At 42.2% G+C, this 144179-nt stretch overlaps 1 long non-coding RNA gene across 4 annotated transcripts; it reads right to left on the bottom strand.

The window, feature by feature from the left end:
• Window positions 1–59842: 59842 nt before the first annotated feature.
• On the bottom strand, window positions 59843–113846 carry LOC138566039 (uncharacterized). 4 transcript variants are annotated; one of them, XR_011301807.1, is made up of 7 exons: window positions 113312–113490; window positions 108434–108607; window positions 91802–91921; window positions 91108–91152; window positions 90918–90970; window positions 66155–66290; window positions 59843–60069 (listed from the first exon to the last, which is right to left on the bottom strand). It is a non-coding gene; the product is annotated as an uncharacterized lncRNA (long non-coding RNA). The 4 variants fall into 4 exon arrangements; XR_011301805.1 differs by lacking the exon at window positions 113312–113490 and adding an exon at window positions 113664–113846 and having other exon boundaries at window positions 90918–91152; XR_011301806.1 differs by having other exon boundaries at window positions 90918–91152; window positions 113466–113527.
• Between the last annotated feature and the right edge of the window lie 30333 nt (window positions 113847–144179).

Here is a 144179-nt window from a genome sequence, read left to right as displayed (position 1 = left end):
TGGCAAATTTAGTTACCTCCCAACCCACTATCCAAATGGGCAGTGCGTACATCCCCCCATCCTAACCCCCATTACCACAAGTATTTCTCTTTAGCAGGGGAGGCCGAAATCGTGCTTACACTGAAATTCAATTTATGATTAGCAGAAAATCACTGATGCGTTTTTAAAAAATAAGTCCAAAATCTTAACTTGGCCGACTCCTTCAAACTGAACACCTCTGATTTAGCTAATAAGGAGATACCAGGTTTACCTTGAGCGAGGAACAGGATTTTATTTTGCACCTGAACATGGCACAGGAAATTATTTTACACCTGTACTCTTGGCACAGGAATTTATTTTGCAACCCCTCCAGGAAATGACCGTTTGAACAACCCCAGATTTCGCTGCCATATGAAATCATGGAACAGACGTTTGCCTTACATAACTCCGGGGCACTTCTCCAATATGAATGCCCCAAACTTAAAAGAAATGAAATCTTAAAAAGCCCTTGAAACCTTAAAGATGGCCTTCCAGCTGTCTTCATAAAATGATTGACCCAGGCTACCTCCTCATCTCTATATTCATTTAAAAACCAGCTACAAGGTTTCCTGAACAACATCATTTTTGTTTTTATCATATTTCATTTGAAACAACAGTTCCCAAACTAGTAATTTGTGTATAGCAGGCCATGTTGAAGACCTGCCAGGGGAAAGTCCAAAATAGATGTGTCATCGGCATAAAGAGGCATGCTAATGTACCCTTGCGAGAAGGCAGATATTCTTTCCTAAGCAAAGTGCTAGAGTCAAAGTCCAAATGGAATAAATTAGCGCCAACTGACATCCCTTTAATTGCTGCGAAAAAACAATGTATAATTACAATATAGTAATCAATGACTGAGGAACAGTTTTACTGGTCTTGTATGCTTAGGAAAACACCATTTGCCACTAAAGATTCCACAAAATCCCCAGACAGAACCCTAAAGTACACTTGAAAATCAGTGCTCCTTTTGTGACAAATTTTTACTGACCAAATATTTGCACTACGTTTCTTAAAAATATTTAGCTCGATATCCTGAACCCCCTGGTAATGTTTATTTAATCCTTGACTGGTCATATCTGCCTGACAAATGTCCTACTGACCACAACCAAAGTATGGCATTAGGTTTTGTGTAAAATATTTTCTGAACCGAGAAAAGAGGTTCCAAATCCTTCTGAATTTTCTTTTTATATTCCTAACTACTTTTTCACCAATGTAACATGCCCCAGGTGCTTTAAAATTAACTATTTGCCATTACATGCCAAAATAATTCTTAAGAGGTAGGATTCAAAGCCCTGTTGAAGTGATCTGTAAATCCAACCATGTAATGACCAGTATAAATCAATATTATGTCATCGTATTTCTCCATTAAGTTAGCAACATTTGAAAATATGTATCATATTTCAAAAAATTCAGAGACCAAGTCTAAAACAAAAAACTGCTTTTGCGTATTCAAAAAAGTTATATATAAAGACCTGAAATTTACAAGAAATGATATAAACATAGCTTCCATGCATATCCACACAAGAAATTAACCAAATCTTCATTGGCTCTCATTTTGCAGGCATACTTTGTGCTTCTTCATGCACAATTTCTTCATTCATTGAGTGGTGGGTAAATGTAAACGTCCTATTAGCATCAGCCTCCAGCATTCGGGGGATCCTATTTCACAGACATCTTCTTGCCTTCTAATATGTGTACGGAGGTCTTCATATAAAACTGAAGAGGGCAGCTTATGTGTATTTTGGACATCTGCCTTTCTCCCTATCGGACAAGCTCTTACTTTAAGAGGTATAAAGACTTAATGTGGCAAATTTAGTTACCTCCCAACCCACTATCCAAATGGGCAGTGCCGTACATCACCCCATCCTAACCCCAATTACCACAAGTATTTCTCTTTAGCAGGGGAGGCCGAAATCGTGCTTACACTGAAATTCAATTTATGATTAGCAGAAAATCACTGATGCGTTTTTAAAAAATAAGTACAAAATCTTAACTTGGCCGACTCCTTCAAACTGAACACCTCTGATTTAGCTAATAAGGAGATACCAGGTTTACCTTGAGCGAGGAACAGGATTTTATTTTGCACCTGAACATGGCACAGGAAATTATTTTACACCTGTACTCTTGCCACAGGAATTTATTTTGCAACCCCTCCAGGAAATGACCGTTTGAACAACCCCAGATTTCGCTGCCATATAAAATCATCGAACAGACGTTTGCCTTACATAACTCCGGGGCACTTCTCCAATATAAATGCCCCAAACTTAAAAGAAATGAAATCTTAAAAAGCCCTTGAAACCTTAAAGATGGCCTTCCAGCTGTCTTCATAAAATGATTGACCCAGGCTACCTCCTCATCTCTATATTCATTTAAAAACCAGCTACAAGGTTTCCTGAACAACATCATTTTTGTTTTTATCATATTTCATTTGAAACAACAGTTCCCAAACTAGTAATTTGTGTATAGCAGGCCATGTTGAAGACCTGCCAGGGGAAAGTCCAAAATAGATGTGTCATCGGCATAAAGAGGCATGCTAATGTACCCTTGCGAGAAGGCAGATATTCTTTCCTAAGCAAAGTGCTAGAGTCAAAGTCCAAATGGAATAAATTAGCGCCAACTGACATCCCTTTAATTGCTGCGAAAAAACAATGTATAATTACAATATAGTAATCAATGACTGAGGAACAGTTTTACTGGTCTTGTATGCTTAGGAAAACACCATTTGCCACTAAAGATTCCGCAAAATCCCCAGACAGAACCCTAAAGTACACTTGAAAATCAGTGCTCCTTTTGTGACAAATTTTTACTGACCAAATATTTGCACTACGTTTCTTAAAAATATTTAGCTCGATATCCTGAACCCCCTGGTAATGTTTATTTAATCCTTGACTGGTCATATCTGCCTGACAAATGTCCTACTGACCACAACCAATGTATGGCATTAGGTTTTGTGTAAAATATTTTCTGAACCGAGAAAAGAGGTTCCAAATCCTTCTGAATTTTCTTTTTATATTCCTAACTACTTTTTCACCAATGTAACATGCCCCAGGTGCTTTAAAATTAACTATTTGCCATTACATGCCAAAATAATTCTTAACAGGTAGGATCCAAAGCCCTGTTGAAGTGATCTGTAAATCCAACCATGTAATGACCAGTATAAATCAATATTATGTCATCGTATTTCTCCATTAAGTTAGCAACATTTGAAAATATGTATCATATTTCAAAAAATTCAGGGACCAAGTCTAAAACAAAAAACTGCTTTTGCGTATTCAAACAAGTTATATATAAAGACCTGAAATTTACAATAAATGATATAAACATAGCTTCCATGCATGTCCACACAGGAAATTAACCAAATCTTCATTGGCTCTCATTTTGCAGGCATACTTTGTGCTTCCTCATGCACAATTTCTTCATTCATTGAGTGGTGGGTAAATGTAAACGTCCTATTAGCATCAGCCTCCAGCATTCGGGGGATCCTATTTCACAGACATCTTCTTGCCTTCTAATATGTGTACGGAGGTCTTCATATAAAACTGAAGAGGGCAGCTTATGTGTATTTTGGACATCTGCCTTTCTCCCTATCAGACAAGCTCTTACTTTAAGAGGTATAATAACTCAATGTGGCAAATTTAGTTACCTCCCAACCCACTATCCAAATGGGCAGTGCCGTACATCCCCCATCCTAACCACCATTACCACAAGTATTTCTCTTTAGCAGGGGAGGCCGAAATCGTGCTTACACTGAAATTCAATTAATCATTAGCAGAAAATCACTGATGCGTTTTTAAAAAATAAGTACAAAATCTTAACTTGGCTGACACCTTCAAACTGAACACCTCTGATTTAGCTAATGAGGAGATACCAGGTTTACCTTGAGCGAGGAACAGGATTTTATTTTGCACCTGAACATGGCACAGGAAATTATTTTACACCTGTACTCTTGGCACAGGAATTTATTTTGCAACCCCTCCAGGAAATGACCGTTTGAACAACCCCAGATTTCGCTGCCATATAAAATCATGGAACAGACGTTTGCCTTACATAACTCCGGGGCACTTCTCCAATATGAATGCCCCAAACTTAAAAGAAATGAAATCTTAAAAAGCCCTTGAAACCTTAAATATGGCCTTCCAGCTGTCTTCATAAAATGATTGACCCAGGCTACCTCCTCATCTCTATATTCATTTAAAAACCAGCTACAAGGTTTCCTGAACAACATCATTTTTGTTTTTATCATATTTCATTTGAAAGAACAGTTCCCAAACTAGTAATTTGTGTATAGCAGGCCATGTTGAAGACCTGCCAGGGGAAAGTCCAAAATAGATGTGTCATCGGCATAAAGAGGCATGCTAATGTACCCTTGCGAGAAGGCAGATATTCTTTCCTAAGCAAAGTGCTAGAGTCAAGGTCCAAATGGAATAAATTAGGGCCAACTGACATCCCTTTAATTGCTGCGAAAAAACAATGTACAATTACAATATAGTAATCAATGACTGAGGAACAGTTTTACTGGTCTTGTATGCTTAGGAAAACACCATTTGCCACTAAAGATTCCGCAAAATCCCCAGACAGAACCCTAAAGTACACTTGAAAATCAGTGCTCCATTTGTGACAAATTTTTACTGACCAAACATTTGCACTACGTTTCTTAAAAATATTTAGCTCGATATCCTGAACCCCCTGGTAATGTTTATTTAATCCTTGACTGGTCATATCTGCCTGACAAATGTCCTACTGACCACAACCAATGTATGGCATTAGGTTTTGTGTAAAATATTTTCTGAACCGAGAAAAGAGGTTCCAAATCCTTCTGAATTTTCTTTTTATATTCCTAACTACTTTTTCACCAATGTAACATGCCCCAGGTGCTTTAAAATTAACTATTTGCCATTACATGCCAAAATAATTCTTAACAGGTAGGATCCAAAGCCCTGTTGAAGTGATCTGTAAATCCAACCATGTAATGACCAGTATAAATCAATATTATGTCATCGTATTTCTCCATTAAGTTAGCAACATTTGGAAATATGTATCATATTTCAAAAAATTCAGGGACCAAGTCTAAAACAAAAAACTGCTTTTGCGTATTCAAACAAGTTATATATAAAGACCTGAAATTTACAATAAATGATATAAACATAGCTTCCATGCATGTCCACACAGGAAATTAACCAAATCTTCATTGGCTCTCATTTTGCAGGCATACTTTGTGCTTCCTCATGCACAATTTCTTCATTCATTGAGTGGTGGGTAAATGTAAACGTCCTATTAGCATCAGCCTCCAGCATTCGGGGGATCCTATTTCACAGACATCTTCTTGTCTTCTAATATGTGTACGGAGGTCTTCATATAAAACTGAAGAGGGCAGCTTATGTGTATTTTGGACATCTGCCTCTCTCCCTTTAAGAGGTATAATGACTTAATGTGGCAAATTTAGTTACCTCCCAACCCACTATCCAAATGGGCAGTGCCGTACATCCCCCATCCTAACCACCATTACCACAAGTATTTCTCTTTAGCAGGGGAGGCCGAAACCGTGCTTACACTGAAATTCAATTAATCATTAGCAGAAAATCACTCATGCGTTTTTAAAAAATAAGTACAAAATCTTAACTTGGCTGACACCTTCAAACTGAACACCTCTGATTTAGCTAATGAGGAGATACCAGGTTTACCTTGAGCGAGGAACAGGATTTTATTTTGCACCTGAACATGGCACAGGAAATTATTTTACACCTGTACTCTTGGCACAGGAATTTATTTTGCAACCCCTCCAGGAAATGACCGTTTGAACAACCCCAGATTTCGCTGCCATATAAAATCATGGAACAGACGTTTGCCTTACATAACTCCGGGGCACTTCTCCAATATGAATGCCCCAAACTTAAAATAAATGAAATCTTAAAAAGCCCTTAAACCTTAAATATGGCCTTCCAGCTGTCTTCATAAAATGATTGACCCAGGCTACCTCCTCATCTCTATATTCATTTAAAAACCAGCTACAAGGTTTCCTGAACAACATCATTTTTGTTTTTATCATATTTCATTTGAAAGAACAGTTCCCAAACTAGTAATTTGTGTATAGCAGGCCATGTTGAAGACCTTCCAGGGGAAAGTCCAAAATAGATGTGTCATCGGCATAAAGAGGCATGCTATAAAATGTACCCTTGCGAGAAGGCATATATTCTTTCCTAAGCAAAGTGCTAGAGTCAAAGTCTAAATGGAATAAATTAGGGCCAACTGACATCCCTTTAATTGCTGTGAAAAAAGCAATGTATAGTTACAATACAGTAATCAATGACTGAGGAACAGTTTTACTGGTCTTGTATGCTTAGGAATCACCATTTGCCACTAAAGATTCCGCAAAATCCCCAGACAGAACCTTAAAGTACACTTGAAAATCAGTGCTCCATTTGTGACAAATTTTTACTGACCAAACATTTGCACGACGTTTCTTAAAAATATTTAGCTCGATATCCTGAACCCCCTGGTAATGTTTATTTAATCCTTGACTGGTCATACCTGCCTGACAAATGTCCTACTGACCACAACCAATGTATGGCATTAGGTTTTGTGTAAAATATTTTCTGAACCGAGAAAAGAGGTTCCAAATCCTTCTGAATTTTCTTTTTATATTCTTAACTTCTTTTTCACCAAGGTAACATGCCCCAGGTGCTTTAAAATTAACTATTTGCCATTACATGCCAAAATAATTCTTAAGAGGTAGGATCCAAAGCCCTGTTGAAGTGATCTGTAAATCCAACCATGTAATGAAGAGTAAAAATCAATATTATGTCATCATATTTCTCCATTAAGTTAGCAACATTTGAAAATATGTATCATAATTCAAAATATTCAGAGAACAAGTCTAAAACAAAAAACTGCTTTTGCGTAGTCAAACAAGCTATATATAAAGACCAGAAATTTACAATAAATGATATAAACATAGCTTCCATGCATGTCCACACAGGAAATTAAACAAATCTTCATTGGCTCCCATTTTGCAGGCATACATTGTGCTTCCTCATGCACAACTTCTTCATTGATTGAGGGGTGGGTAAATGTAAACGTGATATTGTATCAGCCTCCAGCATTCGGGGGATCCTATTTCACAGACATCTTCTTGCCTTGTAATATGTGTACGGAGGTCTTCATATAAAACTGAAGAGGGCAGCTTATGTGTATTTTGGACATCTGCCTCTCTCCCTATCGGACAAACTCTTACTTTAAGAGGTATAATGACTTAATGTGGCAAATTTAGTTACCTCCCAACCCACTATCCAAATGGGCAGTGCGTACATCCCCCCATCCTAACCCCCATTACCACAAGTATTTCTCTTTAGCAGGGGAGGCCGAAATCGTGCTTACACTGAAATTCAATTTATGATTAGCAGAAAATCACTGATGCGTTTTTAAAAAATAAGTCCAAAATCTTAACTTGGCCGACTCCTTCAAACTGAACACCTCTGATTTAGCTAATAAGGAGATACCAGGTTTACCTTGAGCGAGGAACAGGATTTTATTTTGCACCTGAACATGGCACAGGAAATTATTTTACACCTGTACTCTTGGCACAGGAATTTATTTTGCAACCCCTCCAGGAAATGACCGTTTGAACAACCCCAGATTTCGCTGCCATATGAAATCATGGAACAGACGTTTGCCTTACATAACTCCGGGGCACTTCTCCAATATGAATGCCCCAAACTTAAAAGAAATGAAATCTTAAAAAGCCCTTGAAACCTTAAAGATGGCCTTCCAGCTGTCTTCATAAAATGATTGACCCAGGCTACCTCCTCATCTCTATATTCATTTAAAAACCAGCTACAAGGTTTCCTGAACAACATCATTTTTGTTTTTATCATATTTCATTTGAAACAACAGTTCCCAAAATAGTAATTTGTGTATAGCAGGCCATGTTGAAGACCTGCCAGGGGAAAGTCCAAAATAGATGTGTCATCGGCATAAAGAGGCATGCTAATGTACCCTTGCGAGAAGGCAGATATTCTTTCCTAAGCAAAGTGCTAGAGTCAAAGTCCAAATGGAATAAATTAGCGCCAACTGACATCCCTTTAATTGCTGCGAAAAAACAATGTATAATTACAATATAGTAATCAATGACTGAGGAACAGTTTTACTGGTCTTGTATGCTTAGGAAAACACCATTTGCCACTAAAGATTCCGCAAAATCCCCAGACAGAACCCTAAAGTACACTTGAAAATCAGTGCTCCTTTTGTGACAAATTTTTACTGACCAAATATTTGCACTACGTTTCTTAAAAATATTTAGCTCGATATCCTGAACCCCCTGGTAATGTTTATTTAATCCTTGACTGGTCATATCTGCCTGACAAATGTCCTACTGACCACAACCAATGTATGGCATTAGGTTTTGTGTAAAATATTTTCTGAACCGAGAAAAGAGGTTCCAAATCCTTCTGAATTTTCTTTTTATATTCCTAACTACTTTTTCACCAATGTAACATGCCCCAGGTGCTTTAAAATTAACTATTTGCCATTACATGCCAAAATAATTCTTAAGAGGTAGGATTCAAAGCCCTGTTGAAGTGATCTGTAAATCCAACCATGTAATGACCAGTATAAATCAATATTATGTCATCGTATTTCTCCATTAAGTTAGCAACATTTGAAAATATGTATCATATTTCAAAAAATTCAGAGACCAAGTCTAAAACAAAAAACTGCTTTTGCGTATTCAAAAAAGTTATATATAAAGACCTGAAATTTACAAGAAATGATATAAACATAGCTTCCATGCATATCCACACAGGAAATTAACCAAATCTTCATTGGCTCTCATTTTGCAGGCATACTTTGTGCTTCTTCATGCACAATTTCTTCATTCATTGAGTGGTGGGTAAATGTAAACGTCCTATTAGCATCAGCCTCCAGCATTCGGGGGATCCTATTTCACAGACATCTTCTTGCCTTCTAATATGTGTACGGAGGTCTTCATATAAAACTGAAGAGGGCAGCTTATGTGTATTTTGGACATCTGCCTTTCTCCCTATCGGACAAGCTCTTACTTTAAGAGGTATAAAGACTTAATGTGGCAAATTTAGTTACCTCCCAACCCACTATCCAAATGGGCAGTGCCGTACATCACCCCATCCTAACCCCAATTACCACAAGTATTTCTCTTTAGCAGGGGAGGCCGAAATCGTGCTTACACTGAAATTCAATTTATGATTAGCAGAAAATCACTGATGCGTTTTTAAAAAATAAGTACAAAATCTTAACTTGGCTGACACCTTCAAACTGAACACCTCTGATTTAGCTAATAAGGAGATACCAGGTTTACCTTGAGCGAGGAACAGGATTTTATTTTGCACCTGAACATGGCACAGGAAATTATTTTACACCTGTACTCTTGGCACAGGAATTTATTTTGCAACCCCTCCAGGAAATGACCGTTTGAACAACCCCAGATTTCGCTGCCATATAAAATCATCGAACAGACGTTTGCCTTACATAACTCCGGGGCACTTCTCCAATATGAATGCCCCAAACTTAAAATAAATGAAATCTTAAAAAGCCCTTGAAACCTTAAATATGGCCTTCCAGCTGTCTTCATAAAATGATTGACCCAGGCTACCTCCTCATCTCTATATTCATTTAAAAACCAGCTACAAGGTTTCCTGAACAACATCATTTTTGTTTTTATCATATTTCATTTGAAAGAACAGTTCCCAAACTAGTAATTTGTGTATAGCAGGCCATGTTGAAGACCTGCCAGGGGAAAGTCCAAAATAGATGTGTCATCGGCATAAAGAGGCATGCTATAAAATGTACCCTTGCGAGAAGGCAGATATTCTTTCCTAAGCAAAGTGCTAGAGTCAAAGTCTAAATGGAATAAATTAGGGCCAACTGACATCCCTTTAATTGATGTGAAAAAAGCAATGTATAGTTACAATACAGTAATCAATGACTGAGGAACAGTTTTACTGGTCTTGTATGCTTAGGAATCACCATTTGCCACTAAAGATTCCGCAAAATCCCCAGACAGAACCTTAAAGTACACTTGAAAATCAGTGCTCCATTTGTGACAAATTTTTACTGACCAAACATTTGCACTACGTTTCTTAAAAATATTTAGCTCGATATCCTGAACCCCCTGGTAATGTTTATTTAATCCTTGACTGGTCATATCTGCCTGACAAATGTCCTACTGACCACAACCAATGTATGGCATTAGGTTTTGTGTAAAATATTTTCTGAACCGAGAAAAGAGGTTCCAAATCCTTCTGAATTTTCTTTTTATATTCTTAACTACTTTTTCACCAAGGTAACATGCCCCAGGTGCTTTAAAATTAACTATTTGCCATTACATGCCAAAATAATTCTTAAGAGGTAGGATCCAAAGCCCTGTTGAAGTGATCTGTAAATCCAACCATGTAATGAAGAGTAAAAATCAATATTATGTCATCATATTTCTCCATTAAGTTAGCAACATTTGAAAATATGTATCATAATTCAAAATATTCAGAGAACAAGTCTAAAACAAAAAACTGCTTTTGCGTAGTCAAACAAGCTATATATAAAGACCAGAAATTTACAATAAATGATATAAACATAGCTTCCATGCATGTCCACACAGGAAATTAAACAAATCTTCATTGGCTCCCATTTTGCAGGCATACATTGTGCTTCCTCATGCACAATTTCTTCATTCATTGAGTGGTGGGTAAATGTAAACGTCCTATTAGCATCAGCCTCCAGCATTCGGGGGATCCTATTTCACAGACATCTTCTTGCCTTCTAATATGTGTACGGAGGTCTTCATATAAAACTGAAGAGGGCAGCTTATGTGTATTTTGGACATCTGCCTCTCTCCCTTTAAGAGGTATAATGACTTAATGTGGCAAATTTAGTTACCTCCCAACCCACTATCCAAATGGGCAGTGCCGTACATCCCCCATCCTAACCACCATTACCACAAGTATTTCTCTTTAGCAGGGGAGGCCGAAACCGTGCTTACACTGAAATTCAATTAATCATTAGCTGAAAATCACTGATGCGTTTTTAAAAAATAAGTACAAAATCTTAAACTTGGCTGACACCTTCAAACTGAACACCTCTGATTTAGCTAATGAGGAGATACCAGGTTTACCTTGAGCGAGGAACAGGATTTTATTTTGCACCTGAACATGGCACAGGAAATTATTTTACACCTGTACTCTTGGCACAGGAATTTATTTTGCAACCCCTCCAGGAAATGACCGTTTGAACAACCCCAGATTTCGCTGCCATATAAAATCATGGAACAGACGTTTGCCTTACATAACTCCGGGGCACTTCTCCAATATGAATGCCCCAAACTTAAAATAAATGAAATCTTAAAAAGCCCTTGAAACCTTAAATATGGCCTTCCAGCTGTCTTCATAAAATGATTGACCCAGGCTACCTCCTCATCTCTATATTCATTTAAAAACCAGCTACAAGGTTTCCTGAACAACATCATTTTTGTTTTTATCATATTTCATTTGAAAGAACAGTTCCCAAACTAGTAATGTGTGTATCGCAGGCCATGTTGAAGACCTGCCAGGGGAAAGTCCAAAATAGATGTGTCATCGGCATAAAGAGGCATGCTATAAAATGTACCCTTGCAAGAAGGCAGATATTCTTTCCTAAGCAAAGTGCTAGAGTCAAAGTCTAAATGGAATAAATTAGGGCCAACTGACATCCCTTTAATTGCTGTGAAAAAAGCAATGTATAGTTACAATACAGTAATCAATGACTGAGGAACAGTTTTACTGGTCTTGTATGCTTAGGAATCACCATTTGCCACTAAAGATTCCGCAAAATCCCCAGACAGAACCTTAAAGTACACTTGAAAATCAGTGCTCCATTTGTGACAAATTTTTACTGACCAAACATTTGCACGACGTTTCTTAAAAATATTTAGCTCGATATCCTGAACCCCCTGGTAATGTTTATTTAATCCTTGACTGGTCATATCTGCCTGACAAATGTCCTACTGACCACAACCAATGTATGGCATTAGGTTTTGTGTAAAATATTTTCTGAACCGAGAAAAGAGGTTCCAAATCCTTCTGAATTTTCTTTTTATATTCTTAACTACTTTTTCACCAAGGTAACATGCCCCAGGTGCTTTAAAAATTAACTATTTGCCATTACATGCCAAAATAATTCTTAAGAGGTAGGATCCAAAGCCCTGTTGAAGTGATCTGTAAATCCAACCATGTAATGAAGAGTAAAAATCAATATTATGTCATCATATTTCTCCATTAAGTTAGCAACATTTGAAAATATGTATCATAATTCAAAATATTCAGAGAACAAGTCTAAAACAAAAAACTGCTTTTGCGTAGTCAAACAAGCTATATATAAAGACCAGAAATTTACAATAAATGATATAAACATAGCTTCCATGCATGTCCACACAGGAAATTAAACAAATCTTCATTGGCTCCCATTTTGCAGGCATACATTGTGCTTCCTCATGCACAACTTCTTCATTGATTGAGGGGTGGGTAAATGTAAACGTGATATTGTATCAGCCTCCAGCATTCGGGGGATCCTATTTCACAGACATCTTCTTGCCTTGTAATATGTGTACGGAGGTCTTCATATAAAACTGAAGAGGGCAGCTTATGTGTATTTTGGACATCTGCCTCTCTCCCTTTAAGAGGTATAATGACTTAATGTGGCAAATTTAGTTACCTCCCAACCCACTATCCAAATGGGCAGTGCCGTACATCCCCCCATCCTGACCCCCCTTACCACAAGTATTTCTCTTTAGCAGAGGAGGCCGAAACCGTGCTTACACTGAAATTCAATTTATGATTAGCAGAAAATCACTGATGCGTTTTTAAAAAATAAGTACAAAATCTTAACTTGGCTGACACCTTCAAACTGAACACCTCTGATTTAGCTAATAAGGAGATACCAGGTTTACCTTGAGCGAGGAACAGGATTTTATTTTGCACCTGAACATGGCACAGGAAATTATTTTACACCTGTACTCTTGCCACAGGAATTTATTTTGCAACCCCTCCAGGAAATGACCGTTTGAACAACCCCAGATTTGGCTGCCATATAAAATCATCGAACAGACGTTTGCCTTACATAACTCCGGGGCACTTCTCCAATATGAATGCCCCAAACTTAAAAGAAATGAAATCGTAAAAAGCCCTTGAAACCTTAAAGATGGCCTTCCAGCTGTCTTCATAAAATGATTGACCCAGGCTACCTCCTCATCTCTATATTCATTTAAAAACCAGCTACAAGGTTTCCTGAACAACATCATTTTTGTTTTTATCATATTTCATTTGAAACAACAGTTCCCAAACTAGTAATTTGTGTATAGCAGGCCATGTTGAAGACCTGCCAGGGGAAAGTCCAAAATAGATGTGTCATCGGCATAAAGAGGCATGCTAATGTACCCTTGCGAGAAGGCAGATATTCTTTCCTAAGCAAAGTGCTAGAGTCAAAGTCCAAATGGAATAAATTAGGGCCAACTGACATCCCTTTAATTGCTGCGAAAAAACAATGTACAATTACAATATAGTAATCAATGACTGAGGAACAGTTTTACTGGTCTTGTATGCTTAGGAAAACACCATTTGCCACTAAAGATTCCGCAAAATTCCCAGACAGAACCCTAAAGTACACTTGAAAATCAGTGCTCCATTTGTGACAAATTTTTACTGATCAAACATTTGCACTACGTTTCTTAAAAATATTTAGCTCGATATCCTGAACCCCGTGGTAATGTTTATTTAATCCTTGACTGGTCATATCTGCCTGACAAATGTCCTACTGACCACAACCAATGTATGGCATTATGTTTTGTGTAAAATATTTTCTGAACCCTGAAAAGAGGTTCCAAATCCTTCTGAATTTTCTTTTTATATTCCTAACTACTTTTTCACCAATGTAACATGCCCCAGGTGCTTTAAAATTAACTATTTGCCATTACATGCCAACATAATTCTTAAGAGGTAGGATCCAAAGCCCTGTTGAAGTGATCTGTAAATCCAACCATGTAATGACCAGTATAAATCAATATTATGTCATCATATTTCTCCATTAAGTTAGCAACATTTGAAAATATGTATCATATTTCAAAAAATTCAGAGAACAAGTCTAAAACAAAAAACTGCTTTTGCGTAGTCAAACAAGCTATATATAAAGACCAGAAATTTACAATAAATTATATAAACATAGCTTCCATGCATGTCCACACAGGAAATTAACCAAATCTTCATTGGCTCCCATTTTGCAGGCATACATTGTGCTTCCTCATGCACAACTTCTTCATTGATTGAGGGGTGGGTAAATGTAAACGTGATATTGTATCAGCCTCCAGCATTCGGGGGATCCTATTTCACAGACATCTTCTTGCCTTGTAATATGTGTACGGAGGTCTTCATATAAAACTGAAGAGGGCAGCTTATGTGTATTTTGGACATCTGCCTCTCTCCCTATCGGACAAACTCTTACTTTAAGAGGTATAATGACTTAATGTGGCAAATTTAGTTACCTCCCAACCCACTATCCAAATGGGCAGTGCGTACATCCCCCCATCCTAACCCCCATTACCACAAGTATTTCTCTTTAGCGGGGGAGGCCGAAATCGTGCTTACACTGAAATTCAATTTATGATTAGCAGAAAATCACTGATGCGTTTTTAAAAAATAAGTCCAAAATCTTAACTTGGCCGACTCCTTCAAACTGAACACCTCTGATTTAGCTAATAAGGAGATACCAGGTTTACCTTGAGCGAGGAACAGGATTTTATTTTGCACCTGAACATGGCACAGGAAATTATTTTACACCTGTACTCTTGGCACAGGAATTTATTTTGCAACCCCTCCAGGAAATGACCGTTTGAACAACCCCAGATTTCGCTGCCATATGAAATCATGGAACAGACGTTTGCCTTACATAACTCCGGGGCACTTCTCCAATATGAATGCCCCAAACTTAAAAGAAATGAAATCTTAAAAAGCCCTTGAAACCTTAAAGATGGCCTTCCAGCTGTCTTCATAAAATGATTGACCCAGGCTACCTCCTCATCTCTATATTCATTTAAAAACCAGCTACAAGGTTTCCTGAACAACATCATTTTTGTTTTTATCATATTTCATTTGAAACAACAGTTCCCAAACTAGTAATTTGTGTATAGCAGGCCATGTTGAAGACCTGCCAGGGGAAAGTCCAAAATAGATGTGTCATCGGCATAAAGAGGCATGCTAATGTACCCTTGCGAGAAGGCAGATATTCTTTCCTAAGCAAAGTGCTAGAGTCAAAGTCCAAATGGAATAAATTAGCGCCAACTGACATCCCTTTAATTGCTGCGAAAAAACAATGTATAATTACAATATAGTAATCAATGACTGAGGAACAGTTTTACTGGTCTTGTATGCTTAGGAAAACACCATTTGCCACTAAAGATTCCGCAAAATCCCCAGACAGAACCCTAAAGTACACTTGAAAATCAGTGCTCCTTTTGTGACAAATTTTTACTGACCAAATATTTGCACTACGTTTCTTAAAAATATTTAGCTCGATATCCTGAACCCCCTGGTAATGTTTATTTAATCCTTGACTGGTCATATCTGCCTGACAAATGTCCTACTGACCACAACCAATGTATGGCATTAGGTTTTGTGTAAAATATTTTCTGAACCGAGAAAAGAGGTTCCAAATCCTTCTGAATTTTCTTTTTATATTCCTAACTACTTTTTCACCAATGTAACATGCCCCAGGTGCTTTAAAATTAACTATTTGCCATTACATGCCAAAATAATTCTTAACAGGTAGGATCCAAAGCCCTGTTGAAGTGATCTGTAAATCCAACCATGTAATGACCAGTATAAATCAATATTATGTCATCGTATTTCTCCATTAAGTTAGCAACATTTGAAAATATGTATCATATTTCAAAAAATTCAGGGACCAAGTCTAAAACAAAAAACTGCTTTTGCGTATTCAAACAAGTTATATATAAAGACCTGAAATTTACAATAAATGATATAAACATAGCTTCCATGCATGTCCACACAGGAAATTAACCAAATCTTCATTGGCTCTCATTTTGCAGGCATACTTTGTGCTTCCTCATGCACAATTTCTTCATTCATTGAGTGGTGGGTAAATGTAAACGTCCTATTAGCATCAGCCTCCGGCATTCGGGGGATCCTATTTCACAGACATCTTCTTGCCTTCTAATATGTGTACGGAGGTCTTCATATAAAACTGAAGAGGGCAGCTTATGTGTATTTTGGACATCTGCCTTTCTCCCTATCAGACAAGCTCTTACTTTAAGAGGTATAATAACTCAATGTGGCAAATTTAGTTACCTCCCAACCCACTATCCAAATGGGCAGTGCCGTACATCCCCCATCCTAACCACCATTACCACAAGTATTTCTCTTTAGCAGGGGAGGCCGAAATCGTGCTTACACTGAAATTCAATTAATCATTAGCAGAAAATCACTGATGCGTTTTTAAAAAATAAGTACAAAATCTTAACTTGGCTGACACCTTCAAACTGAACACCTCTGATTTAGCTAATGAGGAGATACCAGGTTTACCTTGAGCGAGGAACAGGATTTTATTTTGCACCTGAACATGGCACAGGAAATTATTTTACACCTGTACTCTTGGCACAGGAATTTATTTTGCAACCCCTCCAGGAAATGACCGTTTGAACAACCCCAGATTTCGCTGCCATATAAAATCATGGAACAGACGTTTGCCTTACATAACTCCGGGGCACTTCTCCAATATGAATGCCCCAAACTTAAAATAAATGAAATCTTAAAAAGCCCTTGAAACCTTAAATATGGCCTTCCAGCTGTCTTCATAAAATGATTGACCCAGGCTACCTCCTCATCTCTATATTCATTTAAAAACCAGCTACAAGGTTTCCTGAACAACATCATTTTTGTTTTTATCATATTTCATTTGAAAGAACAGTTCCCAAACTAGTAATTTGTGTATAGCAGGCCATGTTGAAGACCTGCCAGGGGAAAGTCCAAAATAGATGTGTCATCGGCATAAAGAGGCATGCTATAAAATGTACCCTTGCGAGAAGGCAGATATTCTTTCCTAAGCAAAGTGCTAGAGTCAAAGTCTAAATGGAATAAATTAGGGCCAACTGACATCCCTTTAATTGCTGTGAAAAAAGCAATGTATAGTTACAATACAGTAATCAATGACTGAGGAACAGTTTTACTGGTCTTGTATGCTTAGGAATCACCATTTGCCACTAAAGATTCCGCAAAATCCCCAGTCAGAACCTTAAAGTACACTTGAAAATCAGTGCTCCATTTGTGACAAATTTTTACTGACCAAACATTTGCACTACGTTTCTTAAAAATATTTAGCTCGATATCCTGAACCCCCTGGTAATGTTTATTTAATCCTTGACTGGTCATATCTGCCTGACAAATGTCCTACTGACCACAACCAATGTATGGCATTAGGTTTTGTGTAAAATATTTTCTGAACCGAGAAAAGAGGTTCCAAATCCTTCTGAATTTTCTTTTTATATTCTTAACTACTTTTTCACCAAGGTAACATGCCCCAGGTGCTTTAAAATTAACTATTTGCCATTACATGCCAAAATAATTCTTAAGAGGTAGGATCCAAAGCCCTGTTGAAGTGATCTGTAAATCCAACCATGTAATGAAGAGTAAAAATCAATATTATGTCATCATATTTCTCCATTAAGTTAGCAACATTTGAAAATATGTATCATAATTCAAAATATTCAGAGAACAAGTCTAAAACAAAAAACTGCTTTTGCGTAGTCAAACAAGCTATATATAAAGACCAGAAATTTACAATAAATGATATAAACATAGCTTCCATGCATGTCCACACAGGAAATTAACCAAATCTTCATTGGCTCTCATTTTGCAAGCATACTTTGTGCTTCCTCATGCACAATTTCTTCATTCATTGAGTGGTGGGTAAATGTAAACGTCCTATTAGCATCAGCGTCCAGCATTCGGGGGATCCTATTTCACAGACATCTTCTTGCCTTCTAATATGTGTACGGAGGTCTTCATATAAAACTGAAGAGGGCAGCTTATGTGTATTTTGGACATCTGCCTCTCTCCCTTTAAGAGGTATAATGACTTAATGTGGCAAATTTAGTTACCTCCCAACCCACTATCCAAATGGGCAGTGCCGTACATCCCCCATCCTAACCACCATTACCACAAGTATTTCTCTTTAGCAGGGGAGGCCGAAACCGTGCTTACACTGAAATTCAATTAATCATTAGCTGAAAATCACTGATGCGTTTTTAAAAAATAAGTACAAAATCTTAAACTTGGCTGACACCTTCAAACTGAACACCTCTGATTTAGCTAATGAGGAGATACCAGGTTTACCTTGAGCGAGGAACAGGATTTTATTTTGCACCTGAACATGGCACAGGAAATTATTTTACACCTGTACTCTTGGCACAGGAATTTATTTTGCAACCCCTCCAGGAAATGACCGTTTGAACAACCCCAGATTTCGCTGCCATATAAAATCATGGAACAGACGTTTGCCTTACATAACTCCGGGGCACTTCTCCAATATGAATGCCCCAAACTTAAAATAAATGAAATCTTAAAAAGCCCTTGAAACCTTAAATATGGCCTTCCAGCTGTCTTCATAAAATGATTGACCCAGGCTACCTCCTCATCTCTATATTCATTTAAAAACCAGCTACAAGGTTTCCTGAACAACATCATTTTTGTTTTTATCATATTTCATTTGAAAGAACAGTTCCCAAACTAGTAATTTGTGTATAGCAGGCCATGTTGAAGACCTGCCAGGGGAAAGTCCAAAATAGATGTGTCATCGGCATAAAGAGGCATGCTATAAAATGTACCCTTGCGAGAAGGCAGATATTCTTTCCTAAGCAAAGTGCTAGAGTCAAAGTCTAAATGGAATAAATTAGGGCCAACTGACATCCCTTTAATTGCTGTGAAAAAAGCAATGTATAGTTACAATACAGTAATCAATGACTGAGGAACAGTTTTATTGGTCTTGTATGCTTAGGAATCACCATTTGCCACTAAAGATTCCGCAAAATCCCCAGACAGAACCTTAAAGTACACTTGAAAATCAGTGCTCCATTTGTGACAAATTTTTACTGACCAAACATTTGCACGACGTTTCTTAAAAATATTTAGCTCGATATCCTGAACCCCCTGGTAATGTTTATTTAATCCTTGACTGGTCATATCTGCCTGACAAATGTCCTACTGACCACAACCAATGTATGGCATTAGGTTTTGTGTAAAATATTTTCTGAACCGAGAAAAGAGGTTCCAAATCCTTCTGAATTTTCTTTTTATATTCTTAACTACTTTTTCACCAAGGTAACATGCCCCAGGTGCTTTAAAATTAACTATTTGCCATTACATGCCAAAATAATTCTTAAGAGGTAGGATCCAAAGCCCTGTTGAAGTGATCTGTAAATCCAACCATGTAATGAAGAGTAAAAATCAATATTATGTCATCATATTTCTCCATTAAGTTAGCAACATTTGAAAATATGTATCATAATTCAAAATATTCAGAGAACAAGTCTAAAACAAAAAACTGCTTTTGCGTAGTCAAACAAGCTATATATAAAGACCAGAAATTTACAATAAATGATATAAACATAGCTTCCATGCATGTCCACACAGGAAATTAAACAAATCTTCATTGGCTCCCATTTTGCAGGCATACATTGTGCTTCCTCATGCACAACTTCTTCATTGATTGAGGGGTGGGTAAATGTAAACGTGATATTGTATCAGCCTCCAGCATTCGGGGGATCCTATTTCACAGACATCTTCTTGCCTTGTAATATGTGTACGGAGGTCTTCATATAAAACTGAAGAGGGCAGCTTATGTGTATTTTGGACATCTGCCTCTCTCCCTATCGGACAAACTCTTACTTTAAGAGGTATAATGACTTAATGTGGCAAATTTAGTTACCTCCCAACCCACTATCCAAATGGGCAGTGCGTACATCCCCCCATCCTAACCCCCATTACCACAAGTATTTCTCTTTAGCAGGGGAGGCCGAAATCGTGCTTACACTGAAATTCAATTTATGATTAGCAGAAAATCACTGATGCGTTTTTAAAAAATAAGTCCAAAATCTTAACTTGGCCGACTCCTTCAAACTGAACACCTCTGATTTAGCTAATAAGGAGATACCAGGTTTACCTTGAGCGAGGAACAGGATTTTATTTTGCACCTGAACATGGCACAGGAAATTATTTTACACCTGTACTCTTGGCACAGGAATTTATTTTGCAACCCCTCCAGGAAATGACCGTTTGAACAACCCCAGATTTCGCTGCCATATGAAATCATGGAACAGACGTTTGCCTTACATAACTCCGGGGCACTTCTCCAATATGAATGCCCCAAACTTAAAAGAAATGAAATCTTAAAAAGCCCTTGAAACCTTAAAGATGGCCTTCCAGCTGTCTTCATAAAATGATTGACCCAGGCTACCTCCTCATCTCTATATTCATTTAAAAACCAGCTACAAGGTTTCCTGAACAACATCATTTTTGTTTTTATCATATTTCATTTGAAACAACAGTTCCCAAACTAGTAATTTGTGTATAGCAGGCCATGTTGAAGACCTGCCAGGGGAAAGTCCAAAATAGATGTGTCATCGGCATAAAGAGGCATGCTAATGTACCCTTGCGAGAAGGCAGATATTCTTTCCTAAGCAAAGTGCTAGAGTCAAAGTCCAAATGGAATAAATTAGCGCCAACTGACATCCCTTTAATTGCTGCGAAAAAACAATGTATAATTACAATATAGTAATCAATGACTGAGGAACAGTTTTACTGGTCTTGTATGCTTAGGAAAACACCATTTGCCACTAAAGATTCCACAAAATCCCCAGACAGAACCCTAAAGTACACTTGAAAATCAGTGCTCCTTTTGTGACAAATTTTTACTGACCAAATATTTGCACTACGTTTCTTAAAAATATTTAGCTCGATATCCTGAACCCCCTGGTAATGTTTATTTAATCCTTGACTGGTCATATCTGCCTGACAAATGTCCTACTGACCACAACCAAAGTATGGCATTAGGTTTTGTGTAAAATATTTTCTGAACCGAGAAAAGAGGTTCCAAATCCTTCTGAATTTTCTTTTTATATTCCTAACTACTTTTTCACCAATGTAACATGCCCCAGGTGCTTTAAAATTAACTATTTGCCATTACATGCCAAAATAATTCTTAAGAGGTAGGATTCAAAGCCCTGTTGAAGTGATCTGTAAATCCAACCATGTAATGACCAGTATAAATCAATATTATGTCATCGTATTTCTCCATTAAGTTAGCAACATTTGAAAATATGTATCATATTTCAAAAAATTCAGAGACCAAGTCTAAAACAAAAAACTGCTTTTGCGTATTCAAAAAAGTTATATATAAAGACCTGAAATTTACAAGAAATGATATAAACATAGCTTCCATGCATATCCACACAAGAAATTAACCAAATCTTCATTGGCTCTCATTTTGCAGGCATACTTTGTGCTTCTTCATGCACAATTTCTTCATTCATTGAGTGGTGGGTAAATGTAAACGTCCTATTAGCATCAGCCTCCAGCATTCGGGGGATCCTATTTCACAGACATCTTCTTGCCTTCTAATATGTGTACGGAGGTCTTCATATAAAACTGAAGAGGGCAGCTTATGTGTATTTTGGACATCTGCCTTTCTCCCTATCGGACAAGCTCTTACTTTAAGAGGTATAAAGACTTAATGTGGCAAATTTAGTTACCTCCCAACCCACTATCCAAATGGGCAGTGCCGTACATCACCCCATCCTAACCCCAATTACCACAAGTATTTCTCTTTAGCAGGGGAGGCCGAAATCGTGCTTACACTGAAATTCAATTTATGATTAGCAGAAAATCACTGATGCGTTTTTAAAAAATAAGTACAAAATCTTAACTTGGCCGACTCCTTCAAACTGAACACCTCTGATTTAGCTAATAAGGAGATACCAGGTTTACCTTGAGCGAGGAACAGGATTTTATTTTGCACCTGAACATGGCACAGGAAATTATTTTACACCTGTACTCTTGCCACAGGAATTTATTTTGCAACCCCTCCAGGAAATGACCGTTTGAACAACCCCAGATTTCGCTGCCATATAAAATCATCGAACAGACGTTTGCCTTACATAACTCCGGGGCACTTCTCCAATATAAATGCCCCAAACTTAAAAGAAATGAAATCTTAAAAAGCCCTTGAAACCTTAAAGATGGCCTTCCAGCTGTCTTCATAAAATGATTGACCCAGGCTACCTCCTCATCTCTATATTCATTTAAAAACCAGCTACAAGGTTTCCTGAACAACATCATTTTTGTTTTTATCATATTTCATTTGAAACAACAGTTCCCAAACTAGTAATTTGTGTATAGCAGGCCATGTTGAAGACCTGCCAGGGGAAAGTCCAAAATAGATGTGTCATCGGCATAAAGAGGCATGCTAATGTACCCTTGCGAGAAGGCAGATATTCTTTCCTAAGCAAAGTGCTAGAGTCAAAGTCCAAATGGAATAAATTAGCGCCAACTGACATCCCTTTAATTGCTGCGAAAAAACAATGTATAATTACAATATAGTAATCAATGACTGAGGAACAGTTTTACTGGTCTTGTATGCTTAGGAAAACACCATTTGCCACTAAAGATTCCGCAAAATCCCCAGACAGAACCCTAAAGTACACTTGAAAATCAGTGCTCCTTTTGTGACAAATTTTTACTGACCAAATATTTGCACTACGTTTCTTAAAAATATTTAGCTCGATATCCTGAACCCCCTGGTAATGTTTATTTAATCCTTGACTGGTCATATCTGCCTGACAAATGTCCTACTGACCACAACCAATGTATGGCATTAGGTTTTGTGTAAAATATTTTCTGAACCGAGAAAAGAGGTTCCAAATCCTTCTGAATTTTCTTTTTATATTCCTAACTACTTTTTCACCAATGTAACATGCCCCAGGTGCTTTAAAATTAACTATTTGCCATTACATGCCAAAATAATTCTTAACAGGTAGGATCCAAAGCCCTGTTGAAGTGATCTGTAAATCCAACCATGTAATGACCAGTATAAATCAATATTATGTCATCGTATTTCTCCATTAAGTTAGCAACATTTGAAAATATGTATCATATTTCAAAAAATTCAGGGACCAAGTCTAAAACAAAAAACTGCTTTTGCGTATTCAAACAAGTTATATATAAAGACCTGAAATTTACAATAAATGATATAAACATAGCTTCCATGCATGTCCACACAGGAAATTAACCAAATCTTCATTGGCTCTCATTTTGCAGGCATACTTTGTGCTTCCTCATGCACAATTTCTTCATTCATTGAGTGGTGGGTAAATGTAAACGTCCTATTAGCATCAGCCTCCAGCATTCGGGGGATCCTATTTCACAGACATCTTCTTGCCTTCTAATATGTGTACGGAGGTCTTCATATAAAACTGAAGAGGGCAGCTTATGTGTATTTTGGACATCTGCCTTTCTCCCTATCAGACAAGCTCTTACTTTAAGAGGTATAATAACTCAATGTGGCAAATTTAGTTACCTCCCAACCCACTATCCAAATGGGCAGTGCCGTACATCCCCCATCCTAACCACCATTACCACAAGTATTTCTCTTTAGCAGGGGAGGCCGAAATCGTGCTTACACTGAAATTCAATTAATCATTAGCAGAAAATCACTGATGCGTTTTTAAAAAATAAGTACAAAATCTTAACTTGGCTGACACCTTCAAACTGAACACCTCTGATTTAGCTAATGAGGAGATACCAGGTTTACCTTGAGCGAGGAACAGGATTTTATTTTGCACCTGAACATGGCACAGGAAATTATTTTACACCTGTACTCTTGGCACAGGAATTTATTTTGCAACCCCTCCAGGAAATGACCGTTTGAACAACCCCAGATTTCGCTGCCATATAAAATCATGGAACAGACGTTTGCCTTACATAACTCCGGGGCACTTCTCCAATATGAATGCCCCAAACTTAAAAGAAATGAAATCTTAAAAAGCCCTTGAAACCTTAAATATGGCCTTCCAGCTGTCTTCATAAAATGATTGACCCAGGCTACCTCCTCATCTCTATATTCATTTAAAAACCAGCTACAAGGTTTCCTGAACAACATCATTTTTGTTTTTATCATATTTCATTTGAAAGAACAGTTCCCAAACTAGTAATTTGTGTATAGCAGGCCATGTTGAAGACCTGCCAGGGGAAAGTCCAAAATAGATGTGTCATCGGCATAAAGAGGCATGCTAATGTACCCTTGCGAGAAGGCAGATATTCTTTCCTAAGCAAAGTGCTAGAGTCAAGGTCCAAATGGAATAAATTAGGGCCAACTGACATCCCTTTAATTGCTGCGAAAAAACAATGTACAATTACAATATAGTAATCAATGACTGAGGAACAGTTTTACTGGTCTTGTATGCTTAGGAAAACACCATTTGCCACTAAAGATTCCGCAAAATCCCCAGACAGAACCCTAAAGTACACTTGAAAATCAGTGCTCCATTTGTGACAAATTTTTACTGACCAAACATTTGCACTACGTTTCTTAAAAATATTTAGCTCGATATCCTGAACCCCCTGGTAATGTTTATTTAATCCTTGACTGGTCATATCTGCCTGACAAATGTCCTACTGACCACAACCAATGTATGGCATTAGGTTTTGTGTAAAATATTTTCTGAACCGAGAAAAGAGGTTCCAAATCCTTCTGAATTTTCTTTTTATATTCCTAACTACTTTTTCACCAATGTAACATGCCCCAGGTGCTTTAAAATTAACTATTTGCCATTACATGCCAAAATAATTCTTAACAGGTAGGATCCAAAGCCCTGTTGAAGTGATCTGTAAATCCAACCATGTAATGACCAGTATAAATCAATATTATGTCATCGTATTTCTCCATTAAGTTAGCAACATTTGGAAATATGTATCATATTTCAAAAAATTCAGGGACCAAGTCTAAAACAAAAAACTGCTTTTGCGTATTCAAACAAGTTATATATAAAGACCTGAAATTTACAATAAATGATATAAACATAGCTTCCATGCATGTCCACACAGGAAATTAACCAAATCTTCATTGGCTCTCATTTTGCAGGCATACTTTGTGCTTCCTCATGCACAATTTCTTCATTCATTGAGTGGTGGGTAAATGTAAACGTCCTATTAGCATCAGCCTCCAGCATTCGGGGGATCCTATTTCACAGACATCTTCTTGTCTTCTAATATGTGTACGGAGGTCTTCATATAAAACTGAAGAGGGCAGCTTATGTGTATTTTGGACATCTGCCTCTCTCCCTTTAAGAGGTATAATGACTTAATGTGGCAAATTTAGTTACCTCCCAACCCACTATCCAAATGGGCAGTGCCGTACATCCCCCATCCTAACCACCATTACCACAAGTATTTCTCTTTAGCAGGGGAGGCCGAAACCGTGCTTACACTGAAATTCAATTAATCATTAGCAGAAAATCACTCATGCGTTTTTAAAAAATAAGTACAAAATCTTAACTTGGCTGACACCTTCAAACTGAACACCTCTGATTTAGCTAATGAGGAGATACCAGGTTTACCTTGAGCGAGGAACAGGATTTTATTTTGCACCTGAACATGGCACAGGAAATTATTTTACACCTGTACTCTTGGCACAGGAATTTATTTTGCAACCCCTCCAGGAAATGACCGTTTGAACAACCCCAGATTTCGCTGCCATATAAAATCATGGAACAGACGTTTGCCTTACATAACTCCGGGGCACTTCTCCAATATGAATGCCCCAAACTTAAAATAAATGAAATCTTAAAAAGCCCTTAAACCTTAAATATGGCCTTCCAGCTGTCTTCATAAAATGATTGACCCAGGCTACCTCCTCATCTCTATATTCATTTAAAAACCAGCTACAAGGTTTCCTGAACAACATCATTTTTGTTTTTATCATATTTCATTTGAAAGAACAGTTCCCAAACTAGTAATTTGTGTATAGCAGGCCATGTTGAAGACCTTCCAGGGGAAAGTCCAAAATAGATGTGTCATCGGCATAAAGAGGCATGCTATAAAATGTACCCTTGCGAGAAGGCATATATTCTTTCCTAAGCAAAGTGCTAGAGTCAAAGTCTAAATGGAATAAATTAGGGCCAACTGACATCCCTTTAATTGCTGTGAAAAAAGCAATGTATAGTTACAATACAGTAATCAATGACTGAGGAACAGTTTTACTGGTCTTGTATGCTTAGGAATCACCATTTGCCACTAAAGATTCCGCAAAATCCCCAGACAGAACCTTAAAGTACACTTGAAAATCAGTGCTCCATTTGTGACAAATTTTTACTGACCAAACATTTGCACGACGTTTCTTAAAAATATTTAGCTCGATATCCTGAACCCCCTGGTAATGTTTATTTAATCCTTGACTGGTCATACCTGCCTGACAAATGTCCTACTGACCACAACCAATGTATGGCATTAGGTTTTGTGTAAAATATTTTCTGAACCGAGAAAAGAGGTTCCAAATCCTTCTGAATTTTCTTTTTATATTCTTAACTTCTTTTTCACCAAGGTAACATGCCCCAGGTGCTTTAAAATTAACTATTTGCCATTACATGCCAAAATAATTCTTAAGAGGTAGGATCCAAAGCCCTGTTGAAGTGATCTGTAAATCCAACCATGTAATGAAGAGTAAAAATCAATATTATGTCATCATATTTCTCCATTAAGTTAGCAACATTTGAAAATATGTATCATAATTCAAAATATTCAGAGAACAAGTCTAAAACAAAAAACTGCTTTTGCGTAGTCAAACAAGCTATATATAAAGACCAGAAATTTACAATAAATGATATAAACATAGCTTCCATGCATGTCCACACAGGAAATTAAACAAATCTTCATTGGCTCCCATTTTGCAGGCATACATTGTGCTTCCTCATGCACAACTTCTTCATTGATTGAGGGGTGGGTAAATGTAAACGTGATATTGTATCAGCCTCCAGCATTCGGGGGATCCTATTTCACAGACATCTTCTTGCCTTGTAATATGTGTACGGAGGTCTTCATATAAAACTGAAGAGGGCAGCTTATGTGTATTTTGGACATCTGCCTCTCTCCCTATCGGACAAACTCTTACTTTAAGAGGTATAATGACTTAATGTGGCAAATTTAGTTACCTCCCAACCCACTATCCAAATGGGCAGTGCGTACATCCCCCCATCCTAACCCCCATTACCACAAGTATTTCTCTTTAGCAGGGGAGGCCGAAATCGTGCTTACACTGAAATTCAATTTATGATTAGCAGAAAATCACTGATGCGTTTTTAAAAAATAAGTCCAAAATCTTAACTTGGCCGACTCCTTCAAACTGAACACCTCTGATTTAGCTAATAAGGAGATACCAGGTTTACCTTGAGCGAGGAACAGGATTTTATTTTGCACCTGAACATGGCACAGGAAATTATTTTACACCTGTACTCTTGGCACAGGAATTTATTTTGCAACCCCTCCAGGAAATGACCGTTTGAACAACCCCAGATTTCGCTGCCATATGAAATCATGGAACAGACGTTTGCCTTACATAACTCCGGGGCACTTCTCCAATATGAATGCCCCAAACTTAAAAGAAATGAAATCTTAAAAAGCCCTTGAAACCTTAAAGATGGCCTTCCAGCTGTCTTCATAAAATGATTGACCCAGGCTACCTCCTCATCTCTATATTCATTTAAAAACCAGCTACAAGGTTTCCTGAACAACATCATTTTTGTTTTTATCATATTTCATTTGAAACAACAGTTCCCAAAATAGTAATTTGTGTATAGCAGGCCATGTTGAAGACCTGCCAGGGGAAAGTCCAAAATAGATGTGTCATCGGCATAAAGAGGCATGCTAATGTACCCTTGCGAGAAGGCAGATATTCTTTCCTAAGCAAAGTGCTAGAGTCAAAGTCCAAATGGAATAAATTAGCGCCAACTGACATCCCTTTAATTGCTGCGAAAAAACAATGTATAATTACAATATAGTAATCAATGACTGAGGAACAGTTTTACTGGTCTTGTATGCTTAGGAAAACACCATTTGCCACTAAAGATTCCGCAAAATCCCCAGACAGAACCCTAAAGTACACTTGAAAATCAGTGCTCCTTTTGTGACAAATTTTTACTGACCAAATATTTGCACTACGTTTCTTAAAAATATTTAGCTCGATATCCTGAACCCCCTGGTAATGTTTATTTAATCCTTGACTGGTCATATCTGCCTGACAAATGTCCTACTGACCACAACCAATGTATGGCATTAGGTTTTGTGTAAAATATTTTCTGAACCGAGAAAAGAGGTTCCAAATCCTTCTGAATTTTCTTTTTATATTCCTAACTACTTTTTCACCAATGTAACATGCCCCAGGTGCTTTAAAATTAACTATTTGCCATTACATGCCAAAATAATTCTTAAGAGGTAGGATTCAAAGCCCTGTTGAAGTGATCTGTAAATCCAACCATGTAATGACCAGTATAAATCAATATTATGTCATCGTATTTCTCCATTAAGTTAGCAACATTTGAAAATATGTATCATATTTCAAAAAATTCAGAGACCAAGTCTAAAACAAAAAACTGCTTTTGCGTATTCAAAAAAGTTATATATAAAGACCTGAAATTTACAAGAAATGATATAAACATAGCTTCCATGCATATCCACACAGGAAATTAACCAAATCTTCATTGGCTCTCATTTTGCAGGCATACTTTGTGCTTCTTCATGCACAATTTCTTCATTCATTGAGTGGTGGGTAAATGTAAACGTCCTATTAGCATCAGCCTCCAGCATTCGGGGGATCCTATTTCACAGACATCTTCTTGCCTTCTAATATGTGTACGGAGGTCTTCATATAAAACTGAAGAGGGCAGCTTATGTGTATTTTGGACATCTGCCTTTCTCCCTATCGGACAAGCTCTTACTTTAAGAGGTATAAAGACTTAATGTGGCAAATTTAGTTACCTCCCAACCCACTATCCAAATGGGCAGTGCCGTACATCACCCCATCCTAACCCCAATTACCACAAGTATTTCTCTTTAGCAGGGGAGGCCGAAATCGTGCTTACACTGAAATTCAATTTATGATTAGCAGAAAATCACTGATGCGTTTTTAAAAAATAAGTACAAAATCTTAACTTGGCTGACACCTTCAAACTGAACACCTCTGATTTAGCTAATAAGGAGATACCAGGTTTACCTTGAGCGAGGAACAGGATTTTATTTTGCACCTGAACATGGCACAGGAAATTATTTTACACCTGTACTCTTGGCACAGGAATTTATTTTGCAACCCCTCCAGGAAATGACCGTTTGAACAACCCCAGATTTCGCTGCCATATAAAATCATCGAACAGACGTTTGCCTTACATAACTCCGGGGCACTTCTCCAATATGAATGCCCCAAACTTAAAATAAATGAAATCTTAAAAAGCCCTTGAAACCTTAAATATGGCCTTCCAGCTGTCTTCATAAAATGATTGACCCAGGCTACCTCCTCATCTCTATATTCATTTAAAAACCAGCTACAAGGTTTCCTGAACAACATCATTTTTGTTTTTATCATATTTCATTTGAAAGAACAGTTCCCAAACTAGTAATTTGTGTATAGCAGGCCATGTTGAAGACCTGCCAGGGGAAAGTCCAAAATAGATGTGTCATCGGCATAAAGAGGCATGCTATAAAATGTACCCTTGCGAGAAGGCAGATATTCTTTCCTAAGCAAAGTGCTAGAGTCAAAGTCTAAATGGAATAAATTAGGGCCAACTGACATCCCTTTAATTGATGTGAAAAAAGCAATGTATAGTTACAATACAGTAATCAATGACTGAGGAACAGTTTTACTGGTCTTGTATGCTTAGGAATCACCATTTGCCACTAAAGATTCCGCAAAATCCCCAGACAGAACCTTAAAGTACACTTGAAAATCAGTGCTCCATTTGTGACAAATTTTTACTGACCAAACATTTGCACTACGTTTCTTAAAAATATTTAGCTCGATATCCTGAACCCCCTGGTAATGTTTATTTAATCCTTGACTGGTCATATCTGCCTGACAAATGTCCTACTGACCACAACCAATGTATGGCATTAGGTTTTGTGTAAAATATTTTCTGAACCGAGAAAAGAGGTTCCAAATCCTTCTGAATTTTCTTTTTATATTCTTAACTACTTTTTCACCAAGGTAACATGCCCCAGGTGCTTTAAAATTAACTATTTGCCATTACATGCCAAAATAATTCTTAAGAGGTAGGATCCAAAGCCCTGTTGAAGTGATCTGTAAATCCAACCATGTAATGAAGAGTAAAAATCAATATTATGTCATCATATTTCTCCATTAAGTTAGCAACATTTGAAAATATGTATCATAATTCAAAATATTCAGAGAACAAGTCTAAAACAAAAAACTGCTTTTGCGTAGTCAAACAAGCTATATATAAAGACCAGAAATTTACAATAAATGATATAAACATAGCTTCCATGCATGTCCACACAGGAAATTAAACAAATCTTCATTGGCTCCCATTTTGCAGGCATACATTGTGCTTCCTCATGCACAATTTCTTCATTCATTGAGTGGTGGGTAAATGTAAACGTCCTATTAGCATCAGCCTCCAGCATTCGGGGGATCCTATTTCACAGACATCTTCTTGCCTTCTAATATGTGTACGGAGGTCTTCATATAAAACTGAAGAGGGCAGCTTATGTGTATTTTGGACATCTGCCTCTCTCCCTTTAAGAGGTATAATGACTTAATGTGGCAAATTTAGTTACCTCCCAACCCACTATCCAAATGGGCAGTGCCGTACATCCCCCATCCTAACCACCATTACCACAAGTATTTCTCTTTAGCAGGGGAGGCCGAAACCGTGCTTACACTGAAATTCAATTAATCATTAGCTGAAAATCACTGATGCGTTTTTAAAAAATAAGTACAAAATCTTAAACTTGGCTGACACCTTCAAACTGAACACCTCTGATTTAGCTAATGAGGAGATACCAGGTTTACCTTGAGCGAGGAACAGGATTTTATTTTGCACCTGAACATGGCACAGGAAATTATTTTACACCTGTACTCTTGGCACAGGAATTTATTTTGCAACCCCTCCAGGAAATGACCGTTTGAACAACCCCAGATTTCGCTGCCATATAAAATCATGGAACAGACGTTTGCCTTACATAACTCCGGGGCACTTCTCCAATATGAATGCCCCAAACTTAAAATAAATGAAATCTTAAAAAGCCCTTGAAACCTTAAATATGGCCTTCCAGCTGTCTTCATAAAATGATTGACCCAGGCTACCTCCTCATCTCTATATTCATTTAAAAACCAGCTACAAGGTTTCCTGAACAACATCATTTTTGTTTTTATCATATTTCATTTGAAAGAACAGTTCCCAAACTAGTAATGTGTGTATCGCAGGCCATGTTGAAGACCTGCCAGGGGAAAGTCCAAAATAGATGTGTCATCGGCATAAAGAGGCATGCTATAAAATGTACCCTTGCAAGAAGGCAGATATTCTTTCCTAAGCAAAGTGCTAGAGTCAAAGTCTAAATGGAATAAATTAGGGCCAACTGACATCCCTTTAATTGCTGTGAAAAAAGCAATGTATAGTTACAATACAGTAATCAATGACTGAGGAACAGTTTTACTGGTCTTGTATGCTTAGGAATCACCATTTGCCACTAAAGATTCCGCAAAATCCCCAGACAGAACCTTAAAGTACACTTGAAAATCAGTGCTCCATTTGTGACAAATTTTTACTGACCAAACATTTGCACGACGTTTCTTAAAAATATTTAGCTCGATATCCTGAACCCCCTGGTAATGTTTATTTAATCCTTGACTGGTCATATCTGCCTGACAAATGTCCTACTGACCACAACCAATGTATGGCATTAGGTTTTGTGTAAAATATTTTCTGAACCGAGAAAAGAGGTTCCAAATCCTTCTGAATTTTCTTTTTATATTCTTAACTACTTTTTCACCAAGGTAACATGCCCCAGGTGCTTTAAAAATTAACTATTTGCCATTACATGCCAAAATAATTCTTAAGAGGTAGGATCCAAAGCCCTGTTGAAGTGATCTGTAAATCCAACCATGTAATGAAGAGTAAAAATCAATATTATGTCATCATATTTCTCCATTAAGTTAGCAACATTTGAAAATATGTATCATAATTCAAAATATTCAGAGAACAAGTCTAAAACAAAAAACTGCTTTTGCGTAGTCAAACAAGCTATATATAAAGACCAGAAATTTACAATAAATGATATAAACATAGCTTCCATGCATGTCCACACAGGAAATTAAACAAATCTTCATTGGCTCCCATTTTGCAGGCATACATTGTGCTTCCTCATGCACAACTTCTTCATTGATTGAGGGGTGGGTAAATGTAAACGTGATATTGTATCAGCCTCCAGCATTCGGGGGATCCTATTTCACAGACATCTTCTTGCCTTGTAATATGTGTACGGAGGTCTTCATATAAAACTGAAGAGGGCAGCTTATGTGTATTTTGGACATCTGCCTCTCTCCCTTTAAGAGGTATAATGACTTAATGTGGCAAATTTAGTTACCTCCCAACCCACTATCCAAATGGGCAGTGCCGTACATCCCCCCATCCTGACCCCCCTTACCACAAGAATTTCTCTTTAGCAGAGGAGGCCGAAACCGTGCTTACACTGAAATTCAATTTATGATTAGCAGAAAATCACTGATGCGTTTTTAAAAAATAAGTACAAAATCTTAACTTGGCTGACACCTTCAAACTGAACACCTCTGATTTAGCTAATAAGGAGATACCAGGTTTACCTTGAGCGAGGAACAGGATTTTATTTTGCACCTGAACATGGCACAGGAAATTATTTTACACCTGTACTCTTGCCACAGGAATTTATTTTGCAACCCCTCCAGGAAATGACCGTTTGAACAACCCCAGATTTGGCTGCCATATAAAATCATCGAACAGACGTTTGCCTTACATAACTCCGGGGCACTTCTCCAATATGAATGCCCCAAACTTAAAAGAAATGAAATCGTAAAAAGCCCTTGAAACCTTAAAGATGGCCTTCCAGCTGTCTTCATAAAATGATTGACCCAGGCTACCTCCTCATCTCTATATTCATTTAAAAACCAGCTACAAGGTTTCCTGAACAACATCATTTTTGTTTTTATCATATTTCATTTGAAACAACAGTTCCCAAACTAGTAATTTGTGTATAGCAGGCCATGTTGAAGACCTGCCAGGGGAAAGTCCAAAATAGATGTGTCATCGGCATAAAGAGGCATGCTAATGTACCCTTGCGAGAAGGCAGATATTCTTTCCTAAGCAAAGTGCTAGAGTCAAAGTCCAAATGGAATAAATTAGGGCCAACTGACATCCCTTTAATTGCTGCGAAAAAACAATGTACAATTACAATATAGTAATCAATGACTGAGGAACAGTTTTACTGGTCTTGTATGCTTAGGAAAACACCATTTGCCACTAAAGATTCCGCAAAATTCCCAGACAGAACCCTAAAGTACACTTGAAAATCAGTGCTCCATTTGTGACAAATTTTTACTGATCAAACATTTGCACTACGTTTCTTAAAAATATTTAGCTCGATATCCTGAACCCCGTGGTAATGTTTATTTAATCCTTGACTGGTCATATCTGCCTGACAAATGTCCTACTGACCACAACCAATGTATGGCATTATGTTTTGTGTAAAATATTTTCTGAACCCTGAAAAGAGGTTCCAAATCCTTCTGAATTTTCTTTTTATATTCCTAACTACTTTTTCACCAATGTAACATGCCCCAGGTGCTTTAAAATTAACTATTTGCCATTACATGCCAACATAATTCTTAAGAGGTAGGATCCAAAGCCCTGTTGAAGTGATCTGTAAATCCAACCATGTAATGACCAGTATAAATCAATATTATGTCATCATATTTCTCCATTAAGTTAGCAACATTTGAAAATATGTATCATATTTCAAAAAATTCAGAGAACAAGTCTAAAACAAAAAACTGCTTTTGCGTAGTCAAACAAGCTATATATAAAGACCAGAAATTTACAATAAATTATATAAACATAGCTTCCATGCATGTCCACACAGGAAATTAACCAAATCTTCATTGGCTCCCATTTTGCAGGCATACATTGTGCTTCCTCATGCACAACTTCTTCATTGATTGAGGGGTGGGTAAATGTAAACGTGATATTGTATCAGCCTCCAGCATTCGGGGGATCCTATTTCACAGACATCTTCTTGCCTTGTAATATGTGTACGGAGGTCTTCATATAAAACTGAAGAGGGCAGCTTATGTGTATTTTGGACATCTGCCTCTCTCCCTATCGGACAAACTCTTACTTTAAGAGGTATAATGACTTAATGTGGCAAATTTAGTTACCTCCCAACCCACTATCCAAATGGGCAGTGCGTACATCCCCCCATCCTAACCCCCATTACCACAAGTATTTCTCTTTAGCGGGGGAGGCCGAAATCGTGCTTACACTGAAATTCAATTTATGATTAGCAGAAAATCACTGATGCGTTTTTAAAAAATAAGTCCAAAATCTTAACTTGGCCGACTCCTTCAAACTGAACACCTCTGATTTAGCTAATAAGGAGATACCAGGTTTACCTTGAGCGAGGAACAGGATTTTATTTTGCACCTGAACATGGCACAGGAAATTATTTTACACCTGTACTCTTGGCACAGGAATTTATTTTGCAACCCCTCCAGGAAATGACCGTTTGAACAACCCCAGATTTCGCTGCCATATGAAATCATGGAACAGACGTTTGCCTTACATAACTCCGGGGCACTTCTCCAATATGAATGCCCCAAACTTAAAAGAAATGAAATCTTAAAAAGCCCTTGAAACCTTAAAGATGGCCTTCCAGCTGTCTTCATAAAATGATTGACCCAGGCTACCTCCTCATCTCTATATTCATTTAAAAACCAGCTACAAGGTTTCCTGAACAACATCATTTTTGTTTTTATCATATTTCATTTGAAACAACAGTTCCCAAACTAGAAATTTGTGTATAGCAGGCCATGTTGAAGACCTGCCAGGGGAAAGTCCAAAATAGATGTGTCATCGGCATAAAGAGGCATGCTAATGTGCCCTTGCGAGAAGGCAGATATTCTTTCCTAAGCAAAGTGCTAGAGTCAAAGTCCAAATGGAATAAATTAGCGCCAACTGACATCCCTTTAATTGCTGCGAAAAAACAATGTATAATTACAATATAGTAATCAATGACTGAGGAACAGTTTTACTGGTCTTGTATGCTTAGGAAAACACCATTTGCCACTAAAGATTCCACAAAATCCCCAGACAGAACCCTAAAGTACACTTGAAAATCAGTGCTCCTTTTGTGACAAATTTTTACTGACCAAATATTTGCACTACGTTTCTTAAAAATATTTAGCTCGATATCCTGAACCCCCTGGTAATGTTTATTTAATCCTTGACTGGTCATATCTGCCTGACAAATGTCCTACTGACCACAACCAATGTATGGCATTAGGTTTTGTGTAAAATATTTTCTGAACCGAGAAAAGAGGTTCCAAATCCTTCTGAATTTTCTTTTTATATTCCTAACTACTTTTTCACCAATGTAACATGCCCCAGGTGCTTTAAAATTAACTATTTGCCATTACATGCCAAAATAATTCTTAAGAGGTAGGATTCAAAGCCCTGTTGAAGTGATCTGTAAATCCAACCATGTAATGACCAGTATAAATCAATATTATGTCATCGTATTTCTCCATTAAGTTAGCAACATTTGAAAATATGTATCATATTTCAAAAAATTCAGAGACCAAGTCTAAAACAAAAAACTGCTTTTGCGTATTCAAAAAAGTTATATATAAAGACCTGAAATTTACAAGAAATGATATAAACATAGCTTCCATGCATATCCACACAGGAAATTAACCAAATCTTCATTGGCTCTCATTTTGCAGGCATACTTTGTGCTTCTTCATGCACAATTTCTTCATTCATTGAGTGGTGGGTAAATGTAAACGTCCTATTAGCATCAGCCTCCAGCATTCGGGGGATCCTATTTCACAGACATCTTCTTGCCTTCTAATATGTGTACGGAGGTCTTCATATAAAACTGAAGAGGGCAGTTTATGTGTATTTTGGACATCTGCCTTTCTCCCTATCGGACAAGCTCTTACTTTAAGAGGTATAAAGACTTAATGTGGCAAATTTAGTTACCTCCCAACCCACTATCCAAATGGGCAGTGCCGTACATCACCCCATCCTAACCCCAATTACCACAAGTATTTCTCTTTAGCAGGGGAGGCCGAAATCGTGCTTACACTGAAATTCAATTTATGATTAGCAGAAAATCACTGATGCGTTTTTAAAAAATAAGTACAAAATCTTAACTTGGCTGACACCTTCAAACTGAACACCTCTGATTTAGCTAATAAGGAGATACCAGGTTTACCTTGAGCGAGGAACAGGATTTTATTTTGCACCTGAACATGGCACAGGAAATTATTTTACACCTGTACTCTTGCCACAGGAATTTATTTTGCAACCCCTCCAGGAAATGACCGTTTGAACAACCCCAGATTTCGCTGCCATATAAAATCATCGAACAGACGTTTGCCTTACATAACTCCGGGGCACTTCTCCAATATAAATGCCCCAAACTTAAAAGAAATGAAATCTTAAAAAGCCCTTGAAACCTTAAAGATGGCCTTCCAGCTGTCTTCATAAAATGATTGACCCAGGCTACCTCCTCATCTCTATATTCATTTAAAAACCAGCTACAAGGTTTCCTGAACAACATCATTTTTGTTTTTATCATATTTCATTTGAAACAACAGTTCCCAAACTAGTAATTTGTGTATAGCAGGCCATGTTGAAGACCTGCCAGGGGAAAGTCCAAAATAGATGTGTCATCGGCATAAAGAGGCATGCTAATGTACCCTTGCGAGAAGGCAGATATTCTTTCCTAAGCAAAGTGCTAGAGTCAAAGTCCAAATGGAATAAATTAGCGCCAACTGACATCCCTTTAATTGCTGCGAAAAAACAATGTATAATTACAATATAGTAATCAATGACTGAGGAACAGTTTTACTGGTCTTGTATGCTTAGGAAAACACCATTTGCCACTAAAGATTCCGCAAAATCCCCAGACAGAACCCTAAAGTACACTTGAAAATCAGTGCTCCTTTTGTGACAAATTTTTACTGACCAAATATTTGCACTACGTTTCTTAAAAATATTTAGCTCGATATCCTGAACCCCCTGGTAATGTTTATTTAATCCTTGACTGGTCATATCTGCCTGACAAATGTCCTACTGACCACAACCAATGTATGGCATTAGGTTTTGTGTAAAATATTTTCTGAACCGAGAAAAGAGGTTCCAAATCCTTCTGAATTTTCTTTTTATATTCCTAACTACTTTTTCACCAATGTAACATGCCCCAGGTGCTTTAAAATTAACTATTTGCCATTACATGCCAAAATAATTCTTAACAGGTAGGATCCAAAGCCCTGTTGAAGTGATCTGTAAATCCAACCATGTAATGACCAGTATAAATCAATATTATGTCATCGTATTTCTCCATTAAGTTAGCAACATTTGAAAATATGTATCATATTTCAAAAAATTCAGGGACCAAGTCTAAAACAAAAAACTGCTTTTGCGTATTCAAACAAGTTATATATAAAGACCTGAAATTTACAATAAATGATATAAACATAGCTTCCATGCATGTCCACACAGGAAATTAACCAAATCTTCATTGGCTCTCATTTTGCAGGCATACTTTGTGCTTCCTCATGCACAATTTCTTCATTCATTGAGTGGTGGGTAAATGTAAACGTCCTATTAGCATCAGCCTCCAGCATTCGGGGGATCCTATTTCACAGACATCTTCTTGCCTTCTAATATGTGTACGGAGGTCTTCATATAAAACTGAAGAGGGCAGCTTATGTGTATTTTGGACATCTGCCTTTCTCCCTATCAGACAAGCTCTTACTTTAAGAGGTATAATAACTCAATGTGGCAAATTTAGTTACCTCCCAACCCACTATCCAAATGGGCAGTGCCGTACATCCCCCATCCTAACCACCATTACCACAAGTATTTCTCTTTAGCAGGGGAGGCCGAAATCGTGCTTACACTGAAATTCAATTAATCATTAGCAGAAAATCACTGATGCGTTTTTAAAAAATAAGTACAAAATCTTAACTTGGCTGACACCTTCAAACTGAACACCTCTGATTTAGCTAATGAGGAGATACCAGGTTTACCTTGAGCGAGGAACAGGATTTTATTTTGCACCTGAACATGGCACAGGAAATTATTTTACACCTGTACTCTTGGCACAGGAATTTATTTTGCAACCCCTCCAGGAAATGACCGTTTGAACAACCACAGATTTCGCTGCCATATAAAATCATGGAACAGACGTTTGCCTTACATAACTCCGGGGCACTTCTCCAATATGAATGCCCCAAACTTAAAATAAATGAAATCTTAAAAAGCCCTTGAAACCTTAAATATGGCCTTCCAGCTGTCTTCATAAAATGATTGACCCAGGCTACCTCCTCATCTCTATATTCATTTAAAAACCAGCTACAAGGTTTCCTGAACAACATCATTTTTGTTTTTATCATATTTCATTTGAAAGAACAGTTCCCAAACTAGTAATGTGTGTATCGCAGGCCATGTTGAAGACCTGCCAGGGGAAAGTCCAAAATAGATGTGTCATCGGCATAAAGAGGCATGCTATAAAATGTACCCTTGCGAGAAGGCAGATATTCTTTCCTAAGCAAAGTGCTAGAGTCAAAGTCTAAATGGAATAAATTAGGGCCAACTGACATCCCTTTAATTGCTGTGAAAAAAGCAATGTATAGTTACAATACAGTAATCAATGACTGAGGAACAGTTTTACTGGTCTTGTATGCTTAGGAATCACCATTTGCCACTAAAGATTCCGCAAAATCCCCAGACAGAACCTTAAAGTACACTTGAAAATCAGTGCTCCATTTGTGACAAATTTTTACTGACCAAACATTTGCACGACGTTTCTTAAAAATATTTAGCTCGATATCCTGAACCCCCTGGTAATGTTTATTTAATCCTTGACTGGTCATATCTGCCTGACAAATGTCCTACTGACCACAACCAATGTATGGCATTAGGTTTTGTGTAAAATATTTTCTGAACCGAGAAAAGAGGTTCCAAATCCTTCTGAATTTTCTTTTTATATTCTTAACTACTTTTTCACCAAGGTAACATGCCCCAGGTGCTTTAAAATTAACTATTTGCCATTACATGCCAAAATAATTCTTAAGAGGTAGGATCCAAAGCCCTGTTGAAGTGATCTGTAAATCCAACCATGTAATGAAGAGTAAAAATCAATATTATGTCATCATATTTCTCCATTAAGTTAGCAACATTTGAAAATATGTATCATAATTCAAAATATTCAGAGAACAAGTCTAAAACAAAAAACTGCTTTTGCGTAGTCAAACAAGCTATATATAAAGACCAGAAATTTACAATAAATGATATAAACATAGCTTCCATGCATGTCCACACAGGAAATTAAACAAATCTTCATTGGCTCCCATTTTGCAGGCATACATTGTGCTTCCTCATGCACAACTTCTTCATTGATTGAGGGGTGGGTAAATGTAAACGTGATATTGTATCAGCCTCCAGCATTCGGGGGATCCTATTTCACAGACATCTTCTTGCCTTGTAATATGTGTACGGAGGTCTTCATATAAAACTGAAGAGGGCAGCTTATGTGTATTTTGGACATCTGCCTCTCTCCCTTTACGAGGTATAATGACTTAATGTGGCAAATTTAGTTACCTCCCAACCCACTATCCAAATGGGCAGTGCGTACATCCCCCCATCCTAACCCCCATTACCACAAGTATTTCTCTTTAGCAGGGGAGGCCGAAATCGTGCTTACACTGAAATTCAATTTATGATTAGCAGAAAATCACTGATGCGTTTTTAAAAAATAAGTACAAAATCTTAACTTGGCTGACACCTTCAAACTGAACACCTCTGATTTAGCTAATGAGGAGATACCAGGTTTACCTTGAGCGAGGAACAGGATTTTATTTTGCACCTGAACATGGCACAGGAAATTATTTTACACCTGTACTCTTGGCACAGGAATTTATTTTGCAACCCCTCCAGGAAATGACCGTTTGAACAACCCCAGATTTCGCTGCCATATAAAATCATGGAACAGACGTTTGCCTTACATAACTCCGGGGCACTTCTCCAATATGAATGCCCCAAACTTAAAATAAATGAAATCTTAAAAAGCCCTTGAAACCTTAAATATGGCCTTCCAGCTGTCTTCATAAAATGATTGACCCAGGCTACCTCCTCATCTCTATATTCATTTAAAAACCAGCTACAAGGTTTCCTGAACAACATCATTTTTGTTTTTATCATATTTCATTTGAAAGAACAGTTCCCAAACTAGTAATTTGTGTATAGCAGGCCATGTTGAAGACCTTCCAGGGGAAAGTCCAAAATAGATGTGTCATCGGCATAAAGAGGCATGCTATAAAATGTACCCTTGCGAGAAGGCATATATTCTTTCCTAAGCAAAGTGCTAGAGTCAAAGTCTAAATGGAATAAATTAGGGCCAACTGACATCCCTTTAATTGCTGTGAAAAAAGCAATGTATAGTTACAATACAGTAATCAATGACTGAGGAACAGTTTTACTGGTCTTGTATGCTTAGGAATCACCATTTGCCACTAAAGATTCCGCAAAATCCCCAGACAGAACCTTAAAGTACACTTGAAAATCAGTGCTCCATTTGTGACAAATTTTTACTGACCAAACATTTGCACGACGTTTCTTAAAAATATTTAGCTCGATATCCTGAACCCCCTGGTAATGTTTATTTAATCCTTGACTGGTCATACCTGCCTGACAAATGTCCTACTGACCACAACCAATGTATGGCATTAGGTTTTGTGTAAAATATTTTCTGAACCGAGAAAAGAGGTTCCAAATCCTTCTGAATTTTCTTTTTATATTCTTAACTTCTTTTTCACCAAGGTAACATGCCCCAGGTGCTTTAAAATTAACTATTTGCCATTACATGCCAAAATAATTCTTAAGAGGTAGGATCCAAAGCCCTGTTGAAGTGATCTGTAAATCCAACCATGTAATGAAGAGTAAAAATCAATATTATGTCATCATATTTCTCCATTAAGTTAGCAACATTTGAAAATATGTATCATAATTCAAAATATTCAGAGAACAAGTCTAAAACAAAAAACTGCTTTTGCGTAGTCAAACAAGCTATATATAAAGACCAGAAATTTACAATAAATGATATAAACATAGCTTCCATGCATGTCCACACAGGAAATTAAACAAATCTTCATTGGCTCCCATTTTGCAGGCATACATTGTGCTTCCTCATGCACAACTTCTTCATTGATTGAGGGGTGGGTAAATGTAAACGTGATATTGTATCAGCCTCCAGCATTCGGGGGATCCTATTTCACAGACATCTTCTTGCCTTGTAATATGTGTACGGAGGTCTTCATATAAAACTGAAGAGGGCAGCTTATGTGTATTTTGGACATCTGCCTCTCTCCCTATCGGACAAACTCTTACTTTAAGAGGTATAATGACTTAATGTGGCAAATTTAGTTACCTCCCAACCCACTATCCAAATGGGCAGTGCGTACATCCCCCCATCCTAACCCCCATTACCACAAGTATTTCTCTTTAGCAGGGGAGGCCGAAATCGTGCTTACACTGAAATTCAATTTATGATTAGCAGAAAATCACTGATGCGTTTTTAAAAAATAAGTCCAAAATCTTAACTTGGCCGACTCCTTCAAACTGAACACCTCTGATTTAGCTAATAAGGAGATACCAGGTTTACCTTGAGCGAGGAACAGGATTTTATTTTGCACCTGAACATGGCACAGGAAATTATTTTACACCTGTACTCTTGGCACAGGAATTTATTTTGCAACCCCTCCAGGAAATGACCGTTTGAACAACCCCAGATTTCGCTGCCATATGAAATCATGGAACAGACGTTTGCCTTACATAACTCCGGGGCACTTCTCCAATATGAATGCCCCAAACTTAAAAGAAATGAAATCTTAAAAAGCCCTTGAAACCTTAAAGATGGCCTTCCAGCTGTCTTCATAAAATGATTGACCCAGGCTACCTCCTCATCTCTATATTCATTTAAAAACCAGCTACAAGGTTTCCTGAACAACATCATTTTTGTTTTTATCATATTTCATTTGAAACAACAGTTCCCAAAATAGTAATTTGTGTATAGCAGGCCATGTTGAAGACCTGCCAGGGGAAAGTCCAAAATAGATGTGTCATCGGCATAAAGAGGCATGCTAATGTACCCTTGCGAGAAGGCAGATATTCTTTCCTAAGCAAAGTGCTAGAGTCAAAGTCCAAATGGAATAAATTAGCGCCAACTGACATCCCTTTAATTGCTGCGAAAAAACAATGTATAATTACAATATAGTAATCAATGACTGAGGAACAGTTTTACTGGTCTTGTATGCTTAGGAAAACACCATTTGCCACTAAAGATTCCGCAAAATCCCCAGACAGAACCCTAAAGTACACTTGAAAATCAGTGCTCCTTTTGTGACAAATTTTTACTGACCAAATATTTGCACTACGTTTCTTAAAAATATTTAGCTCGATATCCTGAACCCCCTGGTAATGTTTATTTAATCCTTGACTGGTCATATCTGCCTGACAAATGTCCTACTGACCACAACCAATGTATGGCATTAGGTTTTGTGTAAAATATTTTCTGAACCGAGAAAAGAGGTTCCAAATCCTTCTGAATTTTCTTTTTATATTCCTAACTACTTTTTCACCAATGTAACATGCCCCAGGTGCTTTAAAATTAACTATTTGCCATTACATGCCAAAATAATTCTTAAGAGGTAGGATTCAAAGCCCTGTTGAAGTGATCTGTAAATCCAACCATGTAATGACCAGTATAAATCAATATTATGTCATCGTATTTCTCCATTAAGTTAGCAACATTTGAAAATATGTATCATATTTCAAAAAATTCAGAGACCAAGTCTAAAACAAAAAACTGCTTTTGCGTATTCAAAAAAGTTATATATAAAGACCTGAAATTTACAAGAAATGATATAAACATAGCTTCCATGCATATCCACACAGGAAATTAACCAAATCTTCATTGGCTCTCATTTTGCAGGCATACTTTGTGCTTCTTCATGCACAATTTCTTCATTCATTGAGTGGTGGGTAAATGTAAACGTCCTATTAGCATCAGCCTCCAGCATTCGGGGGATCCTATTTCACAGACATCTTCTTGTCTTCTAATATGTGTACGGAGGTCTTCATATAAAACTGAAGAGGGCAGCTTATGTGTATTTTGGACATCTGCCTTTCTCCCTATCGGACAAGCTCTTACTTTAAGAGGTATAAAGACTTAATGTGGCAAATTTAGTTACCTCCCAACCCACTATCCAAATGGCCAGTGCCGTACATCACCCCATCCTAACCCCAATTACCACAAGTATTTCTCTTTAGCAGGGGAGGCCGAAATCGTGCTTACACTGAAATTCAATTTATGATTAGCAGAAAATCACTGATGCGTTTTTAAAAAATAAGTACAAAATCTTAACTTGGCTGACACCTTCAAACTGAACACCTCTGATTTAGCTAATAAGGAGATACCAGGTTTACCTTGAGCGAGGAACAGGATTTTATTTTGCACCTGAACATGGCACAGGAAATTATTTTACACCTGTACTCTTGGCACAGGAATTTATTTTGCAACCCCTCCAGGAAATGACCGTTTGAACAACCCCAGATTTCGCTGCCATATAAAATCATCGAACAGACGTTTGCCTTACATAACTCCGGGGCACTTCTCCAATATGAATGCCCCAAACTTAAAATAAATGAAATCTTAAAAAGCCCTTGAAACCTTAAATATGGCCTTCCAGCTGTCTTCATAAAATGATTGACCCAGGCTACCTCCTCATCTCTATATTCATTTAAAAACCAGCTACAAGGTTTCCTGAACAACATCATTTTTGTTTTTATCATATTTCATTTGAAAGAACAGTTCCCAAACTAGTAATTTGTGTATAGCAGGCCATGTTGAAGACCTGCCAGGGGAAAGTCCAAAATAGATGTGTCATCGGCATAAAGAGGCATGCTATAAAATGTACCCTTGCGAGAAGGCAGATATTCTTTCCTAAGCAAAGTGCTAGAGTCAAAGTCTAAATGGAATAAATTAGGGCCAACTGACATCCCTTTAATTGATGTGAAAAAAGCAATGTATAGTTACAATACAGTAATCAATGACTGAGGAACAGTTTTACTGGTCTTGTATGCTTAGGAATCACCATTTGCCACTAAAGATTCCGCAAAATCCCCAGACAGAACCTTAAAGTACACTTGAAAATCAGTGCTCCATTTGTGACAAATTTTTACTGACCAAACATTTGCACTACGTTTCTTAAAAATATTTAGCTCGATATCCTGAACCCCCTGGTAATGTTTATTTAATCCTTGACTGGTCATATCTGCCTGACAAATGTCCTACTGACCACAACCAATGTATGGCATTAGGTTTTGTGTAAAATATTTTCTGAACCGAGAAAAGAGGTTCCAAATCCTTCTGAATTTTCTTTTTATATTCTTAACTACTTTTTCACCAAGGTAACATGCCCCAGGTGCTTTAAAATTAACTATTTGCCATTACATGCCAAAATAATTCTTAAGAGGTAGGATCCAAAGCCCTGTTGAAGTGATCTGTAAATCCAACCATGTAATGAAGAGTAAAAATCAATATTATGTCATCATATTTCTCCATTAAGTTAGCAACATTTGAAAATATGTATCATAATTCAAAATATTCAGAGAACAAGTCTAAAACAAAAAACTGCTTTTGCGTAGTCAAACAAGCTATATATAAAGACCAGAAATTTACAATAAATGATATAAACATAGCTTCCATGCATGTCCACACAGGAAATTAAACAAATCTTCATTGGCTCCCATTTTGCAGGCATACATTGTGCTTCCTCATGCACAATTTCTTCATTCATTGAGTGGTGGGTAAATGTAAACGTCCTATTAGCATCAGCCTCCAGCATTCGGGGGATCCTATTTCACAGACATCTTCTTGCCTTCTAATATGTGTACGGAGGTCTTCATATAAAACTGAAGAGGGCAGCTTATGTGTATTTTGGACATCTGCCTTTCTCCCTATCAGACAAGCTCTTACTTTAAGAGGTATAATAACTCAATGTGGCAAATTTAGTTACCTCCCAACCCACTATCCAAATGGGCAGTGCCGTACATCCCCCATCCTAACCACCATTACCACAAGTATTTCTCTTTAGCAGGGGAGGCCGAAACCGTGCTTACACTGAAATTCAATTAATCATTAGCAGAAAATCACTGATGCGTTTTTAAAAAATAAGTACAAAATCTTAACTTGGCTGACACCTTCAAACTGAACACCTCTGATTTAGCTAATGAGGAGATACCAGGTTTACCTTGAGCGAGGAACAGGATTTTATTTTGCACCTGAACATGGCACAGGAAATTATTTTACACCTGTACTCTTGGCACAGGAATTTATTTTGCAACCCCTCCAGGAAATGACCGTTTGAACAACCCCAGATTTCGCTGCCATATAAAATCATGGAACAGACGTTTGCCTTACATAACTCCGGGGCACTTCTCCAATATGAATGCCCCAAACTTAAAATAAATGAAATCTTAAAAAGCCCTTGAAACCTTAAATATGGCCTTCCAGCTGTCTTCATAAAATGATTGACCCAGGCTACCTCCTCATCTCTATATTCATTTAAAAACCAGCTACAAGGTTTCCTGAACAACATCATTTTTGTTTTTATCATATTTCATTGGAAAGAACAGTTCCCAAACTAGTAATTTGTGTATAGCAGGCCATGTTGAAGACCTGCCAGGGGAAAGTCCAAAATAGATGTGTCATCGGCATAAAGAGGCATGCTATAAAATGTACCCTTGCGAGAAGGCAGATATTCTTTCCTAAGCAAAGTGCTAGAGTCAAAGTCTAAATGGAATAAATTAGGGCCAACTGACATCCCTTTAATTGCTGTGAAAAAAGCAATGTATAGTTACAATACAGTAATCAATGACTGAGGAACAGTTTTACTGGTCTTGTATGCTTAGGAATCACCATTTGCCACTAAAGATTCCGCAAAATCCCCAGACAGAACCTTAAAGTACACTTGAAAATCAGTGCTCCATTTGTGACAAATTTTTACTGACCAAACATTTGCACGACGTTTCTTAAAAATATTTAGCTCGATATCCTGAACCCCCTGGTAATGTTTATTTAATCCTTGACTGGTCATACCTGCCTGACAAAAGTCCTACTGACCACAACCAATGTATGGCATTAGGTTTTGTGTAAAATATTTTTTGAACCGAGAAAAGAGGTTCCAAATCCTTCTGAATTTTCTTTTTATATTCTTAACTACTTTTTCACCAAGGTAACATGCCCCAGGTGCTTTAAAATTAACTATTTGCCATTACATGCCAAAATAATTCTTAAGAGGTAGGATCCAAAGCCCTGTTGAAGTGATCTGTAAATCCAACCATGTAATGAAGAGTAAAAATCAATATTATGTCATCATATTTCTCCATTAAGTTAGCAACATTTGAAAATATGTATCATAATTCAAAATATTCAGAGAACAAGTCTAAAACAAAAAACTGCTTTTGCGTAGTCAAACAAGCTATATATAAAGACCAGAAATTTACAATAAATGATATAAACATAGCTTCCATGCATGGCCACACAGGAAATTAAACAAATCTTCATTGGCTCCCATTTTGCAGGCATACATTGTGCTTCCTCATGCACAACTTCTTCATTGATTGAGGGGTGGGTAAATGTAAACGTGATATTGTATCAGCCTCCAGCATTCGGGGGATCCTATTTCACAGACATCTTCTTGCCTTGTAATATGTGTACGGAGGTCTTCATATAAAACTGAAGAGGGCAGCTTATGTGTATTTTGGACATCTGCCTCTCTCCCTTTACGAGGTATAATGACTTAATGTGGCAAATTTAGTTACCTCCCAACCCACTATCCAAATGGGCAGTGCGTACATCCCCCCATCCTAACCCCCATTACCACAAGTATTTCTCTTTAGCAGGGGAGGCCGAAATCGTGCTTACACTGAAATTCAATTTATGATTAGCAGAAAATCACTGATGCGTTTTTAAAAAATAAGTCCAAAATCTTAACTTGGCCGACTCCTTCAAACTGAACACCTCTGATTTAGCTAATAAGGAGATACCAGGTTTACCTTGAGCGAGGAACAGGATTTTATTTTGCACCTGAACATGGCACAGGAAATTATTTTACACCTGTACTCTTGGCACAGGAATTTATTTTGCAACCCCTCCAGGAAATGACCGTTTGAACAACCCCAGATTTCGCTGCCATATGAAATCATGGAACAGACGTTTGCCTTACATAACTCCGGGGCACTTCTCCAATATGAATGCCCCAAACTTAAAAGAAATGAAATCTTAAAAAGCCCTTGAAACCTTAAAGATGGCCTTCCAGCTGTCTTCATAAAATGATTGACCCAGGCTACCTCCTCATCTCTATATTCATTTAAAAACCAGCTACAAGGTTTCCTGAACAACATCATTTTTGTTTTTATCATATTTCATTTGAAACAACAGTTCCCAAACTAGTAATTTGTGTATAGCAGGCCATGTTGAAGACTTGCCAGGGGAAAGTCCAAAATAGATGTGTCATCGGCATAAAGAGGCATGCTAATGTACCCTTGCGAGAAGGCAGATATTCTTCCCTAAGCAAAGTGCTAGAGTCAAAGTCCAAATGGAATAAATTAGCGCCAACTGACATCCCTTTAATTGCTGCGAAAAAACAATGTATAATTACAATATAGTAATCAATGACTGAGGAACAGTTTTACTGGTCTTGTATGCTTAGGAAACACCATTTGCCACTAAAGATTCCGCAAAATCCCCAGACAGAACCCTAAAGTACACTTGAAAATCAGTGCTCCATTTGTGACAAATTTTTACTGACCAAACATTTGCACTACGTTTCTTAAAAATATTTAGCTCGATATCCTGAACCCCCTGGTAATGTTTATTTAATCCTTGACTGGTCATATCTGCCTGACAAATGTCCTACTGACCACAACCAATGTATGGCATTAGGTTTTGTGTAAAATATTTTCTGAACCGAGAAAAGAGGTTCCAAATCCTTCTGAATTTTCTTTTTATATTCCTAACTACTTTTTCACCAATGTAACATGCCCCAGGTGCTTTAAAATTAACTATTTGCCATTACATGCCAACATAATTCTTAACAGGTAGGATCCAAAGCCCTGTTGAAGTGATCTGTAAATCCAACCATGTAATGACCAGTATAAATCAATATTATGTCATCATATTTCTCCATTAAGTTAGCAACATTTGAAAATATGTATCATATTTCAAAACATTCAGAGAACAAGTCTAAAACAAAAAACTGCTTTTGCGTATTCAAACAAGCTATATATAAAGACCAGAAATTTACAATAAATGATATAAACATAGCTTCCATGCATGTCCACACAGGAAATTAACCAAATCTTCATTGGCTCTCATTTTGCAGGCATACTTTGTGCTTCCTCATGCACAATTTCTTCATTCATTGAGTGGTGGGTAAATTTAAACGTCCTATTAGCATCAGCCTCCAGCATTCGGGGGATCCTATTTCACAGACATCTTCTTGCCTTCTAATATGTGTATGGAGGTCTTCATATAAAACTGAAGAGGGCAGCTTATGTGTATTTTGGACATCTGCCTCTCTCCCTATCGGACAAGCTCTTCCTTTAAGAGGTATAATGACTTAATGTGGCAAATTTAGTTACCTCCCAACCCACTATCCAAATGGGCAGTGCGTACATCCCCCCATCCTAACCCCCATTACCACAAGTATTTCTCTTTAGCAGGGGAGGCCGAAATCGTGCTTACACTGAAATTCAATTTATGATTAGCAGAAAATCACTGATGCGTTTTTAAAAAATAAGTACAAAATCTTAACTTGGCTGACACCTTCAAACTGAACACCTCTGATTTAGCTAATAAGGAGATACCAGGTTTACCTTGAGCGAGGAACAGGATTTTATTTTGCACCTGAACATGGCACAGGAAATTATTTTACACCTGTACTCTTGCCACAGGAATTTATTTTGCAACCCCTCCAGGAAATGACCGTTTGAACAACCCCAGATTTCGCTGCCATATAAAATCATCGAACAGACGTTTGCCTTACATAACTCCGGGGCACTTCTCCAATATGAATGCCCCAAACTTAAAAGAAATGAAATCTTAAAAAGCCCTTGAAACCTTAAAAATGGCCTTCCAGCTGTCTTCATAAAATGATTGACCGAGGCTACCTCCTCATCTCTATATTCATTTAAAAACCAGCTACAAAGTTTCCTGAACAACATCATTTTTGTTTTTATCATATTTCATTTGAAACAACAGTTCCCAAACTAGTAATTTGTGTATAGCAGGCCATGTTGAAGACCTGCCAGGGGAAAGTCCAAAATAGATGCGTCATCGGCATAAAGAGGCATGCTAATGTACCCTTGCGAGAAGGCAGATATTCTTTCCTAAGCAAAGTGCTAGAGTCAAGGTCCAAATGGAATAAATTAGGGCCAACTGACATCCCTTTAATTGCTGCGAAAAAACAATGTACAATTACAATATAGTAATCAATGACTGAGGAACAGTTTTACTGGTCTTGTATGCTTAGGAAAACACCATTTGCCACTAAAGATTCCGCAAAATCCCCAGACAGAACCCTAAAGTACACTTGAAAATCAGTGCTCCATTTGTGACAAATTTTTACTGACCAAACATTTGCACTACGTTTCTTAAAAATATTTAGCTCGATATCCTGAACCCCCTGGTAATGTTTATTTAATCCTTGACTGGTCATATCTGCCTGACAAATGTCCTACTGACCACAACCAATGTATGGCATTAGGTTTTGTGTAAAATATTTTCTGAACCGAGAAAAGAGGTTCCAAATCCTTCTGAATTTTCTTTTTATATTCCTAACTACTTTTTCACCAATGTAACATGCCCCAGGTGCTTTAAAATTAACTATTTGCCATTACATGCCAAAATAATTCTTAACAGGTAGGATCCAAAGCCCTGTTGAAGTGATCTGTAAATCCAACCATGTAATGACCAGTATAAATCAATATTATGTCATCGTATTTCTCCATTAAGTTAGCAACATTTGGAAATATGTATCATATTTCAAAAAATTCAGGGACCAAGTCTAAAACAAAAAACTGCTTTTGCGTATTCAAACAAGTTATATATAAAGACCTGAAATTTACAATAAATGATATAAACATAGCTTCCATGCATGTCCACACAGGAAATTAACCAAATCTTCATTGGCTCTCATTTTGCAAGCATACTTTGTGCTTCCTCATGCACAATTTCTTCATTCATTGAGTGGTGGGTAAATGTAAACGTCCTATTAGCATCAGCGTCCAGCATTCGGGGGATCCTATTTCACAGACATCTTCTTGCCTTCTAATATGTGTACGGAGGTCTTCATATAAAACTGAAGAGGGCAGCTTATGTGTATTTTGGACATCTGCCTCTCTCCCTTTAAGAGGTATAATGACTTAATGTGGCAAATTTAGTTACCTCCCAACCCACTATCCAAATGGGCAGTGCCGTACATCCCCCATCCTAACCACCATTACCACAAGTATTTCTCTTTAGCAGGGGAGGCCGAAACCGTGCTTACACTGAAATTCAATTAATCATTAGCTGAAAATCACTGATGCGTTTTTAAAAAATAAGTACAAAATCTTAAACTTGGCTGACACCTTCAAACTGAACACCTCTGATTTAGCTAATGAGGAGATACCAGGTTTACCTTGAGCGAGGAACAGGATTTTATTTTGCACCTGAACATGGCACAGGAAATTATTTTACACCTGTACTCTTGGCACAGGAATTTATTTTGCAACCCCTCCAGGAAATGACCGTTTGAACAACCCCAGATTTCGCTGCCATATAAAATCATGGAACAGACGTTTGCCTTACATAACTCCGGGGCACTTCTCCAATATGAATGCCCCAAACTTAAAATAAATGAAATCTTAAAAAGCCCTTGAAACCTTAAATATGGCCTTCCAGCTGTCTTCATAAAATGATTGACCCAGGCTACCTCCTCATCTCTATATTCATTTAAAAACCAGCTACAAGGTTTCCTGAACAACATCATTTTTGTTTTTATCATATTTCATTTGAAAGAACAGTTCCCAAACTAGTAATGTGTGTATCGCAGGCCATGTTGAAGACCTGCCAGGGGAAAGTCCAAAATAGATGTGTCATCGGCATAAAGAGGCATGCTATAAAATGTACCCTTGCAAGAAGGCAGATATTCTTTCCTAAGCAAAGTGCTAGAGTCAAAGTCTAAATGGAATAAATTAGGGCCAACTGACATCCCTTTAATTGCTGTGAAAAAAGCAATGTATAGTTACAATACAGTAATCAATGACTGAGGAACAGTTTTACTGGTCTTGTATGCTTAGGAATCACCATTTGCCACTAAAGATTCCGCAAAATCCCCAGACAGAACCTTAAAGTACACTTGAAAATCAGTGCTCCATTTGTGACAAATTTTTACTGACCAAACATTTGCACGACGTTTCTTAAAAATATTTAGCTCGATATCCTGAACCCCCTGGTAATGTTTATTTAATCCTTGACTGGTCATATCTGCCTGACAAATGTCCTACTGACCACAACCAATGTATGGCATTAGGTTTTGTGTAAAATATTTTCTGAACCGAGAAAAGAGGTTCCAAATCCTTCTGAATTTTCTTTTTATATTCTTAACTACTTTTTCACCAAGGTAACATGCCCCAGGTGCTTTAAAAATTAACTATTTGCCATTACATGCCAAAATAATTCTTAAGAGGTAGGATCCAAAGCCCTGTTGAAGTGATCTGTAAATCCAACCATGTAATGAAGAGTAAAAATCAATATTATGTCATCATATTTCTCCATTAAGTTAGCAACATTTGAAAATATGTATCATAATTCAAAATATTCAGAGAACAAGTCTAAAACAAAAAACTGCTTTTGCGTAGTCAAACAAGCTATATATAAAGACCAGAAATTTACAATAAATGATATAAACATAGCTTCCATGCATGTCCACACAGGAAATTAAACAAATCTTCATTGGCTCCCATTTTGCAGGCATACATTGTGCTTCCTCATGCACAACTTCTTCATTGATTGAGGGGTGGGTAAATGTAAACGTGATATTGTATCAGCCTCCAGCATTCGGGGGATCCTATTTCACAGACATCTTCTTGCCTTGTAATATGTGTACGGAGGTCTTCATATAAAACTGAAGAGGGCAGCTTATGTGTATTTTGGACATCTGCCTCTCTCCCTTTAAGAGGTATAATGACTTAATGTGGCAAATTTAGTTACCTCCCAACCCACTATCCAAATGGGCAGTGCCGTACATCCCCCCATCCTGACCCCCCTTACCACAAGTATTTCTCTTTAGCAGAGGAGGCCGAAACCGTGCTTACACTGAAATTCAATTTATGATTAGCAGAAAATCACTGATGCGTTTTTAAAAAATAAGTACAAAATCTTAACTTGGCTGACACCTTCAAACTGAACACCTCTGATTTAGCTAATAAGGAGATACCAGGTTTACCTTGAGCGAGGAACAGGATTTTATTTTGCACCTGAACATGGCACAGGAAATTATTTTACACCTGTACTCTTGCCACAGGAATTTATTTTGCAACCCCTCCAGGAAATGACCGTTTGAACAACCCCAGATTTGGCTGCCATATAAAATCATCGAACAGACGTTTGCCTTACATAACTCCGGGGCACTTCTCCAATATGAATGCCCCAAACTTAAAAGAAATGAAATCGTAAAAAGCCCTTGAAACCTTAAAGATGGCCTTCCAGCTGTCTTCATAAAATGATTGACCCAGGCTACCTCCTCATCTCTATATTCATTTAAAAACCAGCTACAAGGTTTCCTGAACAACATCATTTTTGTTTTTATCATATTTCATTTGAAACAACAGTTCCCAAACTAGTAATTTGTGTATAGCAGGCCATGTTGAAGACCTGCCAGGGGAAAGTCCAAAATAGATGTGTCATCGGCATAAAGAGGCATGCTAATGTACCCTTGCGAGAAGGCAGATATTCTTTCCTAAGCAAAGTGCTAGAGTCAAAGTCCAAATGGAATAAATTAGGGCCAACTGACATCCCTTTAATTGCTGCGAAAAAACAATGTACAATTACAATATAGTAATCAATGACTGAGGAACAGTTTTACTGGTCTTGTATGCTTAGGAAAACACCATTTGCCACTAAAGATTCCGCAAAATTCCCAGACAGAACCCTAAAGTACACTTGAAAATCAGTGCTCCATTTGTGACAAATTTTTACTGATCAAACATTTGCACTACGTTTCTTAAAAATATTTAGCTCGATATCCTGAACCCCCTGGTAATGTTTATTTAATCCTTGACTGGTCATATCTGCCTGACAAATGTCCTACTGACCACAACCAATGTATGGCATTATGTTTTGTGTAAAATATTTTCTGAACCCTGAAAAGAGGTTCCAAATCCTTCTGAATTTTCTTTTTATATTCCTAACTACTTTTTCACCAATGTAACATGCCCCAGGTGCTTTAAAATTAACTATTTGCCATTACATGCCAACATAATTCTTAAGAGGTAGGATCCAAAGCCCTGTTGAAGTGATCTGTAAATCCAACCATGTAATGACCAGTATAAATCAATATTATGTCATCATATTTCTCCATTAAGTTAGCAACATTTGAAAATATGTATCATATTTCAAAAAATTCAGAGACCAAGTCTAAAACAAAAAACTGCTTTTGCGTATTCAAACAAGCTATATATAAAGACCTGAAATTTACAAGAAATGATATAAACATAGCTTCCATGCATATCCACACAGGAAATTAACCAAATCTTCATTGGCTCTCATTTTGCAGGCATACTTTGTGCTTCTTCATGCACAATTTCTTCATTCATTGAGTGGTGGGTAAATGTAAACGTCCTATTAGCATCAGCCTCCAGCATTCGGGGGATCCTATTTCACAGACATCTTCTTGCCTTCTAATATGTGTACGGAGGTCTTCATATAAAACTGAAGAGGGCAGTTTATGTGTATTTTGGACATCTGCCTTTCTCCCTATCGGACAAGCTCTTACTTTAAGAGGTATAAAGACTTAATGTGGCAAATTTAGTTACCTCCCAACCCACTATCCAAATGGGCAGTGCCGTACATCACCCCATCCTAACCCCAATTACCACAAGTATTTCTCTTTAGCAGGGGAGGCCGAAATCGTGCTTACACTGAAATTCAATTTATGATTAGCAGAAAATCACTGATGCGTTTTTAAAAAATAAGTACAAAATCTTAACTTGGCTGACACCTTCAAACTGAACACCTCTGATTTAGCTAATAAGGAGATACCAGGTTTACCTTGAGCGAGGAACAGGATTTTATTTTGCACCTGAACATGGCACAGGAAATTATTTTACACCTGTACTCTTGGCACAGGAATTTATTTTGCAACCCCTCCAGGAAATGACCGTTTGAACAACCACAGATTTCGCTGCCATATAAAATCATGGAACAGACGTTTGCCTTACATAACTCCGGGGCACTTCTCCAATATGAATGCCCCAAACTTAAAATAAATGAAATCTTAAAAAGCCCTTGAAACCTTAAATATGGCCTTCCAGCTGTCTTCATAAAATGATTGACCCAGGCTACCTCCTCATCTCTATATTCATTTAAAAACCAGCTACAAGGTTTCCTGAACAACATCATTTTTGTTTTTATCATATTTCATTTGAAAGAACAGTTCCCAAACTAGTAATGTGTGTATCGCAGGCCATGTTGAAGACCTGCCAGGGGAAAGTCCAAAATAGATGTGTCATCGGCATAAAGAGGCATGCTATAAAATGTACCCTTGCGAGAAGGCAGATATTCTTTCCTAAGCAAAGTGCTAGAGTCAAAGTCTAAATGGAATAAATTAGGGCCAACTGACATCCCTTTAATTGCTGTGAAAAAAGCAATGTATAGTTACAATACAGTAATCAATGACTGAGGAACAGTTTTACTGGTCTTGTATGCTTAGGAATCACCATTTGCCACTAAAGATTCCGCAAAATCCCCAGACAGAACCTTAAAGTACACTTGAAAATCAGTGCTCCATTTGTGACAAATTTTTACTGACCAAACATTTGCACGACGTTTCTTAAAAATATTTAGCTCGATATCCTGAACCCCCTGGTAATGTTTATTTAATCCTTGACTGGTCATATCTGCCTGACAAATGTCCTACTGACCACAACCAATGTATGGCATTAGGTTTTGTGTAAAATATTTTCTGAACCGAGAAAAGAGGTTCCAAATCCTTCTGAATTTTCTTTTTATATTCTTAACTACTTTTTCACCAAGGTAACATGCCCCAGGTGCTTTAAAATTAACTATTTGCCATTACATGCCAAAATAATTCTTAAGAGGTAGGATCCAAAGCCCTGTTGAAGTGATCTGTAAATCCAACCATGTAATGAAGAGTAAAAATCAATATTATGTCATCATATTTCTCCATTAAGTTAGCAACATTTGAAAATATGTATCATAATTCAAAATATTCAGAGAACAAGTCTAAAACAAAAAACTGCTTTTGCGTAGTCAAACAAGCTATATATAAAGACCAGAAATTTACAATAAATGATATAAACATAGCTTCCATGCATGTCCACACAGGAAATTAAACAAATCTTCATTGGCTCCCATTTTGCAGGCATACATTGTGCTTCCTCATGCACAACTTCTTCATTGATTGAGGGGTGGGTAAATGTAAACGTGATATTGTATCAGCCTCCAGCATTCGGGGGATCCTATTTCACAGACATCTTCTTGCCTTGTAATATGTGTACGGAGGTCTTCATATAAAACTGAAGAGGGCAGCTTATGTGTATTTTGGACATCTGCCTCTCTCCCTTTACGAGGTATAATGACTTAATGTGGCAAATTTAGTTACCTCCCAACCCACTATCCAAATGGGCAGTGCGTACATCCCCCCATCCTAACCCCCATTACCACAAGTATTTCTCTTTAGCAGGGGAGGCCGAAATCGTGCTTACACTGAAATTCAATTTATGATTAGCAGAAAATCACTGATGCGTTTTTAAAAAATAAGTCCAAAATCTTAACTTGGCCGACTCCTTCAAACTGAACACCTCTGATTTAGCTAATAAGGAGATACCAGGTTTACCTTGAGCGAGGAACAGGATTTTATTTTGCACCTGAACATGGCACAGGAAATTATTTTACACCTGTACTCTTGGCACAGGAATTTATTTTGCAACCCCTCCAGGAAATGACCGTTTGAACAACCCCAGATTTCGCTGCCATATGAAATCATGGAACAGACGTTTGCCTTACATAACTCCGGGGCACTTCTCCAATATGAATGCCCCAAACTTAAAAGAAATGAAATCTTAAAAAGCCCTTAAACCTTAAAGATGGCCTTCCAGCTGTCTTCATAAAATGATTGACCCAGGCTACCTCCTCATCTCTATATTCATTTAAAAACCAGCTACAAGGTTTCCTGAACAACATCATTTTTGTTTTTATCATATTTCATTTGAAACAACAGTTCCCAAACTAGTAATTTGTGTATAGCAGGCCATGTTGAAGACTTGCCAGGGGAAAGTCCAAAATAGATGTGTCATCGGCATAAAGAGGCATGCTAATGTACCCTTGCGAGAAGGCAGATATTCTTCCCTAAGCAAAGTGCTAGAGTCAAAGTCCAAATGGAATAAATTAGCGCCAACTGACATCCCTTTAATTGCTGCGAAAAAACAATGTATAATTACAATATAGTAATCAATGACTGAGGAACAGTTTTACTGGTCTTGTATGCTTAGGAAACACCATTTGCCACTAAAGATTCCGCAAAATCCCCAGACAGAACCCTAAAGTACACTTGAAAATCAGTGCTCCATTTGTGACAAATTTTTACTGACCAAACATTTGCACTACGTTTCTTAAAAATATTTAGCTCGATATCCTGAACCCCCTGGTAATGTTTATTTAATCCTTGACTGGTCATATCTGCCTGACAAATGTCCTACTGACCACAACCAATGTATGGCATTAGGTTTTGTGTAAAATATTTTCTGAACCGAGAAAAGAGGTTCCAAATCCTTCTGAATTTTCTTTTTATATTCCTAACTACTTTTTCACCAATGTAACATGCCCCAGGTGCTTTAAAATTAACTATTTGCCATTACATGCCAACATAATTCTTAACAGGTAGGATCCAAAGCCCTGTTGAAGTGATCTGTAAATCCAACCATGCAATGACCAGTATAAATCAATATTATGTCATCATATTTCTCCATTAAGTTAGCAACATTTGAAAATATGTATCATATTTCAAAACATTCAGAGAACAAGTCTAAAACAAAAAACTGCTTTTGCGTATTCAAACAAGCTATATATAAAGACCAGAAATTTACAAGAAATGATATAAACATAGCTTCCATGCATGTCCACACAGGAAATTAACCAAATCTTCATTGGCTCTCATTTTGCAGGCATACTTTGTGCTTCCTCATGCACAATTTCTTCATTCATTGAGTGGTGGGTAAATTTAAACGTCCTATTAGCATCAGCCTCCAGCATTCGGGGGATACTATTTCACAGACATCTTCTTGCCTTCTAATATGTGTATGGAGGTCTTCATATAAAACTGAAGAGGGCAGCTTATGTGTATTTTGGACATCTGCCTCTCTCCCTATCGGACAAGCTCTTCCTTTAAGAGGTATAATGACTTAATGTGGCAAATTTAGTTACCTCCCAACCCACTATCCAAATGGGCAGTGCGTACATCCCCCCATCCTAACCCCCATTACCACAAGTATTTCTCTTTAGCAGGGGAGGCCGAAATCGTGCTTACACTGAAATTCAATTTATGATTAGCAGAAAATCACTGATGCGTTTTTAAAAAATAAGTACAAAATCTTAACTTGGCTGACACCTTCAAACTGAACACCTCTGATTTAGCTAATAAGGAGATACCAGGTTTACCTTGAGCGAGGAACAGGATTTTATTTTGCACCTGAACATGGCACAGGAAATTATTTTACACCTGTACTCTTGCCACAGGAATTTATTTTGCAACCCCTCCAGGAAATGACCGTTTGAACAACCCCAGATTTCGCTGCCATATAAAATCATCGAACAGACGTTTGCCTTACATAACTCCGGGGCACTTCTCCAATATGAATGCCCCAAACTTAAAAGAAATGAAATCTTAAAAAGCCCTTGAAACCTTAAAAATGGCCTTCCAGCTGTCTTCATAAAATGATTGACCGAGGCTACCTCCTCATCTCTATATTCATTTAAAAACCAGCTACAAGGTTTCCTGAACAACATCATTTTTGTTTTTATCATATTTCATTTGAAACAACAGTTCCCAAACTAGTAATTTGTGTATAGCAGGCCATGTTGAAGACCTGCCAGGGGAAAGTCCAAAATAGATGCGTCATCGGCATAAAGAGGCATGCTAATGTACCCTTGCGAGAAGGCAGATATTCTTTCCTAAGCAAAGTGCTAGAGTCAAGGTCCAAATGGAATAAATTAGGGCCAACTGACATCCCTTTAATTGCTGTGAAAAAAGCAATGTATAGTTACAATACAGTAATCAATGACTGAGGAACAGTTTTACTGGTCTTGTATGCTTAGGAATCACCATTTGCCACTAAAGATTCCGCAAAATCCCCAGACAGAACCTTAAAGTACACTTGAAAATCAGTGCTCCATTTGTGACAAATTTTAACTGACCAAACATTTGCACTACGTTTCTTACAAATATTTAGCTCGAGATCCTGTACCCCCTAATCCTTGACTGGTCCTATCGGCCTAAAAATGTCCTAATGACTCCTTGATTTCCTCATTTCCAGTTAACAACCACTTAATGTTAAAGTCAAAGGCCTAGAATATTTCCTTTACTAAAATTGCATGTGGTCTGTCACTACAAATTAGAATGTTCTATTAACATTCTTAAGTTTACTACATTTCTAATTTGTGAAGCAATATTTGTCTATCAACTGAGTGCAGATGCGTCCCGCCAAAGAATGGATATTGCTCACCATTTCATTTGATATGCACATTTTGCTCATGGCGCACAAAAGGTTGGGAACCCCTATCATGGCCATATCCAATAGAACAAAAACATGTAGCATTTACAAGTTGGCACCAACCTACAAATTCACCAGATCGACTATATAGTTATACACACACAAGTGCACTTGCATCTTTAGTTTCATACAGCAGCATGTGAGCTCTAGACACACACACTAATCTATACATGGTGTCACCACAGTAATCTCTATTGAAGAGGAACATTGTACATTTCGTGGACGATTATTATTATCGCTTGCATTAGGGTGTAACTAGTTTACATTAGGATAGTAAAATACTGCAGGTATAAATTGCTGTGGCTATAAGATGTCTTGAATCAAACAGACTCAGAATGTGTTCAACTTTTTTTTTTATTTACCAAATGCAGTTCAACGGGCATAGCTGTATACTATCAGAATGAACACAGTTTGCAAAAACACAAATACAAAGCAACCATTCTGTGTTCCAAAAGGTAGAGCCTTCTTTCTGGCATTGCACATTTTTGTGGCAAGCTTCCTTCTCATCACTCTGCAGTCCGTAGTAGGCCAACTGTTGGCCTTGCACACAGACCTCAAATATTCTACAAAGAAAGATAGAATATATGAATATAAATGGACATTTGAATAGGCACTCAGACCCCACCCAAAGAGCCATACCCATACAAACACTCCTCCCCCACACACACAGCCCCTCACAAGGCATCCAGCTTCCCCAGCCCACACACTCAGCACCCATGGCCCAATTCAGCAACCAGCCCCCCACACAGGTGCCTCAAGTGCCCCCCCACCCTTCTCCCCAATGGCCTCCCACTCATTCGCCCCAAGTTCCCACGCCACTCTTCTTCCCCAACTGCTCCTCCGCCCTTCTTCTGCCACCCACACACACAATTTCCCAGCGCATGCACACACTCACCCTACACACACAGCCACACCCGACATACACAACCCCCCCTCTTCTTCCCCAACACCTTCTGCCCCCGCCATCCCCCAACTACCCGTTAGTCTCCTTTTCCCCTACAACTGCCCCATCTGTCTGCTCCCCAGACAATATCTCCCACTCGTGCACACACACAAGTCAGCCCCCCCCCCCCAACACCTAGACCCCAAATACAGCACCCAAGCCCCGGTAGACACACCCCAGTACACAAACTCAGAGTCAGCCCTCACAGCATACAGTACTCAGCCCCCTCAACTGCCCACGTTCTCCAATTGTCATCTTCACCCCAGCTGCCCCCCACCCTTCTCTCCAGCCCCTCTTCTCCAATTGCTTCCTTTTTCCACACCCCTCTTCATCCCCAACTATCCTATCGCTCCTCTCTCTCTCACACATGAACACACACACAAAGTTGTGCACATGCAGGAACACACACGGCCCATCAGAGCACCATTTTATGGCTTCACCAGATGCCCACATTTAATATTCACAAAGAATTGCTGCTCTGTCTTGATGGCTCTTGAAAGGTTCCCCTCCTTACGTGCGTGCACTAATAGGTGGCACATATATATATATATATATATATATAGAGCCAGCCTTGAGGCATGGGCACTCTGTGTGGTGAGCCAGGGCGCCGCTGTCAGAGGGAACATGCAAAGCACCAGTGTCTGCCTCAACTGCTGTGCAGCTTCCATGTACGAAGCTCGCTTGAGCCCATGGTTGCCTCCCAACCTCCTGTGGCTCTCTAGAGAGACACCCGTTGCAAGCAGTCCATCAGATGCTGCAGGACCTTTAATGAATGCTTATCACTTTTTGTTCAAGCAGCGCATTAAAGCGGGGATGATTTACAAATGAAGGCCCATTTAAGAGATCATTGTTTTGGATGAGATGTTCATAATGTTTCTGTGTTAAGAAATGCAAATAGGCATTTGCATTCTGAACGCACACACAAAGCACCAGTTAGCTGCCTAAATCTACTCTCTCCTCCAGGTCAATTACAATATATGAAACAAACAGTTTTAAATTACCTACATTCTTTTTTTTGGTAGAATCTAATGAAAATATCACATCATATATGAATCCTGCATTTGACTAACACTAAACACAAACAGGTAACCTTTTTCACACATTACATATAATTCGACATTTTCAAAACTCAAAGGTAATTATTTAGCATTTTGCTGAATTGCTTTCTGTTATTTGTAGTCTTACAAGTCAAGAAGGGGGAATAATGCCACAAGTGTATACTTGTTTCTTAATATATATTGCCGTAATGATTTAAATATTTGAATGGGCACCTTACTATGGCCACTGAAGCCAAAAATCGTGGGGTCATCTTTGACTCCTCCCACCTTGAATCTTGCCAAGAAGGCCCATTTTCAACTCTCCCTTCCCTCATCGTCCGCAGAAGCTCTGTCTATAGCACTCTGGTCCTCTCCACTGGATTATTACAACAGCCTCTTCCTCAACCTGCACCTTTCTTCACTCTGTCCTCTACGACTAATCCAGAAAAGGGCTGTAAGATTTATCCATAACCTCATGCCTAGGGACCACATCTCTCCAGCTCTAAAATCTCTCCACTGGCTCCAGGTGGCTGCAAGGAGCAAATTCAAGACCCTTTGCATCATCCACAAGGATGTCTGTGGCCAGGGACCACACTACCTGCAGTTCTCTCACGAAATACTCTCCTTCCAGATCCCTTCGATCTTATCACTTCAACTCTCTGCTGGTCAAACATTTCTTCAAGCAGAGAGCTGGGGGCAGATACCCATCCTCAGCTTGCTCCCTCCTATGGAACAGTCTCTGTATCTCTCGCTGTCTTGAACCGGACAACCTCAAGTTCCGTAAACAACTCAAGACCATTCTCTTCTCCGTCCCTCTCCCCCTTCTGTGCTAACCATCCCCTCTGTCGCTGAGATTGGCGGCCTGGTCCCCCATGAGTCCAATAGAATACTGGCCTTCTGCCCAATTGGCACCAGCATCCCCCTGCACTGCCTTCTGGGCACATTCCGCCTGTCGGGTTGTTTGCCTCCGACCTGAACCTGTTGGGCGGTACACCACCACCCTTGCACTTACCTGCTGCCTCCCCAATAGGCACCTCTGGCACTTCAGCCCCCCCCCCATCCTCCATGGGAGGCACTAATAGCACTTACCTGTATGCCCCTTTTTTCTATTCACTGCACTTGCACGTTCTGAATTTCACAAGGCCTAGTAGGACTGCTTTTTCTTTCTAGTTATTTATTGTCAGTTATTAATGTTTATTTGCTCCCCTGTTCCCTTCCCTTTTGCCTTGTGGCGCTTTGAAACACTGTTTTGCTGCATATGCGTCTTATAATCCAATAAATAAATAAGGTATGTGAAGTCACCTTTATGAAGTAGAGTATTGTTGAAAGCCAGACGTGGGTTAAGGATGATGGATGGATGAGGGCATGGCAAGTCCTGAATATTTGTCCAGGATGTGGAAATAGAGGCAACAATCCTGGAGACTGGTGCAGTTTGTTTTTCTGTGATTGTTGCCATGTGCTGCTTTTCAGGGCACAAGTAAAGGATACATGTGGGTGGACAGTAATCTTTTTCAGAGGGCAGACACAAGCACCTTGGGCATTTCAGAGGTCGGCAAGCTTGTTCAAGCCTTTGGCTACCAGGATTTCACCCATGTTATGTTTTCAGTGCAGACACTTACCGACAAGACGCATAAAATGATTATCAAAGCAAACGCTCGTACTGGGATTTTGTTTTCTATGGAATATTTCACTGCATATTGCTGGCCAGCGTATTTAATGAACAATGTCCTCAGGTTATTTTGTCTTTTGCCTGGTGCACTTTTAAAATCAAGTGAACTACATTTGTATCTTTATTTTTTTTAATGTATTTATTGAGCACATATAAGGCTCCTATACAACAAAAGGTGTTTCCAGGTGCACAAGGCAAAGGGGGGGAGGGACAGGGGGGAAAACAAATACAACGTTCCCACTAGGCCTTGTGACATTCATATTTTGCAAGTTCAGTAAGAGAAAGTGCAGGGGGTAGGAGGCAGGTCAAGGAGGATGGATGAGGTAAGGGAGAGGGGGAAGTGCAGGCGGGAGGGGACCCAGGGGCTGGGCAAGTCCTATAGGGAGCCCAAGAGGTCAAGTGCCTGGGGTACAAGGGGCGAGGGTCAAATAGTGCGTGGACAGGGTGGACCAGACTCAGTAGGCTAGTCAGGGAAGGGTGCCCATATTGTGGTGGTGTGGCCTTGCTGTAGACCCAGATTCAATGGTTTAGAGTGAAGACTCCGTGTAAAGACAAAGTGTACCCAGGCCCAAGGCCTTTAGGTAATGAAAGTGCAGCCAGGCCCACAGCCTTTAGGCAGTGTTACAGTGCCTCGACGCCCACAGACTCAAGTAATGACACAGTGCGGGCAGGGCCATAGCTTTTAGGTAATAAAACACTGCAGAAAGCTGGTAGGCTCACAGCATTTACGCAATGACAATGCAGCCAGGCCCAGGCCCAATATATGAATGAGCATTTAATAAAAGTAATCAACACTGGAAAAATAGCCTGAGAGAGGGGTATTTCCAATAAGTATGTCCACCTTTTAAACCTAAAAATGTATAATGAAATATTCCAAGGAAAAAGAAATGCAAACAGGAGACTTGTGCTTTGATGCCACTTAAGTAGTCTTGTGGGTAAACATCTGCACTGGAAACATGACAACCTGGGATGAAATCCTAGTCGCTGAACACTTGAGCAAACTTATTTAATGTGTGCCTCAAATACATCCAACAGGAGCTGCATTCGCCCTCAATTGGCCCACCCCTTCTCTCCTTAACACCCCCAGTAAGAACACTCAGTTGGTTGAGTACTCGCTGCTGCAATCTTTGTGTGATCGGCAGGTCCGATTCCCAGCAAGGCAAACTCAGTCTTTCGAGTACCAACTTTGGTTGGGTGATATTGTATGTAAATATGTTCTATGTAAAGTACTTTGGCGAAAGCACCATATAACAGCATCATTAGTCTCCAAATGCCACCCAATGCCTTCACCCCAACTCCCTTTGCCCACTTCTACCTCAAACACCTTTCCACCTCCCTCAACTGCCCCATTTCACCCCCCAACCGCTGTCTTTCTTCCCCAACTGCCCCATCTTTCTCCTCCCAAGTGCCCCCTTCTCTCACAACTGCCCCTCACTCCCTCTCCAACTGCCCTTCTCCCATCAGCCCCCAACCCCCACCCCCCACCTACCTTCTCCCCCATCACCTACCCCTTCTCACCCAAACTACTACTTTTCCCTCAACTACCACCCCACCTCCCAAATGCCCCCACCACTCTCCCAACCTCCCCCAACAAACTCTACCCCCCCCCCACAATTGGCTCCCAGATCCCCTTCTCCCTCAATTGCCCCCATGACCAATTGCTCCTTCTCCCTCAATTGCCATCCCACGCTTACTCTCCAACTGCCCCCTTCTCCCACAACTGCCAACCCTCCCCAATTGCCCCCTTCTCCAACCGCCCTCAACCCTCCTCCCCAATTGCCCCTCTCCCTCAACTGCCCCCATCTCCCTCGACTTCCCCAACCATCTCCCCAATTTCACAATCTCCTCTGCTACCCCATCAATAGCACCTCCTCCCTCAACTGCACCCAGCCCTTCACCACATCTGCCCCTCACCCCTTTTCTCTCAAACACTGATGAAGTCCCCTCCACCTCCTCTCTGAACTACCCCTCCATACCCAAATGCCCCATCTCCCCCAAAAGCTGTGTTTCTTCCCTAGCTGCCCTGCCCCTCCAAGGGCCCCATTTTCACCCAGGTGACCAGCCCTTCTCCAAACCGCCCCTTCTCTAACTGCCTTCCAATCCCCTTGTCTCCCCTACCCCTTATACTGACCCATCCCCTTCTCCCTCAATTTTCTCCACAGCCCCATTCTCCCCAATCGCCTTCTTCCTCAACTGCCCAACCCTCCTTCTCCCCAATTGCCCCCTTCTGCCTCAACTGCCCCAACCCCCACCTATGGCCCTCAGCATCTACCCCACCCCTTCAAGTGCCCCCTTCTCACTCAAGTGCCCATGTCTTTTCTGCTCCAATACGAGCCCCTTCACCAAAAACTGCAACTCTCCATACCCATCTGCACCAATTCTCCCCTTCTCACCCCACCCACCCTCCATACTTGCCCTTCGCACCCAACTGCTACTCCTTCACCACCAACTACCACCTTCTTCGACGAAGGGCTGATCACTCCAACCCAGAAACTGTAAAGAGGCTGCTATTACACCGTAGTGGAGTCCTTTTATGAACGACGAGCGGGATGCAATTTAGCAACAATATAGCCAGTTTTGCTGATCCGATTATAATCAGGGTCCTGAACGCAGTAAAACATGTCTGCCGAGTGTATGTTTAACTCTGCTTTCAGTTTTTACCCTTTATTGTGCATCTGAACTGAAAAGGCACAAGATCCCCATTGCTGCACACAGCAAGACGACCTACCCCTCAATCCCCAGAGTAAACAATCCCTTCGTCTGCCAAAAACAGTATGCCTTACATTGATTCACATCTCCGAATTATCGCTGTATCTCCAAAACTCCACAAGCACCCAACACCATTCCTTTGTTAACTTAAACAAGCGAGGAAGCACACGTGGAGCCCATCCAAACAGATACACCAGTCCCCTATCCTGACTAAATAAGCCTACGAGCTACACACAATTACTCCTCATGCCCAGTTTCACTCAACTCATCTTTAAAGGAAAGAAAATTACCTCCGATTGATCCAAATGTGCGTGCTCCCAGGCCAGACATCTATGATTGCAGTCACCTTTCATCCAGTGTTGCCAATTCAGAAGGAAGAAATAAGCTGAATGCCCCTTCAGAACAAGCCGACTCCAACCAAATAAGCTGAAAAAACAAGTACATCTCTAAAACACTGTGGATAGGTCTCAAAAGTAAAACAAATACAATAAAGCAAATATACATAGAGATAACACAAATATAATGTTAGACCCAAAAGCATTTATTAAAATAGCATTTTACTTTTTTATAACAATGATGGTCTATTGTATGTGTATGACTTATAAAAGCCCATCAATGGCCAGGGTGTTACGTTTAATAACCAGTGGAGATGAGCAATTAATGTGGAAACTATAAACCCAATGAACAGAAGTAGAATAGGCAAATAGACAGATGGTGGCGTTGTAGAGTGGCGACAGTATAGAAAGTACAGATCTACCCGGACAGAGGCGATTGTGCCATAGTGGAAAGGTGCAAGCATAATAAAGTTCACAACATGCAGGAGGAATTAGGTCTGTAATACTATGCTGTTTTTAACATACAAACAGCCTTTGTGGGAGCTTAGGTATGTAAAGATCTCAAGTTTACCATGGCCATGCGTGATAAAGCAATCCAGACATGCGTTTTGTTTTCTTTGGATTATGGAAACTTTACGTTTTTGATTGAGGAAACTACAAGTTACAGAATTCCAAGGAAAACAGACCCTCCTAACCACAGGAAGCTCGAGTGTCTGGGATATGTCAATCATTCCACAGTTGGTCAGTACTTGCGTGAGACACGCCAACTATAATCAACTTTATTCAGATTTCATAGACATTTGTAATGTACATGTTCAATAAAAATAAAAGTATGGGGGCCGGCCCCCATAAAAGGAACAAAATGAATGCCTGTTACTTTGTGGAACAATTACATGCCAAGAATGGATTTGTAAGTGTATATGCCACCTTAGCTTTCTGTTATCAGCAAGTCTACGTGGGTCACTGGGTTTACCATGTATCCTGTGTATTCATATTGGTAATGACACTGACACGGAATGAGGTGTACTATCAACCAATATAAAAATGTCCCTCAAGTGACACAATTAAAAAATGTAAACCGATTGACATTGTGGTGAGAATGCTTTCCAGCTGCATCTGTAGCTCGCGTGTGCTTATTGCAGCTTGTAATTTAATCACTGTATGTTGAAGGGGAAAGCCTTTATCGAGAATGTTTTGAAGATAACACATAATGCTTGGTGAAAAGCACATAGAACGTATGACAGGCTAAAATGCTGCATGCACCCAACAGGAGAGTACCTTTCATATTACCGCTCTTGCCCTACTGGTCAGACCAGTCTGGTCTCATTATGTTTTTAGCGAGGCAAGATTTTATCCTCACGTCTTTGCCCTCTGGGTGTCCAGACTGCAGTAATTACAACCCCCAGCCTATACTCTCCTCAGCCGCTCTGTTAATGAAACGTAGCGCAGGGGTCGCAGCGCTGCAGTGGTCATTTCCTTCAAATGAAGATAAGAAGGCCGACAGTGACAGCACAGGGAAGTAGTTGACTCATTCATTCATGTTATGAAGCAGGGCTGTGAAGTGATTCTCCTTGTTGCTGATTTTGTCTCCTTGAACTAAACAAGCGCAAAAGTAAGCGCTTACTGGGGGTAATAAGCGGACAAAAACCGCAAAAAGCAACCTGCAAAAATTATAAGGCAACTTTGGGTAAAAAGAAGCCCAAAGTCCCTTATAATGAGCAGACCTGGCAACACTGCTTTCTTCTCTTCCAGGTAGACACAGCACAGCAGCAACATAAAAGAAAGACCACAGTGTGACATCCAGGAAGACACAGATGAAAGACTCAGCATTTCCTATATGTATGCTTACTCTTGTATCTCTATTTGTGCTCAGCTTCTCTCTTTCTGCCTTTGGCTCTTGGAGCTCATAGGCCCAGACTGGAAAAACAAACAAAAAAAGCAAAAAGGTTGCCCTTCTTCTGGTCTAACAAATGCATGCACAACAAGAGCTTTATGTGTCACCATGACATGGTCATCAATATGCCCTTTGCTGTGCATTCTGGGACTTGTAGTTTGTTTTCCCCTTTATACATATAGTTTAACAAAGCAAAAACCACAGAGCGCAACAAACCATAATTGTATTTTTCGAAGACCTGTAAGGCATTTTTACTTATATTTAGATGTGGTTCAGGGGGTCCTTGTGATGTGGCTGTAAATCCTGTGACATAGTTTTGATGTTTCTGTGGTTGTTAATTGTAAAGCACACTTTGGCTCACCTTATGGTAGCACAAGCCGAACGCAAAAGCATGACTCTGCCAGTTGCTTGGGGATGCAGTATTGAAAAGGTAAAGTTTCCAGTACTGTCAAATATTTAAAGGAGGCTCAGGACATTATACTAGGAATGTATCCACATTTGGATTCATCCTCGTCTGATGCTGTCCCAGGAAAGGGACAGCACCAGAGCACGATGCACAGCAGCACTGAAAAGCAATGCTGTGGTACATGTATGGACATGCCAAAACACACTGGACCACGGGTCGACGTATGCTTCTGAACCTAAGCACATCTACCTAATACATTATGTGTTCGGAAACTATGCATGTTCGCAAAACCTCTGAACAAATCTCAAATATTCCTCTTACCCTAAAATACAACTTCATACTACATAACTCTAATGCAACGCTAGACCCTCAAAAACCACCAGGAACTACACACTTAACAAGAAAACAAACCATTCACAAAATACATGCACACCCAATTAAAACATCACTGTTTGTCGGTGTTCCAGAATACACCAATATTAATTCCTGTGCAATGTTGTTCTCAAAAGAGCCTTCGCTCCCTGGGTAGAAAGCTACAATGCTAAAAACCAATTCCTTTTGCTTTTTGACCCTTTTACCATTCCAGTGGTATATTCCTTTTCTAGAAATGGTCAGATCGGGCCTTTCGGTTTCAGTGGTGTCATTTACTCTCCCACTTTCTTCAGGGCCACAGCATGGATTAACATTCTGCCAAAAAAGAGAGTTTCAAATGTCTGAGCGTCAATCAACCCACCTGTAGATAATGCATAAACGGGAAGGGAGGAATAGGGGAAGAGACATGCGCTTGTTTTATTCTCATGTTCTTTTCCAGCATTCTCTTATTTAGCTTCTGTACATTATGGGAGGTAGCATTTATTACCCTTATTTTGCTTGTATCAGACTCACCGAATGGATTAGGTGACTGATAGTTTTCACGGATGCGTATATAGTGTTGCATTCCGATGCATCCTGGAATAATACATACAATTCTATAAGTTTCCAGGGAACTGGTGAAGGAATTCAGATATCATGCATAACGCGTGTCGTTATTGATTTAAATGTATTCTATTGTGTCTTATTTAGAAAACATGTCCAATTGGGCATGTTCACATGATACATCGTACAGGATCTAAATCCACCCTACACATGGGTAAGGAGTTAAGAGAAACACAACAGCCACACAGCTTACCTGATGGATTAGGTGTCGGTAGGGCGAGAGATCTGCCTCGCGTACGTGCAGCTGGATACGGAACGGTCTACTGGAGAGCCATCTGTTCTGAGCAAACACATCCGCATACGTCATTGTCGCGCATACGTCATTGTCGCTGCAGTGGAAGGCGGAATCGCGGGTGTCAAAGAGTTCTCTAGGGGAAAGGAATGTTTATTTGCTGGGTTGTATTTACACATAGTGAAGAGCCTTGCACGAGAGCCTCGAACTCAGGCCCCGTGGTCTTGGTGTGTATTCCTACTAGAATCCATAGATCCACCTCAGTGTGGCCAGAGTGTGCCAATTTGTCTGCTCATGCAGGTCATTACTGTCAGCTTTTAAATGAAAGATCCATAATTGTTCTTGTTTATGTAACAAATTGTGTATATTCCCACCTCTCTCCGGAATGGCCAGTTTTTCCATGACTGTCCAAGTAAAATCAGCGTGGCTATGTTTTTTCAGAACAAAGTGCTCCACCATCGGAGCTGGCAGATTTTTCATGTGAATGCATGACCGATGCTCTGCCAATCTTGTTATCCGTCGTGTAGTCATACCCACGTATCGTAACATACATGGACATGTAATCAGGTATAATACGTTGCTGCTGTTGCATTGCGTTAGTGTTCTTTGAGTCCATGCAAATGCCAGCCAATATCAATGGTTACGATCCTGGCTGTGTTTGGATATGCGCTGCACTATCCTCATGGTGTAAGCCCGGTTGGAGGTAGTTGGTTCCACATGGTGGTTGGTATGCATTCTTTCGGTTCTTGATACGTATGTATTAGCGCATCTCGCAAGTTCCGCCTCCTCTTCATTGCAAATCTAGGTTTCTCCAGTACATTGTCAACAAACATTCAAGATGGGCCAAAGTTTAAGGATTTCTTTCTTGATTTTATTTACCATTGGGGAAAAAACTCAAGACCGCTCTGATTTTATCATTGGGCTCAATCCTTCTGTCCTGTTGTTCCAACGTTGTATCACTGGGAATATTTTTGGCTCTTTTCTGGGCTTGTTTAATAGTACGTCTAGGATATCCACAGGCTGCTAGCTTTGCGGCTAAATGGCCCGAATGACTGTCATAGTCCGTCGTATTAGAGCAGTTCCTTCGGTAACGGAGGAACTGCCCAAAATGTAAGTTCTTCCTCAAGCTCGGCGGATGGTATCTGTCAAAAAGTAACAGCGAGTTTCAATCTGTAGGTTTGTAAAAACCTTGCTGGTAATTATTCTGTCTCTTATCTCTAGATGCAAATCTAGGAAATGTATGGAGTCTTGACTATACGTTTCAGAGAAGGTTAGGAATCTTTTCTGTTCATTCAGCCATGACATGAAACTCTTTAGGTGATCTTTGTTGCCATTAAGCACCATGAGAACGTCGTCATTGTATCTTGACCACATCTCTATTCTTGGGGACCAAGGGTTTGAGGTACAGTAGATCACTTTGTCCTCGAAGTCTGCCACATACAAGTTGGCCAGTCTCAGTGCGAATGTAGCGCCTATCGCATTGCCTGACATTTTGTTTGTAAAAGGAATCCTCATGTAGAAAGAAAGAAATTCTTGGGTAATGCAATTTCTGCCAATTGCATAATTAAACTTGGTGTGTCCATCGGTGGGTTTTTGTTTGGGAGTACCCTTTCAACCACTTGAACTGTTGCCATTTGAGGTATCTTGGTGTATAGCGACTATATGTAGAGTAACCAAAAGCTGCGATTCTCGATTGAATGATCGATTGTTGATCAGGTGGAGGACAACCGTCATGTCGTTGAGATAAGATTTAAATTTTACACACCTCAGGTTTTCAGAAGAAATCGACGAATTGGGGCGAAGGTTCTAAAATTGAACCTATTCCCGAAACGATAGGTCTTCCGGGTGGAGGTATTTTACCTTTATGTATCTTAGGTAAGGCATAAAAGGCAGGTTTTCTTGGCATCTTCGGATTCAGGAATTCATATTCTTTATGACTTATGTGTCTTTTGGCACTTGCTTCCTCTAAAATAGGTATAATTAGTTGACGAATACCTTCAGTGGGGTTGCTTCCTAGTTGTTTGTAACTGGTGCGATCTCCCAGGAGATCTAGAACCAGCTTTCTGTAGTCTACAGTATCCATGATTACAGTAGCTCCCCCCCTTGTCTTTAGGTTTTATTGTAATGTCATCATTCTCAGCCAAAGATTGTAGAGCCACTTTATCTTTTTTGTGAAGTTGTTATAACCATGTTCTTGTTCCATTTCTTCCAGTTTTTTTGTTATTGCTTTCTCAAAAGGTAATTGACTCTGCAGTGATCCCATTTGACGCACGATAATAAGTGGACTTGCCTTTAAGGTTGGTTGCACTCTTTTCGTCCGTTGTGGTTATATTCCAGAACAACTGCTTAAGGCGTATCTTTCTGACCAGTTGCACTATTTCGATGAGGGTCTGGAAAGAATCGTAGGTGGCCGTGGGTACAAAGGACAGACCTCTTTCTAAGAGTCTGTATTGGTCCTGATTGAATGTATGGCTGGATAGGTTCATCACCAAATACATGGAATTAATGTTATTGACGATGCCTTGGGATGTCTGTAACCTGTTCACTTTGTGTCTTGGCAGCAACCTATTCCTTGGATTTGTCATACCGGAGGTGTATTCCATCCACGGCCTCCGCTTCGTGTTACTCTGGGTGACTGGTTCTGCCATTGTCCTCGCCCCTTGTCCTCTGTTGAAAAAAAGAGGGATTTGGTTCCCATTCCTACCGGTGTTACTTGGTATCATAAAGCCCACATTCCTATTGGCTTGGTTGCTTCTGGATCCATTCACACTTGAAGTGTTTGGTCCACTCCCACTCGAACTGCCCAAACTCCCACTGGAAAAGGTCCAGTTATGGGGTCTAGAGCTCGGTTCTTGTTGTTTTTGAATTGTTGTTGTCCACTTGTCATTGTCGTATTTTTGCTTTGGTCCTCGTAATATGCTTCTGTGGTGTAAGGATACACCTTTTCTTGGTGAAGGTGGCAAGGTCTTTTTTCAATTTGAGGACTTTCTGATTGAGGTTGAATTCCTTGAAATCTTTCATGGATGCATTAAGATCTTCCAGGACTGTTTTGTAGTTAGCAAGGATGGTGGCTGTTTTTTAGAGAGTCTTGTTTTTCCTCAATTCCTTTCATGATCTTTTCGGAGACCAATTTTGCTCTGCTGATAAGGACCAGCCAATCTCTGGTGCACTTGTTTGAGATGTAGCTCCAGTCCTTTCTGAATTGAATTTGTTCAAGGAAGATACATGGTTTGATTAGAATTATTAAGCCCATGGGTGTTGCTTGCGCACAGAGATATTCGGTCATCATCGCTCCGTGAAGCTCAGTCCTAATTAATTGTTTTTTTCAGCACCTCCAGCTTGTTCCATTCATCCACATTAGTTCCGATTGCTGCAATGTTATCTGTGCCTATAATTGATGGAATTGCCAAAATGCCTTCCACAGTTTCTTCAGCATATGCCAGATTTTGTGGCTCTGCCATCTTGGCTGGCATTGTATCTCTGTCTATTTAGAAAAAAATTGGATTCTCCTACTTCCTCAAATAATGGAGTTGTGTCTCCCGACGTCTGTATTTACACTAGAATTCAAAAATGCTACACTCAATGTAGGGTAAGTCCACAGCCCAAGGCTGTCAGAAGGACCAAAAACACAAGTTTTGGTCTAATCGGGGAGTATACACCTGCCAATTCCTCCAACATTAGTATCACACAGCAGGATCACAGGTTTACAATTTCAGTTATTAAACATTTATACCAAATGTGTAACTTTCACCTGACATGCCCTCCAACAAATCTAAGTAAGCCCTCATAGAATAGCTACCCCTAGGTTACGCTGATGGGCCGCTTATCTAGGATGAAGGGATAGGAAGAGAACTGGCCCCATCTAGTTCTAGTCACCATTAATTTTACAAAACACTTTTTCTACATGTGTGTTCTTTGCTTCGCAAATGAAATTATTCACTTTTATCCTTTCTTTGCTCTGCATTTGCACACCCTAAAAAATCATGCAAAACAAAAGTCTGCTCTGATTAAATTAAAACATCACCATTTGTCAGTGTTCCAGAATATACGTCACCAATATTCATTCTTGTGCAATGTTGTTCTCAAAAAGAGAGCCTTCGCGCCCTGGGTAGAAAGCTACAACACTTAAAACCAATTCCTTTTGCTTTTTGACCCTTTTACCATTCCAGTGGTATATTTCTTTCCTCGAAAGGGTCAGATCGGGCCTACCGGTTTCAGTGGTGTCAATTACTCTCCCACTTTCATCAGGGCCACAGCATGGATTAACATGCTGCCAAAAAAGGGAGAATTTCAAATGTCTCTCAGCGTCAATCACCCCACCTGTAGATAATGCATAAAGAGGAAGGGGGGGAGGAGGGAACAGGGGAAGAGGCATGTGCTTGTTTTATTGCTATGTTATTTTCCAGCATTCTCTTATTTAGCTTCTGTACATTATGGGGAGGTAGCATTTCTTACCCTTATTTTGCTTGCATCAGACTCGCCAAATGGATTAGGTGCCTGATAGTTTTCACGGATGCGTATATAGTGTTGCAATCAGATGCACCCTGGAATAATACATACAAATCTATCCGTTTCCAGTGAACTGGGGAGGCAATTCAGATATCACGCAGAACACTTGTCATTATCGATGTAAATTTATTCTGAAGGTTTTTTTTTGGGTTTTTTTTTTTATTAACTGAAGCTACCAACAGCACATCAAAGCTCTTGTGCTTTTCCCACTCCATCCTACTAATAACACCCTCTCCCAGCCCTCTTTCCTTTTCTGGTCCGCCAGACTGCCGAGAGACCAAGAAAATGGCATGAGTGTGCGATACAAGAGCAATTAATATTAACAATAACATGAAAGCAACATAATTAATCCCTTTACCAAAAGCTCCTTTTTAGTTTCCAGGCAACATCAGGTTAGTGCGATATTCCAGCTCTTGCAATAAATTTCAGATGCATTATTTTGAAAAATTCTCTGGTTTGTAATGTATGCAGCAGATTTTATTTCATGTGGGTGTTATTTGAGACAAAAGTCAGATGGGATTTTTCACCCAACAGTCTCCTATTTGCCCCACTGAGGAAGGGGAGTACTGTGATGGCAAAGGATTCTCACCCAGGGGGTGCATGCTATCTTTACGAGTCTGGCTTCCACTTTGGCCCAACATAATCTCAAGTTTTACCCATGACACTGTAAGGGAGGAAGGGTCAATTTGCCCCCCCTGTACATTTGGCACAAAAGAGACTTAATATTCATGCAATAGTGGGAAGACGTCCTCCTTGCCCTTCCCTGGTTACAGTGGAAGCGGGGCTATTGCAAGACACATTAGGACTCCATTTTGTGCATAACTCAACTCCATTTTTGGGCTAGGCCGCATCCCGAGCTCTGCGAAGCCTCCTCTCCCCTTTTACAGCGCCGCACACCGTGCACACAGATATCCCCCACCTCCTCCTCCAGTGTCTGAGCTACCCAAGCTTCTTTCTCACGTATGCTCTGGCACGAATTGTTGCAAACAGAAACTGTATTCTTTTATCCTTCCTCTGAGCTCATTGCCCTGTGTGTGACCGGGGATGAATTTCAATTGTGGCCCATTCATCTCCACAAACCTGCTCTTGCTCCTCTCACCCCAACCTTTGGAAGTTATTGCTGGTTCAACCTTTTGCCCCTCCAGGGTTTCTTTGATGTAGCAGAAGTGTGACCCTTCCCCACTGGCCACCCTAGAGTGCCCCAAATATAACTGGTCCCATGTCATCATAAATCCCACCTAAAACCAACACCTATCAATTCACTCACTCAAACACTGGGGCGCCATGGCAAATACATCTTAGATCAAGCCCACTGATAACGCACCTGCTGGGAATGACCCTCGTACCCCTCATGACTACAAAGGCCTAAGGCCGGAATGTGTAAATATGTGTCTTCAATTTATAGGTGTCCCTACATACTAGTACATGGTTTATATTCTGTATTATTCATTGCATGTCAGGAGATAGCATCTAGCTTAGCTTAGACAGAATTACCACTTCTTGTGGAACCAACCTGACCTTCACACCACCCAGATGAGCCCAGCTGACCACATGCTGCTCGAAGTAACAGCCCTGCACCAGCCAATCATGTGGAGCCGGCCCATATACTGCCATACTGTAACTTTTCCACCAATCCCAATGCAACTTGATGTACCTATAGAGAATCGTCACTAATGACGGCCCTAAAGCATATAATTTACTGTATTCTGTATTGTTGGTCAGAGCGCTCTCGCATGCATTTATCTTTATAAAACTTGACTTTCCTCACAACCTTTCTCCTGGTCTCATTGCCTACTGGGGTGCGTCCTTTATTATTGTCTACAATTGTATATAGGGGAATGAGCACCTTCGCCACACTGGGGATTGTTACTTATCAAACCGGGTGGACCATCCATTAAGTACATATGTTCTGGAGACCCTGTGTAGGTTCCTATACATAGTGTGGTGTTTTCATGCGATGTAGAGATTCATTTATATTGAAACATTTATGTAAAGACGATATTGTTTAACCAAGATATATTGTGTGGACCATCTTTCCTTGTGTACTTGTTGTGGTGGTGGGTGAATTTTACTTTGGCAAGTCGGTTTGACTTGAGGGTCTCCACTTGTGGTTAGCAGCAGAATATAGGACACACTTGGCTTAGTTCATGATTGGCTGCATGGCCAGCTATACCAATATGTGTCGTGAAACACGTGGATTTGTTTTGGCAGGGCGCATTGTCAGGTGTCTTGACCCACGCTCAAGTTATTATGCTGCAACATTTGGTGCCGTGGGCTTAGAAAATCTAAGATCGCCGAAAAGCCCATATTTGTGCCAGAATCCAGGAAAACCACGCAGTTTTTGTGCACACCAAAATGGTTGCCTGACCTGCCACCCACTAGTGCGAGCGTGAGGGGCCAGAAGCGCCATGAGTGAAACGTGGTGCCAAAGGAAAAACAGCAGTGCCTGTTAGCTCAAAAAGGGCTTTGAAATCAACTTTGTTTCTCTGAATGCAAGCTCAAAATGCCTATTTCAAACATCGCAAGGTATTCAAAAATCTTGCTGAACACCAGCAGACGTCTGGTAGAATGAAGTCTTGTGTGCATACAAAATCTGGAAAGATGAAGAGCCTAAAATAATGTTCATAACAAAACTAGCTGAGCTGTGGACGTCAGCAGCTTAAGTGAAATTGGATTTAAAGCCACTAAAATCGAAATGTTTAAATAAATGAGTGACCTACTGTTGAGTGTCACGTAGGTTGCAACCGTTTAAATGTCATTATTTTATTTCTGAAAATCTACCTCCACAAAATCGTCCCTATCTTTTGAATCGCGACTTTCTACTCCTTATATAGTTTTTCCGTAATCGCGCTGAATGTACTCGGAAAAGGTGCCGCAAATTGCAATTTGAATCAAATTTCTCCACCTGTAAAAAAAAATATATAAATAAATAAAAAAAAATTTAAAAAAAAAACAATCGCTGTCTTTTGCTTCCATTACTGAAATTCGTTTTCAACCTGATAATCCCTCATGAATCATTGCTAGTGTTGACCTGAACTAACTCAAAGTAGCGGTCACCTACCCTGAATCTCCTATAGGGAATTAAAATCATTTTTAGCATATTTTCACTTAATTACTAATCACATTAGAAGTATTTCTGCATGTTTTAAAAGCATACCGGTTGCTCTAAGCTTGCTAGGGGGGAACTGAATTGGTATTGCATTTGATTGTATTCCTGAGAATTGTCTGCTCTACTTCCATCTCCTTATTATTGCATAGGGGGGGGGGGGGGGGCAGTGAATTGTCAAAAGAAAAAGTGATCATATTATCTCTTGTGGAAACCATCTTAGTTATTTATGTGCTGCATTCTTTTCCATCATTTCATTTCCTTGAAACCATAAAAGGATTCTCAGATACTTTATCCTCTCTATACCAACTCCTAAGTAATTAAAAAAGTGTGCTAGTGTAATATTATCCATTGTTGATCACTGTCATATTCATAAGTGTGCTATCAAATATTAATTATTTATAAGTGATATATATATATATATATATATATATATATTATTCAATTTGTAACATAAATCTTTTAATTTGCAAAACAAACCTACTTCTTGTCTCAGTGAGGTCAGGGGGATTCAAAGAGAGGGGCGTTATACAAGGGTTTATCATCCAGATATATGAATTTGTCATAAAAATATATAAATAAGGGCTTCATTGGGCATCCCAGACTAGACACTGACTTAGTTGGAGTACTGAATTGAAGTCACTTAACAGCATGAACTAATTAAAATGATTTCCCTACATATGCTTTAGTTGCTTACTACTGAAAGAAAACTATTTCTGTGGATTATATGCTTTTTAAGTGCGATTCCTGTTGAATGGTTTAACACATTTACATCGAGTGTTCCAATTTAAATAATGTCCATATTATGGTTTTTACATGCAACAAAAAAAAAAGAATACCAAAAATGTGCAATTAGCAAAGCATTTTAAAATCAGTCAGCACAAGTGCAACATAGCAAAAGCTGAATGACAATCAATATAAGTCTGCCAATCATTCTGCAAACTCTCATGCTCTGAATTAATCATTAAATCATGCCAAAATCATCAAGAACAAACATGTTTCATGGTGATGCTCCCGAAGTAATCAGCAGATCATACCCAAATCATCAGGGACAAACATGGCAATGCTCTTGAAGTAATCAGCAAGTCATCCTAAAATCATCAGGAACAAAGTTTTCTAAAATAGGGATGATGTTGGCATAAGCAGCAAGTCATCCTAAGCGTGATGCTGGAAATGCATTGGAGGGACAGGGCCTCCCTGTCCTTGTCCTCCCTTATGTGTGTTCTGTGTTATTTTCTGCACAAGAGCCAAGCTGGGACCCCTGGCAGTGCAGCTCTTCCTCTTTTTGGTTGTGGTAAACAGAGGCCCTTGGGATACCCTTATGGCACCCATGGGTGGGGGGGATACAACCCTGTGGCCCTACTGTATGTTTTTGGGCACCTGTGTGTTGCCCACAGAGCAGGGTATGGCCTGGTGGCAGTTTCATGCTGATATGACAGGATCTCAGAGTATCCTCCATTTTGGGATACCCAGGCCCTGCCTTAGGAATCCGTGAATTCCTCAGAGAAGGCAAGGTGGCCCCTGGGGTGTCTTGGTTTCTATCGCCTGTTACATTGTTTTTGCAAAGTCCTGGGAAGCCCCGACTCTGTCCCTTCCGGTGACTGGCTGTTTGGGTGGAAGAACCATATATGGTATTGTGGGGAAGTGCAGGACAAACTGGCTGGAGCCTTCCCAGTGACTGTATATTTTGGGTACACACTTGGGGTGGGACCTGTGTGACATGTGTGAACAATATGCATTCTATTTTATGGGTTTCTGGTTTCTGTGTGTGGGACACAATGAATGAGACAGCCCTGCCTGGAACTGACATGAGTGTAGTGTACTGAAACGCTGGGTGTTTGCCCCAATCCACATTCCTTGTTATGGGTGTCTGGGTGAAGTGAATGGCCTGAATGCCTGTGAGCCCGATTGGCCGCCTGCCTGAATGCCCTTCTGTGCGATTGGCTGACTGAGCCTGGCTCAGCCTGAGTGAATGAGGGACAGATGTGTATGTCCTATGGACCTCTCACTTACCTATTTGTTCAGAAGCTGAAGTCGAAACTTGAAGCTGTTCTTGGAAAACCAGCTGGAGGAGATGGCTGCTGCATTTCCTTCAATGTAATCCAAAAGCAGTTAACTTTGTCGAGGACTGATCCGAGAGAGGACCTGACTAGGAGACCTCTCCCCAAGCTATGAGGGACCATCCTGTAAAAACTGCTGTTCTTCATCAAGGTACCCAGGAAGCCAGTGCTGCGAGTCTGACATCCGGAGAAGGGAACCGCTGAGAATCCTGAAGCGAGTGCCTGGACATCAAGGTCGAAGTTCATTGACGTCGCCCGGGTTTCGGAAGATCTCTGTGACTGCTGCAAGCCGTTTGCAAACAAGTCGCCCAGAAGCGGGGATACCTTGACGTTGTGCTGCTAGATGCCCGGAGCCGAGAAAGTTCCACCTTGCCCAAGAACATTTGACAGAGGGCGCCATTGCCATCACCGCTGACCACTTTCTCCCGCTGGAGAAAGTCAAGGTCGCTGGCTACCGAGGAAAGTCCGCTGGTGGGTTTCCCGCCAACAGAAGCTGACAAAGACATCCCGAGGACACTGACCGAGTGGAGATCCGTGGTGGTGTCCCGAAGCTACCCTGAGGTACATTCTGCGGCTGCAGCACCGTCAGGCCAGAGGAACCCTGACCGCGACCCCCGCTGCTGGGCCTGCATCCATCACCACCAAAGGTCTTTCAAGTCCACAAAGTCTTACTTGTGACACCGAACACTTTTGCATCGACGTCTACTGCATGCCTCATCTTCCAAGGACTTCCACCATCGAGGAAATGATTGTCGACGAACACTGCGAATGTCGAAGCTGCTGTATCCGCACCAGTGTTCGACTTTTCCTCGAGGTTCTCGCGGCTCGAGGCTCCTGCTTTAAAAAGGGAGTCCACCCTCGAAGGATACCGAAGAAACTCTTACACTTCAGGTACATTGGGATGGTTGAACTTTTTAAACCAAGAAGCAAGGCTTATTAAGTATTTAGGGACTGGGCTTGTTAACGCTTTCATTACAGGTTGCCCAGGTAGGGGTTGGGGAGGGGTGGAATCCTCACTCAGAATTGTGTATCTATATCCAAATAAAGCATTCTGCCATTGCTTAACCTACCTTCCTTCCTTATTATCTATGCTGATACAGCTTACTGAAGGATCTGTATGCTCTATTATAACTGCCAGCAGTTGATGCATTTTCAAGGAATCTAATGTCTAAGTGTGGTACCACATAGAATTGTATAGATTTGTCATAGAATTACCAGAGTACAAAGTGTGTTATTGTGTATATATCTCTGAACCTTATTTTTTATATAAAGAACTGTCTCAGCACATAACATAGTGTGTTGACAATCCTTTGTGGGGGATTGGGGACTCACTGTACTTAAGAACCAGCATACATCACCTCCCGAGAGCTTAAGCCTTGGCTGCTCGTCCATAGCTACCATATAGAGTACCTTGGGGGGGGGGGTGCTCTGTGCTGCGACCCTGCCATATAGAGGGCAGAAGTAGCGATACACCCCCTCCAATCTTTACACTAAGCTCATCCCCACATCATCACCCAGAATTCTGAGACATTTGCTGATGGCTTTAACAGTGTAGTGACATCTAATATGAGAATTACTTTTAATGTAGTTCCATGACGATCAGATTATTCCAGGATGGTCTCTAAAGTCATTGTTTTAGACCAGGGTTGTCAGCTCTTTGGTGTGGGGCACTGAATGTGCTGGGAGATTAAGTAAATTCAAGGTGGGACTCATGTTATCACCCTCGATAATGTAACCAGGACAATCAAATATTTCAATACAGGATCCAAACCCTGTAAAACAGACAGCTGAAGACAATACTCTGCCTCCCTCACAGATGTGTGCCCAACACGCAAGTCACAGATCTGCTTCAACAAAACAGAAATTTGGTCCAGCCCTTACTGTTCCATACCACCTCCCTCCCCTAAAAATTGGAGGTCCGGGGGGCGTTGAGAGTTGAGGTACGGCGGGCGAATGGGGTAGAGAGTGGCAGTACGGTGGATGAGGGTACAGAGTGTGAAGGTAAGGTGGGTTGGTTAGGGTAGAGGGAGTGGAGGTAGGGTGTGCGGGTAGAGAGTGGAAGTAAGGTGGGGATGAGGTTAGAGAGGGTGGAATCGTAGGTGTGTGGCAGTAGAGAGTGGGATTAGGGTAGAGAGAGTGGGATTAGGGACGGTGGGTTGAGGTACGATGAGTTGGTGGGGTTAGAGAGGGTGGGGGCTGGAGAGGGTGGGGGTATGTTGCGTAGTTCGGGTATAAAGAGTGGGGTTAGGGTATGGTAGACAGAGAGTAGGGAAAGGGTGGAGATAGAGAGGGGTAGAGAAGATTGAGGTAGGGTGGGTGGGTGAGGGTGAGAGTTTGGGGTAGAAAGTGTGGGGGTAGAGGGTGTGTGGGTCAGGTGGGTGGAAGGGGTAGAGGGAGTGGGGTAGGGTGGTTGGTTGTAGAGAGAGTGGGTGCAGTAGGGACTGTTGTAGTAGGGCGCGTAGGTGTAGAGAGTGGGGGTGGGTTGGGGTAGAGAGGCAGGGGATAACGTGAAAGGGCAAAAACATCAACAAAAGCAGCCCTGGGAGGACTTATCTAAAGTAGTCCAAAATAGCCCAACCAAACACCCACCAGCACACGTAATGGGGGTGTAGTGAGTTAGTGGGAGTGGCATGGGTGAGGATAGAGAGGGTGAGGGGTAGGGAGAGTGGGCATGGGATGGCTGGGCGGTTGTAGAAAGAGTCTCAGGAGTACAAAAAAAACGATCTGCAATCAAAAGTACCCACAAATACCCCAATTGTCAGCAATAAATATCCCAATATGAAATTACTGCACAACTGGGAAATGGAAAGCCGTTACAAAGCTATTGGAACAACTATTGTTAGGGAGATTCTCATTGGTTAGAATGACCAAGAAGTTTGGAAAAAGATTTCAGTGATTTGCAATTCCATGCCAAGGAATTGCCCATTGCTACGCCAACCAGATATTCTCAGTTCGGAACCCCCAGTCCCTCTCTCTCTTCTGTAGCAATGGCTCAAGCGCCACCAAAATTTGCCAAAACCAAAAAGGTGTTTTATCAAAACAAAGTGTTTCCTTCTAGCAGTAGTTGCCAGTCGTAAGTGAATTGGTAATATGTTCAGTTAATCCCTTTTTGTATTTTAATGCCCCCAGCACTGATGTTAATTCCTGCTGTGCAGAGGTATCTCAGCAGGACGTGGGCAAATCTTCTGAATGTGCAGAGCCCTTTGTGGGGTCGGAATTCAATACCCTGCGGGTATCGGGCTGCAAGACAGCATCCAACTTAAAGCCTCGACTATCCCTCTATCCATCTATCTATGATTGAGTGGGCCTTTGTACTCAGGAAGAAAAAGCAGACAACGTGTGAGTGATGATGGCAGTCCATCAGTGCCTATGTGTGACAGGCAACATGGAAAGTTGGGGTTTGGGTAGGTTAGAATTTAAGAACGTCTTTGTGGACTACAAAACTTAAGGGTAAACTTTTTTGCCTTGCGAGATAGACAGTTGGCATTTTCTTTTGATTGCCTGCGGTCTCACAGTTTCTCTATCTTGGTTTTCCTCTCTGACATGTCATCAGGGACACTGCTGGAAATGGAAAGAATGTATTGGGGGAACCCTCTCATCGTTGGAGAGTCGGGGTTGTGGGGAGGAGGGGCGGGGTGTGTGACCGATAGGCGTGGCCCCTTTCCAGGTCACAATACAGTGTGTCTTCATAGAATCCAATCCTGCTGGCGATTTGCATAAAAGGAAAGAGTATTATTGGAACATAAGAATATCCACAATTTCACATGTACATGACTGGTGTCCCAACCGGTATACATGAAAGTGTTGAAAAATCTGCTATTGCGCTGAACGAGGCGGAATTACTCACGTGGGAAAACTTGTAACCATTGGGTTTATCGTTATGAGAAACCTGCATCTGAAAAATACCCTCATGAATGCTTCAGAAGCAAGCATCAGACGGTCGGTGATAAAACATGTCTGCACTTAAGGATCATTTTTAAAGAAGGTCGCCTTTCTGAGGCTTAATCTTTGCGCCTTCCCAGGTGCAATGCAGAACGCACTGTGAACTCAAATAATTTGTGCGAGCGCTGGCATCCGTTAAATGGATTTACAAAACACTATAAAGGCGAGGAGAGGGTTAACATGAAAGCGCTTGTTTAGCGCTTTCATGTAAACCCTCTCCTCGCCTGTGTATTGTTTTGTAAATATAAAGGCGAGGGGACGCTGGTGCGCAGAAGGGTTATTTTCCTTTCTTCCTAAGGAAAATAATCATTGCGAGCACCAGCGGTAAGAAAATAATTCTTACACTGTCCATTAAAATTGGAAACATAAGCACAATATTTTCTTACCTAAAGTAGCAGGAGCTATGGAAGACGCAGCAGTTGGCACGGCAGGGCCAATTACTCTAAGATGGCTACGGCAATTCACTTCCTCAAACATGATTGGCTGCTTCTATACCTCCTTATGATTGGAAGCTAAAGCTGCTCGTCAGCTTCTGGCACATCATAAAGATTAGCAAACAGCCAATCATTGTGTTTGAATTGGGCCAGCCAAGCAGTGCTTAGTGCAGTGGCAGTGTCCCAGTTCTCGGTGCTTAACATCTGTCATGGGGTCCGTCCAGACTCTGCAGCATTTTTCCAGGAAAAAGCAAACAGCCCAATGGCACAGGAGCGAATTGGGCCAGGAGTCTAGACAGAGCGCCGCTCCGTCTAAACAATTTTTGACAGAGTCGAGCTCTGTCTTGTTCCGGCACAAATCCTCCACCGATCAGGGATGCATGGATTACATCTCTAATCTCCAGTACTTCTAGACCTACTATTCCTTGTCCATTACTCTTTTGGTGACCCCAAACTTGCTAGACAGGACTAAAATATACATATTCAATCCCTGCACAGTAAGGTCTAGACATGATACAACCGGGAAGAGAACCGCCCCCACTAATTACCAGACATAGTGGTTCTGGCCCCATAGCTCCTCCTCTTTTTTCCCAGCATTCCAAAGTCTGCAACACGATAAGGGGCGGGAGAACAGAAGAACTTAGCTGGGGAGTAGGAGCCATGGAGATTAGTCAAAGTAATTGATGCTTTACCAGTTTGTCCCATACTATTACTTATGCGGAATACCCAAGCTGAAGTGCCTAGGCCAAGAAAAACCCAACAAAGACAGACACCAGATCTCTGCAACACCCATGAACATGTTATATAGTTCATGGCACAGGAATCAAAGATGTCATCAGTTACTTGTCTATTGATTTCAAACTACCCCCACTCCTGCTAATGTGACACTACCATATGAGTGGAAGCCCAAATGGGTGTCCTACAAGAAAACTGGACCTAAATTCTCTAATGAAAGTGTGAATAGGCTAGCAATTATGCTAAAGGAACTGAGCCATCAACCTGGGCTAACTCCAGAAGCATTTCTAATGTCTGCCATGCTGGAGGCGACAGAGCAACTGATATTTGTTTAATGAAGTTGTCCTCTTTACGCACATAAACATTCTTTTATAGACTTTTAAAAGATTAAGGATTCTGCCTCTGCAGAGGATGAAGGAGAATAAACAGCAGGCTAGATCATCTACTCAAATCTATGAAAAGACGACAAGGCCTTGTGCTGGACTAAACACAAGTGGCTCTGAGCCCCCAATGTCCAAGGCCAATATGACGGGCACCAAGGATAAACCATCAAAAAAAAAACAGAATAAATTGTCAATCTAATCTGGAGGCTCAAAAGGTCCTCCATGAGATTGTAAGCCTAAAGGAAGATCAGAGAAGAGGATCTTGCCAAAAGGAAACTCTTTGGAAGATGGGGGACACATGAAAACGCTTCCTTGAGAGCCCCGCAGCATTCTATAAAAGCCCTGAAGATCACCATCACTGGCTTTTAAGGGAGAAGACCGACAAGCCCATATCAAAATCATCCAGAAGAAACCGCATGCTATTAGGAACAGAACCTAAGCTACGAGGCTACACGCATGCCCCCCTTCCATTGCTTAATACATGAAGACCTCATAGCTGGCTTAATTGAGTGGAGAAAGGAAGCTGCTACTCCACTGGAGAGCCACTTACCATAGCAAATGCCCCTGCACAACATCCAAACTGTTAGTCAAGAGAAGGATACAGAAGTCACCTCACCGAGGGATTGAATGGGTCAAAGGAGAAGAATGCATTGAAGGGTCACAGACATTAGATGAATGGGTGGAAATTGCCTCCTCTTGGTCCAAAAGGGAGCAACATGATTCATCAATTGGCCCACCTCTTGAACCTTCTTGCAAGAACCCCCAGGATCAGGGTAAAGATCAAAGGCATAAAGCAGGACGCTGCGCCAGAGAATAAACAAAGCGTCCCACATCCAAGCTAGAGGACCGGGAGCAGAAGAGCCTGACCTGAGCATTTTCCCTGGAGGCAAATAGACGTAGCCTTGGAAAGCCAAACATTTGGCAACTCTCCCTGAAAATCTGTGGGGAGGTAGATTCTTAGAAGGAAATACCCAGCTCAATCTTTCTTTTTTGGAGTTGCCTCGGATATGGAGCTCAGAAACAGAGAAAAAACCTCTCAACCCAATATCCCAGCTGCCAAACCAGATCTGAGGAAGCCTTGGATCCAGACACCCCTTTCCGTTTCTATAAATCATGGCTACCGAACTGTCTATGTCTATACTGATAAAGGTCACATCTCCCTGAACCAGGGAACCAGACTCAAAGAGATCCAAATATTTCAGTAACCCCTTCCAATGAGACGAGTGTCCCTCTAAAAAAAAACACTTTTCTTTAAGCTTGTTCAAATCCAAGAATGCACACCAACCCCATGGACCGACATTGGTCATGATAACCTTTTGAGGTGGGGCTGGGGGGGGGGGGGGGGGGAGAGATTCCCTTGATATGATTTAACAGATCTAGCCACCAACTGAAGACTAACCTCATCTCATTAGTCACTAGAGCAAGGACCTCAAAGGCCTGGTCTTGAGAAATCTAGTAACCATGGAGGTACATCCTTGGAGGATCTAGGTAAAGTTTGGTCCCTAAAGAAGAATGCTACATCAGCCCCTGAAGCGTGGGTCATTACCTTGCCAAGGGCATCTGGAGATCAAACACCTGAACCACTGATCTGAGTGAGAACATGATTTCTTCAAAAGGAAATACCAGATCTTGATCTGTTCAAAACTGGATCACTATGAAAGTAAGATCCAGAGTTGGAAAAAGGTGATCAGGGAGCAAGGAAATCCCACTGTAAAGTTAATTCATGAAGATGTAGGGGGCTGAGTGGACACCAGCTAGTGATCCAGGTATGGGAAGACTGCAACCCCCTTTTCAAGAAGGAAAGCCATTAGATGGGCCAACATCTTTGTAAAAACTCTGGGAGCTGGCCAACACAGGAAGGTCTGTGTCTGTCTGTGAATCTTAACAAACACTGGTGACGAGGGTGAATTTGGACCTGAAGGATCTAATGAGGTCAGTTGGACCTCTTCGGAAGGAGAGGTACAATAATCCACTGCAACATCTCCCTACTAAAGCAAGCTGGAGAAATAGATATCCCAGAGGCGTGAAACAATTTTAAAACCCTGTGGTGTGTTGCCTTCTGTACACAAAAACTGACTAGTAGCTCTTTGCACCACTTCCAAGGAGCAGGGAGCAGGAGCGACGTGATGTGTCGCTTCATTAGAGATCAAATTTAAAGGACAAGTCACAACTAGAGGTCCTGGCGGAGGAAGGGGTGTGAATTCTAGCCCATACCCATCTCAGGAATCTAAGAAGGGGTCTTTCCAGATGCTGGATCAAAAATTCAAACAGGTCCCACCACACCTCCTGACATTACCCTAGATAGTTGGGCCTTTGCCTCTGGATCCAGGGGTTTCAGAACGGTCTTGAACAGAGACCTGATCCCACCTTTGGGCCTTTCACAGAAGCCTATCCTGGGACTTGTTAGACAATGTTCAAAATGTGATCTCCTTGCAGTGAAGGCTGGTTCAACTGGTTTCTAAAGCTGAATGGCAATAGGGTGTGCTGGAGGATAGAGTATTAGTGGCTAGCATTGCTCAAGCTTCTGAATCTCGTACTGTAAAAGCAGAGGTGAAGCTTTGTTTTAGTGTCTTAAAGGAAGCACATGAAGTCTGAATATATCATAATTCATGAGATTTATTGTACTTATACATATCATTAATACATTTTAAAATAAAAAACAAAGTGAAAACAGCAGTCGATTGGACAGCATGTTTCTCTAGCCAAAAGACTGCTGACAAATACGGACCAAATAAACCTTGTAAAACTGCACACCAGCCTTGAAAAAACGCGAAGGAATATGCAAAGCCTGTGCCTACACAACACAGTCCTCTAACCTTAACTGGCCCTTTTTTTCACTCTCAACCTTATATCATGAATGATATGTGTGATGTCAGTACCACGCAAGAATACAAGGTTATACTATTGAGTGACTTCAGCTGCTTCATTTAAGCCACTGTAGCAAAGCATCACCTCCATTTTATACATTAAAGAAATTCAGGAGCTTGTATGAGCCTCTAATATTGGATCCCCCCCCCACAACATTATAGACATTCAATAGGCCAAAGCAGATGTTTTTTCTAGTACTCTGGAAACGCTGGGAAGCCACACATCAAATAGAGAGCAGTACCTCGTTTTCTGACACCAACAACCAAAAGCCTCCTAAAGTTAAAACAAACGCCAACGTACACAACAGGTCTTAATATTTCAATATAAATCTTTTAGGAACCTTGCCACCATGGCTCAATTTTATGTGCTCTTGTCTTGCAATCAGTATGTTAGTTCCCACCCCTTCCCTCCCGCCCAAACATCTCAAGCGGCCTTTATTAGTCTCCGATGCTTATACTCTCCTTATTTAAATATTACATTTTGTATGTAATCAGGGCAATATGCAGTTTCATGGCTCACAGTGCCAGTGCTCCTCGGTGCGAAATGTGTCAGCTCTTTCAAAGACCCTATATCATCACATAGGACGTTTGTATATTGGGTGGCTGCCTTTTGCTACACCGTCGTTTCTGCTAGTGTCCATTTTTGTAGGTCTTTCCACCACATCTCTACCGCAGGGCCTTTCAGGAATTTCCAATCCATTGCTATCCTATGCTTGGCCAATACAAAAGCCAGGTCCTTCATTCTACTCATATATTGTCTATCTTTGGGACTTGGGAAAATGCCCAACAGACAGGGCACAGGGGATTGGACATTCAAAATTATATCACCCTTGGACAGTCTACTTGCAATTTCCCTCCAGTATAGTTGCATTTCTGAGCAAGCCCAGAACATATGCACCATCCCCACATTCTCCTCGTTACATCCAGGGCAATGTTGTTTGCACCCTTAAAACGGGCACTCTTTCAAGGTGTTAAGTAAGCTCTATGTGTTATGTACAGTTGCAGAATTATAGCTTACCATTTCTAGAAACATTTTTACGATACCCGATTACTTTCTGCCACTCTGCATCCGTGAAGGACTTTCCCCAAGTCTATCTCTCAACTCAGTCTTACTTTCAATGCACTTGAGAAATATTTAGAAAGAAACAGGTCATAAAGTCTGTATACGGTATGCCCCTCTTCTGAAATATCGAGTATGGCTTTTAAGGCATTGTGCATGGTTTTCTATTCACAAATCATAATAAGTACTAACCCTCATGGATACCTATGAGTTCCTTCAGCGCCTGGAAGTCCATCAATGTGTAATTTTCAACAGGTCCCCAATCGTGACCAACCCCGAGGATTCCCAGAGTTTGCGTTTACCAGATTGTAATTGCCGTCCATCCGACAGTGCTGCCGCCAGGGGAATCTGTGAGGAAACAGTGTCCTTTGGCTATCTTACAGGCTCTCTGCCACTGCTGAATGCCTAACGTCACTAGGTATGGTTGTCCTAAATTGGGGGTTTCTACCCACAGCATCTCTTTCAGATAATACGGTTTGCAGGTTGCAGCAGGTGTGTGTCAAGTGTCGATTCATCTGCCAGCCAGCCCCCTACAAACCGCAAAAAGTAAAGTTCAAATTGAGAGTTTTTAAGACCAACCTACAGTGTCTATTATGCCATAACAATAGTCTGCACTCTGTGTCTAGCAGGCCAAAGAAGGGCTTGAAGATATATGGAATGTTCACAAAATAATGTAACAAGTCTGGGTAACACTACCATTTTTAGTAATGCAGCCCCACCCATTAACGATGGGGCAATCGCATCCAGAAATTCATGGACTTCTTGACCCCCTCCAACTCTATCAGGGTGTTGTGTTTATGCGGCAGAAACACTTATAAGTACTCATGGTGGGTATTATGCCGAACAACACACCCAATATTTTTTCACATAAACAGTGTTAGGTCATCGATTTATTTTCTTTACCTTTTTAAAGTTACCCATAGTGTAACTCTGAACTGTTTGCCCTCCAACAATCTATCTGTTCCCCATTGTGGCGACTCGCCCTAGACAAAGCTGGTGAGCCACTTATCTAAGGTTAGGGGATGGAAAAGAGACTTGCCCTATACCTAGCTGGGCACAATCACTATTGTTTTGATCACATCTAAAATGCACAACCCATGGCAGTTTGCCCCAAGTACATGCATTAAGCCGTGCAGGTGAAATATAATTAATTATTCTTTTCCCTGGATTGGCTACTATAAAAACAAATTTAAAAATGGAACAAAACTCTTTAATTTAGGAGTTCTGCTTCTTAATGCCCTAAACAGAAAATTACATGTGGAGGCATTATCAAGGCTTTGTATCTCTCTCACACAAGTGAGAAGGATTAACTTGCGACAACCTCTGGACTGCATAACGTGTCCTTTGTTTCAACAGGCCTACCGGTTTCAGTGGTGTGATGGATATACCACTTTCTTCAGGGCCACAGCACTCACATGGTGCTGTCACAAAAGCCAAATGTTGAGTGCTGGCTGTTCACTGCACCCTACTTGGGTGTCCAGGCAGACAACGACAGATCAAAGTTATTTCTTTCTACAACGAGCGAAATATTCATATCGTCCTGTTAGCACCTAGTTCGCTGTCATGTGCCGGCTGTACCTTTGCAGAGCTTCTACTGCTCTCATCTGCTGAGACTGTAAGGACAGAGAGAGCTAGTACCCCATACAAACAGGCGCCTCTGTAAATCAAAAACACAAAACCATATTTTCAAACTGGCAACAAAGCAAGGGATGCCTGCATACAAAGACAATCACCCATACCATGCCTGCATTCATGCAAATAGAGTCTGCACAGAGTCACACTGGGACAACAATCCCAAATCAGGCTATACTGTCCTATTTTCCTGACCCAAGAAGGGGGACAGGATGGTCCGTGTGTGGGTGGGTAGAAGATTGGTTGAAGTGAGTGGATGGCCACATTGGTGGTGAATGACTCTACAGGTGGGTGCATGGATGGGTAGGTGAATGCTCAGCCTTGTGCATCGATACATGAGAATAAAATGATGGATGGAAAGCTGAGCGTATAAGGAGAATTGCCTTCAGGGTTGCTAGATTGGATGCCCCACAATTTTTTTATTGAAATACTGTATTTGAATTGGGGAAAATGACTCCCAAGAATTGGGCACGTTTAACTCACCAAGTCATTGAAGTTCCATAAAACTGCATACTTGTTTGTCAGGTCCATTTAACCTACATGGAAAATAAATAAATAACAGCTATTCTTATGCATCAGGACATGGTGTACAAAAGCAGTAACATAGCAATGCAATTAAAATCCGGGAAAAATAATAGTAACTTATCTGATAATAAAATGCTTTGTGGTTCACCTCTGCTCGAGCAGAAGTGGTTGGCATATTACTTGTCAGATGAACCTATTGAGGAGAAAAGGAAAATATCTTCTATTAGCTTGCATCATGTGTACAAGATACTGCCATTTAACAGCCAATGTCCATGCATCAAATACGTAAGGCATTACTATGTAGTGCTGGGCTGTCTGTGGCGTTAATCAAGAATGGCCTATGGGCGTTCTGGCACCCGAATGGTTATGATTCAGTCGATAAGTGACTGGGCTAAAGCGTGGAGGGACAGTTAGTGAGACACTAGAGGAGGCATAATCTGGAAAAACTAGTTGGGGATGCCACAGACCCTGGGATGCAAATATCCCTTAGAAATCCAAATCTCAAACTGAATGTAGCCATCTGCGATGAAACAATCCACTGCGTTTAGTCCAGCCCAGCACCCCCTGCGTGGCTTACTTCCCGATCCACCACATAAAATAAATCTCCTACTCCCTCATAATATTCAGTATCATCTGTTGGCGGCGTCCCTCCTTTGCTCTGGATGCCCCACCCCCCAAAAGAAAAAACGATTCTATCCACTTTGGTTTATGTCCACTATTGCCAGTTTATTTTTATTCCAAATGGAATGTGTCCTTTGGCAGAGCCTTTCACCCCCATATACGGTGTCCAAATGCATCTCAAATTAAACTTAAAAGAGCATCCTATTGCTGATGTCACTTACATCGTGTCCCTCTATTTTCCGAAGATGTGCTCTTGGAGGGAGCTTGAGATGCTGCTTTTTGAAGTCTCCACTTGTAGAAGCCCTGTAGAATCAGTGTGCTGAAAACATACACCGGAGTCCCTGGAAATTACAAAGACCAGGGAATACATATATGAAATCACAGCATCTTCATAATAGAAGCCACGTGGCTAACACATTTCAGTTATAAGCACATAGTTAATAACGGAATTTGTCTATTTTGGGGACACAGTCACCCAAATAATTTCTTTCTGTTAACACACCATTCTCACAACCATGATCTTAAAAATATTTTATTTCTTTGATGACAACATATAGATTTGGATAAAATCCAAGTTGATATACATACAAATCTATCAGAACATAAACACAGACAGTAACACATATAAACACACATTAAAAATCATTAAAACATTATCTGGAAAGTTCACGTTTACCTCATCCGTAACAGCCAGAAAAGGCATTGGTATCATTTTGGCCATCTTGGAAATGCAAGGCTTGTTCAATGTGCAAAGCTAATGTCTTGGCACAAGGAAAAGGTTACATGTTCTAGACAACAACTTTCAAATTTCAGATGACCACATAAATGCAGGAGACCAGGTTACATAATGGATCTATAATGTTATATCTGTGCATAGTAAGTCAAACTAGTAATGTACTAAGGGCATCTAGCAGTCCGATTGATGATGATATTGCTGTACAGTTCACTAAACTAACATACATCAGGGGTCATAATCAGTCAAATATAAGATGGTCAATCAGATCATTAATGCCCAAATGAGCTGACCATTCAGACCCTCTAAGTGCGATTTTAACTGGTAGAATCAATTTTGTTCATGCTTCGATAAGGACATCTAAGGACCCACCTCTGTAAGCCACAATCTTCTTAATAACAACCACTGACGTCAGGTGTATGTTGATGCTCGCAACAATGTGCCACCAAAGGCGCTGTTATCACCTTGTTCCGAATTCTTGATTTGGGCTCATTTATATGAGTGTGGACTGGCCATTTAGTTTTGCCAACGTAATATTATAATGTAATATTTGTCACATGGGCATATGATCACATCTTGCAGTTCGTAAAGTGGCCATCTTTTTCCTCACCACTTGAAAGATGGTAATTTGCAATGTGGATTGGCACACAGAGCAACTGCCACATCTATGGAGGCCTTTCACTGGAGCTAATCTTAAGAGGGCACAATGTATCAGTGTGCTGGGGCTTGTGGTAAAAATTGGTTTTGAAGCAAAAAGGCAAAAATGTAACCAATTTTACAGTACGATCATCGGGACAGATAATATGCACTATGTACCTCTCCAACCTGCTTAGTGCCAACTTTGTGCAGGCCTCAGATAGGTGACGAAACGGCCAGCCATCTAGGTAATTATAAGCATTGGCAACCCAGCAAGAATGGTGCAATGTCTTGTGTAGGGAGGGCAAATGTTACCGCCCAAACAAGGTCACAAACAAAATGGTCACCATCAAAAGAGGGAAAAGATGCTAAGCTCTTGTCTATAGCAGACAGAAAAGATACAGAGGTGGCCTGCAGTAAAGGGGTACAGAGGTGGCAAGCGTGTTTATTTGTATTATTTTTTCTTTAACTTTTGGGGGTTGTGTGGCAGAATGGAGATGAAGATCCACTGGTAGTTTGTAAGCTTCTCTCTGACCGCTTGAACCGCGTGATTTCACCCGTGACAAATACCTGCGTTATAGGCAACTTGATTGGCTGCTGCATCCATTGCAGGTGCAAATTGATAGTATTCTGGATATAAAGTCTAAAGCAATATTTACATTGATTATTAAAAGTCTGTATGGATCATTTAATGATACAAAGCAGATGCTTTAAGTAAGGACTGCAGACTGCCAAACCACTTGGCATCGACTCATCTCTAATGCCAGAATGAAGCTAGGCTTATATTAAGAGCAACGGAAGGGAACCACTGCAGTAATGCAGGAGCCACCCTAAATGGAAGGCTCTTCAAAATAACAAAGTAAGCAAAGGGTACATTAAGCAGTCAAAGATGGAGGAATTATATGATATTTTATTTTTATTTGTATCGCGCCCATACACAAGTGTTTCAGAGCGCGAATTACCAACTACTAATGAGCTCAGATTACAAAGCTAACACTTTGGCATACTGCAATAGAACACAAAGATCAAGAAGTGCTTGGTAACCATGGTTAGAAGAAATTGTCCTTGGCTCAGCAGCTGGCCGGTTAAGAGCAACTACAGAAGAATTAGTAAAGTGGATAAACCTTAACTTTGCAATGACCCAGGGCGTTATAGGGGAATGGATGGTGCCATCATATACTGTCAGAGAGACAAGGATATGAGACTGAGGTGACATGTGAAATAAAAGGGGTAGTTGAGCCACTTTATGTTATTTAGCTTTTATACTGCACGAGTCATCACCGTAGTGGTCTTAAAGCACTGAATAGCGTTGGTGAGAGAATTGTAACCCAGCCCAGGGTGTTAAAACCAGGCTGCGGTCTGTGGGAGGAAAGGGAAAGAGAAGAAAGGAGAGAGTGAGTTGGGGGAGAATGGGTGAACAAAACAGAACACAAATTAGGGTTAAATGAAAAATGTTAGAAGGAGCGTTTGATCAGGGATGCATGCAAGACATATGTAGCTGCTAGTTAGACAAGACATAGTAAATCAGAAGAGAGAAAAATAACCTTAAAGGAGAGTTCCGGGACTTTTTTTTTATTGTCCCTACGGGTCGGCCATGTGTTTGTAAGCATAAATCGGTAGATCGTAGGAAACTTTCCTATGGACCTTACCCGACTTTTCGCCCATTATCGCACTCGAAATCAGCCTCCATTTTGTGATAATCCTATCATTCCGCCGCATCGACCTGGCTCACCTGCCTTTGCGGCACTAAATCAAATCCCCCGCCCCTGAGCCTGACATCAGCAGACGCGTACTGCCCATTTCAAGCACGTCTCGTGTCAACAATCGCTGCGCCTCAGCTATTGACGTGTTGCCATGGAAATGGCAGGACGCCTCTTTCCCCAATAAGTATAAACAGACCGTTTCACAACACACAGCAGCAGATTTTCGATTCCATTCCTCTCTCTGTGTTACTTTGAGTATTCTGTGACTCGTTTCAGTGCTCTGGTCAGCTACCTTCGCCGCTTGTAGCCCGTGTGAACACCTGTACCATCTCTGTAAATTATTTTACTATCTTTACCGCACAATGGCCACAATAATGCCGTATATGTACGAGCCCGAGTACACCGAGGAAGAACTACTGGAAAGTCAAGCACGCGAAAACGATGGGGATTCGGACGGCAGTTGGGAGGACCAGTCAACGGATGAAGAGCCTGGACCATGTCGCATGGACGGCGTCTCCACCTGGTGCACGTGCAATCGGTGCGAGCTAATGCCAACTGAGGAGGAGAACTGCTGCTGCCGTGAAAATTCCGGGTGCTTGGCCTACATTTCGGAAAGCGAGCAAAGTCTGCAGGAAGGCGAGCAAAGTCCGCAATGCATCACCGAGCTGCCAGAGTTCAGGGAAGCCTGCCTCTCACGGACCGTGTTGAGGATGATGATGGTGCTTATGCACGAACTTCGCGGCACTGTTCGTCCGCGTAATCCGAGTAACGAGTAAGTATACTCTGTTTGTGATGTCAGTAATGCCACCACTATTTCATGGTCGTCTCCCACATATAAAATTACATTTACATATCATTCGAACGCATGTAAATTTGTTCCATATAGTGCATTTTCTAGATATAATTTTTTTCTAAGAAAAATGACATGTGTTACCTGAATCGACATTGATAAGAAAGTTTGGTCAGTTTAATACAGTTTGCATCTTTTTTTTTCACAGGTGGTACAGGCTGGTGGCCTATCGTTGCTTCACTTGGTGGCTTCACGGGAGGCTCGGACACCGCGTTCGGAGAGTAATACCTGCCTGTGCGGTACTTGCCATTAGACAACATTTCCCCAGTGACAGTGGACAATACCGCGGATTTTCCCTCGATGTGCTGCAACCTCAACTTTACAATGTGTAATGTTTATTATTTATGTTTAATTAAAATCTAAAATAAAGCCCAACATATATTTTAACAATGGTTGTTTTGATTTTTTAAATGAATCTAGTGTATATTCTCCTGGGAGGGTGAGGTATTTATAAACTCACCCCCCTGCATTCCATGTAGTAGATCCTGCAGCCATCCTCTTACATTCAGTTAGATGGCCTCTCCTTGGTGAGGCCCTGCGGCAAACGGGTCTTGTCTGCACGACCACCGCCCCGATCCACCCCCCGCCCTATCAAAGGCAGTTCGCACCGGGGTACTTGTGCTGGCAAGTGGAGCTGTCAGGGAGCGATAAAGGCCAAGAGGTGCCAAAGACCATGTACACTTCAAAGTGGTCTATAGAGCATGGGTTGTTGTTCCCATGTCTACCTCCAGACCCCGTGTCTCCTGCCAAGCATCCCCCCTCACGCTGGACGGCCCCCTGCAATCCACATAAGTGTGTCTCCATTCACGAGTCTTCCTGTGTCTTGTCTGCACGACCACCGCCCCGATCCACCCCCCGCCCTATCAAAGGCAGTTCGCACCGGGGTACTTGTGCTGGCAAGTGGAGCTGTCAGGGAGCGATAAAGGCCAAGAGGTGCCAAAGACCATGTACACTTCAAAGTGGTCTATAGAGCATGGGTTGTTGTTCCCATGTCTACCTCCAGACCCCGTGTCTCCTGCCAAGCATCCCCCCTCACGCTGGACGGCCCCCTGCAGACCGCATAATGCCACGACATATACACGTCATTCATTCACAAACACACCCCTGTTTCGAATTCTTTATAACCCACTTCATATTTCTAATGAGAACTTCTTTGCGCTTTGCTAGTCAACCCGTGAAGGTGCTGGTTATCTGCTCTTCGTCTCTGTGAACTTCCGTGACCACTTTGAGCAAACTCGTCAGTTTGCAACCTGTGAACAGCTCCCTGTTCTACGACAAGAAACTACTCTGATCCCTGCATCTAACTGTTTGTTCGTCAAGGTAAGTCCATGTACCATAATCATTTTGCGTCCAATTTTTTAATTTATATCTATTTGCTAGTAGTCATCAAATTGCATCCATGTTTTCTTTTCGTTCACGACAGTACATGCAAGGAACTAGTCACATGTTCTGAGTTTAGTCAAATTACTTTTTCTATTTTTTGAAAGTTATTGAAATACTTATCCGCATGTGAATAACATGTATAGTTCCAAGAACCAAAACGGACCTTGCATTGAACCTTTTATGTGTCATTTAATGTTTTAACACATTGGTATTCATAGCGAATTGTTGATCTTTACTTTTCAGAACTTTCCATAATGCCTGCCTGTTCCATTGGCGGTTGCCCTTCGAAGACCCATAACAAATCTGAAGGTACTATAATGCATGTTTTCCCTAAGACAATAGATCAGATAAGAGAATGGGTCCGATATTGCGGATATCCAGCCTCTGAGATAGAAAGTAGAGTCCTAGAAGTCTTTGCGGACAAGAGGGGTGATCGATACCGCATCTGCAGCAGGCACTTTAGCCCAGACATGTACTCCACATCATTGCTAATAAGGACGAAAACACCGCGAGCGAGGCGAAAATTGCTCTCAACCGCTATTCCCACTCTATTCGTCCACATCCCTCCACTGGTGAGTCAAGTTTACGTATTTATCTCTCGGCATTGCGGTAGTGTGTAGCATTAGCTAACAATAATGTCCCCATTTATGTATCCACTCAATATGAAGGCTGAAGATTCTCCATCCGTGTCGTTATTGCAGTCATCAGCCACTTCAAGCGCCTATCGGGTAATCTTACTTAGCTATTCTGACACTGACTTGTTTTAGGCATGTAAATCAATAGTTTTAATTGATCGTGTAATTATTTTACCTAATGGTACACCACAGTACTCGTCCTCTAGTCTTTGTTTTCAGTTATAATTATTGTTATCCAAAATAATGCAAGTACTGTCTTTCAGGGAGATGCTGAGGAGTCCAACGCATTGACGACAACCGTAGATGTCACTCAGATGCTCGAGGTACGTTTCCGGACAGTTCCATCGATGGAGATCATCAGATCTTGCATTCTTGTAGCGTGATTGTTACACACAATGTTTCTTTCGTTTTTAGCCATTGGTATGTCCTTCTGTCGTCGCCCTCCTATGTGTCTTCTTTTTTCAATATTGTGTTCATTACTAATGAAAGTCCTATGTTTCAGGGAGTCGATGGAGCATTAGTCCAAGAGGAAGGGGGAGCATGCAGTTACGGGTCGGCGCAACAGCTTGCAGAAGTGTGCACCGCAGTTACAGCGTCCCTTGATGTTCTTATGCATTTCGAGGTATGGATACTGACAGATCAATCATGCGAGATCAAATGACGTGATTACATCCGCTATACTTCCTTCTTTATTAACGCAAGTACTATGTTTCAGGGAGCTGACGGAGCTTCTTCAACAAGAACATCACCCCTAATAGTTGATGCAGATCTCTGGGTGGTGACACTTCCAACGATGGAGCAAATCGAATCATATTTAGATATCCATTATTTATTTTAGACAACTGATCATTTGTGCAGGTCTATTTAGATGAGCCGTTGACGCCTGCAGAAAGTTTATGTTCTTTTAAACAAAATACAAAACCATACTAATGCAATTACTGTGTTTCAGGGAGTTGCTGAAGCCTCATCTTCAATAATATCATCAATGGAAGTCTATGCGGAGCCCGAGGTATGGATCTTGACAGTTCAATCTAACTAGATCAACAATGCGTGAACTATTGTCGTTTGAATGTTCTACACAATGCGTTCATTCGTGTTTTGCTATTGAGATGTACGTATGGGTATTGGTCCCCAAGTACATTTTGTGTTTTCAATATTATTATACATACTAATGAAAGTTCTATGTTTCAGCGAGTCGATGGAGCCTCAGTGAGTGATGGATGTGCTTATCATGAAAGTATAGTCGTTGCAGCGCGAGAGGAAGTGGAGACATGCACACACGAGTCGGAGCAACAGCGTCCAGATGTTGAAGTTCGAGGAAAGAAAGTTTCAAAGAAAAGAAAGCAAAAGAAGGTTAGTGTCCTGTTCACTATATTATGTTGTCTTTCACTGTCAATAGTTCAATACTGTAAGTTGTGTTTAAACTGAACATCCCTTTTCTAATCTGTCCTCTAGTTGCGAGTGGGTGTAAGAACTAGATCTACACAGACAGTGAAGCGAACGAGAGATGTTGCTTGTCAAACCTTTTGGCAGGGACTTGAGACTGGAGATGCATCGTGCCAATGGGAAGAATATGAAGTGATTGACAACGGAGCTATACCACCACCAGCCATTGATAGTGAATGTCCTCCTGGTAGTTTGGATGCAGTCGTAGATCAATTCACAGAATCCACACCCGCAAAAAATAAGAGCACGCGAAAGTTGAAGACATTGTTTTTTTCTCCCATCTCCGGACAAGGAACAGATGTTGCAATGGAAGAGAATGAAGTGGACGACAATGAAACACCATCAATATCACTCAGCATAGCGGAAGACGATATCAGAGATTGTACCTTTCATGCGAGTGACATGTCCTCAACGTTACAGGCCGAACCAGCTGGGATGCAGAGTGACAGTATAAGGAAAGAGGCCAAATTCATTGTATTCGATAGCTGTTTGATGGATATTATTATGATGATGAAATGTGGGCATTGGGTTGGTGGGGAAGTATGTGGGGAGCCATTGATTAATGTGACTCGTGCAATTCGAGGCACTAACCTTAAAATACATGCCACCTGTACACAATATCATCCGTTCGCATGGTCTGCACAACCCATGCTGGGGCAACTGCCAGCAGGCAATCTACTTTGTGCAGCGGCCGCACTTTTTAGTGGTTCAAGTTTTAAAAAGTTACAGTATTTCTTTCAGTTTGTGGGAATCCATTTCATTGCGAAAAGTCAGTTCTACAAATACCAAACCGATTATCTATTTCCAGCCATCAGCGAAGCTTGGAGAATGGAAAAAATGTCAATGGAAAGTACATTCGCGGGCAAACGCTTCAGGCTAGCCGGTGATGGACAATGCGACAGTCCAGGATTTTCAGCCAAGTACTGCACCTACCACTTTCAGGACATGGAAAGTAAGAAAATTGTGAGTTCGGTGGTCGTGCAGGTGTCACAAAGTACATCCTCAGTGGCCATGGAGAAATTTGGCTTTGTAGCATCATTGCAAGAACTACAATCGCGGGGAATGGTGATCGACCTGATAGCCACGGACAGACACGTTTCAATTGCCAAGACAATGAGAGAACAGTACAAAAATATAAATCACCAATTTGACGTTTGGCATCTTGCAAAATCAATCAATAAAAAATTGTCGGCTGCAGGAAAAAAAAAAGATATGCAAGGTATTTCACAGTGGTCCAAGTCAATCAGCAACCATCTTTGGTGGAGCTCAAAAACATGTGAAGGGTCGTTGGAAATTCTACTGGAAAAATGGCGGTCAGTAATGTTGCACTGTAGCAACGTACATCGATGGTCGACAAATGAGCATTTCCACAAATGTGAACATGGCCATTTGTCCACAGAGGAGGCACGGAAGAAGAAGTGGTTGATTCCTTCATCACCCACTCACAAGGCCATTGAAAAGATTGTATTTGATAAAACTATAACAAAAGCTTTGAGGGGACTCACGGAATTCTGCCACACAGGAGATTTGGAGGTGTTCCACAATATGTGCCTCAAGTACAGGCCCAAAAGATTGCATTTTGGCATGGAAGGCATGATAAATCGGACTCTTCTAGCGGTCTTGGCACATAACCATAATGTTGGCCGTCAACAAAGTAGGACGACCGGAACTTTAGGGACGCTTCGCTACAATAAGGCCTTCACTAAAAGAAGTAAACAATGGGTGATCAAACCAGTGTTTGAGGATATGCAATATGAGTTTATTGAGAGACTTATCGTAGATGTCCTCGATAGGCACATACATGGAGTGGTGAACGAACCTATGCAGGGGACAACTGCATTGCCACCCAACATTGCCTCTGTTCCATGTCCACCTAAAGCAGAGCTCATTGAGAAATACACATCACGGTTTAAATGATTGTAATTCGATTGTCTGTTCTCTCGAGTCTCCTCATGTTGCAGGCCCATTGCAATTAAACCAAACAGTAATATAAATCATTTTTACAAAAATTATAGAATGTTTCCGTATTACAAACACATGGCCGACCCATAGGGACAATAAAAAAAAAGGCACGCAGACAAGATGCCCTTACACTAACTGGAGCTAACTAGAAATGTGTGCTCGCTCAAAGTGAAGGTCAGCTGCTTTGATGTTTTGCTCGGGTGGCGGAACGGCCCACGACCCAATATAAGGTTCTATTGTGATTTGACCTTGACAGGCCGGGACCATCCTGAAAGACTAAGAAAAGATAATGAATAAAATTTCAGAAACGAAACGATGAGCCACGTTCATTAGAAGAAGTAACGTCGGCAAAGAAGGAGTGGTGTTTCGGGTCTGCCCTACACAGAGACACAATGGAAAATGCAAATATAATGTAAGTAACTTTTGATGAGTTTATACCGCAATTTCATTACTATACAGTGGCTTTAAAGACGGGTTCAGTTGTACTTGTTCGTTCTATGTGGCATAGTGTTTTCTACCGCGCACTATCTGGAGGAGAAACATCTGCTTTTACTGAAGCACCTCAAAACCTTCCTCTTTGCTTCTGCTTTCTCTCTCCCTCTCCCCTGCTACAACTGGTCCACTGTCTGCGACCTCGGTCCTGGGCCCTTCCACTCTCCACCTGCACTGCCTCCCTGTCAACCCCTGCACTGGGGGACTGTCTCAGTATCCTACAGCCCCCCCTTCCCAGCACTTGTTCTGCACTTACCTTGCACTTGCCACCAGCTGGCCCTATTTATTTATTATTTTATGCTACTTACCTTGTACTCCACTCCCCCCCCCTCCATGCCTCGCCACGCCTTTAAACACTTGTGTACACCCAGTAGCGCTGTCCTCGCTATGAAATGAATAATTTTAATAAGGATCTGATGGTGAGACTAATTTCATTTTTTATGTTTTTAGGTACATCATTCACTACTGTCTGTGTCACGAGTACCAGACACCGGCGGACGGCTTCTACAGCCGCCAGTTGCTTCTCCGCGTGAACAACGTTACCACCCTGACCATTTTATGGGACGATCGCCAAGTACAAGTATGCCCTTACGCGGTACTAACGGTTAGATGCAACATACCTACCGTTGTGGTGGCCTAGTGCCTCGTTGTTGGAACAGCCATGCGATTATCAGTGCGACAGAAGAGCTTATTTTTATCGTAAACCAACACCCTGTGTACTGCACACGAACATCGCTTGCCTCAAGACGAACTAATTTGGATCGAGAGCAAAGAAAAATGCAAATCGCTGAATATTCTCTAAACATTTGATGTCCAATAAACGTACTTTGCCAAATGTACAATCTTGCCGTTTGCTTTTAAACCACGGTTTCACATTCCGAATTGTGGTGCTGTATTGTGAGATGCTCTAAGACCCTGTGTACAGCAAAGGACCATCGCGTTCCTCAAAACGAACTTTTTGGAACATGAGCAAATAAAAATGCAAATCGCTGAATATTCTCTAAACATTTGATGTCAAATAAATGTACTTTACCACATTTACAATCTTGCGGTTTGATTTCAAAGTACAGTTTCATATTCCGAATTGTGGTGCGCTGTATTGTGAGCTGATCTGTGTTGATTTCCGGGGTCTGTGTGGAGTCGCGTAGAAGACGCCTGGGCGCGTTTGCCTACGCAGCTCAGTCACGTCACGGATAGAGGCGGGGAATATGAATGTTTTGATAAAGTCTGTTTCAGGGGCGGGGGATTTGATTTAGTGCCGCAAAGGCAGGTGAGCCAGGTCGATGCGGCGGAATGATAGGATTATCACAAAATGGAGGCTGATTTCGAGTGCGATAATGGGCGAAAAGTCGGGTAAGGTCCATAGGAAAGTTTCCTACGATCTACCGATTTATGCTTACAAACACATGGCCGACCCGTAGGGACAATAAAAAAAAAGTCCCGGAACTCTCCTTTAAGGGCAACCTCCTCTTTAGATGGTTCATGATATCTTAAGTGTGTTGAGATTCATAAGACCAGTTATGAATGTAGGATGGCGACATGTGCTCAAGAGTTGCAGATAGCTTGTTAGCTATTTAATTTCAAAACGCTCCCTTGATAAGAGTTTCTGCAGCCTGGAAAGGGCAAGTCCAATTGACAGAAGTGTCTCTGTGTCATGAACCCGCCTGCGCTTTTATTGTCATCAACTGGCCGCTTGGGTCTAAGATTACCTGGATCTAGGCATAGGATATGCCCACTCTTTGGATGCTGGAAAGCGACTTGGCGGTTGCCATGGTCGCGTTGGCATTCTGCAGACTCGGAGTAAAAACCAACTACTGATTCAGCGCTTCCCATTTTCGTTTGTGCGTTTCTTGAAGCTTATTCGAACTTCTTTGTTACGTCGTGAGGCTGCCCTGCTTATTGGATTTTCTGTTGCCGACCCTGAATTCTAGCCTTCTGGACTCCGTTCTTGGTTGTGGGTTTAACTTTTGGAATCCTTTGTGTCTCTGACCCTGGCCTGCCTATTGGTCTTCTCTTCTGCTACCTAATTTTGCAATCGACGCCGCCCGCTCCCCGACGACCCCTGCCCGCCTTGACCATTCTTTTGCCTTGCATTCTGGCTCTGATCCCGTTCACTGTTATACTCATATCGCCTAGCGATATTTCTGGCGGTCTTAATTACCTTTCTAGCCTATACGTTACTTGGTCTGTCTTTGAAAACCCTAAACCTGCTGGACTCTGCTCTCCATCCCAAGTCTGGGGATTATTTGTCATCCAACTCCCCATCCCTTATCCTGCACACACCTTACCAGATTTCTCCTGGCCCTTATTCTTGGATTCCTCCGGCACTAGGGCTGTGGATGCTATGCTGAGAATAGAGTGCCGCAACCAGATACTAGTGCGACCCTTGTGCTGCCCGGGCTTACCTCCTGTACTACCTACCTTCCCTCGTTTTACCTCTCCCTGCTCTTCCAACCACACCATCTTCTGGGATACAAAACTCCTGGATGTAGTAACCACTGCACCAAAGGTAAGATCCATTCCTAGCCTTCCTTGTGCTCTAACTAGGATTTATTGTAGACTACTTGTCCAGCCTTTACTCAGTAGTGGGTATCTCTATCCTTTCCAGTGGCAGTTTCCAATACAGGGACCCGCCTTGGTTCACCGCCAAGGCTTACAGGCTCTTTTGATCAGGTTAGTGAGTGGTTACACATTTGGTGCTCCTTGCTTGTGACTTTTTCTGTTGTTGCAACGCATTCTTGATTCCCACTCTCTTATTATTCCAGCGTGGTGTCCTTGTCGGGCGTCTAACATTCTCGCCTTTTCAAGTGATCTGCTCATCTGTACCTGGATATTCTTAGGGCAGTAGGGTGTATCATTGGGAAGGACTCCCTCTTGGTGAGGAAGTTGGAACCAATCCAAGGCAAAAGCCTTGTCGCTGTGTCTCAGAGGACCCTGTTGGGCGAGCACCAAGACTTGTTCCAATCACTTGTGTTTAAGCTTATCGTGAAACTCTGTGCCATGGGATGGCTATGTTTTGAGGTATGTCGGCAATACAATGGGAAAAGGAGAGGGAAAAGAAAACAAGCCATTATCATTCACAGTCAAAATCAAAGGCCTCTGGTCTCAAAAGGAAAAATCTAAATTCTTAAAGGACAGGGTCCTTAGTTTTGTATTTATTAACTTTTATATAGCGCTTTACACCAAAGCACTTTACATAGAACAAGAATACATTGGAAGCAGTAAATTACAATTAATAAGTCAAATAAACAGGTACAGTAGGCAGAACAATTTGCCAATGTCAATGGGTAAAATCAGAGGAAGGGGAGTAGCAGGGAAGGGAGGAGAGAAGGGTTGTCAGGAGGGAGGTTGAAGAAGATGGGATTTTAAGGAGGATCGGAAGGAAGAGAAGGAGGAGATGGAACGGATAGAGAGGTCAAGAGTTCCAGTGAAGCAGGGCAAGGAGCTGAAAGGAACGGAAGCAAGATGGGGCGCAAGGAGAGGGAGGGACAGAGGAGGAAGAGGTCAGCGGAACGGGGGGGGGAGTAGAAAGAAAGAAGGGAGAAAAGGTAGGGAGGGGCAAGATTATAAAGAGATTTAAAGACAAGACCGAGGAAGTTGAATTTAAGTTGACAGTGGAAGGAAAGCTAGCCGAGTGAGGAAAGCGAAGAGGAAATGGAGTCATAGGGAGAGAGGGAACAGGGAGAGTGTGGATTGCAGAGTGGTAGAGGGATTTGAGGGGGGCGAGATGAGAGACAGGGAGGTCAAAGAGGAGGACTGAACAGTAGAAGAGACAGGAGAAGATAAGGGAGGAGATTAAGAGTTTGGTGGCGTGGAAGGTGAGGGATGAGCAGATTTTGTGAACATTAAAGAGATGGAAGCGACAGGCACGGGAGGTTAGAGAGATATGATAGGTAAAGGAAAGGTTAGAGCCAAAGTGAAGGCCCAGATTACAGACAGAGGCAGAGATGAGTGGGAGGGAGCCAGGGGGGTAGGAAGAGTGTTGGCAGGACAGAATAAAACTTCAGTGTTATCAGTGTTTAGGGTGAGAAAGTGGGAGGACATCCAAGTTTTGATAGCAGTAAGCCAGGGGGAGAGTTTGAGGTGAATATCGGGAGTGAAGGAAGAGAAGGAAAGGAAGAGCAGGGTGTCATCAGCGTAGAAATGGTGAGAGATACCAAAGGATGAGATGACAGGTGCAAGAAGAGAGGTGTAGAGTGAGAAGAGGAAGGGGACAAGCACAGAGCCTTGTGGAACACCAAAGTCGAGGGAGTGAGTAGGTGATGAGCGGCCACTCCTAGAGACGGCAAAGGAGCAGTTGGAAAGGTAGGAGGAAAACCATTTAAGAACAGAGCCTTTGAGCTCGAATGAGGAAAGAGTGTCGAGGAGTAAGGGGTGATCTACAGTGTCAAAGGTGGCAGAGAGGTCAAGGAGAATGAGAATAGAAGAGTGTTTGGAGTAGCGAGCAGTGAGGAGGGAGTTAAGAAAGGAGGTGAGAGCAGTTTCAGTGGAATGCTTGGGTCGAAAGCCAGATTGAGTAGAGGGGAGGCGGTTGGAGACAAAAGCAGAGAGTTGGGAGTAGACTAGTCGTTTCAGGAATTTAGAGAGGAATTGTAAGAAAGATGGGGCAAAAGTTGGAGGCCAGGAGAGGGTTGGCGGAGGGTTTTTTCAGTATGGGAATGAAAGCAGCATGCTTGAAGGCTGAAGGAAAGGTAGCAGTGATAAGGCAAATGTTGAAGAAAGAAGGTAAGGTATGAGAAGAGGGTAGATTTGGGGAATTAGCGGATTAGGAAGAGGATCAGATGGGGCAGCAGGGGGGTGAGGGAAATATCAGCGTTAGAGACAGGGGTGACATTAGACAAGTAGGAGGAAGGGGTGGAGTGAGAAGAGTAAGAGGGGGAGAGTAGAATGTTTTGGCGTAATGTGGGTATTTTAGAGGAGAAGAAATCTGCAAAGTCGAAGGGAGAGAGAGGAGAGGTGGAAGAGTGGTCAGGGGTGGGAGGGGAGAAGACGTGTGAGGGTTTGGAAGATTCGTCAGTGATGAGAAGATTGAGAGTGGATAAGTTTAGAGAAATAGGAAGGTTTTGCTGAGTTAAGACAGGAGTCATAGAGGGAGTGGTAAGAGAAGTACGTGGCTTGGTTGACAGGTGAGCGATGTTTGAGCCAGCGTCTGAGGAAACGGCGCATTGACAGAAGGTGAGAGGAAAGCCAGGGTTGGGCAGGCTTACGGCAGGGGCGGACGGGGGAAAGAGGGTAAAGTTGGTCGAGACTGGAGGATAGAGAAGAGGATAGACTAGAAGGAGCATCATTAGCAGAGAGAGAAGAAAAGTGAGAGAGAGGGGGGGTGGAGGAGCAGGCTTCGTGGAAGTGAGAGGGGTTAAAATTGCAGAGGTCTCGCCTAGAGAAAGAGATGGAGGGAGGGGGAGTGAGCGAGAAGGGGAATAGAACATGGTCGGACAGATAGGTGGGTAGGGTAGAGACCGAGGAAGGGGTGAAGGAGGAGATGAATATGGGGTCCAGAGTGGAGCCAGAAGAGTGAGTAGGCGAGGTCGGGAATGGGGTACGAAGAAAGGAGTAGAGTATAGATAAAAGAGAGGATAATTGGTGGGTGGAGGAAAGAGGGAGGTTAAATTCACCAAGAACAGTGAGGGGATTAGGGGTGGAGGGGATGAGAGACAGGAGGTGGTCAAAATCATTGTAGAAGGAGGAGAGGGGGCCAGGAGGGCGGTAGATAATTAGAAAGGAAATGGTTTGGGGGTAGGTGAAGGTTTTGTATAAGTATTCAAAAGAGGGGAAGAAAGGGAGAGGACAGACATTTGGGGTGATGAAGAAGACCAAGGCCTTCTGTTTTTAGTTTTGTTAATTATATTTCAGATACAGTGGGTCCAAGCACCAGTTGTCCAAGAAACCTTACTAAGGTGGGCAAGTTTGGGGTGATAAAGTAACTGACTTGCATTGCACGAGTTAAACAATTAGGTGACAATGTAGACAGTGGATCCTAAGCAGTTACAGTCATTTAATTAAAGGGGAGATGGATCCAATCCATTCCTTTGGATGAGACTCAAACATGAATAAAAGGATAACAGGAGCAGGGCAAAGAATCTGGCCCTCAACAAGCTGCTTGTCTTTCCCCCATGTGGCTGGTAGGAAAGTTATAAATTTCACACTATTTTCTGTGGGTTTACAGAGAAAACTAACTTGAGGACTCCAACGACCTTTGGGTCACAAAGACTCGTGTGTGTATACTCTTTAGCTCAAAATAAATTTGAAAAAGACTTTGAAAAAAAGTAAAAATAATCTTTACCCTATTTCTGTTTGTTTGCAATTGGCTGTTCGGGAAGTTATAGATTATCTGAAACAGGTAATGTGAACCAAGGGACAACAACTCGTTCTACATGATGTAGCCATGTGGTGACCAGTTTATTTGGGCATAGTTATGCTGTTCTGTGTATCCCCCCATTTGCCTACTGTCATCTGTAAACTAGATAAAAGTCTGCTGTGATTAGAAGCATGCATGGGACAGAAGAACCATCACTTTTCAATGCGTTAGAAATTGCACCATAACTGATAAGGTAGCTCTCTCTAATCTAGTAGCCCCAATATTCCCATCCCAAAATCAACCATCGCTGACGAGCAACTGATCGAGTCAATGTAGTACATAATTAAGACTTTGTAGAAACAAGAAAACAATGATGTATCAAATTCAGCAAAAGACTCAAGTATGTGATGGAAGAGACTTCTACTGTTTTTCTTCCTTTCTCCCGTTAGCATTAACAAACCTTTTAGAGGTGAAGGGCTTTTGTTTTTAGTGCGGGCAGACACAGTAGATGACAGACTGAAGATTGAATCACTTACAGCTCCTCAAATGGGTAGTCAGAGAAAAATCACAGGCTTTGTTAGACACGTGGACACTTATGAAGTCACAAATGCACACACAAACAGACAGAGCTGCATACAGTTGGACACAAACACAAGCAGAGATCAAACCGTTCTACTACTTCTAAAGTACGCTCAACTTCCCCACCAAATCTCACCGGTGTGCTTGCTGTGGCAATCAGTATATCTTCTACTGCGAGACAGGCATGCAGCAATGTTGGCAGACCTCAGGAGCTTGAGTGCAATGGAGAAGCAAACATGAACCAGGCAAAAACAAGTGGGACTGCTGAAGGCAGGATGATGCAACTGTCTAGCAGACACATTCTCAAATTCTACATAAAGCGTAAAAAAAACAAAGACAAAAAAACAAAGACATTCCAGATGAATAACAGTTCTAAGCGTTGAAATAATTCACGCTAAACCCATAAATCAATATGTTAAAATCATGAAACTGTTATGGTGTGAACAAATAAGGACTAGCATAGGGCACGTGCAAGCTCCTTCATGCTGGCTTTAGAGGATTCACATTCACCCACAGACATTTGATTGGAAAATGGTGGCAACTTAATTTCCAACACCTATTGACAAAACAAAAATCCTACTTTTCAAATAATGTGTTTCACAAGAATCCATGAAATATCCCAAAGCATTAACCAGCCGAGCCATTTCCAGAAGCATTGTTTCTCTTTGGGATTAAATGGATATGCTACGACCAGTCAAAAATGTGGGTGCTTTCAACTAATTAATTATCCCTAGCAGAAGCAATTTTAGTAAATGGTTCCATCCGATATATTATGCTCCAGAAAAAAATGGATCATAGAACCTATTTGAGGAGAAATTTCACTAAACACTGTGGTAGGAAATAAATTGCCTAAAGTTCCCAGGTCAGCAAGCATCCTGATCTGGACATCTTTCTACCTCGACTAGTGCCCAACGGCTGTGCCAAATGTAACCCACAATACACTGGAGTTGAGAAAAGAACACCAGATTAGGCCGCACCCTATCCATATCCATGCAACATGTCACACCTACTGTTTTACAACACCATGGTATGCAGATGAAGTGAAGCTTGGCCAAAAGGCGACACCCATTTTCATGCTCAACCAAGCCTCTCCTGACAGGATGACAATCTTCACCAAAAACGGACAACCCCTCAAGTAAGTATCTGGTGTCCATGGCTCTTCTCTTCTCTTACAAATGTCTGACTAAAACAACCAGATTTTGACACCAAATCGCTCTACAACTACACACTTGCGGGTGCCTCCCGACCTAACTACCCTAACCAGCTATCTATCTTTCTCCTAATTGGATATTGATCCTACTTCATTGAAACCCACCATCTTGTCACCTTTCCCAGACCACTGGCTATATACTAGTCTTACCTGATGTCTGCTCACTGACATTTTGTCCCGCTTTCCACTTAGAGGGAAAATGGCCTTGAGTGTCCCAACTCCTCACATGGAATGTATCCATGCCCAGACCACTGTCATGCCTTGTTTTGAATAAAGAAAAATAATCTATTCTCCAACTCAACATCAAAAGCCACCAAAAAGAAAGTTAAATATCAGCTGCTGTACTCAAACACTTAGCTATTCTACACAGGCTGCTATCATTGCCACAATTCAGGCAAAGCTAAAAACCTAGACCTTTTGTTCTCTGAACATGGTTCCATGTCATTTCAACGCCAGTAATTACTTTGAAGTTATTACTACGATTTTTATATTGTTTTTTTTAATTAGGGGTTCCCATCCCTTCTTCCCCCTCACGACTAGCTCTACCCCAAACCCCTCCCCACATTTATAACCCTTAAACCACAACTACATATATTTTTCAAAGTGATTACTTCATAGTAAATTACTTCAAATTAATTAAGGTCGTTCCAACCACGGGATACCCGGAGAGTGTAACCCTGCTTCCACACAAAGTTAACAGAATGTTACCTTCTAACCTAAAACATCAGCATAGAAGGCGGATTAAAAGCTTGACAGATAAATAATAAATACCCATAAACCTTTATAATAATGGAACTCCAAGATCCAAGGAAACGTAAAAGCTAAAACACGTCTTTATCCCTGACTGAACCGGACCTCCAACATCATTATAATTCTACATAACAATGACTCAAAACTCAAAAGACAGGGTCCTTCCCCGGCACTCCAAAGGAACACAGCTTGAAATACCACAGAGATGCTGTAGTACCGAATCAGGCACACAAACCACAATGCAGTTGTAGCTGCCCAATGGAGGTATTGACATGTTGGTAGGCTTTGATTGCGAAGTGTTTCATACAGCTGTAATAATACATTTCAAGTTGCAAGCTACTAGCCAGGCATTAAAAGTGACTTGCCCACTCAATTTTCCACTTAAACACAGGACACAATTTTTACTGTCAAAATCAAATACCATTAGCCAATGGCTATTGCAAAGTGCACATTTTCAGGCCTGGAAAGATTGGAAGAGGCTGGAGGGGGTTAAGAGAGTGGCGGTTCTTAGGTGCGATTATTGCTATCTTAATCTGCCCCAGTTTCACGTTTCTATTTTTGTTGATGTTATATCCCAGGGGAGCAGTGTCCGAAGGAGTGAGGGTAGGGTAGGAATGGCATTGGAAGCTGGGAGAAAGAGGACCTTCATTTTTGAAGAGTTCAGCATGAGGAAACAGAGAGCCATCCTGTGATAAACTGAAGTGAGACAGTTTTCAATCTGTTCTGCGGTGGCTGGGGTGAAGGAGGGAAATAAGAAAAATATTTGTTGGTCTTCAGCAAAAAGGTGACGGTGAAAGCCAAAGGATGAGTAGTCTTCCTAGGGCAGAGGTATAGAGGGTGAAGAGCAGAGATCCAAGGACTGATCAATGGTGGCCGCTGATGGGGAGAGGGGTGGGGTCAGTGGTTTCCAAGTGCCAAGAGATTTTAAAAGGATCGACTTTCCAGGAGAGAGTAGATGAAGGCAAGAGCAGATTTGTGAAAGCCAAGGTAAACGAGAGAGGGGAGGAGAAAGGAGTGGTCAACAGTGTCAAAAGAAGTCCAAAAGGATGGGTCTAGCAGAGAGTTTGGAGTGGTGAGCCTTAGAGAGAAAGTTGGATACCTGTGTGAGGGCAATGTGTCTGGAGTGTTTACTACAGAAGCCAAATTGAAGACGATCTCCAAGCCCATTATCCACAAGGTACTGGTTGAACCGATCAAAGACTACTCGCTGAAGGACCTTTCAAATAACAAAAAGGATAGCAACTGGGCGATAGTATGCTTGGACGTTTGGGTCAGCAGAGGGTTTCTTCAACAGGGATAGGACAGTCCAGATTTGAAGTAGGCAGGGAAGAGTCCAGCGTAGAGAGAGACTAAAGAGCTGAGACGGTTTGGGGAGCAAAACAGTCTATAGGAGCGCAAGATGGGTTGGCATTGCGAAGGACAGATTCTAATCAATAGGAGAGGAAGGGGGGGAGAAACAGCGCCCCTCAAGGTGCCTTGTCATTGAGGTGAGTATTGGCAACGTCCACGGAGCAGACAGGGCCCTGCTGCTGCTCCTAGTGGCCTCCTTACCTCGGCAGCGTGGGCATCAGGTAACCCTATGACCATTCACACTAGAAAGCCAGCGTGCAGGGGCCCTCTCCCTCCTCTGTGCTGCAGTGGCAGCCCTGTCAGAGCCCTCAAGTTTTCAAAATCCTCTTGAGTATTAATTAACATAATCAGTCATATTGAATGTGACATCATACATTTTGAAGCAATACTTTAAACCACCTTTTTGTTTCATTCTAAAGTTTCTCATTGGTTTTCATCAAAAATTATTCTTCTCCAAAACACACACAGAACTCAAAGCCCCATTCAAAACCACATGCCCCGAACACACACCGCACCCGCTTATCCCCACACTACCCCTATCGCCCCAGCCCAGCAGTCCTAGTCTCCCCGCCCCCAGTTACCCACTAACCTCCCCAAATGCTCCTTTTCTCCCCAACTGCCTGCTCTCCCACAAATGCCCCCACTTCGCCCAACTGCCAACCCTCATCTCCCCCAACACCCCCCTTCTCCCACAACTGCCCCATCACCTCTAATCTCCTTCAACTGTTCCTGTCTCCCCGTAAATGCCACCCCCATATCCCCCACCACTCATCTCAACCAACTGCCGCTTCACACCCCAACTGCCCCTTCTCCTATCAAATGTCCCCTTCCCCCAAAATACACCCTACTCCTCATCTTCTCTAAATGCCACCCCACCCCTCAGCTCCAACTGCCCACCTTCTCCCACAAATGCCCCTTTCCATCTCCAACTACCTCCTCACCCCTCATCTTACCCAACTGCCCCCTCACCCCTCAACTGCCCGCCCCCCCACTCTCCCACTTTTGTCCCCACCCTTCTTCTCCCCAACTGCCCCCAGTCTTGAATCCAACTGCCTCCATGCTGCAACAACTGTTGCTTCTCCTTCTTCCTACTGCCCCCACTCCCCAAACTGCCCCTTTCTCCCTTCCCATCTGCTCCAATTCTCTGCCGCCCAACTGCCCCCCCTCACCCAAATTCCCCTTCTTTTTCCTCCAATTACCTGCACATTGTTCCATACATGCCAACACTCCCAATTTAGGCGGAAGACTACTGACTTTTCTGTTAGAAATATTGCTTTTTTTCACGTTCTCCGGCCTAAAATAATTCCAGTGACAATACATTCCTATGGGGAAAACTACGTCTCCCGATTTTCTCTCTCAAAACTCCCTCCTAGGTGCGTTGGAATGTTGGCATGTATCTTGTTAGATGAAAGGCTTGTTCAGGTCCTCTCCCCCAGTCCTAAGCCAAACAATCTTGCCTAGAAGTCTTCTAAAGCCAGAGCTCCCAACCACCCTGGGGCCATGCATGAGACGGTCATTCAGTCATGTTTTGTTTGGAATTGTGGGACATGCAGTTCATTAATTTCAAAGAGGGGAAAGACTTCAATTACCAGAATCGAAAGCGGAAAAACAGGACTGAACGGCCCACTCATGGGAACATTGAGAGCTGTTCTACACCCCAACCACCAGTGCCCATAACTTTTTACACCGTCTGCTCCCCTTTACCGATGTTCGTCTGCTTTCATGTCTTCCTCGCTGCAGTAAAGTCTTGGAATCTAGTTCAGCACAATTGAGCACACAACAGCAGCACCCCCTCATAACACCGTCAAACAAAAGGGCATGTTTTATGAAACACCCGGAAAACGCTCTAAATCCTTACAAACGTGCTGCTAGGAAAGACAAATCAATCGGCGGTGTAACGTCGAAAAATGCTTTGGTTGCTTACTGCGCATGCGTAGTGTCCCTGCGCATGCTCAGTAATGAATCGACATGAAAGTATTTTCTGAGGAGCATTTTCTAATAATTTCGGGCAATAATTTCGCCGCTCCATGCCCCCTGCCTCGCACAAGCATCCTACCTTTGAAGCTGGTGAAAGCGGTCAGCTGTTGGGAACATCAGTCGGACTGGCAACTGCTGAGGGGGGAGAACGGGCCGAAAGCTAACATGACGAGCTCACGGTGGATAGGTGCACCAGAACAGCAGCACCTCTGCGCTGGAGCCAAAGCGGGGGCGTCAGTGAGAAGGGGACCCGGATTGCAGCACTAGAATTTGTATGCAGTGAATGGATTTTGCGGGAAAGAGTATACTGCTTGGGGGAAGGAAGCATATGGATACGCTGGGCATCTGGCCACATCAAGCATGGGACAGAGCTTAATGAAAGGATTAGTAGCTCAAGAATGCTGTAGTGTTTGCAGTAGGTGAGGATTGCAGCATTTTAAGGGCCTCATTGGATGTCAATGCATGAAACAGTGGCTGCATAAATGCGTGCTATGCTGGGATTGACATTGCTACTGGAGCAAGTGCAATATTCAGTTGGGAAAGGAGAGGGAGAGTTGTCTGCTGCAAAAATAGTGCAGGGGGTCCCGGAGCTCTGCACTTGGAACATTGGTGAGAGGTGCAAGAAGGGTTAATATATTCTGGAGCAGAAAATGGAGGAAAAGCTGAAGCATAAGCATTATATATAGGGTGTGAATTGTTAACGATGCATTGTATATAAATATGTGCTCTGTAAAGTGCTTTGGATTAAGGCGCTATATAAATAACACATCATTATTATTAACTTGGAATGTTGACATTGGAAGGGAAATAAGACTGAGGACGCAATATGACAACATCCACTGGCCTAATACACATTGAAAGAGCCCTAAAGGCTCTCGCGCCAGTGCAGATCTTTGAAGAGGTCCCTATATTAACCACACATGCATAATACTTGGAGTTCTGGGGCTAAAGATGCTATTAACAAGTGAGACAGCAGTTACAATGCCCTGCCACCACTGCTGAAGACACAGACTTGCCTTCTAAGACAGGTTAGCAATTAAAACACCACGTAGTATGATTCTCCAAACAACATTTTTCATTTCAATAGTAGACATGCCATAAATAAAGCATCTAGTATCTAAGAGGGACAATGGAGGGATTGGATGCCCTGATGGTGGCTATACCCATTAGCACACTGTTTACAAACTCCACACTGGGAGGCACCTCACTGAGTATAGCATATGCGCCACAAGAGCTCTTCCACCAGATGTCTGCACTCCATGAAACAGTGGATACTAACAATACTCACAACTCAGAGATCCATATGGAATTTACTGTCACGCGCTTCATGCGCCCTCCATCCTGGCACCTGTGGAATAGATGGCGACATATCCGCCATTAGCTTGTTCCATTCCATCCTTTCATTTCCTTGTTTGATGGTCTAGTTGTTTCTATTCTGCTGTTTCTTCCCCTTCTTTAGCCCTGCCTTTTCCTCCACTCGGCGCGTTGCAACCCTTTGCTTTTTCGCTCCGGGTGCCTGCGCTTCCGCTGTGCTATCTCGCCTCGGCGTTCCTCTGTGCTTTCCTCCCGGGTTTGGTCCCGCTTCCTTCCGCTCGCTACGCTCTGTTTTTCCCTGCTTCCCGGCGCCGCCTTTTTCGACGGTGTCGGTCCTCTTACCTTCTTTCCGTTGTGTCGCTCCTCCTATTCTGTACCCAGTCGTCTTGCTGGGTCCTTGCTTTCTCCTCTCCTCCTTGGCAGTCTTTCCTCTCTGCTTACCTGTTTCTCCTTCTTCTTACTTGACTCCTCCTCCTTTACCCTAGTTCTTCCAGGTAACGGTGCTTTAAACTTTTCTATTAGTTCTAAGCCTTCAGCCATTCCTGTACATCCTTCGTGGAGTTCCCCTCCAGTGTGCAAGACATCTGCTACAGTGCTGCTGAAGATAATTCCGGAATCTCTATTTCTTCCAAAGACCCTTCGAGCCACTTACCTTCTTGGACTCTCGATCCAGATCTTACCTGCAATCCACCTGATCCACCTACAAGAGAGGTTTTTTTTAGCAGTTGCTTTTTTCCTCTTGGTGGCCACTCCGGGGTGGAGTCCCCTGTATCCCTGTCCAATTAGGGTGGCAGGGTGGCTTCCGTCCGGGGACGGCCTTATCTCTTCTCACGCAAAAAACCACAGAAGAAGAAAGAACCAAGAAGGAAACCATCATCTGAAGAGTGAGGTGAGGAGGAGTGGAAATTGGGAGAGCGTGGGAAGGCTAGAGTTGACATTTACACCCCTTCAGAAGACCCCCAGCAGCAGTCAGGAAGGTTATTAAATATAGAAGAGAGTCGATGGAAAACAGAATAGACTGCCTAAAACACATGCAGGTACAACTGCAAGAACTGAAAGAAGTCAACACAGAACTAGAACACCACAGCATCATGAGGAACAATATACCTTCAGTGGAAAGGAGATGGGTGCTGATGTGCCATAGAGAGGGAGGCAACAGGGGATGCAGTGGAGTAAGTGACAGCGAGGCGCTCAGGGGACAGGTGAGGTTTCAGACTGATGCTCAAGGGAAAGAAAGGGGTTCAGGAAAGAAGGAGGCACAGTGGGACAAGTGGCTGGGGGGAGGCACAGGGAATGCATTGGGGGAGTGGCAGGCTCATGGAACAGGTGAGGTTGCAGAGTGATGCTCAGGGGAAAGGGGTTCAGGGCAGAGGGAGGCACAGTGGGACAAGTGGCTGGGGAGATGCGCAGGGAATGCATTGGGGCGAGTGACAGGCTCAAGGAAAATGTAAGGTTGCAGAGTGATGCTTAAGGGAAAGAAAGGGGTGCAGTGCAGAGGGAGACACAGTGGGTTAAGTGGCTGGGGAGAGGCACAGGGTTGCATTGGGGCGAGTGACAGGCTCAGGGAACAGGTGAGGTTCCAGAGTGATGCTCAGGGGAAAAGAAAGGGTTCAGGGCAGAGGCAAATTGGGACAAGTGGCTGGGGAGTGGGACAGAGGCACAGGGGATGCATTTGAGCGAGTGACAGACTTAGGGAACAGGTGAGGTTGCATTGTTGCTTGGGGGATAAAAGGGGTTCAGGGCAGAGGGAGAGGCTCAGTGGGGCAAGTAGCTGGGGAGTAGGGCAGATAGGCACAGTGGCACAGTGAATGCATTGGAGCGAGTGCCAGGTCCAGGGAACAGGTGAGATTGCACATTGATGCTTGGGGCAAATAAAGGGGTTTACGGCAGATGGAGGGGCACATTGGGACAAGTGGTCGGGGAGAGAGGCACAGGGAATGCATTGCAGCAAGTGACAGGCTCAGGTAACAGGTGAGGTTGCAGGGTGATGCTCAGGGCAAAGGGTTTTGGGGCAGATGGAGAGGCACAAGGAATGTATTGGAGCGAGTGACAGGCTCAGTGAAGAGGTGAAGTTGCAGAGCGATGCTTGGAAAGAAGGGTTCGGGGCAGAGGGAGAGGCACATTTGCACAAGTGGCTGTGGAGAGGTGCAGAGACGCTCGGCGGAAAAGGCGTTATGGGGCAGAGGAATGGTACAGCGGGGAGAGGAGCTTGGGAAAGGGGAGGGGTGCAGAGAGACTGGGGAAATGGGTTCAAGGGCATAGGGAGAGGCACATATGTTGTAGTGGCTGGGGAGAGGGGCAGAGGCACCAGATGCATTGGAGTGAGTGACAGGCCCAGGGAAGACGTGAGGAGGCCCAGAGATATGCTTGGAAAGGGGAGAGTGGCAACGTGGGGCAAATGGCTGGGGAGAGGGGCAGAGAGTCTCAGGAAAGGGGAGGTGGGAAGAGGAGCTCTTCAGACTGCGAGAAGAAGAGAGATTTGGGAAAGGGGAAAGAGATGCGCTGGAGATGGAGCAGTGGGAAGAGGGGACAGAGAATGTAAGGGAGCGAAACAGGGAGGAGAGAGGTTTAGGGGCACATTGGGAGAGAAACAAAGAAAGGTGCTAAGGGTGACATGGTCAGGAGAAAAAAATAAAGAAAAGGATTGGAAGTGACATGGGTCAAATGGGCCCGGGACAGGAAGGGGCAAAGACTGATAAGGACTGATAAGGATAGACAACTGTTCAGGGGTAGACAGGGCTATTTTAGGCACTTTTGGGCATGGATATCTTTGACGCCCCCTTCCATTGAACCAAAGGGATTATGGGATCCAGAATATCTTGGTGAGCACCTCTCGCCGCGATCATGTGTCTTGATAAGTTAACCTGCAGTGATCAAAATGAGCGTGGGTACTCCCCTTACCATTTCCGTTCTTTCTGTAAACGGAATAATAAACAAGTAGTCTTTGAAGGTCAGAATTTGCATCCATGGGCCACCAGCACGTGAGGAGACGGACCCTTTCACAGAAGACGGCACAGTAATGTTGGTGATAAAATGAGGATATCTGTCCAACATCACTGCATTGTCTGCAGTGAAAGCCAAGATACAAGCATTCATATTTTTTTTCATTGTGATTTGATCAAACATTTGATTTTACACACCATTCAAAAAACAAGATATACACATGAACATAATTAAAATACACCTTCTTTACCTAGTTATAAAACAATACTAAAATAGTTTTTAAAAGGCAAAAGGAACAGATGGGAAGAAAAGAAAGCTTTCCCAATACTTTGGTTCCACAGTCTAGATTTTGGATTACCTGTCAGACTAACAATTAAATTATGCTCCTCGTTTGGAGGTTACTGCCTAGGGTTTACAAATCCACATCTGAATAAACAAATTTCTAGACCTTCGCCATACTGCTTTATTAGTTTTTATAGCACCCACTATCTGGTGCAGGCCCAGTGCCGATAATAGCACCCGTTGGTGTGTGCTCACCTGGGCTTTTTGAAAACTTTGACATTGAATGATGGTAGATCAACCTCTGGAAAATGTGTGGGGCTAATCCACACACATTTCCCTATGGTCACTACACAACATACACATAGATTTGTGTACTCTAAGTGGACACAGCCTACAGGCGCAGTCATCCCTGTTATATTTATTTGAGATCTGACCAGTGGAGTAAACAATGCCTCTCGGAAGGTGGAGGGCCAACATCTTCCTCCTTCCATGGCGAACCTAAATAACTTTCAAAGGTTCCATGGATCCGCCCTGTCTGTTAACCTACTAATAGAGTATACTTCAAACAGGCACACATGGGGCCTGGCTGCAGAGGCTAAAACAAAGGAGACAAGAAAACCCTAACAACCTTTCATATGCACTGTCAACCTGAAGCCATCTCCCACCTCTTAGTATCAAAGGCCCGGAACTATGTATTTACAGTAGCCATCCCAGCAAGGGGACCCCATTCAGAAGGTAAGAGTATGTGGTTTGGTGGAGAGCAAAAACGTGGTCTCGTCACAGCTTAAAGGATGACGCCAGCCCAGCGAAGAAGCTAAGAGGACTGCATCAACCAGCATCCGCCTTAAAGGACATTTTTGAGCCAGTTGAGTCTCTCGCGCTGCAACTAACTGCACCGCTGACTCTTGTCAGACTGCAGTCACTAACGTCGGCCAAGACGCCTCGACAAGTACTTCAGACCCGCCAACCAGCTTTGAGACACTAATAAGCTCCTTGCCTGGCCTGCAATCCCTCCCCTCATTGGTTGCCTGGACCCTGATAGCCCAATCAGTGCAACCAGGAGGGGGAAGCCAGCACACCAACCAAGGCCCACGACAAAGGCCCCTGTCTGCTTCCCGTCCGCTACCAGCACGCTACTTGGGGTCCCCTCTGTACCCTAGCACCTTGACTTCAATGATGCTGCCACCTCACTCGCTAAGAAATCCAGATTGCCTTGACATTGTCACCTCCTGAACTATGGGTTAGTGCCCTCCTTTCTGGACTCCTTCCTACTCCCTTTTATTGACTTTCACTGTCCCTTCTGCTTGTTTCTCCCATGTTTACATCCTGATTTGCACTACATTTCATGGCCCTTCGCTAACATCTGAGCCCTATCGTAAATTCAGACCTTGCTGTTTTTGCTTTTTGGTTTAAAAGTCAAATCTTGCTATACTTTGCTAACTTGCTTTGCCCTTTGCTTGCAACTGTTGCTTCTCTGTAACTTGCCAGCCCAGTGACTTCGCTGTTCTCTTTGATCCACTCCACCTGCCTTCCCCCCTGCTTCTCCCTCCTTTCCTCGCTATCACTCCCATAGCGCTTTCTGTTTCTCCTATCTTTTCAAACCGCTTCTCCATTGACTATCCTTCCCTTCTCACTAAGTCTGGTAGGAAGAAAATCAAAAAGGATATCATGGCCTCAAACCCAGGTCTCCCCATCGCTGATACTTATTCTAGCGCTTCCTCCAGACAGACCCTGACATCCTCTTTGTCATTCTTTCACCAGATCTATGGACTCTTCATTTGATCTCTGAGCTCTGTCCGGTCTCCTCCTCTCCCATTAATGTCTACCTTAATGACACTGTCATGGTCCAAGGCCCTCAGGCGCGTCCTTTCGGATGAATTCTCGAGCACGAACAAGCGTTCGGGGTTTGCGCATGCGCGGTAGCCTCCTCGCGCATGCGCAGTGTTGTCGGGCGTTGGCTTGGGCGTCTCCCGTGTTGTTTGCAGGCTTGTGTGCCTGATTTCCTCTTAAACAGAGTTTGGGCTGCTGGGGCTGTAGTTGTCGTCCCCAGGGCTGCTGGGACATGTAGTTTTTTTGGGTTTCTGTTCTTGGAAAGGGTCCTGCTGCCACACCAAGCAAATCTACATAAAGGGCAGAGATGACACCTACTCATTAGCCCTTCCCCAACTATGCCAGCAATTATTTTACATTTAGTTTTGCGCCTGATCCCCCTTGGCTTTACGACAGTACACCCCCTCCCCACCGAAGGGCCCGGCTTAGTGGGATGATTCCGATGAAACAGGCGCAAGAGCCGAGGAGCATGCACATTAGAGGCGGGTTCCCATGATCTGTCCTCGGGGCCAAATCCCACCCAATCAATTAGATAGTACAACTTGCCTCCCTCTACCAGTGAGTTGAGCACAGCTCGCACCTCGTATTCTGGGAATCCCTCAGCCATAACGGGAGGTGGTCTTTCCGTGTATGAGGGACAGCGGGTTTAAGGAGGGACACATGGAAGACTGGGTGGATTTTCATGTGAGCCGGTAGACGTAAACTCATGGCCACGGGGTTTACAACGTGGGTTATGCAGAAAGGGCCAAGAAAGCATGGTTTGAGTTTTCAGGACCCGGGCAGGTGCAAGTGTTTTGTTGAAAGTCACTCCTTGCTCCCTACCTTGTAATCAGGGGCAGTACAGTGTTTCTTATCTGCGTATTTCTTATATACGTTCTTGGCCGAGTCCAAATTCTAGTGTGCTTTTTTCCAAGTTTGTATTAAAGAGTCTATCCTAGTTTGCACTAAGGGTAATATGTCTGTGATGCTTCCCGTAGTTGGTTGTACATGTGGGTCATATCCATACGTGATAAAAAATGGCGAAAACCCAGTAAAGGTATGTTTGGAGTTATTAGATGCTAGTTCGGCCAGCCATAGGGCTTCCACCCATCCCCCTTCGGCTCCATGGGTAAAACAACAAAGATATTGCTCGAGAGTCTGGTTTAACCGTTCGGTTTGTCCATCTGTCTCGGGGTAATAGCTGCTGTACATCTGCAGTTGTATACCGATCTTCTTACACAGGAGGACCCAGAACCTGGATGTGAACTGGGAGCCCCGGTTTGAGACTATATGCTGTGGAACTCCATGTAAACGAACTATATGTTGTAGAAACAACTCCGCAAACTCTCCAGCTGATGGTAAGCCTCGACTAGGTATAAAATGAGCAAGTTTTGTCAGAGAGTCTATTACCACTAATATAGTTATAAAACCTTGATCTGGGGGCAACTCCACAATAAAATCCAATGAGACTGTGTGCCATGGCTGAGGGGGTGTCGGTAAGGGCCTAAGTAGACTCATTGGTTTCTTGTGGTCAGTCTTGTTTCGGGCACATGTTTCGCACTGGGTTACATAGGTCTGGACTTCTCTATGCAGTTTAGGCCACCCGTAGTGTCGTTGGATTAATTATTGCGTCTTATTGATGCCAGGATATCCAGCTAGTGGTGAATTGTGACACCATTTGAGCGCTTGTGTCCTTAAAGCTTGGGTAGGTAAATATACCAGTTTTCCTTGATATGGTATACCATTTAAAAGACTGCGACCCAGGTCTGGGTTTTCCCTCTGAAGCAGTTCCTGGGTGGTCATGGCATCTCCGATTTGTTCCAGCAATGTATTAGTCACACTTCCTATGATCTTAGCTGGGGGTATTATGGGTTTAGTCTCTTCCTCTTTTACTGGTTTCAAAGCATGGTTCTGGGTATCTGGAGAGCATGTGCGCTTTTTTATTTTCCTGACCTGGGCGGTATGTTACCATGAAGTCAAAATCTGCGAAATACATGGCCCAACGTAATTGCCGAGGTGTAAGAGCAACTGCTGATTTGAGAAACTGGAGGTTACAATGATCAGTCAGTACTGTTATGGTGTGTCTCGCACCCAGCAGGTAATGCCTCCATTCTGTGAAGGCGGCCTTGAAGGCAAGTAGTTCTCGATCTGCGATAGTATAGTTTTGTTCTGCCGGGTTGAGTTTCTTGAATAATAAGCTACTGGATGCATGTGACCTGAATGATCTCGCTGAGACAAAATTTCCCCTAATGCATAACTTGAAGCGTCTGTCTCTACTAAAAATGGTAGTGTAGGATCCGGATGTAAAAGGACAGGCGCTGAGGTGAAGGCCTCCTTCAGTTGGTGAAAGCTACGCTCTGCTTCGGCATCCCATGCAAACTTTTTTCCTTTCTTTAGAAGCTGGGTAATGGCTAAGCTTTTTTGCGCGAATCCCTGAATAAAACGCTTATAGAAATTCGCAAACCCTAACACTTCTTGGACTTCCCTGATGTTACGTGGAGCCGGCCAGTCCAAAATAGCCTGTACCTTGTGTGTGTCCATTTTCACTCCATCGGGTGACAGGATAAATCCGAGAAATTCAACTGTGGAGCAGTGGAATGTACATTTTTCTAGTTTGGCAAAAAGTTGGTGTTCACGCAGGCGTTCTAAGACGGATCGAACGTGTTGTATATGTTCTTGTACGTTGCGAGAGTAGATTAAAATGTAATCGATGTAAACCACGACAAAGTTATCCAGATACCCCCGTAGGACCTCATCCAAAAAGTGCTGAAAGGCGGCGGGTGCATTGCAGAGACCGAATGGCATCACCTGATATTCATAAAGTCCGAATTTCGTTCTGAAGGCTGTCTTCCACTCGTCCCCTTCACGCACCCGCACCAGATGGTAAGCCCCGCGCAGGTTCAGTTTAGTATATATTGTAGCTCTGCGTACTTGATCTAATAGCACTGGTATAAGCGGCAGAGGCTATTGATTCTTTATCGTGATACGATTCACCGCACGATAGTCGATGCATGTCCTAAATTCTCCGGTTTTCTTCAGAACGAAAAATAACGGCGAAGAAACAGGTGAAGTCGAATGACGAATAAAACCATTTCGCAAGTTGGTATCTATGTACTCCTTGAGATGTTGATTTTCTGCCTCCGCAATGCGTAGATCCTGCTACATGGCAGCGTGGCACCTGGTTCTTGATCTATCCGACAGTCAAATGATCTGTGCGGAGGCAAGGTCTCTGCAGCCATCTTGCTAAAGACATCACGGAAGTCTGCATACTCTTGGGGTATCAGGGGTAGGGTAGAATTTCCTGTGGTCCTTTTGTATTCTTCTCCGTGGCTCCTAGTACCTGCACCACATGGTTTAGTTCTCTCGAACAATGAGTGCTACAGTGTCTTGAGGAAAAGCGGACTATGCCGCAACTCCAGTCGATCACCGGATTGTGTAGTATTAGCCAGGGGAGGCCGAGGATAAAACCAAATTGGGGGGCTGCAATAACATCAAATCGGATTAATTCTTGGTGACCTTTCACGTTCATTACCATCTCCCCTGTCTGCTGTGTTACGGGTCCCGACTTTAATGGGAATCCGTCCATGGAACGGACTGCTTCCTGGGTATCCTTGGAGGTTATCGGCAAACCCATCTTCTGGGCATTACCTATGTCTACGAAGTTGCCTGTAGCTCCTGAATCAATCATGAGGGTAACAGGTTGGTTGCTCTGGCATGTCTGTAGGATTTCTGTAACTGTGATATGAGTTCTATGGGCATGCGTCACGTTTCCTAAGGTTTGCACAGGGGCTTTGTGATGGTCTTGGCTCGGCAGGTCCGCCCTACTCACTGACGAGCGTTGGCGTTTCCCAGGGATGGAACATTCTTAGGCTTTTCCCCACACTCACGCACAAAGTGTCCGGGCTTACCGCAATACATACATAGCTTCTCCCGTCGTCATTTCTCTCGTTCTTCTTTTGATATGGGTCCCCTAATTGTCCCTATTTGCATTGGTTCCGGCTCTGGACTCTTCTCTGCTTTGCTGGAACTTGTTGAGGTCCTAGGATACTCTGATTTTGCTACGTTTGGTGGTCTGCCTTCCCATCTTCTCCTATCCTGCCTCCTCTCTCCTTGACGATGATCCAAACGTAAAGCTAGATCACTAATTTCTGAGCAAGTGGTTGGCTGGGGGTCTACTTGTACTATTAGATCCTTTAATTCCTCCCGAAGTCCCTGATAAAAGAGAGCCAATCTCTTCTCATGCGGCCACTCGGCTTCTACCACCAAGCGATTAAAAGTAGTTACATAGGTAATTAAATCTTTGCTCCCTTGCCATAGAATAATGAATTCCCGGTCCCTTATCAAGGAGGCTGTCCTCCTATTGAATAGCTTTCCAAATTCCTCTTGAAACTCTGCCCAATCATACAATATCGCATCGTCTTTCTGTACAAGGGGGGTGGCCCATGCCGCTGCATTTCCAGTAAGGTAGGAAATAACAAAGGCGGTGCGTGATTGAGCAGATCAGAAGACTGTTGGCTTAGTTAGAAAGTGCAATTGACATTGCGTCAAGAAAACATTATATTTTTGTGAGCCCCCCTGTACCTTTCTGGGGCTGCTAGCGGCGTAGGGGGCTCTGTGTTCACTTGGACTTGCACTGGGGTTGGAGGAGCCCCACCAGGGAGTGGGCTACTCTGGGCTGTAAGCACCTGCACTCGAGTGGCCAAAGTAACATAGTCCTGCCTAGTTGCCTCAAGTGCCTCCTTCAACTCTTGTAAGACGCGGGCTATGACTTCCATGGTTCTCGGAGTTCGTGCTGCTTGGGCGCTTAGAAAATACGTGGGTTCGCGCTACTATCAAGGCACAATCCAGTCCCACGCAGAAGCAGCAAGAACTCCTTCCTCCCCTTGGTGGTCTTGGCGCCTGGATTAGATGAACGCAGGCCACCGCGACCCCCAGGGGAAAGAGGGTTAGGGTCCACGGATTGGATAGGTTGGGGGAAGTGGGTAAACCGGGTTGAGGGTTAGGAAGCAGTTTTGGATAGGTAGAGGGTTTAAGGGGTAGGCATGCTCAGTAAGGCTGTTGTCCAGCGCCTTGCTAAGGTTCTGTTTTCTCCTTAGCCCTTGCATTCACTCTCACATGCATTCATATCTCATACATGCGTTACCCCCCCTCTTTGATTTATGACAGCTCGCTCAGTTAGAGGCACTGAGTAGCACCCAACTGTGAGATTGCAGAAAACAAGAACACTATAGTAAATTACACATGCACAAACATTATGCCCAAGAGGGGTTTCTCAAAATTGTCAATGAGTGCTTTGCTGGACTGTAGCAAGTAACCTAGACAAGAAATGCGTTGCAGTACGTAAACATAAAAAGAAAAGCACTTAGCTCTGGCTTCCTAGTTCATGCTCTGGGCGGCTGGCTGTGCTGTCTGTGAGAACAGCCGGCGTTCCTTTATCAGCAGTTCCTGATAAAAAAAGGAAACTGTTAGTGCGGTTCTCCTATGTGCTGTGGGTGTTTTTTCAAGGCGCAACAGGCGAGCAAATCATAGCATGCATCAGAGTTAGTATGCTGATTCCCAATGCGGCCCCGAACTCGAGCTGTGGGTGTTTTTTTCACAGCTCTAAATGCCCGCAACAGGCGAGCGAATCCTAGCATGCACCAGAGTTAGTATGTTGATTTCCAATGTGGCCCCGAACTCGCGGCCGCCAAATTTGTCAACCGGAGTCTCCCAAAGTTAGTTTACAGGGTAAGTATGTTCTGCTAAGTAGAAAAGTAACTGCCACTTATCTTAAGCAACGCGGGGCCAGAGGGCATTGTTCTAGGAGCAAGGGCAGGCCCCGCGTGTGATGTCTGCTGGAGCTCCGTACGGTGCGTCCTTTCGGATGAATTCTCGAGCGCGAACAAGCGTTCGGGGTTTGCGCATGCACGGTAGCCTCCTTGCACATGCGCAGTGTTGTTGGGCATTGGCTTGGCCGTGTCCCGTGTTGTTTGCAGGCCTGTGTGCCTGATTTCCTCTTAAACAGAGTTCGGGCTGCTGGGGCTGTAGTTGTCCCCAGGGCTGCTGGGACATGTAGTTTTTTTGGGTTTCTGTTCTTGGAAAGGGTCCTGCTGCCACACCAAGTACACACCAAGTACATCTACATAAAGGGCAGAGCTGACACCTACTCATTAGCCCTTCCCCAACTATGCCAGCAATTATTTTACATTTAGTTTTGCGCCTGATCCCCCTTGGCTTTACAACACTATGAGATGTAACAAAACGATCAACGAATAGCCTATCTAAAATTGATTGCAAGGAACGTGCTATCATGATCCACATGCTTGTGTTCTATGATACAGGTTACCTGTCTTCCAGTACCAGATACCTTTCCAGACGTATTAGATATTAGGCAACTCGTGTTATGATATAAAATGTATGGTCCACATGCTTAATAGTTTTTTTGATACTGTGTATTCACGCATATATATATTGAAATGTAAAGAGACTCATGTGTGCACCATAAAACGTGCGGCCACAGGGCTAATGTAAATAAGAGCAATTCTGTAGCACGGTGACCATTGTAAAAGTGAAGATATAGCCCACGATATAGGCAGAACCTGCGTTCTGCGTGTTATAAATGAAGTGACAGTAAACATGTACAAACCCCATTCTAATGGTCTGCTTATCACTCCACTAATCAAACTGAGCCAAATCACTCCCCTCTCCAGCAGCACCGCGCACAACGAGCGCCCAGCCCCCACCCCTCTCCCCCTTCATGTTGGAACTATGGCTAAAGGCCCATGCCTCACTGAGGCCTTAATGCAACAAATGTAGCCTCTCATTCTTCTGCTGAGCCTGCACAGAGTGTTCACCCCATGCCTCCTGATAGAAGATGACCCCCATACCTTTTTCTCCTTTCAGGGCAACCGACAAATGTGTATATATATATATAAATATATATATATATATAACATGAGAAATATATGATCCTCCCCCCAACTGTCATGGTGTCCATGGTTATTTTTTATGGATGTTTCTATTACGTGCTTTGAAGTAGTTTTTATATTAGAGAGTTAGTATCCATCATCTTATCCGGAGCCACATAAACCTCACCTCACACTGGCCAGCCCGGCTGAGGCACGTGATGTCCGCCTTCCCGCCAAGCAACTATCCAGTCATCTGAAGGCGGCGCCTATGAGACTATCCTGGATGTGTGGCTCATCAAATGAAATGTAATTTCTGTACCTTACATGATGTCATCATCTATGATGCTGTAACCCTTTTTAAAGTAATGTCAGAGTAATGTTGGGCAGAGCGCTCTCGGAGTTTGCAGACGTCTCTGTTTGCCCTACGTTTTAGGTAAACTTTACTTTTACTTTCACCCGCACTTGGTCTCATTCCCTCCTGGGTGTGTCCATTAGTGACTCTCACAGGGGAGTTTGAATTACATTTTTGGGGACTGCTCACTTTCACTACCTTGCCCTCTCTTTCCTCCTCCTCCGTCCCACCTTGGGCTCCTTTTCCTCCGTAGGGCGTACCTCTGATTTGTACCCCTCCCCGGAAGGTCCTCCTTGAAGATCTTGACCTCGATGTCCTCGGTCTTACCGAGACATGGTTCACGGCCAGCTCTCACAAGCTTTGGCACTCTCCTCCCTGATGGCTACAAGATCCTCTCCACACCTAGACCTTCTTGGTCCGGAGGAGGTGTAGCCCTGATCTTTCTTGAGTGGATTCCTGTCTCTATCATTCCCACTCAGACTTTCTCCTCTTTTGAATGCCTTTTCTGCAGCCCCTCTCTCTCTCTCCTAGCCATTCTCTTACTGTGGCTACTATCGACCTAGTCACCCAAATGACCTCATTTCTCTCTGAGTGCGCAGACCTCTCCCCCTCCCTCCAGGCCTCAACCACTCAACTCCTCCTCCTTGGTGACCTCAATATCCATCTAGACTCTCATTGTTCCTCCTCTGTACTCTTCTGTGACCTCTGCGACTCCCTCTCCCTTTCTATCTTCCCCTCTGGCCCGACTCGCTCTGCAGGGTACACACTTGATGTCTTGATCTCCTCTGACCTCCCCCTCTCCATCCCTCTGACCACTCCTCTCTCCTGGAGCGATCACTGCCTCCTCTCCTCTCATCTCTCCCTCTCTGACCCCCAGGCCAAGCCTACCCCAATACTGCCACCTATCTTCTTGGACATCCGGCCCATGGAGCGTGTGTCATTGGAGACTTTCGCCGCCACCTTCTCTTCCCCCTCCTCCACCTTAGGCTTACGGTTACGCTCACCTGGTATCCACAGGGACGCCACCCAGCCAGGTTACTCGCTGGTATGATTCTCAGCTTTGCCCTGATGTGGTCTGCGAGAAAGGTTCTGCCTTGTGGTAGAATTAGGCGTGCTCTCCGTCCTGCCTTCTTTGCAGGGGCGCGTTGTCTTTCATGGGCGAGTGCGGTTCAGTTACTTCACTGATGCCGGCCCGTTTGATATTGTTCAGGTAGGTCTTATTGCTGTTCTTTAGTTTTGTTGCTATTCTGCATGCCTTTCTTTGTTTAAAATGTCTCTTTTTTCTCTCTTAGATATGCAGAGCTTCAGTGCGGTGAACTGGCTTGGTTGAACCCCGCTGGTAAATGATGGCGCATTAAGAGCGCTATGATGCGGTAAGTAAGCGATATACGCAGCGCTGCGAAGTCTTGCCTTTGCTAACCTGTGTTTTCCTTCCTTGTAGGTCGCAGTGTTCTTCAGCACAAGTGGAATGTCCGGAGTGGTGCCACACGAGAGGCGACCAGCCAGGTAAGCCTTTTGAGCAGTCCGTAATTTGTAAATGTCTCTACTGCTTTCCTTAATGTTGCCTCTATCTTCCTCTTTCAGGTCATTCTGTCCGGGAGGCGTGCAGATTCGAGGAAGCTGTTCTCAGTAGCTGCAAGTGTTTAAAGATGAAGACTGCAGGTAAGATGCTGCTGCTAATGATGTTCCTTTTGTCTCCTTGCAGGTTTTGCTTCTCCGAGGTTCGAGGGAATAGCTGGACACTGTGAGTGTCACGTTGAAGCTGCAAAGTAACGTGAAGTGTTTTGTCTTGCTCGGGTGTGGTTTAAATAGCCCCAACACAATAGTCCAGGTGAAGTAGTCCCTAGGCTACCACACCCCAAAACACTAGACAGCATAGCTTGGCTCTTAGGAACCAAGCTATGTGGATGCCTCCATGTTGGCTGACAATAGAATAAAGTAGTTCCCAAGCACATTGTTTTTCATGGTGTATGAGCCTGACGCCATAGGTGTCAGGACTGGCCCCATGAGGGCTTTGAAGAGGATGCTAGGCTCTAGAGGCCCGAGTCCTGACTCCACCTGGCCAATGGGTTTGCCAGAGGGGGTTTTGGGCGAGAGTCGTGACACTGACTCCCCTCCGGACACAGCGCTGTCTCTGCTCTACTCTTCTGTTTCTGATACTCTTGATTCTCTTGCCCCTGTCATGAGGATCCGCTTGAAGTCCAAAGCCAAATGCATTTCTTGGTATGACTGTAACCTAGCTACACTTAAACGTATGTGTAGGGCGGCTGAAAGGAAATGGAGGGCTTCTCGTTCATCCTCTGACAACTGGCCTGTCGCCTGCTTCAAAGGCAATATCAACTCTGTCCACACCAAGAAGAGAGCCCACATTCAAGCCTGTGTCTCTGCGGCATCTAATAACTTGGCCAAACTCTTTAAAATCTGCAAGGAGCTGGCCAAACCTGCAGCAGTCTCTACTCCCTCCTGTCGCCGCATAGGCCCTTTTCAATGCCCTTGCCTCTCACTTCATCTCAGAAAGCCAGGACATCCTGCCACCCTCTCCTCCTCTCCCATCTCCATCTTTGAACGCTGCCCTCCTTCAGGCACCCCCACCCTCTTTCTCATCCATTCCTCTGTTCTCCCCTGACGAGGTCGCTAGACAAGCCTTATCTATGAAAGCCTCATCAACACAGGTTCATCCCTGTTCCTCTAAAATCATCAAGGACCACATTGATACCCTAGCTCCAGCCCTTGCCGATTTTTGCGACCACTCCTTTGCCTCAGGAGCCTTACCCTTCCCTCTGAAGCACTCTCTTGTGCATCCTTTTGCCTAGATATCTTCTTCCAGGCTATCCCCTAGTTGCATGTCGCATCAGCCGAAGCATCATGTCTATATTGGCAAAGGGTAGGAGCACAGGAAACCATAGGGCAAATAACAACTGAAAGAGGTTGGGAAGAGCAACGAGTGAGGTGTTGGTATCATATACCTAAGCGCTTACGCCATTTTCCGTGCATTGGCATTGTGATAAAATTCTTGCACTATTTGCTAGATTTTGATTTAATTTGCCCAGTTCCTCATTCCACTTCCAATTGATTGCCACCTAATGTCCTTGTGCTACAATCATTTGTCAAGTTCTTGTGTGATATGATTAGGCTCTCTCATATTTCAGTTGGACTTTAACAAGGCTGCATCATCCTATGGTAAACACATTCCCATCATTGTATTTCCAACTAGAAACCTACGTCTACGAACAAATCATGGAAAATGTAGAAAACTATTGGTTATTAGATCAAGCACAAGTACCTTCAGACCCATGACATAAACAGAAACTGCACTACTATCTATATGGAATCATCTAAAGATCAACGCAGACTCCAATGCCAACCCCGCACTAACACTACTCGATCTCTCAGCAGCCTTCGACACAGGCAACCACGACATACTCCTCAAAAGACGAGAGGATATTGGGATCAGGAACACAGCTCTCCTCAGGCTAAAATTCTTCTTAACAGAAAGAACAGAACTTGGATGGCGCCATTCAAGTCAGCACCTCATAAAACATGTTGAGTCCCTCAGGGCTCATCGATGTCACTGCTACTCTTCAACTTCTACATGTACCCCCTGATGAACCTCATCAAAAACTTGGCCTCACCTGCTACAACTACGCAGTTGCCACTCAAATCATTTATAAAATCAACTCCAGCGAATAACAAAACCCAACACCCACCAACTGCTTCATTGAACTAAACCAGTGGATGAGCACTGCCAGCCTTAAACTCAACCCAGACAAAACTGAAAATCGTGATCGCAACCAACGACCCATTGAACAACCATCACGTTCCATGGGCCACCAAGCTGGGAAACCCACCAGAACCATCCAAAGTGGTCACAAATCTTGGAATCCTAAAGGACAACGAACTAACACTAGAGCCACAAGTCAACGCAGTAGTTAAGAAATGCTTCTTCTACCTACACACGATCAAGAAGATACTCCCTTTCTCCTCCTTCACTCACGGAACATTCGCCGTCATCTCTCTCGTCATGTCAAGAATAGACTACGCCAACAGCATCTATCTCAGAATGCCAGAATACCTTATGAGGAAGCTACAAGGAATACAGAACCCAACAGTTAGACTACCCCTTAGACTCACTTATAGAGAACACATCACCCCAGCGCTAAGAACACTCCATCGGTAGTCAAAAACCAAATCTTCTTCAAAACTCTGCATAACACACAGCAATCCACAGCCAAGGAGTGGAGTTAATACAGGAAAAAATCACCATCTACAAACCAACACAAATACTAAGGCCTAGCAATGACATTTGCCTCGGACTGAAGCAATAGGCAAACCAATTTGGTGGATCTGCATTCTCCTGCATAGCAGTCAAACTCTGGAACTCACTTGCAAAGGAAATGCAAAAAACAGAAGATCACCTAAAATTCAGGAAACTATTAAAAATCTGGCTCTTTAATGCACCAAAATGAAGAAGAACACCAGAGAGCTAAATCGGGCCACTGCAATGCAAGAGAAATATATGAAACTGGACAACCCCCTCAAACCCCAAAGAAAACGATCTGACCCTGAACTGAATAGGAACAAGGCCAACCGAATAGGTGAACCAAACTAAAAAAATAAGTTTAAAAAAAAAAACCTGACTAACCCAGCTAAAAGCTTGCTAACACTCTGCATACCCACCACCCAACACAGAAGTAACATGATGCAGATCTTTGCCACAAACACCCAAGCTACAGGTACTCTACCAACTCTCCACAACACTCAAGTAGCACCTAAAACACTTGTAGGCAACCACTCGCAAGCCATCAGAGAAATTTTAGTTAAAAAAAATCATACCAGCACACAGTGACCAGTTTTTCCAAACTGAAGCTAGCAACAGCACAACAAAGCTCTCTTGCACTTTTACCTCTCAACCAAACTAACTAACCACATTAATCCCCCTTTCTTTCAGATCCCCAACTTTTGACCACTATTGCCATCCTATTTTATGTAATAGCTGCAATTTTTGGTAGACATTTTGCCTTCCTACCTGTAATTGCTAAAATTGTGTCTTTTCTAATTGTTCTTTTTGGTTAATGAATGCATGTTTATGTTGTGACTTCTCTCCGTAATTGCTCCATGTGTGTGCTTGACACATATAGGGCCTCATTACGAGTTTGTCAGTCTGGAAACAACGGTACTGCTAAGCTTGCCGGTACCGTTATTTCCGGCCCGGCAAACTATGAGTTCTGCGAGCGTGTGCCCTTCAGCCCGTCAGGTCTGACCTGGCGGGCGGAACGGAACACGCTCGCAGACCTTGACGGATGCACCGGCACTGTTGCACACAGTGCCGGTGCATCCATCCTCCCCATTCCCATTGAGTCCAATGGTGCCGGGAAAAAAAAATAATTATTTTATTTTTATTTTTAATAAATACCGCCGGGCTCATAATGACTCCTATTGTGTTGTTAAATGGCTTCATTAATTGCTGCATTTATTTTGGTATTCCAACAACTATTCAAATGCTCTCGTTAGAACTGAAAGCGTTAATACAACTCAGCATTCTTGTATTCTTACAGACCAGTGAAGTCTTCAAAATGTCTGTGCCAGTTCAGAGAATGCTCTGCAGCCTCAGCTCTCTGTCCCCACCCTGGAAGACACCCAGCCATCTCCCAGAGCAAGATGCCAGAATGTACAGACCTTACGCCTGAGGTATGACTTGGCAGCACAGATGTAATACACTAATGCAATATATAGTGCACACAGGGAGTAAACCAGCTATATATAGGGCAATGAGAGAATAGGGAACATTTACTAATAATCTATTATTGAATTAATTAGTGAAATGTTCCTAATTCTGCAATACTTTCATGTTCTGAGGGCTTCAAAGGCCGCTAATGCCCTGGTGTGCGACGTACATGGCTGAGTGAACCAAGGGCCTCAGCGTCGTACCCATATTCAGTTGATGGGCTGGTGAAACCTGCAGAACTCATTATGTTATGCTTTTAGCGCCGCCATGCTTCGCCTTAAGGTACTAATAGCAATTGAGAAAATACCCTGGCTGCGTTTGCTTTTCTGGCCTATTTTCATCACTGTAATGGCATTGTTTAGCTGTATGCAGACAATTTTTAAATTGATGTGACACTCGGGCGATTATTTTACAGCTTTGTAAACTTTTAAGCAAAATAAGGAGACGTTTTTAACTTCTTTAATTGCAAATTCTTTCCAGATGGGTTTATAGGCGCACAAAGGTTAAACCTGAGACGTTATACATCCAATTTCTTTCTGAAAGGTGGGTATATTTGCATGTTTTATGTGTGACAATCAAAATTCATGGTGAGTTAGAATTTTGCGTACACTTTCACTTTCACCCAAAAGATTACATGCCCTACCCATACTAAAGGTAGAACCCTTGATTGGATTGCCGTGCACAATTGCCCTATCTGGGTACTATCCACACTACCTCAGCATTGGTCTGACCACCACTTGATTACGTTCGCCTTAGTGGCCCCACCCTCGCTACTCACTGATAGTGTAGCCCCAGCAGTCCCCACTAGAAACAAAAGAAACATCACTCCGGAAAACCTCATCCCTCTGATCATACCTACCCTCAATTCTATCCCAGATCACTCTGACCCATTCACCATGGTAGACATGTACAACAAAGTGATGCTATCATCCCTTGATGCCATAGCACCCTTAAAGATTAGAAAAAGCAAACAACGTAAACATGTGAACACCTGGTTCTCCCCACAACTAAAAATACTCAGACTTGAGAAACGTTGATGTGAGAAAATATGGAGACTTGATCCTTCAGAGACCAATAAGTGCAACCTAAGTAAGCAATCGGCCCTTTACAAAAAAGAAATAATTTCCACGAAACAAACCTCATACAACTCCCGAATCACACAAGCCAAGTCCAATACCAAAGAGCTCTTTACAATTCTGAAGGAGATAGAATCCCCTATGCAAACCCCAGACTCTTGCACCAAGGACAAAAACTGGTGTACAAACATTCAAAATGCCCGTCTAATAAAATCACCACCTTGCAAACTAAAATCCACCATAAAAAGACCACCCTTCTCACTATAACTAAACCTAATATTAATAATATGACAGTGACGCCTCCTATCTCGACGCCCCCACTTGACGCTACCTCTTACTTCAACTTCCGCAAAGTATCTATCAAAGAGGTTGAGAATGTCATCCTCACTCTTAAACCATCGAACTGCCACGGGGACTTATGCCTAGCACAACTTATAAAAGATGCAGCTTGCGAACTCTCACCTTTCATCACTAAATTAATAAATGCTTCTTTCAACACAGGCACAATACCTAACAATCTGAAACAGTCCTGGGTCCTCCCACTCCTTAAAAAACAAAACCTAGACCCCTCCATCCCTACGAACTACCGCCCTATTACTACAGTACCATTCATGCCTAAAATCCTCGACAAAATGGATATCTACAAATTCAACATTACCTAGAACATAACCATCTCTTAGGAATCCGACAATCTGGTTTCAGACCCCAACATGGAACAGAAACCGCTTCGATTGACCTTTAGATACAAAAATAGACAAGTTGAGAGACCAGGGCAAAACGGCACTACTGTTGCTCCTTGACCTCTCAGCAGCTTTCGATTTAGTCGACCATGAGATTCTGTGCAAACACCTCGAGTCGGCCGCACACTTCTCCCAAGAGGCAATAGGCTGGATTCAGTCCTTCCTCAGTAATAGAACAATGCGCGTCTTCTCACCATTAGCGGCTGCTGACCCCACGCCCATTGCTTGCGGAGTGCCTCAGGGCTCCTGCGTCTCACCTACCATGTATAACATCTTAACAAAGTGTCATGATCTCTGCTTCCAAAAGGTCAGGGTTTTCTCAACTCCCTTGGAAGCAGATCCATAACCCAGGTTCCGAGTGCCAACCAGTCCCAATTGGGACCTTTTGGACCCAGTCCTGGCGCCAGTGGCACCAGGCTCATAAATATGCCCAGTCCCAGCGCTGGAAGCGCCGGGCTCATAATGCTTGGGTGGACTTACCTGCAGCAGACCATGCTGCTTACTTGCCTGCCAGTTGAGCCTCTGATCCTCTTCTGTTTGGAACTACTTTTCCTGTTGGGTGGGGCAGGAGCCACGCCCTAGATTCAGAACACTGGAACTCTTCTGGAAAGCAGGAACTCTTTTCTTACCTAGGCGTGGCTGTGGAAGGAGACACCTAAGCACTACAGGAGGCTATTTAAACCACACCCGATGGATGAATCTTGCTTTGCATTATTCTGCATCCTCTGCAGCAGAACGCTCATCGTGTCTTCTGCATCTGATCCTGGGCCTAAGGAAAAAGGCTTACCATCCCGAATCCAGTCTTCAGCAACACCTATAAAGACAAGAAAGAACAGGTTAGCATTACGGTCTTCAGTGACAGCTCTTCACTTACCTGGTCCATCGGCTGTCACCAATGCCTCGCGCTGCATTCCGGCATCTGAAAGACAAAGGCTTACCTACTCTTCGTGCACTCCGGAGGTCTTCACACTGCATGTCGGCATCTGAAAGACAAAAGCTTACCAACTCTTCGCGCGCTCCGGAGGCCTTCGGCGCTGCATCCCGCATCTGAAAGACAAAACAAGGTGCGTTTAAAGACATTGGGGAACTTTAATACTCACGTGCCATTACTCCTTTCCACATCTAACCCAGTGGGTATTCCGGCACCCTGCAGCCGCTCCGAACTTGTACCTGCAAAATAAAAAGACAGTTAGAGCGCATCGTGAAGCAGGCAACAAGCGCTTACTTACGTGCTTCCAGGCGCTTCTATTCATCACACGGGCTCCATCTTCAACTCACTTCAGCCCGTCATCCGCCATCGCCGGAACCCTGCAAAACAAGAAACATCATTACTAAAGACTTTAAAGACATTAGAATTACTCGAAACTTACCGTTCATGCAGTAAACGACGGACAGCAGTCCTCTGAAGTCAAGAGGCCTGCTCCCCTTATCCAGTGAAGAAACTGGTTACAGCACCCTGCCCCGAGGCAGATGGAGAGCACGGCGTTCACTTACCTAAGGTGAGAGCGTTAACCTTTGGGGTTCTACAGGAGAAGAGAAAGGGAAGAAGAGAGAGACATTCAATAACCCAGTTCCTTAATCCCATATTTTCTATCTGCAGACATCTTACCCTTCGAGTCAGACATACAGTGCACAGAGGTCCAGCCCAAAGAGCCAGCCGTGTGTTACACATCACCTTTGAAGATACGGTATACGCCCAGTCAAGACCGGCGCCTCTACGGGAATCAGGTGAGCGTTACAGAACGCAAAGCCTACCACAAAACTCCCGTCCAGGTGCTATGGAAACCTCGGATACCGACCAGCTAGCCCAGTTACTTGGGGAACTAAGGGCAGAAGTGCATGCAGCCCGTCAGGAAACGAACGCTCTAAGAAGGGAACTGATTATTTCCAAGGAGCGAACAGATGATCTCGCTAGAGAATTGCTACAGTCACAAGCCAGACAGACCCCGTTACCCGCATCTGGGGGAAATCTTCCTTCTACATCCTCTATGAATCCAGTGCAGATCAACCTACCTGGGAATGTACCTCTGGCTCCGCCGGAACGATTTTCTGGTGACCCAAAGAGGTTTGCAGTATTTATCAATCAGTGCCGGTTGCATTTCTTATGCCGGCCAGCAGCCTTTCCAACTGATCAAGCTAAAGTAGCTTTCGTGCTTTCGTACCTTAGTGGCAATGCGGCAGACTGGTCGATCCCTCTAGTAAATCAAGATGATCCGGTCCTCCATGATTTTCAAGCTTTTCAGCTCAGTATGGAAAAACTGTTCGCAAGACATTCACAGGGGCAGGCCTTGGACAATGAGCTTCTTTCGTTGCAACAAGGTAATCAAGACCTTTTGGCTTATATTGCGTCTTTCAACAGACTGATAGTGGAAACTCAATGGCCTGAGGACAAAAGGATTACGCTGTTTTATAGAGGTCTACGTGGAGAGCTCAAAGATGTGTTAGCCCAAGTAGTGAATCCCCCACAAGATTGTTCGGACTATATAGACTTAGTCGTTCAAATAGATCACAGACTGCAGAACAGGAAGGCCGATCGTTCCAAGTTTGATGCTCGAATATTTTCCAAACCGCCAACTCCTTCCAAAGGAGTAGACTCCGGGGAACCCATTCAAATAGGGGGTCTGAAAGGTCCTCTAACACAAAAGGAGCGGGAAAGGAGAAAACAGTTGCAATTATGCCTCTATTGCGGAAACTCAGGGCACTTTCTTCGAGACTGTCCGGTGAAACCTGCCAAGAAGGCAGTAGGAGCTGCAGTTACCAAAGTTACAAACTCTGAGCAGGGAAACGACCTCGCCCGACAAGAATAGAGGTCCTCTTGCCGAGCGTGAAAACCAGTTCCGTGACCTTGCATTTCGTGATACCTATGGTCCTCATTAGCCCTGATAATCCGGATCGATTACATGCAATTGAAGCTTACGTCGACAGCGGTGCCATCGGCAATTATGTGGATCATGAAATGGTTTTGAGGATGAATCTAACTCTTTGTCCCAAGGCTGTAAAGGACGTCATTACTACGGTGGATGGTACGGAGATAGCCTCCGGGCCAGTAACGCATACCACTCAAGAGGTGACGCTAGTAAGTCAAGATGGACACCATGAGAAGATCGTGTTCGATGTGATCAAGGCCCCTCAGTTTCAGATTATTCTAGGAATACCTTGGTTAGAGAAACACAATCCTCTGATCGATTGGCGAGCAAGAACGGTCCAGTTTCCAGAATGTGTCTCTACTTGTCACCCTCCACCTGGTGTTGCACTGGCAGCAATTTCTTCAGAGACTCCCCAGTTACCTCCCGAATACCTAGAATACCAAGATGTTTTCCGGAAGGATCAGGCTAACTCTCTACCTCCTCATAGGTCTTATGACTGCCAGATAGACCTGATACCTGGATCTACTCCTCCTTGTAGTAGAATTTATGCCCTCACCGAGCCTGAGAACCTTCACCTTCGACAATACCTGGATCAATACCTGGCAAATGGGTTTATTCGTCCTTCCAAGTCCCCTGCTTCTTCAGCTTTGTTCTTCGTTCCAAAAAAGGAAGGAGACCTTAGAACTTGTATAGATTATCGCTCCCTGAACCAGATCACCGTTAAGAATAGATATCCGTTACCTTTGATCCCTGAACTCCTGGACCAAGTCAGAAAAGCATGCATATATACAAAGATGGATCTTAGAGGAGTTTACCACTTGGTACGAGTAAAAGAGGGCGATGAATGGAAAACGGCCTTCCGCACCAAGTATGGGCTATTTGAATATCAGGTGATGCCCTTCGGACTTTGCAATGCCCCGGCCGCCTTTCAATATTTTATGAACGATGTCCTCAGAGAGCTCATAGATGTGTGTGTTGTTGTTTACATTGACGACATCCTCGTTTATTCTTCATCGGAATCTGAACATCGGAAACACGTGAAAATGGTCCTCGAAAGATTGCGTCAACACAAACTTTTCGCTAAGTTGGAAAAATGTGTTTTCAACGTGACTGAAGTTGAATTCTTGGGATTCATATTATCACCTGGCGGAGTGCGTATGGATTCAAAGAAGGTCGATGCAGTTCTCAAATGGCCATCACCATCCTCCGTAAAAGGTGTGCAAAGCATGTTAGGCTTCGCTAACTTTTACCGCAGGTTTATCCCCGAATTCTCTCGAATAGTCCAGCCCATCACTGCCTTGTTAAAGAAAAACAAACGTTTTGAATGGTCTACCGAGGCGGAACAAGCTTTCCAGGATTTGAAGACTAAATTTATCTCTGCACCAATCTTAAAACACCCTCGCCCCGAACTCCCCTACATCGTGGAAACTGATGCTTCAAGCCTTGCCATGGGGGCAGTTCTATCACAAAAGGACCCGGTAACCAATCAGTTGCATCCCGTGGCATTTTGGTCCCGCAAATTCTCGCCTCCTGAAATCAATTACACGATTACTGACCAGGAACTTCTGGCTATCAAGTCTGCCTTTAAGGCTTGGCGGCATTATCTGTTGGGGGCCCGACACACCGTTACTGTGATTACGGATCACCGAAACCAGCAATATTTGAAAACCGCAAAAGCCCAATCCTCTAGACAACTCCGTTGGGCATTATTCTTTGCCGAGTTTGACTTCATAATTACCTATCGACCTGGTACAAAGAACGGTAAAGCTGATGCCCTTTCTCGGATGAGAGTGGAAGAACACTTGATCAACCCTAAACCTGTACCAATCATTCCCGAACAAAGAATTCTGGGTGTAATCGCCACAGAATCCATAGAGGAAGTTAAGGATAAAGCCAGGCAACTTGTAACTCCAGCAGACATACAGAATTGGCATCTGCAGGGAAAGGACTTTGCAGTAAAGGACAACTTATTGTATTTCCAAGAACGATAGATAATACCTACCCAGCACAGATTTACAGAAAAAAGTAATCTCTTGTTATCACGATTCTTTAATGGAAGGACATCCCGGTATGGCCAAGACCTCAGAAAAGATCAAGCGCTACTTCTGGTGGCCGTCTTGGAAAAAAGATATCAGAGACTTTATAATGTCCTGTGGAGTATGCGCCCAAAACAAGAGTCAAAAGGAAAGACCAGCAGGCCTCTTACGCCCTACTGACATCCCACCTCGCCCTTGGCATACACTTTCTATGGACTTCATCACCGATCTACCTCCATGCTCCGGATACAATTCGATTCTAGTAATCGTGGACTTATTCTCCAAGATGGCGCATTTCATTCCGCTCAAAGGCTTGCCAACAGCAGCAACTCTGGCCCGAGAATTTCTCGAAAACATCGTCCGACTGCACGGTTTTCCTTCGGTTCTAATTTCAGATCGAGGTAGTCAATTTATTTCTCATTTTTGGCGAAGTTGCTGTCGGTCGGCTCAAATTGATGTGAGACTATCGACCAGTCACCACCCTCAGACCGACGGACAAACCGAGAGGACCAATCAAACTCTGGAACAGTATTTAAGCTGCATGCTGCAACAAACTGAAAAAACTTGGAAAGACATCCTTTGGATAGCCGAATATGCCTACAATAACTCTGTCCATTCGGGAACTGGGAAAACCCCGTTTTTTCTTTTGTACGGCAGTCACCCTCGAACCTCGGAGTTGGATCCCCTCCAAGATCTTGAAACACCAGCAGTAGACTACCTGCATTCTACAATCACCCAAGCCTTTAAGGAAGCTGTTTCTCACCTTCAAAGGGCTAAAGAACAATACAAGAAAGGAGCAGATCAACATCGGAAGGAAGCCCCTCGATATCAAGTAGGGGATCAAGTCTGGTTATCCACCAAATATCTACCTCTAAAAGGGCCACGCACATTCAACCCAAGATACCTTGGTCCCTATTCCATCACTACCATAGTAAACCCAGTAGCGGTCAAGTTGGACTTGCCCCCGCACATGAAGATACATCCGGTCTTCCACGTCTCTCTATTAAAACCTGTGCAACCTCAAACCCGACTAACTAAATCTCCAAAACATATCCTAGTTGATGGAGAACTCGAGTTTGAAGTCAAAAGCATTCTGGACTCCAAGATCTCCAAATCTAAACTATTTTACCTAATTGACTGGAAAGGCTACGGCCCCCAAGAGAGATCCTGGGAACCTGCTGAATATGTCCACGCTCCTCGCCTAATCAAAAGATTTCACCGAACATTTCCTGACAAGCCAAAATCCCCGGAGAAGCCCGGTTTGGGAGGGGCCTTGAGGGGGGGTACTGTCATGATCTCTGCTTCCAAAAGGTCAGGGTTTTCTCAACTCCCTTGGAAGCAGATCCATAACCCAGGTTCCGAGTGCCAACCAGTCCCAATTGGGACCTTTTGGACCCAGTCCTGGCGCCAGTGGCAGCAGGCTCATAAATATGCCCAGTCCCAGCGCTGGAAGCGCCGGGCTCATAATGCTTGGGTGGGCTTACCTGCAGCAGACCATGCTGCTTACTTGCCTGCCAGTTGAGCCTCTGATCCTCTTCTGTTTGGAACTACTTTTCCTGTTGGGTGGGGCAGGAGCCACTCCCTAGATTCAAAACACTGGAACTCTTCTGGAAAGCAGGAACTCTTTTCTTACCTAGGCGTGGCTGTGGAAGGAGACACCTAAGCACTACAGGAGGCTATTTAAACCACACCCGATGGATGAATCTTGCTTTGCGTTATTCTGCATCCTCTGCAGCAGAACGCTCATCGTGTCTTCTGCATCTGATCCTGGGCCTAAGGAAAAAGGCTTACCATCCTGAATCCAGTCTTCAGCAACACCTATAAAGACAAGAAAGAACAGGTTAGCATTACGGTCTTCAGTGACAGCTCTTCACTTACCTGGTCCATCGGCTGTCACCAACGCCTCGCGCTGCATTCCGGCATCTGAAAGACAAAGGCTTACCTACTCTTCGTGCGCTCCGGAGGTCTTCACACTGCATTCCGGCATCTGAAAGACAAAAGCTTACCAACTCTTCGCACGCTCCGGAGGCCTTCGGCGCTGCATCCCGCATCTGAAAGACAAAACAAGGTGCGTTTAAAGACATTGGGGAACTTTAATACTCACGTGCCATTACTCCTTTCCACATCTAACCCAGTGGGTATTCCGGCACCCTGCAGCCGCTCCGAACTTGTACCTGCAAAATAAAAAGACAGTTAGAGCGCATCGTGAAGCAGGCAACAAGCGCTTACTTACGTGCTTCCAGGCGCTTCTATTCATCACACGGGCTCCATCTTCAACTCACTTCAGCCCGTCATCCGCCATCGCCGGAACCCTGCAAAACAAGAAACATCATTACTAAAGACTTTAAAGACATTAGAATTACTCGAAACTTACAGTTCGTGCAGTAAACTACGGACAGCAGTCCTCTGAAGTCAAGAGGCCTGCTCCCCTTATCCAGTGAAGAAACTGGTTACAGCACCCTGCCCCGAGGCAGATGGAGAGCACGGCGTTCACTTACCTAAGGTGAGAGCGTTAACCTTTGGGGTTCTACAGGAGAAGAGAAAGGGAAGAAGAGAGAGACATTCAATAACCCAGTTCCTTAATCCCATATTTTCTATCTGCAGACATCTTACCCTTCGAGTCAGACATACAGTGCACAGAGGTCCAGTCCAAAGAGCCAGCCGTGTGTTACACATCACCTTTGAAGATACGGTATACGCCCAGTCAAGACCGGCGCCTCTACGGGAATCAGGTGAGCGTTAGACAAAGCCCCTTTTCGATGATTTCGATGGTCTGGGTATTACCTACACTAACTATGCTGATGATACCCAGATCCTCATCCCGTTGACGGGGGATTATGACAAGGATTTGGCCTATGTAAACAGAGTGTACCTCATCATCCAGGCATGGATGGCCTCACATGGACTATGTCTGAATGATGACAAAACAGAACTCCTCATTCCTGGTACTTCAGCCAATATTAACAAACTCGGGCAAAACTACTCATCATTTGAAATTGACCATAACATCATCACTGTGGCCAAGGAGGTAAAAACCCTGGGTTTTTACCTAGATTCCTCATTATCATTTAAAAAACAGGTAAACGCAATGGCCTCCGCCACTGCCTATACCTGTAAACTCATCCGAGCAGCCAAACCATTCCTAACTCCCAATAACTGCATTACCCTGGCTAGAGCATTGATCTTATCTAAGCTGGATTACTGTAATGCCCTTTATGTAGGCAGTAACAAATACATCATAAATAAGATCCAAATCCTACAAAATAACTCCCTAAGAGCAGCACTCAGTATTCCCAAGAAAGCCCACATCTCAGATACTAGAAGATCTGTTAACTGGCTCTCCTCGAAAGACAAGATCTTCCTTAAATCTGTCTCCCTGACACACAAATGCCTTCACGACTTGGTCCCAAAATATCTTACAACGAGATTCTCTAGACAGGCTTCCCACCGCCCCTCCAGGAGTGTCAATGCCAACCTACTACTAGTCCCAAGATTCAAACGGACAGTAGGGAGCAGCTTCCCTGTTAAAGCAGCAATACACTGGAACTCAATACCGCCACCTCTAAGGAAAGACCTCCCCTATCCTCAGTTCAGGACGAACATTATCCAATGGATGAAGGACCTTGACAAATAATACTGCCCGGTTCCCTCATGCCTGGCCAGCCTATCATTATTTAAACTGCCCAGCGCAATTTCCAAAACATTTAATGTTCAGTGTACTCCCGTTATTCTCTTTGCTACTATGTAAACTGCCCTAGATAAAGTGTCATTGGTATCTGTTACTTATGCTGTCACTGTGTCCCTATTGTAACTCCATGGGATGTTATCTAATATGCTATATGTAACCAAGCTATACAACCCTCTTACTATTTTCGCGCCTTGTTACCCTTGGGGTTATGTGCGCATCATAAATAATAAAAACAAACAAAACAACAAACAAACTTTTACTAGTGTGTGTTATGTGCGGCTTATCGACAAACTCCTAATGAGGCCCTATGTGTTTAAGTAAGTTACTGGATAATTCCTGAAAATCTGCTCTGCCGAAAGACTTGGGGTTACCAGTGTTTTAGCCTTTTCCCTTTGCGCCCTGGTAGGTGCACCCACACATGTGAGGTACCATTTTCTTCGGGACACCTGTGGGAACGTGGGAAGGTACACCACCCCCTTTGGTTTTACGGTAATCCATAGTGCTCGAGAGCAATCTCCGGGCTTCGTTATCCTTGGTATCATGAGTCACTGCTGCACCGCGTGGTTCTGTTCAGTCCTCGGGTCACCTCCCCTGTACTAGCACGATCAGAGGCTATCCTCAAGAGGCACCTGTTCCTTGGACACCAGGCACCCCTCCATCCTTCCTGTAGGAACTCCAATAACCTTGACCAGTCTGTGCGGAACCCTCTTGTATGCTCTCCCAATATCTCTCTATTTTGGGGCAGTCCCACCATATGTGGCTCCATGTTCCCTCCCCTCCATATTCCCCCCAATACAATTTCGATTCCCCTTTTGTGGAGTCTTTAGGGCGTTGGGTGCCAATGGAAAAGCAGTTTAACCCAGATTTCCTGAATTT

Source organism: Ambystoma mexicanum, chromosome 2p, assembly GCF_040938575.1.
Source record: "Ambystoma mexicanum isolate Mex_15411 chromosome 2p, UKY_AmexF1_1, whole genome shotgun sequence".
NCBI lineage: Eukaryota > Metazoa > Chordata > Amphibia > Caudata > Ambystomatidae > Ambystoma > Ambystoma mexicanum.
The sequence above is the reverse complement of the archived record's forward strand: the minus strand, read 5'-3'. Positions and strand labels throughout refer to the sequence as shown.